Consider the following 144179-nt stretch of genomic DNA (forward strand, 5'->3'; position numbering starts at 1 on the left):
ACTTTTTCAAGCCTTCAGTGCTCTCCAGCTAGCTTCTAATTGACTTTCACATTTTGTTACCTCAAACGCGTTTAAAAACATTTTATCAGCAAGAAATACTGGCTAGTGAATCCCAGTTTAATCAAAACAGGTTTTATCATTTTACAGCATTGAGGGCAATCCAGCAATTACATTTGTTTATATCTACTTTAATTACCACCCAAAGTACTGTCAATCCTGACTGGTGGTAATGTTACTACTCATAGTGTAGTAACAAATTTTGTATACAAAACCCCAATATACCGACGATAATTGTAGAATCACAAATACTCAATCACTGTGAAATATAATTTAAACATTTGAGGTTTTGTCAAAATAGTTTACAAAAAAGAAGGATTAACTCACATTGCTAATTTAGGTATTTCCTTGTGATTTCCTGGTTATAATCTATTAATTAAACAATGCACATGTGTTAGTATAACAACCCAAATTTACATTAGTTATACCCTCCCCGAGACAGAACTCCAACGACTGAGTCAGGCAGAGGCTGGACATGCGTTACGGAGCACTAGATCAATCAGTCAGCGTATCTAATACGTAACTGGGGGTTATGATACTTACATCGAGGCAGAGCTTCGCTATTTTAGTGGGTATAATACCCGAGAATTATTATTGCTATTCAGAATTTAGAGAGAGAGATCGAGATTTGAACGATTTGGAATGAATGCTCGAACTCTCTATATACAGGGCCTGACAGGGGATTCCTGGCGGCCCGCGAGAGAAACAACAGGGGCCGTCACGGCCCGCGAGGACTTGTAGACTAGGCCCTAGCTTTGCTGACTTGGTACTAGCCTCGACACGCATTACGACACGTGGAGGCCTTGGGTGCGGCCTGGTGGCCAAGCTGTCGCGCCCCGCGACAGAATTAGTAAAGGGGGTCGCGGCCCGCGAGCACCCCATAAACTTTGTTTTTATTTAATTTTTATTAAATTAAAGGTATTTCGGGACGTTTTTCATATACGGTGTGTATTTTAGGACGTATAGGGATGTTATAAGTATTTTAGAAAAGTTGTTATAATAAAGGGTGTGTTGGTTTTATGAAATTAGTGACACGGGTGGGTGGCATTAGGGTCAACAATGGTAGTTGTAAATGAGTGGAAGACTATAACTGTTAAATTTAGTTCTTTCATTGGGTATGTTTGGCAAAAGTAGCTGGTGGCTGGAAGCTGGTAACTAGTAGCTGTAGCTTTTTAAATATATTTGGTGTTTGGCAGAATAGCTAGAACTTTTAATAAAATGTATAAAATAACCAAAATAGACATAACTAAAAAATTTAAAAAGTTTGTGTATTAAAAAGTTCATTATCTTTAGATGTTAAAATAGTCATTTTTCCCTAAAAGCTTGTAGCTCTTTCTAAACGCTACTAGTAGGAGCGTTCAATCAAAAACTTCAAGCTCTTAACCTAAAAGCTTCAAGATCCTTCAATCAAACAAGACTTTTTATAAGTAAGAGTTTTTTTTTTTTTTTTTTTTTTTTAAAGTTGAAAGCTATAAGCTACTAAAAGCTCTACACCAAACATACTCATTATTGGGAAATGTTGATTTACTTTGGTTGAAAGGATTTTAGAGCATTTATTCTAAATCTAATTCCCGTAGTTCACTAAACATGGTATTGTTTTAGTTCTAAATTCAAGTTTCTATCAACTTCTACAAACAAAATCATGTTAGAAGTGCACTACTAACACCTTCTCATTCTAATTTTCTTTAACAAGTTTTCAAACCAAACATCCTTATTTTGTTAACCAAAAATATCACAGGTTATAATTTCTTTATATTCAAATCCAAATTCAAATTCAAACTCCCTAGATTTCATTTCCATGAAAACACCCCTTAGTGTTTAGATGAAGTTTTTTTTATCGTAAATAAGCTTACTTAGTAGGTTGTAAGTTATAACTTTATTCATTAGGTGAAATACGTTGATTTCATGGCCGGCCCTGAGGGTGGGCGGAGAGGACCACCGGTCAGAGCCCGATATTTCGAAGGACACGTTATTTTAAAAAAAAATTGATATGTATATGTAAAAAAACAAATTAATAGGGTATACCCATACAAACATCAACATAGGCCCACTTACAAAGCTATTTTTAAAGTTTAGATTAGTTATGAGCCCATTGTCATTAGGTTTAGACCTTCCAATACCCAATTTCGTTAAGGCCTAAGGGCATATTTTTTTGAGCTCGAACAGGGTACACGAATTCTCAGGGCTAGCCCTGGTAAGCATAAACCTAATTTGTTCTCAAGTTAAGTACTTTTTCTTGTAAGACCTCCTGTAGTGGGGCGTGATATTTGATTTTTTTCTCCCATAACGTCCCGAACACCACGACGGGCGGCGTTATGTGGGCTTTTTTGGTGGGTGGCGCCATGCATATTGCGGCGCTATATGTGTTTGGTTTTCAAAGTTTGACCAATCAAAACTAGTTAATGGTTTTTATAATTAATTAATAAAATTGAAAATTAATAATTAGGTAACGATGGGTAGAGGCTTTATGACTACGGGCTCTAGTAATATAACGCCTCATAAAGCCCCTGTGTGACGTGGCACGACACGTGTCGCATAACGACCACAAAGGAGCTTTATGACTACGGATGGCCTAAGTATCAACGTAAGTTGTTTAGACAAGCAGCCCTTGTATTATAAATCCTTAATACAGAATCTCACATAAAGAGCATCAGTTTGTCTTAATATAATAAAAATATTAAATATATAGAGAACAATCTCAACAAGAATGGAAAGTTGTAGCATACATTGCATCATGATGTGTGACATGTCTCATTTCTTTTGATCTTCATGACAAGGCATATATGGCCTATCTGGGATTCTTCAAACAGTAGCAAAAGTATCCTAACATCAAATGAAACCGTGTAATAGAAATCAAAAGACAAAAAAATAAAGCTTCCATTGTCTCCACTTTACAGCTCAATATCATTATTCAAGAAAAAAAAGTGGGTCAATCTGATCATCAACCACTTCTATGCCAGGTTCCTTAGTCTAGTTAGCTAATCTGCATGTGAATTATTGTCTTGTAGACCATAATATTCTGATCTTTTTCTCACCCATCGACATATCATTACCAAACTGACTAAAGCTCAACCGTTAATATTGTCTCTCAAGTCAATTCATTGACAGAATTTGTGCTATCTTACTTTTATTCTTTGAGGTCATGTCTAACCACTAGTAATCATGAGACAGTGATGACTGATGAGTCATCTAATATCTTTATATGGCTATATATACTATTATTCAAAACACATTATGGCAGCAACTCAATTAGCATTTTAGTTTCTGAAGTAACTACATTTGAACAAGCTATGGCAGGCATGTAATTAGGCAACTCAATCAGATCAACAATCTGTCAAAACATGGATCCCAGATCCTTAAAACATGTTACTGGAATCCCGATGCGATCAACGAAGGGACTACTGTTGTCTAAACCATATCAACCTCATTACAATACTCTATCTACCGCGGCTTCCAAGATCAACGGGTTAGAGCGAGATGACAGTTTTGCAGTCTGGATTAAAAATTATGGTAATTACTTAGTTATCTTAATTTTGTCTTATATTAATATATCCTAACTACAAAATGTTTATTTTACTTATGTATCTTATACTGTTGTTATTTTTGTGATATGCAGTGAGTCTAGGACCAAAGTTAATTGAAATTATGAAACTCAAGTTGAGTTATGGTGCCACAATTATTCAGTTTGGCAGCCAAGATAAACTATTCAGGAAAAACTTCAGTACCAAAGAGAAAGAGAAACTGTTGCAGGCTTCCCAATGCCACCTATACACTACAGCAGGTGCAATTGCAGGATTCCTCTTTGTGTCTACAGAAAGGGTTGCATTTTGCAGCCACAAGTCCATCAAAACATATTCTACAACAGGCAAGCTGCTAAAGTTCCAATATAAGGTATAGTAAGGGGCCTTGAAAGTATTCTTATATTATGTGTGCATATACATATATATGCCGGTTAACATACAATATTCCTTAACGTGCGAACGTACGCTGTGAAATTACGCACCTTGTAAAACTCAAAACCCTAATCACACATGTTGAAAACCCATAATCACGCATGTTGAAAAGACATAATCATGCATGTTGAAAACCATAACATGCTTCATTTCATAAGTATAACATGTTTCATTACATAAGTATAACATGCGTGATTATGGTTTTTCAACATGCGTGATTAGGGTTTTGAGTTTTATAACGTGCGTAATTTCACAGCGTATGCTCGTACGTTAAGCAATACTGTATTTTACACTTTCACTATATATATTGCACTATATTTGACCAGGTTTAAAATAGTGTTTTGACATGTGAATTCTAATGTGCAGGTTTCAATACCATTAGAAAAGATTAGTGGAGTAAATGAGAGTAGGAACATGAAGAGAGCATCAAACAACTACATGGAGTTAGTGACAGTTGATGACTTCAGCTTCTGGTTTATGGGGTTTATAAACTATAAGAAAACATTGAGATACCTACGTCATGCAATCACTGATCATGTCTGCTTGAGCAATTGATGATGAATGTTGCTGCTTGTTCGGATGTAAAAGTACTATATTAAAATGTAAAAAAGTCTTATAGCGATAGTTCATGTTTAATATTTTTAGAAAAAAAGTTGAGATTACATTGATTATGAAGAAGAAATGGATTTTCGGGGTTACTTTTATCTTTGAATAATTGAGATTGACTTAGAAGTTTGATTTTTTTGATCAATTTCTACGTGGGACAAGCTAAACACATGTCAAAGTTTGGGTGGAGAAATTTTCGTATAAAATTAAAAGGTATTGAATTTAAATAATCATAACTTTTATCATTTGCGTGAGCGGATAATACTCCCAACTTACGAATTATACTACGTTACTCTCATTTTCCTCTGGTACTCTCAAACTAACTAACCCTAACCTAGTTAGTTTTTTGATAATGTGGCATATGACATGACATTTTTGTTGACATTGCATCTGACGTGACACTTTTTGCTGACGTGGCATCTGATGTGTCACTTATTTAGTGACGTAGCATTTAACGTCAACTAACTGTGTTAGGGTTCAGTAAGTTTGAGAATACTAGAGGAAAATAAGTTGAAAGTTAAGAGTGATGTGGTACAATTCGTAAGATTATTTAAATCTAATATCCCTAAAAATTAATTGTCAATCTCTATTTCAGTAAATTTACCAATAAAAAACAGACCAACAACAAAAAATAAATATGGATAAAGGCTAAGTTACAGGGCTTCATGAAATACAATAGGCTTCAGAGAGAGAGAGAGACACATTTGACCTAGAGGCTAATTAAGTTGTAGCCGTTTTCAAAGCTAGTGGGACCCACAAAATTACCAATTAAACTACGACACTAGATATTTCTCAGAGGAAAAGTCTATGTAGTCATTGAGCTTGGAGAAATGTCTATACAGACGTTTTCTCTAAAAAAGGCTAGGAGTAGACTGTAGTCTTTTCAGAGGAAAAGTCTATGTAATCAGTTGAGCTTGAGGAAACGTCTACATAGACTTTTCTTCTGAAATTGTCACGTGACGTAATTTAATTGGTAGTTTGTGGGTTCCACCGGCTTTGGAAACGACTAGATCAGCTTAGCCTCTAGGCCAAATGTCACTCTGAAACCCATTGTATTTCATGAAACCACATACACCTTAAGCTACTTTCCATGTATATTCTCGCTTTTTTGATTGGTCAACGTTATATTTGCGGTGATTTTTCATTTAGTAAAACGTATTGGTCGGATGATGATTTCATGATTTTCTCTCAAGTAATTGATCATGCATAATATACTATAACCCCGCTTTAAATTCTTTTCATATATACAAATAAATAAATCCTAACATATACATTAGGTAATTAGGTAAAAAAGCTATGACTGAAATAAAGTGTTAATTTTATATTTCAAGTATGGACATTTATGTACAAATAAATAAATCCTAACATAAACAGAAATTAGGTAAAAAAACCATGACTGAAATAAAGTGTTAATTTTATATTTCAAAAGTGTTAATTTTTGTTGGGATTCAACCCTAACAGAGGAACAGATAATGTAAAGTCAAAACCGGATCCCATCAGTGGACACTTAATAAGCAGCAATTTGCTCTAATATTTCCCCTTGACAGTGGTTATCCAAAAACTGATGAATCTTAAAGTGCTGCTCAAATACAACAACTGATAAACCAAACTCTGATGATTATCTAACAACTACTGAAGACAAACTCTGTTGCTCTATCTACTGCCGTCTCCTATGTACTGCTGAAGACTCAAGCACTGCCCTCTCAAAGACTGATCACCTTTGAAGAAAGCACTGAAGACTCAACATCTGTGCTAAGGCTACAACAGTGGAACGTGAAGCAGTAGTTTCCTTATGTTTTGTACTTTAGTGATTATCAGATGTTACATAACAGTAGTTTGTATAGAACAGTATTTATAGTTTGTTAGGTCGTTAGATGTCACTATCATGGTGACGTCAGCTGAAGCATATCAGTAGTTTGGTTTGCCTATAAGTATGACAGTACTCTGTACTGTTACACTTGATCGTTTTGAGTGAGTCTTTCTCCTCAATTCATCCTTTCATCTTGTGCAACCAACTCTGGTATATCAGGCTGAGGGGGAGTTTAGATTGTAAGGTTTGACTGTAATCTTTTGCTTTTATGTAAATCTTTTGACTCAATGAAAAGCAATTGTTTATCAATCTACACTTTCCTTTGTTTGTGTTTACAAAGTTTGCTACTCATTTCCGCTGCACTTATTCGTTTTATGCAAACAAACACACTCACAGACAGCCTCCGATCCTAACAATTGGTATCAGAGCTTGGACAGTCAAATTCGATCTTACAATCAATTTGACATAACAGTTCAGCTCAAAAGTTATTTGATACTAAAAGGGTTGGTTGTACCCAGTTGAAAAACAGAGTAACGAGTGAATCATGGTCAAAATGGTTATTCAAAAACTCTGTAAATCAACCAAGATGTCATATGACACACAAATCTCACACAACAAGTGTTTTCATGCATATGTCACTCATAGTTTTCAGATCTGTAAAATATCTGATAAATTATGGGATCGTTCGATGCTTTCAAAATTGATTTCAATTGTTGTTTTGATATTTGTGATGTTTTCAACAAACAACTAAAGTATGTACCTCATTTCAGCAAAACTTGTGTTCATCTAAAACACTAGAATACTGCTGAAAAGGAAAAGGGGGAATAAAACTTTGGTCAAAATCTCTCATGTGCTCAAAGGCAAGTTGAGTACCTTCAAAAGGATCAAATCAACTTTGTCAAAAACACATTGAGAAAATAAGAGGTCAAAACAGTCCTAATCATAAGTAATGTGAGATCTGTAATAAAACATGCTCAAACATGGTCAGGTTTCTCAAAACATTGCTTCAAAAGTGATTATGGACAAAGTATGTTCAAAATATAATCTCCTAGTGAGTATTTCTGAACATATGAATAAAAAGGGTAAAAAGGGAAAAGGAAAAAGGAACAAATCTCAAAGTGTAGCTATCTCAAAAACTTTTGAAATCAAAAGCAAAAGAGTATGAGCATAAAACACTCTTGAGGTTCAAATTAGATCATCAGTGGTCATTTTGCAACTGTGTGCATTCATCAATACAGGAATTGTTCTGGTAACAATAGCATCTTCAGTGATGGTGCTTAAAAGAAATTTACAATCAATTGACCAGAAAATGACCCTAACAATGGTCAAAATAACTTGAGAATAATATGATTATATATATGATATGATTATGAATTTACTGGAAAATTGTCGGATCCTTTTGATTATTTTCAAAACCTCCTTTGATTTTTGTCAAGGTGTTTTCCTCTTAAATAAAAACCAGATGTATTTTTTAAAAAAATATATTATGATCTTTTACTCATTTTTTTTTTGTAAAAGCTCATCTCTGGTCTGGATGTAATTACCTTATTTTTGTGTGTAATTACTATCCTTAAAACTAGTCAAAAGGAAATGACACACATATCAAGGTCATGTTAAGCTCAAGTTTGGTTTTCACAGATCAAAAATTGATTGCAAATTGATTTAGACTACTGAGATACTCATGTTCTAGTTCCAGTAATTAGACACAAAATGAGCAGCTCTAGTAGATATATCTTCATCATCTGGGATGCTAAACCATTGTCTAAAATAATAGACATTTGGCAAATCCTTGAACAAAATTTCTTGTAGATAACTGCTGACAATTTAATCTTGATAATTTACATCTAAAAATGTATTTGTTAAGAATAGCATCTCAAATGCTCAACAGATGTTAGATAAGATACTGTGCCTTCACAAAGCAAAATCAAGTTCTACATCTGAACAAGCAGATGCAAACATTGTTTGTCAAAAGTTGAAATACTGCTGCACTATCAGTTGTTTAACCAATCTTCTACCACTGTTGGTTCTAAAATGCTGTTGTGCCTTAACATCTGTTCTCTAAAGTCTGTCCACTGCTAAAGTGTCAACCTCTGTTTTCCAAAACACTGATGTTTAAAATCTTTGTTACATCCACTGTTTCATTTTATTACCGTTGTAACTACTGGTGCTTGATTCATCAGTAGTTGTCAAAACAACTGTCCTCCGTTATTTACCATTCCATCAGATGTTTGACACGTGGTCAGTTTTTAGCCTTCAGATAAAAAATAACCGCTGCCACATCAGCAATCACTTTTTCCCTAAATAAAACCCTGATTAAATCCAAACAGGGTTTTACTGTCGAATTGAATTCCAAAAGTTCTCTTCTCATAACAGTTTCCCTCTCATAACTCCAAAAACTTCTTCGATCTTCTTCATCCAAAATGACGAAACCAAAATCGAAGTCAAAATCAAAACCAACATCTTCTTCCACAACAGCAGATGCCACTCAAATGGTTGCTGAAACACCGGAGATTCGCTACAAATCTCCACACAAATATGTAGGTATACTCACAAAACCTACCGATAACCACACCTTCGATTCCATCCTTGACATCCTTTCTGCATCAAAGTACAAAACTTTGATAACAGCAGACGCGCCTATTTACCTTGACACCCAGAGAGAGTTCTGGAAAAATGCCACCCTTGAAAAACAAGGAGATATCATCGCCGCAATCAACTCCTCGATACAGGGTAAGAAGGTAAATATCTCACCAAAATCCATCTCTGAAACCTTTAAACTCGATGATTTAAATGGAAAAACCTCTTTTACAAAAGACGAGTTGGTAAAGGATTTCATGAAAAGGGGCTATGCAGAACAACCAAACAGGGACACCCTACAAAAGGGTTACTTCCCTTCTGCACCCAGATTTTTATTCCACACACTGCTCATGTGTGTTTCAAATAAAACAACGTCCTTCAATGAGATACCAACAAAAATCCAATGCCTGGGGTATGCAATTTTGAACAATGAAAACTATAACTACTCCCAGGAAATATTTGATGATTTGGTAAAGAACGTTGATAATAAGGCATTTCTGCTCTTTCCGAGGTTTCTAAGTTACTATTTTGAACAAAAATTTGTCGAGAAAGAGGCAGAAGTGCCCAAACAAGGTGGGTCTCATTCAAAATAAACAGTTTAACAATAGAAACTTTTTCAAGAATGATGGCACCAATAAAATTAAAAACAAAAGAGGGTGAGCAGGTTGTAGAAACTGCCACTGACCCTCAAGAAACCACTGCTGAGCCCACTGCTCCAGGTGATCAGAGTAGCACACCCACTGCTCTGAAACCCACACCTGCCACCACCAAAAAGACCAAAAGAAAACCATCCAGAAAACCCACCAAACCCATAACAAAGGCAACTCTGGAAGATGAGATCCCAGAGCAACTGCCAGTGACAACACAAAAGTCACCAGAAACCACTGCTGCTACTTCCTCACAGCAATTGGTAGAAAGATCTCAACCCCAGCCTCAAACTCCTCTTGCATCCTCACAAAAGGATCAAGTTGTAAGCACAGGGACACCACAATATGAAGCTCTAGGTCCACTCGGATCCATCTTCCACAGTCCTGATCCCAAGGACATGTCTCTTTCTACACCCATACCCTCATCAATTATATTGCCAAAATCAATAATACCCCTGTTGCATGCAGTTGATATTGCACAGACACAAACCAGTTCCTCTCAATCACCCATTACTGAGAGCATACCTCCACAAGTGACTGGGTCTGATGTTAATACCTCTGTTATCCAAGCAACAGTTGAGGAGGCTACACCCCCTGAGTTACAAGTAACTCTCGGTGGTAGTTCAAGTGGAGCAGCAACTACAACTGATGGATCAACAGATCTTCAGTTGGACAGTTGTTACATAACTAAGACTCCCTTGAAGGCAATTTCTTCCATGGCAACATCGGTAACCACCAGTAAGTTATCTTTAGCTGCTGGTAACATCAAAGGTTTATCGGTTGCTGAAGAAAGAAGTCCCCAGTACCAAGAAAAAGAGGCATCAATGGATGACTTTTGGGCAACAGCTCCTAAGTCACACATTGATACAACCATCACTGGTGGGGATTCAGATGATCCTGTTAAATCAGGTGATGATTCAAGATACAAGGAATTGACGGCCAGAGTTGAAAATCTGGAATCTACAGTTGCAGAAATAAAAGATATGGTGCAGCAGCTGTTAGAAGCTCAAATAGCCCAATCTTCTGCTCCTCCTGCTCAAGCACCTGCTCCACAAGCATTTGCTGCAAATGAGCTATGGAATATTCTCCAACCACTGCTTGAACATCAGCAACAATTGGCTGCTAAATAGCACGCAAATCAAGTACAAATGCTGACCAACATGGTGGAGTCTCGGTTCAAAGACACTCAAGCAGACATCAAGGCTATAAAAGCCAGCATACAACAGAATGCTCAAAGGGAGAAAGGCCCATCTACCATTTTCTTCATGGATACACCCCTGGCAGATAATGCCAAAAAGGGGGAGAAAACCAAGCTGAAAAAGAAAGGTATAGAAGATGGGATATACTTTGAACCAGAAAAACCCAAAACCACAAAAACTTCAACAGCTGATACAACAGTAGTTACAAAAACTGCTGTCAGTAGCCAAACAGCTGCCATCTCATCAACACACACACCTCCAACACACACAACTACTGTTTCAACACACACCACCACAACTACTGTTCCATCTCCATCACCATCAGTGTCTATAACACAAAAACCACCACTAACATCATCTACAATCACATCACCGCCACTGCCTCCTGCCATAAAGCAGAAGACAGCAGATGTTATAACATCTGTTGTAATGACAACAGTGGTTGAAACACCAGTTGTTTCAACCACTGTCAGTCAGTCACAATCACAAACCACTGATCCAACCAAAACATCATCAGCCTCTCCTCCATTAAAAAGGAGAAGGGTTTTCATTCCTGATGATGAGTCACCACCACCATCACCACCATCACATACTTCATTCCCTGCTCAAAAGCAGAAGACATCTGCTGACACATCAGCAGTTGTAATGACAGCAGAAGTTGAGACACCAGTTGTTTCAACAGTTGTTAGTCAAACATCCACCACTGCTCTATCCTTTCCTATATCCCAACCAAGGCTCTTTAGCAGAAAAACAAAGCCTATTACTGCCGATGAAGGGATACATGATCCAAATGCTGAAAAATATCCACTAGAGCTTGAAGCCATCAAAAATGAGATGAGGCAGTTTTATACAGAAACAGATCCTTCAAAAAGAAAATTCTCCTCACTCATTGGCTACATAGCTCCAGAAGATATAACTGATTATCTCAAGTTAAAGGCTAGGCAAGCTAAAGTTAAAGCTAAGGTTGACAGTGAAAAGGAAAGACTAAGCGAAGTAGGCATTGCTAATAGACTGGAGTTCTACCTTGCAAAGGTTAAGCAGATGGAAGGAATTTGCTCAAGAGCTAGAAAAGGAAAAGGCTGATCAAAAGAAGAGATTGAGAGAACAACTTCTAGCCTTCATCATGAAAGAAAAGTTCTATCCTGTTGAAGAATCCCAGTTTAAAGAATGGCCATTAGTAGCTTTGAAGCATGAGGCTGAAAGGATCCAAAAAGTCAAAAATGAGCCTTCAAAGAAGAAAACTGCTCCAAACTGGAGTAAGTACAAAAGGCTCATTGCTGATCTCACTGCTGAGTATAAAAGAAAGAAAAGGGAGTTGGTGGATGCCAAGATAGACACTGCTGAAGCCATATCAAAATGGTCTAGGCAGCAAACAGATGAAGCCTATGAAAGGCTGAAGAATAGAAAAACTGCTGAATCAAGGGCTGCACAGAAACGAGAACAAATGTTGAAACTTGAACAGCAGATAGACAACCTCAAAACAGTGTTGAAAACAGCAGACAACCTTACACTGCAACAGCTGACTGAGGCAGAGGTTAAAGAAAAAGAAGCAGAGTACTTCAAAGACATCATCATGAAAATGGGTCTGAAAGAAGGCAACTCAACAAAGCTTCAGAGCCTGTTTGAAAAGGCATTAAACAAATCTGCATCACCAAACACTGCAACAAATACTTCAGAGATCGACAGGCAAGAACTCATTGAACAAGAAACTGCAGATGACATAGCTGCAGCAAACAATGTCATTAAAGAAGCCCTCAAAAGAATGTCTGATAGTTTGCATGTGTTTTCAAGGCCATCATCTCTTAACTCATCTGGAAATAAATCTCTCCCAAGAAACCCATTAGGCTTTAAAATACTAAAGTGGATGTCTGATCAAAAGACCCACGTATTGACTTTGGTCAGAGCCAATGGTGAGGTGAAGCATATATCAAGGAAAGAAGCACTAGGCCTTAGTGTTCAAGATTTGCAGGATCTCCTTGAGCTTTCACTATGCAGGGATGAAGATGACCAGAGTGCCAAAGAATTTGAAGCTGAATTCAAAGAACAAGCTAAGGCACTCTTGATGAGTAATAAAGGTCCTGAATAAGGAAGGGTTTTGGCATTATCTGTTCCAGTGGGAGATTGTTGGGATTGAACCCTAACAGAGGAACAGATAATGTAAAGCCAAAACCGGATCCCATCAGTGGACACTTAATAAGTAGCAGTTTGCTCTAATCTTTCCCCTTGACAGTGGTTATCCAACAACTGATGAATCTTAAAGTGCTGCTCAAATACAACAACTGATAAACCAAACTCTGATGATTATCTAACAACTACTGAAGACAAACTCTGTTGCTCTATCTACTGCCGTCTCCTAAGTACTGCTGAAGACTCAAGCACTGCCCTCTCAAAGACTGATCACCTTTGAAGAAAGCACTGAAGACTCAACATCTATGCTAAGGCTACAACAGTGGAACGTGAAGCAGTAGTTTCCTTATGTTTTGTACTTTAGTGATTATCAGATGTTACATAACAGTAGTTTGTATAGAACAGTATTTATAGTTTGTTAGGTCGTTAGATGTCACTATCATGGTGACGTCAGCTGAAGCATATCAGTAGTTTGGTTTACCTATAAGTATGACAGTACTCTGTACTGTTACACTTGATCGTTTTGAGTGAGTCTTTCTCCTCAATTCATCCTTTCATCTTGTGCAACCAACTCTGGTATATCAGGCTGAGGGGGAGTTTAGATTGTAAGGTTTGACTGTAATCTTTTGCTTTTATGTAAATCTTTTGACTCAATGAAAAGCAATTGTTTATCAATCTACACTTTCCTTTGTTTGTGTTTACAAAGTTTGCTACTCATTTCCGCTGCACTTATTCGTTTTATACAAACAAACACACTCACAGACAGCCTCCGATCCTAACAATTTTATATTTCAAGTGTGGACATTTATGTACACATAAATAAATCCTAACATAAACAGTAATTATATTATATTATATTATACATATATATATTAAAAATCAAACGTAACGAACAGTACTGAACAGTAGGGGCAATAAAACACCACCACACCCCTGTTTATCTTCTTCATTTGCCGGTAAACATAAAGAGAGGAACGCCGATGAAATCCACCGCCCCGCCGCCGTCTGTGTTCTTTCGTTACGCCGTCGGCCAGTGGCGATGGTCTCTGTTTTCAGAGGACGATGGAATGCCGATTAACACAGATCCGCCGCCCGCCGCCACCTTTGTCTGTTCCGGCCGTCGGTTAGTGATGAAGGTCTCTGGTTCAGACGACGATGGATGGTGGCGATGGTGGCCGATCTGTGTATCGTTGTCACGTTTCCGAATAACAAGATACAACTGCTCCCCCGGCGATGGTCATAGTCGCATTCAGTAGTGAATGGTACAACAATTTCACTATGCACGGTCGCATTCAGCAGCTCCCCCGGTGCTATGAGTTCTCATCCGCCGTCACCTAGGAGTTGAACCACCGCCTGGTTATGAACATAGGTCGAGTTCTGGTATAACAATTCTTCCTCTTTTGTTTACGTATTGTATCATAGATTACGTAATTTGGCTACTTACATTCATAGGGGTTGTATTTATTTTTGCGAGTTAAGTGAAAATGTTGTTTTAAATGATACGTTGGGGTTGCTTCTAAGCTTTAATTTCATTACGGTTGCCAATAAGATACCTTTCACCTTCAGTTTTTATGTATTTCAAACAATTTATCAGGTTTAGTTTAGATTTAGGGATGAAGGAGGTACTTATAACCGTGGAACATGAACCAAGCTTCCATTGAATTACAATGTATCTGCATATAATTAATCGTTCAGTTAGGTTAACGTTGTTGAATCTTTTTTGTCACCTCAATTTTCCAGCCGGTTGGTACTCATATGCCCAATGTTGAGCAGAACTTCAGGCTGAACTGAATTGGCTTCTTTTGGCGTTGGTGAAAAACGTTCCAAAAGAAGGATGTGTAGAGAGAAAGAGAGAGCGTTGAGAGAGAGAGAGAGAGAGAGGCTGCTGACGATGGTTCGATCGGTGTTACAACCTGCACGTCGGTGGTTGCACGTTCTGATTCATAGTCACATAAATCGCTCAGAGTCCCGCGAATTCCGTATTGGTTTGTTTTGTACCAAATCGCTTCTGGTACTCGACTTCATTATAATGGTATGTTGTTCCAATTCGATTTTGCAATCGATTCGATGATGGTGGGTTCTGTGATTTGGATCGTTTATCAAGGCGATCCGCTACACTATGATACGCGACTGGTACGTTCTGATCAAATCATAATTGACGTCTAAAATAGGGGTAGGGGCACTATTGTAGGAAAGTTTGTTATTTGTGGAAAGAATCATCGACCGAATTGGGCTAGGATATGGCGGAAATCAACAGGCGGGAATTCGACGTCTAGATTCAGATTTTAAAACTTTATGTTTATGTTTTTCTATTTGCTAATATGAATATAGGATTTTAATCATTTGGATTTATGAAATTAGTCATTTTTGTTTTAATTTGTGTTTACCAAACCGGTCGGAATGGTACACCATACTGAATCGCACGGGGTCGTACCGAAATGAACTTACCCCCTCCGAACCGAATTCGTCCCAACTAGCGAATTACGAACCCGAACCAGAGCATACCGCGAATTAGGTGACTATGTTCTGATTTCTAAAGGATGTGGCGACGCCGCGGCAGTAAGGTTTGACCACTTATGTAACTATGATTGGTTATTCTTTTACAGATTCTTGCTTTTATTAGAGGGTTGGACGTCATTGGCTTTCAGCATGGGGATTATGGTTTCGGCTAGGGATTACATTTCAGTTAAGAGGACATGCATCTTAATCCAGTTGTTATTTTCATGGAGTTGGTAAGTTCCGACCTTCTGATGTCTGCTTTCTTTCGGTTACATGTAGAGTTCCCGGCGAAGCTCAGAGAACCCTTCTTATCTGCTACAGTTCGCATAACCGACTCTTTGCTCTGTTCTCAGTATTAACCATATATAATTGGTGTTCAATGTGGCAGATGTTGAAGATGTACAGGTGGGTCTTTTAAAATATTTCCAGCCTTTAATTAATTTAGGCCGTCTGTACATACCTTCCATGCCTCAACATTGGCCTAAAAACATGAAATTTCTATAAAACTCTCATATTTAATTTCTAAAAAATATCTGCTAGACTAAGAAACTTGCTAGACTATATATCAAATCAAGATATCTCTATAAAACTCTTATATTTAATTCATTTTTTTGCCATTTTTATGGGGGTGAAAGTAGTAAATTCATTTTTTATTCTAAAATGCGGGTCGAATATGGTTATAGGTTATAATTGGCGTATCATTTAATCATCACATGGTCATTGCAGTTTCGTTAGCTTCAAGAAAGGCAATCAAATTTCATATTAGGCATGGTATCTTGGTTTTTTTTACTCAATTAATTCAATCATGTTATTTTGTTTAAGTGCAGCTTCTGTGATGACAAATGGCAAGAGCAATGCAAATTCATTTGAGGGAGTTTATCTTGAGGCAAAATTGCAGCTTGACAATGAGGAACATGAGTTGGAGATAACTATCTTGGTGCCGGTACTGTATGAATATCCTAATGGTGCGAACCAATACCAACCAAATTCACTTTGTTTACGACTGAATTCAATGTGGTTACTAATGATTTGGAACAGGTACAGGTACTGTTTATAGTGTTTTGAACTTTGAATTGTATCTCATAAGTTGATTTTGGAATATTAGTTATAGTTTCAGAGAATATAATTTGTTTTGTGTTAGTTTGTCACAATTCTATTTATTCATTTTTTCTCTATCGATTGTTATAACGAGTGTATGTATCATAACAAAAAGAATCGATACTAATCGACTTCCCGCGTTTGATCCCGCCACGAAGCGTGTTGAATCCCGGCGCAACGCGCCGGTTTGATACCACTAGTTAGGTAAAAAAGCTATGATTGAAATAAAGTGTTAATTCTATATTTCAAGTGTGGAAATTTATTAGTAACAAATGACTTATGACTTTGATCTTTATATCAAGTGTGGAAATTTATTAGTAACAAATGACTTATGACTTTGATCTAAACAGTTATAAAAGAAACCCTTCATTAACATTGATGAATTCTAAGTGTTCTATATTACATAACCACCATTAGTTACTCAGGGTGGAGGGAGTGGGTTCGGGGAAGACTTTGGGGAGGGGCTGTTACCGCGTGGGTGTGTGATGCCACCCCTTCTTGGGTGAGCGGTGAGGGGAGGCAGTGAGTAGTCACCGAGTGGGGAAAAGGAGAGAGGCGTGGGAGAGAGAGGGAGTTAATGGTGGGCCCTAACCTCTTCAATTAATAAGAAGTTACATTAATTCCGTATTTGATTTGATGAGGCTTGAACCATTGACTTTAAAGAAAGAACATCTTAATTTCAATGACTTTACCAATTGAACCAAACACAATAAATAGTTATAATGAATTATTGCATTATTATTATAAGTTTAAGCATATTTTGTTTTCATTCATGGTATTGATTTTGCCAATGAGTTTGTGGTGGAGTGGTAAGGGAGAGATTTGTGTTTTCAAGAGACCCAAGTTAAATTCCTGTTTCTCCCCATTAGTTTTCAGCGGTACCTGGTGATGATGGAAGACTAGGCGAGTAGGCGACGATCGCTAGTTCGATACTTCGATCCTTGAACTGAATGGGTTTTACCTCACTGTATTGTCGTGCCTTTGGGCGAGTGTTCACAGGCTTCTGCCCTAGGTGAGGGTTTTCCCTAGTTCGGAGATGAGTGTATCCCGATGTGGTGACTTTCGCCAGTAACACATTTGGAGGATTCGTTGCCCGTTCAAAAAAAAAAAACTTTCAAAATACAATTTTATCTAATTCCAAATATGTCGTTGCAACATGCTATTTTTATCTACGTCTTGATATATTTTTTTTCGCAATCGAGTTGCAAGTAGTAATGTACAAGTGTTTGAAGCATGAACGTACATGTTATCAAAACTACCTCACATTTAGTTTTTTTTTAATTTATAAATTGACGTTGTTTACTCTTCTCATAATTCTAGTTCCAAATCATCATCGAGACGTGTTTATTTTTATCTATAAATTTCTGCTCTTATATTAAGTATTAGCTACTAACTTGTTGCAAATTTTAGACATTATAAAATTAAAGGTTGAAACCTGTCTTCATAATCAAATCATGTATGTGAACAAAACTAAAGTCATCTTTAAAACCTATACAACAAATAAAAGGTCATCTTCAAAAGTCATATACAACAAATCAAATCATATGAACAAAATTAAAATCACCTTAAAACCCCGTATAAAGTTGCAAACCAAATAAAAAGCACCAGCTAGCTCTACATTACAAAAACAAATATTTTAGTAATCTGACTCAACCTGGCAAAAAAAAAAAAATGGTAACCAGACTCGACAACAATCGCTTGATAGATAATACTACTGATTTTTTTTTGATCCGTGCGTTCCTGCATGTGTAACACAATCGAGTTATCAAGGGGAACCAAACCGTTTCTAGCTATACCGTTTTGGAGTAACTTACAAATCGTGTTTGAACTATACTTTGCCTTCATTAAATAGACAATGTTAAATGATATATATATTCTTCTTTCAATCTCCAAAAAGTAGAAAGATAAAAAGAACATCACTTTCGGTTTATGTCAAATTTTGGAATAGAAAACAATACCTAGAACAAAGGAAGATAATGTAAAAAAGGGATTCTTTTTTGCACCTAGAGAGCATGTCTTGCGTCATATATATATATATATATATATATATATATATATATATATATATATATATATATATTATGTGTCTCTCTTTTTCCTTTTCTTTTTTCCAAATCATGACATTTTTCTCATACTTTTTTTAAACAACTTTGTTTTCTTCCTTTTGTTTTTCATATCTTAATCATGACATGGCTTGACCTAGTTGGGATTCTATGAAAAGTTGAAAAAGTTTCATAAGATTTAGTGACATGTAAAGCTTCCTTTGCCACTACATTAGAGCACAATCTGATTAATCAAGATCAAGCCCATATCATAACTTTCATCAGGTTCCTTAGTCCGGTTAGCTAATTTCCATGTGAATTGTTGGCATGTAAACTATATATATTCTCCCCTTGTAGCTTTAATTTGATCTACCTTGTATGCCACTTGAGACCAGCAACATATATATTTGCTGTTATAGTGGAACCCGGCCATACCTTGAAGTCCATTCTTCGAGGCTGATCACTTAAGCGCGCACAATCATGACTGATTCTGAGAGGGAGGCTTCTTAAGCTTATAGCAAAATGTTGTAGAATATGTTTTGCGGGACTTGTCAGTCTTCACTGCTAAATCCAACGTTTTAAAATAGGTGAAGAACGTACCTGAGACCAAAGCTGGATCGCTTATTTTGGATCATGATATTTAGAAGCTAATAAAAGATGGTATAAGTTAAAGATTTTTAATTAAACGAGTGATCTATGTGTATCATGTTTGGGTATAAAAGAAAGCCTGATTGAATTGATTTGCCTAATAAACTATCTCCAATGCTAAAGGCGTCCTTACTCCTTAGGCGCCTTTAGCTGCCACGTCATCAGCCACATAACATTCTTACAAATCCTTAAAAACCCCTATTTCATCTCCAACCCTACAAATATCTTTACTTTCTTTAATTTTCACCTCATCAACTACCCATTACACACAATATTTTAATAAAATTTTTCTTTTTTTACTTTGGGCCCACCTCATCACATAAACCAAGACAAACACATACCCTTGTGCAAGGGCATCTCACCTAAGGGCCTCTAAGGATTGATGAGCTTCAATGGTAAGGATATTGAAGAAACACAGAACTAATTTTAAGGTTTATTAGTTGGGTTTATGTTTCAAACATGAGGGTTAATCTTCTTAATCCTTCCTGAGCTCGGGTGATGATCCTTCCTGCAAAACAGTAACACCGTTAAGCTCGTTAAGAGGGGAATATGGGGGTTTCCCTCTTAACCAATCTACGCCGTGAGAATAAGTAACTGATTTGAGAAAAATAATTGTGTGTTCAGAGTGAGAATCGAGAGAGCAGAATGTTTAACCTGTGTATGAAGGTCCTTATTTATAGCCGGAGTGCTGTAGGAGGAGATGAGCCAATGGGCCTTGGGGCGGAAGACGACAACAGGGGATATCCTCTTTGTCTCTCTGGTGTCGACCGTTAGTGGCTTCTAAAAGATCTTCGGTGCTGGCGTACCTTGATTGGAGCCACGTGTCCGAGTTGTCGGCCCTATTGTCCTTCTAACATCAGCAGCTGAGTGTAGATCATGGGGCAGTTGTCGTCGCCCCCTGATTGGTGCCACGTAGGCGTCCTTGTGTACTTTCAGTCTCATGCGCGATTGTTAATCGTGGAGCACGATATGGTACAGCCTGCCGGACGCTGATTGGCTCGTTCTTCTGCCACTTGTATCTTTGATACTTCCTGAAATGGCCCTGCGCCGTTACCCTCGCGCGACCCTTGGTGTGTGTCCAAGTAGTCGGCGCAAGGCTCAGGGGTTGAGGGCTGTTATTCAGGATGCTAAGTGTGAACCCTGATGTTATGTCTTGCCTGGACCTCGCGCGAGGCTTAGGTGTTGTCTAAGTAGCTCGCGCGGGGTCTGCAGAATAATCAGGTTAGTGAATAAGGAGTATGGTTCGACGCACGACCTGATTGGTATGCGCTGCTTTTTGGGACTATACCCCTTCAGATATCCAAGGACCTCTAAGGGCTTGATCTCCAAGGGCCCATTGGATATAGTTTTTGTAACTGGTTAGCACAAATGCATAAATTGAGAAGGTTGCTATTTTACTTTACTTTCCTTTACTTTAGTGATATATATAGGTCCAGTGGTCCTTGATAAGGTTTGAATTTCATTTTCATGCTGACTATTCCTTACATAGCTGGTAGTGGGTAAAAGTTGGATAAAATAATATTGTAATCGACATGGAAACATGTCACATGCAAATGCCATGGGCAAAAAAAGCAAACAACAATGCAATTGGTACGTGACAGCCTTTATTTTCTTCATCAGATTCACGTGTCCAAAATCATGTCTTAGACTGTCTCTGCAACGGCCAGCATTTACTAGATGCATCCTAATCATCACTGTCACATCAGCTTTTTACTCATCATTTCCACATGCACACCCTCTCCTTTATTTAACTCCAACACATCCTTCCCACATCCATCATCTCTCTTCCACATCACCATTAGTTTTTATATTGAAATTGCCCCACCACCTCTTGCATGGCCTCACCACCTCTTGCATTTAGATGCACTTGATTACCTACGTGCTTGCTCCATGGCCCTCCACCCCAACGCATCCTTCCAACATGCCTTTTCCACATCACCAAATGCACCTCCACCAAAGTAAGCATTCGAGGTAGTCTTAGATATTTTAGTGTATTTGGGATTAATTTGGTCATCAAAAGGAATTATGATATATATTGAACAAATTAGGAGATACGGGAGTGCACGCTTGTTTGAGTTGTTATAATTCCAAGCATTTGGGCGGAGCCCCGAATGGGGGTTCCAAGGGGGAAACGTCCCCTTGGCGGGGGTCAGGGGCAGTGCCCCCGACAGCAGGGTCCAAGGGGCAGAGCCCCTGGCTAGGGTCGAGGAGCAGTTATCTGGAGATTATCCCCAAAATTCGTAATTTTGTTTTTTTGGTCAAAACTGGTTCATACGAATTCCAGAAATACACATACTGTTGTGCTAATTCTCAAAATCAGAGTTGTATCCGATTAAATTATTCGGTAGAACCACCAAAATAATTTGATCTGAGAGTTAATACACGCATTTCTAATCGTCCGGTTTCATAAAATTCCCCAAAGTCATGGTTATTATTTCCCTCAAAATATAACTTGGTTTAGAAAAAAAAAAAAAAAAAAAAACTAGTTTTTTTTTTATTTAATACGGTGCCAATCGAGCAACAAACGAAACTATGTTTATGATTTGATAAAGAAATCTAAATATATACAATTAAATAAACTAAAAAAATGTAATAGTGTCCCACGGAACACTTTTACATATTAGATTTATCTAAAATGTAAAAGAACCAACTTGCTTAGGAAAAATGTGAGATGACATTCTAATATTTCTTACATGTAACAGGGCATAGTTTTAACTATGAAATCGGACTCTATAGCCTATTACCCAATACGGTGAGCTCATTTAGTAGACAACGAGTGTGCGCCCCTTTAGACGCCCATGAATTATTCATAAGTTTACGATGACAGTCAGGTTCTATTAGTTACCGAACCTAATTAATATATGTCTGATATGGCATCTGTTGAGAATATCAAACCTTATAATCACTATACTTCTAATCAGCTCAGACTTCAATATTTTGACATGTTATTAGTATTTTTCTGTGAGGATACAATTGCCTCTTTGTAGATATTTTCCACACATTTGAATATTATAATTCCTAACAATTAATTATATTGTCATATCTTAGAAATCCTAGTTAATTTATGGTGACAGGAAATGAGATTTTTTTTGGCTTTTTTCTATTCCGTATGTTATATGTAGCACACAATGTACACCATGCATGTGCCATATCATTATTACAAACAACACACTCCCTGGTATATTTTGTTCTATTCAGGTGAGATGGTGAAAACAGATGAAAAGATCAATATGTAAAAAGATTTGATGATGTTTTAATGTCTAACAACATACAACACTGGCTTGTTGAAGCTTGAATTCATAAGCACTCATATCGGTTTCTTTCCGCCATACAACAAATTGTTGTATAGATATAAATTTACATGGAGTTGACTAATAATGCTCTACATCAATTGCTTAGGGAGTTATGATTAATTCTCTGAAGGAGACATCTTAAAGTTTTCTTATAATTAGGAAATCCCAAAAACCAGAAGCTGAAATCATCCACTGTCACAAGCTCTACATACTTGTTTGTATTGGAGGAGCCCTATCCCACATCGAAAGAATAAGACCTTCCGGTTGTATTAATAAGATCTTGGGTTACTCCCTCTATCACCAATTGGTTTTAGAGTGGAACCCCATAGACTTCAATATGGTATCAGAGCCACGGCTCTATGTCAGCTCCGGTTAAGGCCACGTGTACACCTCTTGATAGACCGGGTTACACGTGCGGGAGGGTATTGGAGGAGCCCTATCCCACATCAAAAGAATAAGACCTTCCGGTTGTATTAATAAGATCTTGGGTTACTCCCTCTATCACCAATTGGTTTTAGAGTGGAACCCCATAGACTTCAATAGTTTGATGGCCGCTTCGTGTTCACGCTCTCTCCTACTCCTTTAATCTTACCTAAAGGAATTGAAACCTACACAAAGTCATAAACAGTTATGTCATGAAACTTTTTTGAAAAAAAAAATATAAGCGAATATGCATGTATGTAAAGGCCATTTACCTTATATTGGAACTTAAACATCTCTCCTGCTGCAGAATATGTTTTGACAGATCTATCACTACAAAATCCAACTCTTTCGTTAGTCACGAAGAGGATGCCTGCGATTGCGCCAGCTGTAGTGTATATGGAACAACGGGACGCATGCAACAGCTTCTCAGTATCCCTTGCACTGAAATTTTTATTGAAGATTTTTCCTTCGCGGCCAAGTGGTAGGATTTTTGCACCATAACTCAACTTGTGCTTCACAATTTCTAGTAGTTTGGGTCCTAAGCTCACTGCAGTTAAAAGTTAAACACAGTGTTAGATTGAAAGAGTGAATTAGAACACTTTAATGGTTACAGATCATCAGAGTGAAACATGAAGACCAAAAGTTAATCACGACTTTCTTGTTCGGGCCGCGTTACGTTTACGTTTATGATTGTTTATTAGTTAATGGGTCAAACACTTATTATGTTTTATTGTTTGCGTCAAACTTGGGCCTGAGGCCACGTTTATGTTTTTCTGTTTGGGTCGTATAAGTCCAGAAGGTCTCGGCATTGGATCAGCTTAGTTTGGGCCCGTTTTAGATGAATCATTGTGAATACCGAAGCAGCAGTTATCAGGGGAAACAAGACGTACCGATTGGCAAGGTAGTTACCACAGACACATCGCTTCACTAAGGGATACGTCGTTTCAACAGGCACCGGTTCACAGTGTTATATATAGGGCTGTAACTTTGTTTTTTTAATGTACCGAATTCACTTGAAGTTTATGAAGTTATTCGAAGTTAGTCACTGATTCTGTGCATTATATTTAATTCGGCAATTGCAGTAAGTTTGTTTCATTGTTCCTGTTTTCGTTTACTGTTACAATGCAAATCTGCAAACGTTGTTATTTGGTTGATTGTGATTGTGAGTACGATGACAACCCGGTCCGTTCCGAATGGTCCTAGGTGTCCGATGATTCTGATACCAACATTGGTATCAGAGCCAAAGGTTCACAGGGAAACGGAAAGGTTGTGATCATGGGGATGTTTGTCTTCACGGTAAAGGAAAAGCTGTAACACCCCCAAAATACCACCTGCGGAAACTCCGCGAGGCGTGTTACGCATCAGAGTCTGAGCCACCAATCACATTGAACCAATGATAAATATTTAAATAAAACATGTCATTAATTACCAATAGAAAAATATCAAACATAATATTAGTTCCCAAAGAGTTGTATAGCGGAAGCATGTAGTAAATCGTTTAACAATTGTTTCAAAATAATGCTCAACACCAATGTATCACTTATAAGTTAATCCAAGAGCCTCGATCCATGACCACTCCAGCACTCCCAGATAGCAAGTCCATGTCACGAATTCTAACGACCTGCAAGCATGCAGACAAGTGTGTCAGACGACGCTGGTGATTTCAAGGTTTTGTTAACGTGTTTTGTTACCAGATGTATGTTAAGCCAGTTCAACGTTGCAATACGATGTTGCTTTATAACATGCTAGATACCCTAGGGAGTGTGCCCATATGTATCCGGGGAGTGTGCCCCTTAATAACCTGGAAGTGTGTCCAGTCCCCAATGCCCCTAACCAAGCATTGGTAATGATGCCCAGATAATTAGTTCACGCCCGTCCTTACGGCCCGGTGTGAGGTATCGAACCTAATAGCGCTATCAACTAACTACCCCATTGCCCTACAGGCAAAATCTAATAATGATAGATTCCATGTTCAATAACCAAAAACCGATTTAACTGTTTACCCAAGTTTCCCTTCCAAATGTTTACTAGTTGTCCCAAACCACCGGGACGCATGCTTGAGAAATGCAATGAACTCACCTGGGGTTGCTCGGTATGATACACAACAGTTCAATTAAGCTACAAAGTGATCAACCACGTCCTATCACAGTTATCATACCAATCAGATTCATATACTAGTATTGCACGTATGTTCCACACATTGTAACAAGTTGTGTACAAATATTGGTCATCATATTCACGTATAGGTATCAGCAGAACAATTACATAAACAAGCAGAGTCCAAGTATCCGACCCAATCAGTTGGGCTCGTAACAGTGCGCAGGCCCAATAGCAGAGTGTACGTATATATGGTCTCGAGTCGAGACTAAGCTCTCGAGTCGAGACTAAGTGGTCTCGTGTTGTACTGGTTTCAAAGTCTCGAGTCGCAACAAGGTGATCTCGAGTTGTCATGTTCTAGTCGAGACTACACGGTCTCGAGTCGTAATCGGACCCGCAACCGTGGTTTCGGTTTATGCTGTTTTGTGTTGCTAATGTGGTCTCGAGTCGAGACTAGGAGTTCTCGACTCGCAATCCGGGTTGAGACTAGATGTGTAACTGATTTCCTTAATTCAAGCTCATCTATTCCGTAACAGTTGCAAACAGATTTGGTAGTTTCACAATCAGATCAAATCACAATTATTTCAACATTCAAACACTCATATCATCATCATCATCAAGAACAATGATCCATCAATCAAACAAACATGCAATCGGATTATCGAACCAGCCGATTCTAACTATCATGCACCCTAGCTTATGTGTAAATTACATATGTTAACAGGTTTTCAATCCGATCAAGTTCTGTAACCATTATCCGATTCACAGGAACATGATCATGAAATTCCGTATTGTTTATCATACATGCAACCGATTTCAACTTAGTTATACAATCCGATTCATCTAAGCATCATCACATAATATCATTCAATCATCTAATCATGCATAACATCAACAATAACAAACACTAACCGGTTAGAAGGAAACTCGAACCGAACAAGGAGATAATCTTCGAGAGATGGGAGGTGATTGCCGTCGAGTTTGAGACAGAGAATGAGAGAAAACTAGGGTTTGTGTATATGTGGGTGTCTTGCAAAAGTATGAGAAAGTTACAATCATTCTAGTGTTATGCGTGCAAGGGTAGTGGGCCGAACCCAAAACCAGGTTGCCCCTTTTGATCCGAGTGTGGTTTGTGCGGCCCAACCGGCCTTGTGCGATTGGGTTGTGTTGTGCAATTGGTTTGTTTCATGTAAGCACATACACATTCATATAATATATCATGCAATTAATCAATTCATATAGTTCACATAAGCACGTAACGTTACATAAAGGACTGGTTCGAAATACGAGTTGTCACATCATCCCCAACTTAAAAGAAATTTCGTCCCGAAATTTGATAAGCACACCACAAACGGAAGTAAATCACAAAACGGTGCGATGCTAATTCAAGATGGCTGTGCATTTTCCGCGGGTGTCACATCATCCCCAACTTGAATGGGAATTTCTTCCCGAAATTCATTAGTTGCATTAACATTAGATTCGCTAGGTTTTGTCTTGTCTTTGGGGAACAAATGTGGATACTTAAGCTCCATCTGGTCCTCGCGTTCCCATGTGAACTCTGGTCCACGTCGCGATTTCCAACGGACCCTCACAATTGGGATACGACTATGCTTACGAACTTTAACTTCCCGATCCATAATCTCAACTGGTTCTTCGACAAACTGTAACTTGTCGTCTATCTTCAGCTCTTGAAATGGTACAACCAGTGTTTCGTCAGCCAAACACTTCTTTAACTGCGATACGTGAAATACATCATGGACATTACCCAACTCAGCAGGTAATTCCAACCTGTAGGCCACCTTTCCGATTCGTTCCAGAATTTTGAATGGTCCTACATAACGTGGGTTGAGTTTGCCGCGTTTCCCAAAACGCACCACACCCTTCCTGGGTGAGACCTTTAACATAACGCGATCATTAACTTCGAATTCCAACGGTTTACTACGCTTGTTAGCGTAGCTTTTCTGACGATCGCGAGCTGCGGCCATACGGTTCCGTATCTGAACAATATTTTCCGATGTTTCAAGCACAAGCTCCGGGCCTGTGATCTGACTGTCACCCACCATACGGTTCAAGCACAAGCTCCGGGCCATACGGTTCCGTATCTGAACAATATTTTCCGATGTTTCAAGCACAAGCCAACATAGAGGTGAACGGCATTTCCTTCCGTACAGTGCTTCGAATGGGGCTGCCTGTATACTAGTGTGGTAGCTGTTGTTGTAGGAGAATTCTATCAACGGTAAGTGCTTCTCCCATCCTTTCCCAAAATCGATTACACATGCCCGTAGCATATCTTCAAGTGCCTGGATGGTGCGCTCGCTTTGACCATCCGTCTGCGGGTGATAAGCGGTACTCATGTCGAGCCGTGAACCGAACGACTTATGCATTGATTGCCAAAGATCAGAAGTGAAACGTGGATCTCGATCTGAGATGATAGAAGTTGGTACTCCATGTCTAGAGACGACTTCTTTAAGATAAACCGCTGCTAGTTGCGAAAACTTGTCTGTCTCCTTGATTGCTAAGAAATGCGCTGACTTCGTGAGGCGATCAACAATCACCCAAATGGTATCGTTTCCAGCCTGAGTTCTTGGTAGCCCTGTCACGAAATCCATGGCGATCTGTTCCCACTTCCATGTGGGTATCTCTGGTTGCTGCAGTAGACCCGAGGGCTTTTGATGTTCCGCTTTGACTTTAGCACAAGTCAAACATTTGCTGACGTAGGTTGCTATGTGAGCTTTCATGCTAGGCCACCAGTATGTAGTTTTCAAGTCGTGGTACATCTTATCTGATCCAGGATGTACGGAGTAACGTGACTTATGTGCCTCCTCCATTACAAGTTCTCGTAAGTTGCCATAGAGTGGGACCCAAATGCGTCCAGTTACGTAGTAAGCACCGTCTCCCTTTCGTTCTAATTGTTGCCTTGAGCTGCGTAAAGCTTCAGCTCGAACGTTCTCTGGTTTCAACGCTTCTAACTGAGCGTCTCGTATCTGGGAAGGAAGATTGGACTGGATCGTGAGTTGCAATGCTCGCACACGCCTAGGTGCATTTTCCTTTCTGCTGAGGGCGTCAGCTACGACGTTCGCCTTGCCCGGATGATACTTGATGGCACATTCATAATCATTTAACAGTTCAACCCATCGTCGTTGCCGCATATTCAATTCTTTCTGGTCGAAGATATGCTGAAGACTCCTATGGTCGGTGTAGATGGTGCATTTGGTACCGTACAGATAGTGCCTCCAGATCTTCAACGCAAATACCACCGCTCCTAATTCCAAGTCGTGAGTCGTATAGTTCTTCTCGTGTACCTTCAACTGACGAGAAGCATAAGCTATCACCTTCTCGCGTTGCATCAACACGCAACCGAGACCCTGAATCGAAGCGTCACAATAAACCACAAAATCCTCGGTACCCTCTGGTAACGACAAGATCGGTGCACTGCAAAGTTTCTGTTTTAACAACTGGAAGGCCTCTTCCTGCTTCGTTCCCCAAGAGTATACCGTGTTCTTCTGTGTCAACGAGGTGAGAGGTTGTGCGATTTTTGAGAAATCCCTAATAAACCTCCGATAATATCCAGCAAGACCAAGAAATTGGCGCACCTCAGAGGGAGTCTTTGACGCCGCCCAATTCTTAACCGCATCTACCTTCCTAGGATCCACAACGTGGCCAAGGAAATGTACTTCTCGAATCCAAAAATCGCACTTAGAAAACTTCGCATACAGTTGTTCCCTTCTCAAAAGTTCCAATATGAGACGTAGGTGACGCTCGTGTTCCTCCCTGTTCTTTGAATAAACCAAGATGTCGTCAATAAACACTACAACAAACTCGTCGAGATACGGCTTACATACGCGGTTCATGAGATCCATGAAGACCGCTGGTGCATTTGTCAACCCAAACGGCATAACCAAAAACTCGTAGTGTCCGTAGCGCGTTCGAAAAGCCGTCTTGGGGACATCCTCTTCTCTAACCCTCATCTGGTGATAACCTGATCTCAAGTCGATCTTCGAATAGAAGCTTGACCCTTGCAACTGGTCAAACAAGTCGTCGATTTGTGGTAACGGATAGCGGTTCTTAATGGTTACCTTGTTGAGTTCTCGATAATCGATACACATACGGAATGACCCGTCTTTCTTCTTCACAAACAGAACTGGGGCTCCCCAAGGCGAAGAACTGGGTCGAATGAAACCCCTATCCAACAACTCCTGTAGCTGATTAGACAGCTCCTGTAACTCTCCAGGTGCTAGCCAGTAAGGAGCTCGAGCAATTGGAGCCGCTCCCGGCACAAGATCAATCTGAAATTCTACTTGACGGTGAGGAGGTAACCCTGGTAGCTCCTCTGGAAACACATCGGCGAAGTCTCGCACCACTGGTAGGTCTTCGATCTTTCTCTCCTCAAACTGAGCGTTAGTAACCAACGCTAACATTGCAGGATACCCCTTTTGTAGATATTTATGCGCATGCATGGCCGAGATGATACCAACCATCGTCCCACTACGATGTCCTTGAACTGTTAATGACTCTCCATCGGGGAGAGGAATACGCACAACTTTTTCCTTACACAAAATCTCCGCTTGGTGCTTAGACAACCAATCCATGCCTACCACTATGTCAAAACTACCGAGCGTAACGGGAAGAAGATCGATGTCAAATACCTGACCCACGAGATCTAGTTTACACCCGAAAAGAACATTCGAAGCTTCTATCGTCTTACCATCTGCTAGTTCTACTACTTGCTTAACTTCTAAGGGTGTTGGGGTTATCCCTAATCGTTGACTAAATTCTAGGGACACATAACTCCAATCGGCACTGGAATCAAATAATACAGAAGCAATACGATTGTTTACAGGAAACGTACCAGTTACAACGTTGCCGTCATTCCTGGCATCCCCTGCTCCAAGCTGGAACACTCTGCCTCGAGCACCATTTCCCCCATTGTTGCCATTGTTGTTATTGTTGTTCCCAGCATTGTTGTTATTCGTGCGGTCGATGTTGTTGTTAGCGTTTTGATTCAACTGAGGGCAATCCCGCTTAAAATGACCCTCATCCCCACACTGATAGCATCCCTTCCTGAAACTCTGGTTCTGCTGGGGTGGTTGTCCCTGTTGTCTCTGGTTCTGCTGGTTCTGTTGCTGCTGGTGTTTGGGCTGTGGGGCCCTACAATCCCTGGCCTCATGGCCCGCTTTGCCACACCTGTTACACATCCGACCACACGGTCCGAAATGATGATAGCCACACTTGTTACACCGTGGCTTCCTCCCCGCATACTGACCCTGACTTTGGCTACCCCCTTGACCTTGATTGACAGAAGACGACTGGCTGATGCTGCGGTTGTTGTTATTATCTGGTCTTTTCTGTGTCTGACTCGCGCTAGAGGCTTTATCATAGTCACTCCACTTCCTTTTGTTATCATTAGCGGACGCAGTGGCGGTGGGTGCAGCAGCTGTAGTGGCTGAGACACGCGGTGGTAACGAGTTACTCTCTACCTCTTGATCCACAATCTTGTGGGTCAAACGAACAATCTGTGTCAAATCATTGAGATGGGCTGCAGTGACCAAACTCTTCACACGCGGAGGCAGCCCCTTGATGAATAACTCAATCCTCCGAGACATAGGCCGGGACAAGTTCGGACACATGTCAGCCAATTCATACGATCGCTTCACATACGCTTCGACTTCAGATCCAACCATCTTCAAGTCGTAGTACTCGTTTTCCTACTTCGGGACCTCATCCCGAGGACAATACTCCTCCCTGATCAGTTCTTTAAAGTCATCCCAAGTTGTGGCATTCGCTGCCTCGATGCCCAACAACTGTACCTGGGCATTCCACCACGTTAGGGCACCATCCGCCAAGGTACCCGCATCATATTTCACTCTGTCCCCAGCGGGACAGTTACAAATAGCAAACACGGACTCTGCTTTCTCGAACCATCTCAAGAGTCCCACAGCCCCTTCAGTTCCGGTGAAGGTCTGTGGCTTACAGTCCATAAACATTTTGAACGTACACGCAGGCTGGTTGGGTTGGGGTTGCGCGTGCTGACCTAAATGACGTAAGGAAACACATTATAGGGGTGAAAGGACGTGTACGCGGTATAAGAGTAAAGAGTACTTGGTACATTCCGTACCAGCTTGATAGGCTGCTAAGGCCTCAGCCACACGGGTATTGATTAAGTCAGTCAACTCAGCCTGAGTCATGTTGATGTTGCCACGTCCGTGTCCTCGTCCACTCATGATTCTATATATAGAGATGAACTAATTCAGGAAATCGAAACGAGATGAAAATCGAGTATCGTGTCGATATCTATGTACTACCAAGTTCACACATAATAAGGCAGAACCCTTCTCACGCTCGATAAGCCTCACTGGGACTTGCATGCACCCCACGTTATTATTAAGTGTGCACCCATAATAATAAGGCGATTTGCATATTCATCTCAGAGCCTCTTAGCTTGCGCTCGAAGTTTCCCCCGTTCAATCTACACACAAGTGGTATTTACAAGGCTACGATTCATATGATTCAAAGAGTAGTGTCACATTATCAAGTCACCATAGTATCTAACGTTTCATCCCATGCTAGTTGTGAGTGTGTGATTACTAACCAAGTGATGCACAAAGTAAAAGAGACGAACCTTGCAATCTGGAGCTGAGTGTCATGATCGATTTTCGAAGGCGTTCGGTTATAGTCTGGTTTTACAAAAACGTTTTAAAACCTAGTTCACTATAACCAGTGGCTCTGATACCAAACTGTAACACCCCCAAAATACCACCTGCGGAAACTCCGCGAGGCGTGTTACGTATCAGAGTCTGAGCCACCAATCACATTGAACCAATGATAAATATTTAAATAAAACATGTCATTAATTACCAATAGAAAAATATCAAACATAATATTAGTTCCCAAAGAGTTGTATAGCGGAAGCATGTAGTAAATCGTTTAACAATTTGTAACACCTCGAATTTTTGTGTCCAATAATGTGTTAACACGTGTCATTTGATTTCACGTGGCATTGATATTAAATAAAGGACTAATATTGACAAACCTTGAAAGTATATAAATTCTAGGGTTGTAAATGTCAACCAAGGGTGATTATACTATATAGTAACCCTAAATAATGCTTGTACCTTCAAACGAATGAATCATAGATCATACGGAAACGAAACACGAAAGAAAGTGAGAGATTACAAGCTACAGGGGTTAACTGTGTCAACATGTTTAAATTTATACCTCTGAGTGACCCTTTAACGTTCCCAAGGCTTTGTAATGGTATTATACGCTCACTAGAATATAATATATAAATTTCACGAAGTTTCGTTATGAAACGGGAAAGTTACGATCGAATTCGTAGGAGAAGGGTTAAAAGCATCAATAATATAAATTAAGGCCTTCTAAATAATAAATAAATTAACCGGGGGCTTAACAATACGGGTAAATAACGCGAGGTCCCTAATCGTAATTAATCGAGGGCCTTATCGCAAGGTTACCCCTTCAAACCCGAAAGGTCAGGTAATTAATTACAAAGATTTTTAATCATGACATAAAGATTTGAAAAAGATTTAATTTTAACCCCTTACGGACCGTAAAGGGTATGCCTTACGGACCATAAGGAGGGGGAATGATTGCTGAGATCCGCCTATGGCTTACGGACCGCAAGGCCGAAGCCATACGGTCCGTAAGCAGCGCCCAGCGACAGAAATGTGGCTGTTGGCTGTTTTAAGCGGCCAGACACGAATTTATGGGTTCTTCAGAGGTATGGTTGCCCCCTACTCGACCCATAAGCCTCTAGGATACATGCCATTCATCCCATATCAGTTATAGAGTGTTGTGTAATGATCTAAGAGCTTGGCCTTGGCTATAAATACCATGCTCATGCCCACAACTTTCATCACAACTCAAACACCTCTATCTGATAATTCCAAAAGCTTTCAAGTATTCTTCTCTGCTCTATAACCAAGTCTTAACTTCTGTAAGTTACTTAGATCCTTTGTAGTTTCATTTATGCTTAGCGAATCACTAAGAAACAAACCGTCGTAAATACGGTTTGACTATTGAATAAATCCGTGATGGTTCTGTCTTATGACGAATCAAAGGTAGTTATGAGTTGGTATTAATGTGGGTAATAAACCTCTAAAAGGGTTCCCTCTGATCACCACTCTAACTATGTCAAATGTCGAGTCAAACGTGCGGTTAAAAAGTCAACAGAAAGCTATTTTTTGCGATTTATGTATAATCTGTAATGTGTATGCTATGAAACCTGTTTAGACACTCATAAAACATGATATTAAGTATATAAACTTGTTTGCGCTCGTTTGAATCGACCATTTGCTATATTGAACCGGTTCGGAGCCGAATGTCGCAAAAGTTTGACTTTTGCTTTGACTTCAGTTCTGACCCGTTTTAGTGAGGTATAGACGTGCCTTAGGACTCTCTTAGGACCAGGTTACATGATGGTATAAACCTCTGTGATCGGTTCATGAGTTATCCGAGTCTTTTGCGCATTTCCGTTAATCGCCTAAAAATTGACCGTAACGGCCTTTTCGAAATAAAACGAATATTTCGGACACATGAACGGACCCGAACCTTGCTTATTAAATTATAAGCATGTCCTTAAAGTTTCACGTCAATCCGAGGTCTAGAATGAGAGTTATGCTAAATAGCGCAATTAAAATAAACTTTTGTAATAAACGGCGCAATTAGCATAACGCCTATCTAAACCAAGATTTCGTCACCAAAACTTTTACCCACTGTATTAAAATAATATTTTGGGAATTTTAAAGATTTTTAATAATTTTTACCTTGCTCATAACCTGCGGTTATGGCTACGGTTCGGTAAATACCGAATATGCCCTTTTCGGCCAAAACTTGAGTTCTACAAGGTCTTTTGACCCGATTCCAGTTGCTACTGGTTTTAAATAATAAATAAAGTATTTTAGGCTTTATAAACTGTTCGGGAAACTCAGATTTCCTGTAGAACTCGAAAGGCTCTTTAAAAGTCTTTAAAATGACCGGAAAACCCCTACGGGGCGTAATATTAACTTAAACTCGTTACGGGCATCACGGAAGGTATCCTACTGATACCACAACCTCTTTAAGGCATATTGACTTAGGAAATAAGCGTAAGACTCTCATGGTTAACCATTTCGCCTATTGCGCACACGGTTCGGCTTGTGAACTAGTTTTCATAAATTAGCCGATACGGGTCAAATTATATTATTTGGACCCCAAAATCCAGAGTGTGAACCTTGAACCCATATAAAACAAGTCTCTGAACTTTTTTGGGGCAGAATCACATTCCATTCTCGGTTTTCGCCTTTTCGCGCGATTAAACCATATTTATATTCCGGAACCAACCGGTCTAGGCTACGGCCAATATAAAGACCCGTTAGGATTCTAAGAGGTTAATTAAAACCTTCGTTCCAGATTAGGAGCCCAGTAAAAGCTATCGGTGATGTAATCAAATTAAGGAATATAGTTGCAAAGGTAAATACTTTAACTTATTTCCCCTATACGGGCTTGGGTTACGGTATGTTAATACCGCTTGATTGAGCATTATATTTTTCCATCGCTTAGGTGGTTAATTAAATAATATGATCGGCTCATTAAAACAGTTTTGTTTCTTAAAAGCCTTTGGGGGGTTTAATGACCGTTGTCCCGGATATCCTTGGCATCATTTTACGAAATGGCCACGACCATCGACATACCGGTGTAGGCGTACACCCGGTATACATTGTCGACATTAAATTAAAAGACGTAGCCGTTGGTTTTTATACTACGGTTTTACGCAATGTGGTGTGTCTGTAAATCTTTAACCCGGCACGACCCGGGCTACTGAATGCATAAAAGAACATGTAAAACGTTCACAAGATTTGAATAATTTTCCCAAGTTATAAAAGAGTTTGTGCCTTGTGCATTCAAATCAATTTTAAATAACATTTTCAAATGTGTCAGTTGAATGTATTTACCAGTGTAAACTGACGTATTTTCCCCAAAAAGATTAAGTGCAGGTACTATACGAAATTGGCTGGTATTAGCTTCCTAAGCATCACGAATAGTCTCGCAAACTCGATGCCGTATCTAAATGAAAAATATATTATTGTTTTGATCCGCTGTGGATATATTCGACTTCTGTAATACATTTGATATTATAACCAGAGGTTGAAGTTCATATTTATCTTAAGCTTCCGCTGTGCATTTATATAATTGTGTGGTTTGACTATATTGTTGCCAACATCGTCACGGTAATCCCCCACCGGGCCCACCGGTGATACACGTGGAAATCGGGGTGTGACAGGTTGGTATCAGAGCCAACATTGAGTGAATTAAACACTATCCTAATGTGTTTAATCTCAATGACACAATTGCACATACTTGAGTCTAGACAAGAACTTAGGACAAATTCGAATTGTTATTCCAATTTTGTCTTTTTCTTTTATTATTGGAATTTAAAGTTTTATAAAGCAGGAAAAATGCCGCCCGTAATATTCCGAGGAAGAGGAAGGGGAAGAAGAGGTAGAGGAGATATCGTGACACATCACGATCACGAAGCTGGACCGTCAGGAACGAGACCTCCTTCAATGACACGGAGTGAAGAACCACAACGACGAAGAGATCTTTACGAACCTGCGAGGCATTCCACCTCGCACAGCTCGACGCCATCATACCGGCACTCCTTTGGGCCAAACTCAGAGAATGATCCCAATAACCCACAACCTTCCTTCATACCTCTACAACGTTCGGTATCGCACCGAAATTACGACGACCCTACTCCATACTTCATAGGTCAGTTTAATCCAGCTGACTACATACAGGAACCTTCAGGCTTTGTTCCACTAGGGCCACAAGATCACTTCTCCGAAGACCATATGGATGAAGATACTGATCCAACAGAACCTGCTCGTGGTACGCCCACGCATCCGATAGAAGTCTCTGATGGGTCATCCTTCCATGGCACACCCTATCAGGGACCAGATAGTTTCCAAGCGTTGTTTGACCGACATGAGTGGTACTACACGCCACCTCAACAGACATCACAACAACCGCGACATCCACAGGATCCCTCTGAGGATTCACGCTTTGAGGCAGTTACGCCACCACCTCCGCCACCGGCGCAACCAGTAATACCTGATCCGCCAAGGCGTAGGAGGACAAATGCTCGTATGTACACACGAGGAGGAGGGGGTATCCACTTCAGCACCCCTCGACACTCTAGTAGTAGCCACTATCCGCCACTACAAGAAGAAGGACCTTCAAGTCCTACACAGGAGGCGAACTCCGCACCAGCTGCACCAAATTCGCCACCATTTGGGTATGACCAACCCATACCTGCTTACACGGGTCCAACGGCTTACAACCCGTTCGAACCGTCACAAGCACAATACAACTACAATTATGAGCGCGACCCCTATGTGGTGTCGGCTAGATATAATGCACGCTACCCTGACGGAGCACATGGAAACATGGGACCACCGGACTACTCAGCTCATGGGTATCCAATACCTCCCAGACCTCCAGTTCCGCAACAAGCGCCACAACCACGTTTCTCTCCTCCTGAACAGGAAGAGATACTCCATCGACTAGATCGTGTGGAGAGAGAGTTCGAGGAAGAGAAAAAGAGCCACCGAGGATTTCTCAAGGGCTTGGCAAACCTACTAAAGGGCAAAAAGAAGAAACGTGACCACTAGCCCTTAATAGTTGTACTTAATGTAATTTCTACTTTGAAATAAGTCCCTGCGTGGACACTTATCATATTTCAGTCCCTACGTGGACTTATCTTTTAGTCCTTGCACGGACACTTATCTTATGTTAGTCCCTGCGTGGACTTGTCACTTATTTTATACCTCTATGGAGGTATGTACTATTTGAAAGACCCGTTTAGGGCAATATGTAATTGTATTTGAGATTATGGAATGTATGTTATGAGTTTTGTTTTAATATGTATGAAATAAATCAAAACCATTCCTTTTAAATTGATCTGCCTAAATAAAGAATCTTACGAGTGAAACCTAGCCTGGTATCTTTTAAAGATCCGGCCAAGATGGTAGGACTTAGTTAAAAGATTCAGATTCCCTGTTAACCTCTGCAAGCACGTTGACGTTCATGGCAGATGTGATTCGTTAAAATCACGCACGTCATTCTTATACAATAATCCCTTAAGGATTTCAAAACCCAACTAAATGATTTATAAATCGCGGGTTAAATCACCTATTCAGGTGATCAATCTTATTAAAACATCCATTAGTGATGTAGTGCCTACGGGCCAAACTTATTAAAACATCCCTTAGTGATGTAGTGCCTACGGGCCAACCATATTGAAAGATCCATTAGAGGTGTAGTGCCTATGGGCCATAATAATTGTCTTATAACGACAAAAGGCAGTGGTGGTCTATGACTCTCTGTCGGAAAGAGATAAAAGAACTACGGTTCAAATCTCTATGCCTTTGATTCTCTGAAATTTCGGCTAATGTTATAAAACATCCTCGTGATTAGGCTTTACGCCGCCAATATTATTGTTATAACTAAAATAGGATGTATTCAAATCCTAAGATTTAATGAGTAATAAGTTAACCAAATATGGTCACTATTACCATGGTTGACAAATTATCATAAAAGACAATTATATAATAATCTCCTGAATAGAATTTTGTTATCTTCTGTAGCAGATTCAAGTTACAATGGCGGATCCCAATGGAGAGAATAGCCATACAAATGAAGATGACTACGACAATGCGCCAGTGCATCTGACAGGCGCACAGCTAAAGGCTCTGATTGACAATGCTGTTCAGGCAGCTCTTGATCGTCAATATACTGAGTCCCAAGGCAGAACCGTATCAAAACCACCCTCTAAACCAAAGACACACTCCAAACCACCCTCTCAACCCAAGAAAGATGACGACAAACACTCGTCCACTGAGAACAGCGTTCATCGCGATAGGGAATATACTGATGCATCCAATGCTAAGGGTTGCACCTACAAATACTTTGTATCTTGTAAGCCCCGGGAATTTACAGGGGAGAAAGGTGCTGTTGATTGTATCACCTGGCTAGATGAGATGGACACTATTGTGGACATCAGCGGGTGTGTAGAGAGGGATGTGGTGAAGTATGTGTCCCAGTCATTTAAGGGCGAGGCCCTGGCATGGTGGAGGGTGTTGGTGCAGGCATCTGGTAAGTCTGCTTTATACAAGATGACATGGGAGGAATTTATTGCTCTCATTAAAGAAAACTACTGCCCTCAGCATGAGGTTGAGAAGATCGAGGCTGACTTTGTGTCACTGGTGATGACGAACCTGGACTGCCAGGCTTATTTGACGAGCTTCAATACGATGTCTCGCTTGGTTCCGTACCTTGTGACACCAGAGTCTAGAAGAATCGCCCGTTTCATTGGAGGCTTGGAGCCTGCGATAAAGGCGAGTGTAAAGGCCTCCCGGCCGACGACCTTCAGGTCAGTTACTGACCTCTCCTTGTCTCTCACTTTAGACGCGGTCCGTCTGAGGACCCTAAGGAGCAAGGAGGCTGAGAAGAGGAAACGTGAGGATGATACCTCACGAAGATCTGGAAAGAAGCACCGTGGAAACGGTGACGGCAAGAAAGGGGCTGAGACGAAGAAAGATGGGCAAGCTGGTGAAAGGCCCAACTGCAAAATCTGTAAGAAACCCCACTCTGGGAAGTGCAGGTTTGCATCGAATTCACAGTCACAACCAAAGACTCCTTCCTGTGGACTGTTGATGCGTGTCAGTGTATATATGTTTTTAGATGTATATTTAAGCCCTTTTTACACTTTTAGCCAAGTTTTAAATTTATAAAACACGATATTTACTAACACTAAACACACATATGGGCAAGTGCACCCATCGTGGACGTAGTATAGTGTTGGTAAGATACCGAGGTCGTCCAAGGACACAAGAGCTTTTAATACCGGTTTATCCTCAACGTCTAATCAAATCAAAAAGGTTAGAAAAATGTTTTAAACTAAGAAAGATAAAAACTAACTAAATGCTGAAAATAAAAATAAAATAAAAAACAGATAGACAAGATGAATCACTTGGATCCGACACATGTATTAGTATAACCTTTGATTATTTTCGCACTTTTGCACTTGTTTAAGAGATTATCTTAGTTATTGTAGTAGGCCCCTCTTTTGAAGAATTCCATTTATATACAAGTTCACATACCTCACGGGAGATCACTCAACACTCGGCCGAAGGTGTATATTTTAGTGAATCACTCGAGAGCGGCACGGAACTTACGTCTTTCCATAGGCTTGCCAAGCAATCAATCCTCCTCCTTTTTAACTTTTTACCTTTGTAAATATCAAGAGGACTTTTTGGGTGAAGGCTTGGGTTAAAAGGTGGGTGGTTGGTTAGTGGTTAGTAAAAAGGGCGAAAATCGTAACAAGTGTCGGTTTTCGTAAAATACCTTGTTTTTAGTGACTTATTATTTTTGAAGTATTTCTTCAAACAAGCTTTTGTAGCTTTTGTTTGTTTTTGACTTCATCATCTATTTTTTTTTTTTTTTTTTGATGTCACTTGAAAGGGTAAGTTGACGAAAAACCGAGCTTGTTACTAAAATAAAGGGAAAAAAAATGAAAAAGGTTTTTGGTGGGTAAAAATGGTTTTTGGGGTAATGAAATGAAAGGTTTAGGTTCAAAGGGGTTTTCTAGGGGGATTTTGGGTAGGTAAAAAAAATGAAAAATAATGGTTTTGAAAGAAAAATGGTTAGTCCTAATGCCTCCATCATTTACTTACTTGGGTTTAAGTTGGTAAGGACCGGGAATGTATCGTCGTGGCAAGTTCTAGATTTGTAAGGACCGAGCGGCTATTCACACAAGAAACGAAAAATGAGCATTTAATCTAAATATGTGTATTTTTATGCTCAATAAAGGCTCAAAACTCACTTTTGTGGGAATGGGTTTTTAATGTGACCAAGCATATATAATCGAATTTTAAACTAGACTTGTTATGCCGTTTCATAATTTTCTTATGTTGGTTCCTTTTTATCATGACGCTATCGGTTGTAAACTTGTAAAAATATAACCTTTTTTAGAACTTGTTCTTCCCAACTTAAGCTAAGACAAGTAAATAAATAAAAAAAAAATTGAAAGAGTTTTTGAAAAAATTTGGGGTGTTTAGCGGTTCCAATAGAGTTTTGTGTAAGGCTTGTGTTTAGGATTTTGCAAAATTTCAAGGTTTTAGCATCCCCCCCACACTTAAATTACACATTGTCCTCAATGTGTCCAAAAATAATATTTTTGGTTGATTAGAATGTATAAAAGTATGTTAAAAAGCAAAGATTTTTGTTACTGGCATCCTGGACACGGCCCCGTGTTCACCGGGCACGGCCCCGTGGTCAAGTGCCAGTAACAAAATTTTCAGAATTGAAACAGAAGCCTGGACACGGGGGCGTGTCCGCTGAACACGGCCCGTGTCCAGTTACCTGAACTGGGTGATTTTTCTGCAGGGGCTCAGCACGGGGCCGTGTTGGTTGGGCACGGCCCGTGTTGAGCCTTCTGTAATGGAGATTTTTGTCGGGTTGCTCTGTTCTTCGTGCATGGTTCCATTTTTCTCGTTCTCTTTTTCATCCATTACCACCATGAGTGTGTTTTACAACCATCAATCATAAAAACCATCAATCATAAAAACCATCATAACATTGCAAATCATAGAGAGACATTACACTAAGTTAGCTAAATAACTAGGGGATACATAAGGTTATCATAAGAGTTCCACTTATTTAAGAAAATTTCGGGAATAGTTTCCCGATGTAGTAACTCTCTTTGGCCGATGGCTCCTTGGTTGTCATTCAAAGCCATTCTTCTATCTCCCTAGGGAGGTAAAAGGTAGCCTCATTCTCTTCGGTGTCTCGAGGAGGAACGCTCACCGGGATTCCTTGCACCACCCTCGGTTGAGGTGCTTGATGCATGGCGTGCCATTCTGCTGGAATGATAACCTCGGGTACTACATTCCACGCCCTTTGGGTTATCACCGGGACCAAAGGCGGGGAAGCGAGAAGGTTTAATCTCTGGTGCAGGAGATTTACTTCCCGTAGGCAACCCTCCAAACCTACCGTCAGATGATTAATACGATCCACCAATGCTTCTTCTACTCCCGTCATCTCGTCTATGGCTTCCCTCAAAGCGTAAACGTAGTTTACTAGGGAATCCTCTGCCGTAGACGACCTCCTTCCATTTCGGTTATTTCTTGAAGATGTTCCGCTGTTTCTGCTGGCCATTTTCTGCGAAATAATCCGAAGATAACTAAACTTTTGCAAAACAGTACCTCGAACACGGCCCCGTGCTCAGTGAGCACGGCCCCGTGTTCAGCTATCTGCAGGATTTTTTTGCTTAACGGCTCCAGGTTTTTAAATTATTTTAATATACTTTTATTGTGTTTTAAGCTTAGATAATTTAAAACAAAGTTATAGAACTAACTTTAGACAAGAATCCGTGGTAAAAATTCCTACAAACCTTTCATAGGAGGTTGGAATCATGGGTTTCCAAGCTTCCATGGAGGTAAGGTTTGAAAAATTTTTGGAAGAAGGAGAAATGAACAAAAGTGGAAAAGACAAGATGGTCCTTAGGAACCTTCTTTTAGCACTTACCTAGGATGGTATATGTGAAGATCTCAGAAATCTCTGCTTGGTGAAGTGGTCAAAAATGAGCAGAATTCAGGCTGCATTTAAAGAAAACGACAGCACACTGGACACGGCCCCGTGTGCAGAGAAAATCCTGACACATTTTGTCCGTATTCTGACAGAATCAGCAGAGAATCTTCTGAGTGAACACGGGGGCGTGTTGACCGGGCACGGCCCCGTGTTGGTAGGCTGTTTTATGGAGTTTTGTTTCTTACTAAGGAGCTAATCTAAATCGGGTGGCTCTTGACTTGTTGGAACAACCCCAAAGTGCCTAAGATACCTTAATTGTCCTATACTAAGGCGAGAACGCAAGAGGTTGTCGGTGAGGGTAATTCCTATTTTCATTCTAGGTGGACAAGTCCAACCCTTTCCCGGGCTCTCGTTAAAGAAGGTGTATGCCGAATCGCTCAGGTCTATGTATGCACCGAACGAAGTCGATGGGGAGTCCTTCACGGCACAATCGACACAGGGACGACTATCGTCCGCGTCTTTTCTAGGTAAGAAGGTATTTTCGGGAGCAACGAGGTTGTCGGAATGCGGTTCCAAAATTTCCTCATGGTCATCATCTTGGGATGGATCTAAAAAATCCTTCCTAAGTTCTTTTGACCAATTGAGAAGTAGTTCTTCTAGTTGAAATAGCTCGTCAAGGAGCATTTCTCCTAGAATATCTGGCTGGGCGCATTCGAGGGAGAAATAGTGCTTATTTTTACTTTCGCCCCTCTTAAGGTTACAAGGAATCGGTGGGTCTATATAGTGGGGCCTATAAGTGAGGAAGAAACATTTTAATTCCTCATGTTCGCCTCCACATATTCGACACCACAAACCATAAGAGTGCCGAAAGTAAAAAGAATTACTATCACTCATGTTTGTGTCAGAAATTACCAACCGCCGGGATCTAACGGTTCTGTTTTCAGTAACTGAATTTTGGGCACGGGGGCGTGTTGAGTGGACACGGCCCCGTGTTCAGCCTACTGTCTGACTTAAAACAGGATTGCCAGTTCCAATGATTGAGCACGGGGCGTGTTCAGCAGGCACGGCCCCGTGTTGAGCTCTGCAGAAGCTAGAAATCTAAGAAAAACTCCTAAAAAAATTAAAGAAAAATAAAAATATGATTAGGCCGTTGATTCCTAACTTTCTTAAAATCCTTGTGTCCCCGGCAACGGCGCCAAAAACTTGATGCGTGTCAGTGTATATATGTTTTTAGATGTATATTTAAGCCCTTTTTACACTTTTAGCCAAGTTTTAAATTTATAAAACACGATATTTACTAACACTAAACACACATATGGGCAAGTGCACCCATCGTGGACGTAGTATAGTGTTGGTAAGATACCGAGGTCGTCCAAGGACACAAGAGCTTTTAATACCGGTTTATCCTCAACGTCTAATCAAATCAAAAAGGTTAGAAAAATGTTTTAAACTAAGAAAGATAAAAACTAACTAAATGCTAAAAATAAAAATAAAATAAAAAACAGATAGACAAGATGAATCACTTGGATCCGACACATGTGTTAGTATAACCTTTGATTATTTTCGCACTTTTGCACTTGTTTAAGAGATTATCTTAGTTATTGTAGTAGGCCCCTCTTTTGAAGGCGACGTTACCCTCAACCCAGTAGTTTGAGTCAGCAAGGATACAATCCTAAAGGGTCGGATTATTGAAAGATAATGAATTAAGTTATTAATGCAAATTGTGGTAGGCCCCGCTTTTGGCGGTGACGTTACCCTCGGCTAAGTAGTCTGAGTCAGCAGGGATACAGTCCTAAATAGCCGGGTTATAGTATTAATAGTAGTTAACTTATGAGGGGGTCAAAGAGTTTGGATCCCCGCCATCCAATACCTATGGGCATTGAAGGAGATCCTACTAAATTTGACCCAGGTCCCAAGCAGGACCTCTAAACGCTGAACAAGGGCAAGACCCTTACCAAACCGTTCCCTTAACCCCCGACCAGGTAGCCAACATACCTCCATATAGACCGTGGAGATATGAATGGTGAAAATCTTTTATTTTATATAGACAGTAAAATAATGCCAAGACACCACGGACAAACGATAAGGAAAGATCACCTTCAACATAAGTAACTAGTTATTAAAGTCATTAATACAAAACCAAATAAAAAGTGCAAAAGATTAAAAATAAAAAGTATTATACTAAACACTTGTCTTCACCAAGTGATGTAAGAGACTTAGGCAAACATGGCCTTGATTGTCAAGAACTCTTACGATCAATCTTGGATCCCGAGACGACTCACACACTCTACGATGGACAATGGATGATGGTGGTGGATGATGGTGTTATGGTGGTGGTGGGTGGTGGATGAGGTGTGAGAGAGGTGGTGTGCCAAGGGATGAGAGAGAATGAAGCCAAGCTCCTCTATTTATAGGCTGAACAGAAGGCTGGACACGGCCCCGTGTCCGCTGGACACGGCCCCGTGCCCGCCTGACACTCTCTCTCCTCATTAATTGTAATTGCGAATTACAATTAATGCGCCTTCTGTACTTTCACCACGCCCCCGTGCTCGCTGGACACGGCCCCGTGGTGGGCAATGGAAGCTTCTACTGGTTTGTCTTTTCTGCTGCTTCCTGGGCACGCCCCCGTGTTCGCTGGACACGGGGCGTGTTCAGACTCTGTTTCTTTCTTTTTGCTTTGGGAGGTGCCGTTGAGGGTCCGGGCAGTCTACTTTTGTTCCTTTTCTTGTATTTATGGTAGAATTAGTGGTCTTTTTGCTTCTTTTGTGATTTTGAGCTCATTTCATCCTGAAAATACAAAAGGAAGACAAAAACACTCTTTTTCCAACATTAGTACTAAAAAAGGGTTAGTTTTATGCCTTAATTGATGTGTTTTATATGTTGCATTTTACACACATCAACTGTGCAAGTCTAAGGATCATAAGACTGTGGAATGCAAGAAGATCAAGGATGCAACCTGCTATGGTTGCAACGAAAAGGGGCATATCAAGAGTAACTGCCCTAAGAATGCCAGGAAGGCGGAAGAGTCAAAGAAGACTAATGCTAGAGTCTTCCGCATGGATGCAAAGGAGGCAGTACAGAACGACAATGTGCTTACAGGTACTTTTCTCGTAAATAATATATTTGCAAGAGTACTTTTCGATTCTGGCGCTGATAAGTCCTTTGTAGACCAAAAGTTTTGTAAACTATTGAACATGCCGGTCAAAACCCTAGATATGAAATACGAAGTAGAGTTAGCAGATGGCACGATAGAAACCGTCTCCACTGTTCTAGAAGGATGTGAAATGTCCATTAAGAACCATTCTTTTCCTCTATCTCTACTTCCCTTCAAACTAGCGGGTTTCGACATAGTCCTAGGCATGGACTGGTTATCCCGTAATCAGGCCCAAATCATTTGCGGCAAGAGGCATATAATGCTAAAGACTCCGAGTGGTGAATCGCTTACCATTCGAGGAGATACGCAGTACGGGTTACCCGAGGACGTATCTATGCTCAAAGCTTCTAGATGTTTGAATAGAGGCTGCGTAATTTACATGGCTCAGGTGATTATAGAAGAACCTAAGCCGAAGATCGAGGATCTTCCTGTCATTTCTGAATACCCCGAGGTTTTTCCTGAAGAACTGCCTGGTTTGCCACCAGATAGACAAGTGGAGTTCAGAATAGACATCATTCCTGGAGCAGCTCCGATAGCAAGGGCACCTTACAGGCTAGCTCCAACGGAAATGAAAGAACTGAGGACCCAGTTGGATGAACTGCTGGCGAAAGGTTTTATCAGACCTAGTTCATCTCCCTGGGGAGCACCAGTCCTATTTGTAAAGAAGAAGGACGGATCGATGCGGTTGTGCATCGACTATCGAGAGCTAAATAAAGTTACCATAAAGAATAGATATCCTTTGCCGAGGATCGATGATCTATTCGATCAGCTGCAAGGTGCAAGCTATTTCTCGAAGATCGACTTGAGGTCGGGCTATCATCAGCTAAGGGTCAGAGATGAGGATGTACATAAGACAGCATTTAGGACTCGCTATGGTCATTACGAGTTCCTAGTGATGCCTTTTGGGCTCACAAATGCACCGGCTGCGTTCATGGATCTCATGAATCGCGTCTGCAAGCCGTATTTGGACAAATTCGTCATAGTCTTCATCGACGATATTCTTATATATTCCAAGAACCAAGCTGACCATGAGAAGCACCTCGGTTGCATTCTCGAATTACTACAGCGTGAGAAACTCTACGCCAAATTCTTGAAATGTGAATTCTGGCTACGAGAGGTTCAGTTTTTAGGTCACGTTGTGAGTGAGCGTGGTATCCAAGTGGATCCCGCTAAGGTAGAGGCGGTCATGAACTGGCAAGAGCCAAAGACGCCTACCGAAATCCGTAGTTTCCTGGGGTTAGCAGGATACTACAGGAGGTTTATTGAAAAATTTTCGAGGATTGCTGCGCCCTTGACTTCCCTAACCAAGAAGAAAGAAAAGTTCAATTGGGGCCCAAAGCAGCAAGAATCTTTCGAAATACTGAAGCAAAAGCTAAGCAACGCACCTGTGCTGACATTACCGGAAGGTACAGATGAATTCGTAGTTTACTGCGATGCATCACACACGGGCATGGGGTGTGTGCTTATGCAGAAGGGCAAGGTGATTGCCTATGCTTCAAGGCAATTAAAGGTGCACGAAAAGAATTACACCACCCACGACTTGGAGTTGGGTGCCGTTGTATTTGCACTAAAATTGTGGAGGCATTACCTTTATGGTATTAAATTTGTGGTTTATTCTGATCACAAAAGCCTCCAGCACCTGTTCAATCAGAAAGAGTTGAACATGAGGCAACACCGCTGGATGGAAACATTGAATGATTATGATTGCGAGATCAGGTACCATCCCGGCAAAGCGAATGTAGTCGCTGATGCCTTGAGCAGGAAAGAGAGGGTAAAACCTATTAGAATCAATGCCAAGAGCATTGAGGTCAAGAACAATTTAATTGAAAGGATATTAGCTGCACAGTGAGAGGCTGTGTTGGAAGCTAATTATCCTAACGAAAAATTAGGAGTAACAGAGGAGCAGTTGACTCTCAGCAAGGATGGAATCCTTAGACTGAACGGACGTATATGGGTTCCGATCTATGGAGGACTACGAGATGTGATCCTCCAGGAAGCCCATAGTTCCAGATATTCAGTCCATCCTGGTGCAGACAAGATGTATCAAGATTTAAAGGCAAACTATTGGTGGATAGGCTTGAAAAAGTCTGTGGCCGCCCATGTAGCAAAGTGCTTGACTTGTGCTCAAGTCAAAGCCGAGCACCAAAAGCCGTCCGGCTTGCTACAACAGCCTGAGCTTCCCGAGTGGAAGTGGGAATGCGTAACTATGGACTTCATAACCAAGTTACCCAAAACCAGGAAAGGAAACGATACAATATGGGTCATAGTCGATAGGCTGACTAAATCAGCTCATTTTCTACCCATCAAGGAGACGTATAGCTCCGATATGTTAGCCCAACTTTATGTTGATAAGATTGTAGCCTTACACGGCATACCTGTGACTATTATCTCCGACAGGGATACCAGGTACACGTCTCATTTCTGGAAGAGTTTCCAGCAATCTTTGGGCACGCGTTTAAACTTTAGTACAGCTTACCATCCACAGACGGACGGTCAAAGTGAGCGTACTATCCAAACGCTAGAAGACATGCTTCGTGCATGTGCAATCGATTTAGGCGGTAACTGGGATAAGAATCTACCCCTGATCGAGTTCTCCTACAATAATAGCTACCACACCAGCATAAAGGCTGCGCCTTTCGAGGCATTATACGGTAGGAAATGTAGATCGCCTGTTTGTTGGGCGGAAGTAGGAGAGGTCCAATTATCAGGACCAGAGATTGTTTTCCAGACAACGGACAAGATTGTCCAGATCCGGGAACGTCTCAAGGCTGCCCGCGATAGGCAGAAAAGCTACGCTGATCCAAAACGTAAGGATCTTCACTTCGAAGTAGGTGAAAAAGTGTTGCTTAAGGTATCATGTCACACCCCGATCTCCACGTGTCCCCGGTGGGCCCGGTGTGGGGTATCGTGACGTAGTTGGCGTCATCATAGACAAACAACACAATATATAAATGCACAGCGGAAGCAAAAGATATATATATTACAATCCGAATATCAAGTAATATCAAGTATTACAACGGAAAGTAGAGGAATCCACAGGCGGATCTTAAAACTTAATTATTGTTCAACAGACTTTAGACGCCTAGAACTTGCAAGATTCCTTATTAACGCCCTGAGCAGCTTCCAGCCTATTACGTACTTGTACCTATCACTTAGACTTTGGAAAATACGTCAGTTTTCACTGGTAAATACACTCAACTGACTCATTTGAAAAGAGTTTATGAAAATTGGTTTAGGCGCACAAGGCACAAAACTATTTTGACACTTGATTAAAATGCACAAGGCAAGATTAATCTTTTATACTTGGGACAAACTATATCTCATGTTATCAGTTTTACATAACTTGCTCTACATACGGGGCCCGGTCCTATGTCGGTTCAAGATTAACCGACACACCACTATTCCCCTATTGGGAATCCCATATTGGGTATAATCAATTAATAAGCATAAAGCATCTGTCAGGTGTATGCCTACACCTCGTGCTTGAGTCGTGGCCATTGCATTTAATGAGTCAAGGATATCCAGGACACGGTCGCATTAACCCCCAATGTTTCAGTCAAGCAATACGAATTAAAAACAGGTTATTTGGATTTCCCGACACATTGGTCTTCGAATCCCATACCTGACCATGCGGTATTTGTATTACCGTATCCCAAGCCCGTAATAGGGAAAATAAGTTAAGAGTATTTACCTGAGCTAGCTCCTGTCTTAAATAGCAAGAATTATAATAACTCAGCCGTATTCACTTAAGTAAGCGTAGGTACAATTTTACCGGAAGGCTCTAGTCTGGAACGATGGTATAAATAACCAATTAGAATACTAACGGGTCTTTAATTAAGCCTAAGCTTAGACCGGTTAGTTTTAAGGAAATATACGGTTCAAGCGCACGATTAAGCGAAGGCCGGATAGAACGTGATTTAGACCCGACAAGTTTGAATACTTGTATAATATGTGTATACTAAATACATTCTGGATTTTGAGACAAAATGATAACGTTTGACCCGTTTCGGTCAATTTATGCAAACTAGTTACATAAACCGAACCGAGCGCTAAAAGAGCGTTACGGGTAGGCAAAAGAGTCATATGCAAGTTCCCTGAGATAATATGCTTTAAATATGATATAATATCAGTAAGTTATGTTCTATACTGCCCGGAATAATTTTAAACTCAATTTATGCCTTAGGAGGGCATTTTGGTCATTTAAAAGATTGTAAAAGAGTCAAATTAGAAATCTGAGTTGCGGGTCTGGTTCATACAGAAAATATACTTCATTTAATATGTTATAACAGTAGGGTATGACCCATATACCAAACTTAACATTTAAAATCAAACTATGCACCGTAGGGGTAATTTAGTAATTTCAAAAGGGCTGAAAATGCCAAAACTGGAAATCTGAGTTCATATACTTATACTTACTGTTTTTATATGAAAATATACTAATTACATCAGTAGGTAAAAGTCTTATATGTTAAAAATAAGCATAACGCTTACTATGCGTTAAAAACGCTAAAAATGCGATTTAAAGCCGTTTCCGGGTTTTTAAAAGAAAGCTGAGATTTTTATATTTCCAGAATGCCCAAAATAATTTATTTAACAAATAAAATCAGTAGAAAAAGGTTTGGGGTCAAAAGAATGTATAAAACTCATTTTATGGCTTAAACGGTCAAAACCGGCATTAACCGAATCGACTTAGCGACGTATGATCCGATCAGCCAAAAATTAAATAAAAATCTTCAAAAATCCCAGAATATTATATAACATCAGTGGGTAAAAAGTTTTACATCGAAAAGTGGCCTTAAATAGGTTATAAGCTAAATGCGCCGTTTATTAAACATAAAGATATAGTTTTACGCTATCGGCCATAACTCAAAATCTGGACCACCAACTGACCTCAAATTTTCGGTGCCAGTTTATAAATTAATAATAAAGATTTCTACTCTTTCACTTTTCCAAAAATCACGTTTTATATCAAAAAGGGCAAAATAGTCAACTTTTAAGCATAATCGGTAACATGCATATGAATCGGTTAAGCATAGACTCAAGATGCAAAAATTCCAGAAAGTTAGACTAAAATAAAAATGGTCTAAAATACACTCTAATACAGATCTCAAACATGCATGCATGGATCCGAATCGAGAGTCAACGAAAAAGTCGTTTTATAGGACTTTCGGTTCCGATCCGAGTTTATACTAATGATTGTCGAGTTGGTTATGATAAAATACATTCTTATATTCATTATAAGTTATTTTTGATGATCAAACTGATTGCATGTCATCTACATTACGATTTATGCTATATTTCGCAAAAACGATTTCTGTTGACTTTTTAAGAACATCTTTGACTCGACAAATAGCATGCTTAGAGTGGGAATCAGAGAATACCCTTTTGAGGGTTTGTTCCCCACATAAATACCAACTTATAAGTGGTTTCAATTTGAGAAATGACAGAGCCAATTTCGTTTAATCGAAAAGTCAAACTTTATGAACAACGGTTTGACTCTTAACTAATAATCTATGCTAGAACGGATTTGAGGATGATATGAATGCTTACGAAGGTCCTAATGAAGCCTAGAAAACACTTGGAGGCTGCCTTGACGATCAGATTGCTCCTGGAAATGCTTTGAGAGTTCTTGCAAGTTGTGGGTGTTCATGTTACTATCACAAGTGCCTCAAAAAGTGATGAATTGATCAGATTTATAAGGGAAATCAGATGTTGTGAGAGGTCTCTAGGTGTCTATACTTGCATGTCCATCCATTGGTGCACTTAGGAGGTGATATTAGCTGTTATGCACTCAAATTTCGGACCAAAACAGCAGCTGATCGCAAAAAGCTGCACCTGGGTTTTTTGGCAGCTCCAAACTTTGTTAATTATTGGCAGTTTTGGTCCCTGTCCTTGCACGCGAGGTTTTGGCTATGAATCTTGACTCGTAAACCCTCAAATCTGGTTTTTAAGAACCTTGGGACATTTACCAACATGGTAATGTCCTCGGATAACTTTGCGCTCACCCGAAAAGTCATGAAATTCGACGTTGACGCTTTTAACCCCTCAAGTACGGTTTTGGCCATAACTTTCTCATACGATAACGAAACTTCACGAAATTTTTACCACATATTCTAGTGAGTATATTTTAGCATTACAAAGCTTCGGGTCTGCCAAAAGTTCACTCAGAGGTATAAATTCAACATGTTGACACTTTTAGCCCCTCAAGTACGGTTTTGGCCATAACTTTGTCATACGGTAACGAAACTACGTGAAATTTTTACCACATATTCTAGTGAGTATATTTTAGCATTACAAAGCTTCGGGTCTGCCAAAAGTTCACTCAGAGGTATAAATTCAACATGTTGACACTTTTAGCCCCTATAGTTTGTAATTCCTCACTTTTGTGCAATTTCCGCTTCGTATGATCCATGATCCATCCGTTTAAGGTTATAAACATTATGTAGGGTTATTATGGAGTCTATTTAGCCATTGTTGACACTTTGGACCCTTATGTTCCATAGTTTCCACCGTTTGTCAACTTTAGTCCCTCTAAAGTTTGTTTTTGCATATGCAAAGTCTATGACACGTGTCAATACATCATTGGATGTAAATTTTCGAGGTGTTACATCCTCACCCCCTTAAAAGAAATCTCGACCTCGAGATTTACTGAAACAAATGAGGATATTTCTCTTTCATCGTGGATTCCACTTCCCACGTGTATTCGGGACCTCTATGGGCATCCCTTTTGACCTTAACAATAGGTACATGCTTCCTCCGAAGCTTCTTCATCTGTCGATCCTCAATCGACAATGGTTTTTTTTCCACAAATCTTAAACTTTCATCTATGTGTATATCTGTATGCGGTATAACCAGTGATTCGCCAGCGAAACACTTCTTCAGATTACAGATGCGGAACACATTATGTATAGCGCTATGTTCTTCAGGCAAGTTTAACTTATAAGCGACTGACCCGACACGTTCAATGATCTCGAAAGGTCCTATGTATCTCGGGCTTAGCTTGCCTTTCTTACCAAATCGCATCACCCCCTTCCAGGGCGATACTTCAAGTAACATCTCATCACCTACTTCGAAGTGAAAATCTTTGCGCCTTGGATCCGCATTCGATACGGGTTTATCATTATATCACAAGTCTTCCAACCGCTATGTGATAGTGCTTCATGACTCATTGGTGAAACATATCCTTAAATCCTTAGGGTGTAATACATTGCGAGCTCCACCAAGCTCCTTAAATAGGTTTTAGCTCATAAGTTATTTGATCTCGATATATTCGTTTACTTCGAATGGTTTCATATATTCAGAGCTTACTAGCCTGACAATTAACAGCTTGGCACACCTTTCCAGGGTGATATCTTTTGTTGAACCTTATTTCTTAACAAGAACTTAGGAGGTTTGCTATTTCCATGAATCCTTGATTCTCTGCCGAATACTGGCAACTTATAGATGGTTATGGATTTGCTCGATCTTATTCGTTGTTTCCAAGCCAACTTTTAGATCCCGATAATTGGACTTACCAATTTTCTGTCTAGCAATAGATGTTTAACATCTTATCTATACAAGGTCTCCCAAAGGAGCAGCGTTGATACTTATACAACAACTATTACCGAAAAGCTTATCTTAAGGCGATATGGTTATTCCAATCACTGCTTGACTAATCTCAAAGAATAGTTGTTCCTTACAGCTAGTCGAATAAATCGACGATCCTGGCAGCAATTTGGGGATTTCTAGTTATTGCCTAAATAGGGTTGCGGTAATCAATGCATAAGCAAGATGAACCGTCTTTCTTATTAAAAAAAATCGGAGTTCTTAGAACCTTGAATTTTGGCTTTACGAAACCTTATCCAAAACTTATTTATTTGGCTCTTAGTTCTTCCTATTTCGTTGGTAATAACAGATATAAGATTCTTACAATAACTGCAGCCCTAAGCGGGATGTTTGTCCTAACATCCTCTTGCATTTCAGAAGGTAACCATGGTAATTCTTATAAGGAAGCTAATTATGACACATAGAGATGCCAGAGATTTCTGCATTCTCAGGCTTTAGCTTATCTATCGCTTTCGGTGTCAGATAAATGACATATTCCCTTTACCATTACAAGGATGCCCTAAGTAGAGACACTTATAAGGACATTTTTATATTGGATATCTCCTTTGAATACTACTAGTCGACTTTAGTACAATATGACCATTGGAATATCTTCGGGGATCCCATGCATTAAACCTCCATACTGATCAGGCATGGAAGCAATCTATGGGACACACTAGGATACGCAAATCCTCATATGGTACTTTTATCAAACATAGTTTGGCATTCGCAGACGATAGAAAACAATGAGAAAAATAATAAAATAAAATAATTAGTATATATTGTCGTACTCTTTCTGGGGGAGAGTACTCCAGATTCTTAAGAAAGGATTATCTCCGAGGATGGGATAGAGGTCATTAAAGATTCCACTGGTAAGTTATACCTCATATTTAATATATGGAGTCCTTATGAATGTAATCCAGAGTTTGCTAAGCTTATGGTTTGCTAAAGATTTATTATCCCTTGCATCAATGCAAAAATACTTGGCAGTCATTATCAATGCTAAATGGTATAGGACGTACCTAATGCTATTATCGATGTGCACTGTCTCAGGTATTCAACCGGTAGTCCAGGTGGTTCCTTTCTTATCCTTTCCAGACCTAGCTGCTCCTTTCTTGGCAGCCTTAGGGCAATTAGTACTGATGTGCCCCTTTTCACCACAGCTGAAACAGTTTGCATCCTTCATGTCCCTACATTCGTGGGACTGGTGGCCAGTTCTTTTACAGATGCCACATTGCTTTATCTTTTGGCTTAATCGACACTGCCCCCAATGTCTTCTTTTACAGGTTTTGCATGTAGGCTTTTTGTTGGAATCCTGTTGGTTATTGTTGAGCTTGGATTTGCTCTTCTTAGGATTCTGAGAGTTATCCTCCTCCCTTTGTCTTTTGTCATTAGTTTCATTCATGAACGACTTTTGTCTCACTACATCTAGAGTGAGAGACAAGGATAGATCTACAGCTGATCTGTAGTTGGTTGGCCTTGAAGCCTTAACATCCCCTTTTATTTCTGGTGCCAAACCACCGATGAAACGCGCAATGCGTTTTGGTTCCGGGGTGATTAAATAGGGTACTAGTCTAGATAGGGATTTGAAGTCGGTAACATATTGCTGGCAATTTAGGTTTTTCATTGAGAGGTTCAGAAAATCTGTCTCCACCTTTTCCACTTCGTGTTGTGGACAGTAGTTCTCTTTGATAAGGTCCGCAAACTTGGACCATCCCATAAGGTATAGGGGAATTTTCCCCGTGGACTGCATCATGGCCTTCCACCATACAAGAGCCTCTCCTTTAAAAGATTGTGAAACAAATTTTACTACGTCCTTATCAGCACAATCGCTGATGTCCACAACCGTTTCCATTTCCTCAAGCCATTCCATAGCATCAATTGCTCCTTTTTCGCCATTGAAATCTCTGGGTTTGCATGAGACGAAATATTTGTAGGTGCACCCGCCCTCAGTTGAACGGGGCTTATCATAGAGTACTAACTCCTGAGGTTCGCTCTTTTCATCTGAAGAGTGAATGAAGCTCTCCTTTCGAGCTGATGTATGCGTTTCCGTATGGATCTTTGAGTGAGTGACACTCGGTTCCTTTTTGTTCTCAAGCACTTTATCCACAACTTCACTAATTGCTGCGCTAATCAAGGCCTGAAGAGTAGTGCCATTAACATTTATATTTATACTTGCATTCTTGTTTTTAGCCGCTGCACTGCTGTGCGCTTCGTCGGAAACCTCCATTCTGGAGCTTTGGTACTAACACCAAAAATAACGTATGCTTAGATGCAAGTTATTATGAGATCATCGTAATGGATTATTTATAAAGTCATGGTATTACTAAACCATAATGGCTGTTTGGTTTATAACTTCCTTATAGTATGCTACTAAAAAGTATGTCAATTATATTTAGCCTAGGTCAAAAGGACCATCAATTGAGTTTATGGTTTGGACCGAGTCCATCACCTTTTGACTGGGGGTCACAATGTCACAACTGTCCTTGTCATAACGACAATCTTTAGATAGTTGGAAGGCTTGCCATGAAGGACATTAATAATCATAGGCCCGAAGGCCTTGTCACAAAGGACATACAAAATATGGCACTTAAGGAATTAATATATAAGCTGCAATCTTATTGGATCAGAGATCTTAAGGTTCGAACATAGTTCTTCACCTTTGGACAGAGAGTCAAAGACTACAACCGTCATCTTGTGGAAGATAATTTATTTTGCCACAAAGGCTAGTCAATGTACATCATCCTGACTAACTAGATGATTGGGAGCCCCAGAGGAGTCGGCCGTGGTAAAGCTTTGAAGGCTAACTAGCCATGAAGTAATAGTGTATTTAATTACAGGGAATTGTCGAACCTGATAATTTAAATAGCCATGGTGCAAACAAACCATATAGGCCAATAGATAGTATTAAGTTTATTTGATCATGTTTTGCCTAGATTTTTAAATAAACCATCTTTGGCGTTTAAATGGAATAAATCCTTTATACTTACTAGACAGGGGACATAAGTCACGACTGTCAATGTCATAGCGACATCTTATATAGCACAACGGCTTGTTCCATAGGACTTTTCGATGGCACAGATGCCTTGTCACTAGGGAAATTTTAAAACATAATCAATGATTCCTTTGGATCGGAAAATTTCATAATTCATTGTCTTGACAAGAAGTTATGGAATATAACTATCGTTTTCATGCATGCACCTTTGCCCGTAGGTATACATCCCAGGTGGATGTTTAGATGTGTACATCATGTTTGACGTTTATTAGCCATGATTCCTATCGATCATATATGCTAATTAAGGTTAGAAAGATTTCTAATATAAGGATGACAAGTGTGATTTCATCGCATCACCCATTGTCAGGAGTGTTAATCACGTTTTCAGGTGTTTAACAAGGACCTGAGTCTCTTTAAGCAGGTCTTACCATCGTAGCCAGGTCCCTAACGACATTCAAGCTAGGTTATACCTTTTGAGACTCTTTTTAATATAATTGCAGGCAGGAAAGGAATGATATTTATTTTATTCAGGATTATAATTATCCCAAATTTATTGAAATTATAACTTTGGCATAAAAGCCTAGTCACGTAGACAAGTTTAATTTATAACCCATGATTTCTGAGAATCGAGGCATTACAATTTATCCTAGTTATAAAACATTACGGATATTGGGGTGGCACCAAGGCCTAGTCACAAGGACATTTATAAATTATAAGCTAGGATTTCAGAGAATCAGAGCCTTGAGGTTTGAACCTAGTTCATTACCTTTTTCTGACAGGGAGTCATAGGTTACGACTGTCTTTATTAAAATTTCTGGCCCGTGGGCCTATCAATTAACATTTCGTAAGATGTTAAGACATATAGTCATTGCACTGATGATACGTTCAGCGGTCACAGTAATAACATGACGCCATGATCAGTGTCATTAATTTAATCAACTGTCGTTCAGTGGTCATAATGATGACATGACGGCAGGATTAGTACTTAATTTAAATCAAATGTCATTCAGCGGTCATAATAATGACATGACGACCAGATTATTGTCTAGAGGGCTTTTGAGCATAGCTCACCCCCTTAGGACAGGGAATCTCAAAAGATTCACAACTGTCGATGTCGCAATCGGACAGTGTATTATAGCTCGTGGCACTTCATCCTTAAGGGATGATTATTTTACTTACAAGGAATTTTAAATAAATCCCAATTTTCAAATTTATTACCCGTAGGCACTTCATCCTTAATGGATGGCTGTTTTACTTGCAGGGAATTTTAAATAAATCCCAATTTTCAAATTTGGCCTGTGTGATTTATACTGCATCACAATTTTCCCAGTATGTTAACATACTTTCAGCTGTTACATGAATTTGGAATCTTTTTGACAGGTTCTACCATCTTGGCCATGTCTGCGACGACACGTGGCTAGGTTTCACCCCTAAGATTCTCTTTTTAACATAACGCAGATCAATCCTAAGTTGAGACGTTAATTATGGATCTGAATCTAATTATGGGGATACCATCTTGGCTCTGTCCTAAATGACACCTGAGCTAGGTCTTGTCCCTTTTTAGATTTTGCCATCTTAATATATTGGTAGATCTTATAACAGAATTGTTATTTTAATTTACTTCATATATTATATTCATACATAATGATATAAATGAAATCTAAATAAAACATCCCAATGATTTTAAAAGAGGTATAGAATTGCCCAAAAAGGGACTTAAAAGAAATGATGTTGTCCTCAAAGGGACCAAAAGATAAATATCGCTATAAAGACTTTAAGGAAACGATCTTCAGTAAAAGGAGTCTCCTCTTCATTTTTGTCCTGCATGTCCTCTCCTTGGTCGTACGTTAATCCTGGTCGCGGTACGAAGCTCAGCCTTCTCTAGGCTTCTAATGGGGAGAATTTCCATCATAGCTTCTTTGCTTGACGAGATATCAAGAATATGTAGAATTGAAAACAAAAATTCTCCGAATAGAGATGAGGGTATTCCTATGTTAAGTCTAGACTCAAGTATGTGCAATTGTGTCACTGAGATTAAACACATTAGGATAATGTTTAATTCACTCAGCGTTGGCTCTGATACCAACCTGTCACACCCCGATCTCCACGTGTCCCCGGTGGGCCCGGTGTGGGGTATCGTGACGTAGTTGGCGTCATCATAGACAAACAACACAATATATAAATGCACAGCGGAAGCAAAAGATATATATATTACAATCCGAATATCAAGTAATATCAAGTATTACAACGGAAAGTAGAGGAATCCACAGGCGGATCTTAAAACTTAATTATTGTTCAACAGACTTTAGACGCCTAGAACTTGCAAGATTCCTTATTAACGCCCTGAGCAGCTTCCAGCCTATTACGTACTTGTACCTGTCACTTAGACTTTGGAAAATACGTCAGTTTTCACTGGTAAATACACTCAACTGACTCATTTGAAAAGAGTTTATGAAAATTGGTTTAGGCGCACAAGGCACAAAACTATTTTGACACTTGATTAAAATGCACAAGGCAAGATTAATCTTTTATACTTGGGACAAACTATATCTCATGTTATCAGTTTTACATAACTTGCTCTACATACGGGGCCCGGTCCTATGCCGGTTCAAGATTAACCGACACACCACTATTCCCCTATTGGGAATCCCATATTGGGTATAATCAATTAATAAGCATAAAGCATCTGTCAGGTGTATGCCTACACCTCGTGCTTGAGTCGTGGCCATTGCATTTAATGAGTCAAGGATATCCAGGACACGGTCGCATTAACCCCCAATGTTTCAGTCAAGCAATACGAATTAAAAACAGGTTATTTGGATTTCCCGACACATTGGTCTTCGAATCCCATACCTGACCATGCGGTATTTGTATTACCGTATCCCAAGCCCGTAATAGGGAAAATAAGTTAAGAGTATTTACCTGAGCTAGCTCCTGTCTTAAATAGCAAGAATTATAATAACTCAGCCGTATTCACTTAAGTAAGCGTAGGTACAATTTTACCGGAAGGCTCTAGTCTGGAACGATGGTATAAATAACCAATTAGAATACTAACGGGTCTTTAATTAAGCCTAAGCTTAGACCGGTTAGTTTTAAGGAAATATACGGTTCAAGCGCACGATTAAGCGAAGGCCGGATAGAACGTGATTTAGACCCGACAAGTTTGAATACTTGTATAATATGTGTATACTAAATACATTCTGGATTTTGAGACAAAATGATAACGTTTGACCCGTTTCGGTCAATTTATGCAAACTAGTTACATAAACCGAACCGAGCGCTAAAAGAGCGTTACGGGTAGGCAAAAGAGTCATATGCAAGTTCCCTGAGATAATATGCTTTAAATATGATATAATATCAGTAAGTTATGTTCTATACTGCCCGGAATAATTTTAAACTCAATTTATGCCTTAGGAGGGCATTTTGGTCATTTAAAAGATTGTAAAAGAGTCAAATTAGAAATCTGAGTTGCGGGTCTGGTTCATACAGAAAATATACTTCATTTAATATGTTATAACAGTAGGGTATGACCCATATACCAAACTTAACATTTAAAATCAAACTATGCACCGTAGGGGTAATTTAGTAATTTCAAAAGGGCTGAAAATGCCAAAACTGGAAATCTGAGTTCATATACTTATACTTACTGTTTTTATATGAAAATATACTAATTACATCAGTAGGTAAAAGTCTTATATGTTAAAAATAAGCATAACGCTTACTATGCGTTAAAAACGCTAAAAATGCGATTTAAAGCCGTTTCTGGGTTTTTAAAAGAAAGCTGAGATTTTTATATTTCCAGAATGCCCAAAATAATTTATTTAACAAATAAAATCAGTAGAAAAAGGTTTGGGGTCAAAAGAATGTATAAAACTCATTTTATGGCTTAAACGGTCAAAACCGGCATTAACCGAATCGACTTAGCGACGTATGATCCGATCAGCCAAAAATTAAATAAAAATCTTCAAAAATCCCAGAATATTATATAACATCAGTGGGTAAAAAGTTTTACATCGAAAAGTGGCCTTAAATAGGTTATACGCTAAATGCGCCGTTTATTAAACATAAAGATATAGTTTTACGCTATCGGCCATAACTCAAAATCTGGACCACCAACTGACCTCAAATTTTCGGTGCCAGTTTATAAATTAATAATAAAGATTTCTACTCTTTCACTTTTCCAAAAATCACGTTTTATATCAAAAAGGGCAAAATAGTCAACTTTTAAGCATAATCGGTAACATGCATATGAATCGGTTAAGCATAGACTCAAGATGCAAAAATTCCAGAAAGTTAGACTAAAATAAAAATGGTCTAAAATACACTCTAATACAGATCTCAAACATGCATGCATGGATCCGAATCGAGAGTCAACGAAAAAGTCGTTTTATAGGACTTTCGGTTCCGATCCGAGTTTATACTAATGATTGTCGAGTTGGTTATGATAAAATACATTCTTATATTCATTATAAGTTATTTTTGATGATCAAACTGATTGCATGTCATCTACATTACGATTTATGCTATATTTCGCAAAAACGATTTCTGTTGACTTTTTAAGAACATCTTTGACTCGACAAATAGCATGCTTAGAGTGGGAATCAGAGAATACCCTTTTGAGGGTTTGTTCCCCACATAAATACCAACTTATAAGTGGTTTCAATTTGAGAAATGACAGAGCCAATTTCGTTTAATCGAAAAGTCAAACTTTATGAACAACGGTTTGACTCTTAACTAATAATCTATGCTAGAACGGATTTGAGGATGATATGAATGCTTACAAAGGTCCTAATGAAGCCTAGAAAACACTTGGAGGCTGCCTTGACGATCAGATTGCTCCTGGAAATGCTTTGAGAGTTCTTGCAAGTTGTGGGTGTTCATGTTACTATCACAAGTGCCTCAAAAAGTGATGAATTGATCAGATTTATAAGGGAAATCAGATGTTGTGAGAGGTCTCTAGGTGTCTATACTTGCATGTCCATCCATTGGTGCACTTAGGAGGTGATATTAGCTGTTATGCACTCAAATTTCGGACCAAAACAGCAGCTGATCGCAAAAAGCTGCACCTGGGTTTTTTGGCAGCTCCAAACTTTGTTAATTATTGGCAGTTTTGGTCCCTGTCCTTGCACGCGAGGTTTTGGCTATGAATCTTGACTCGTAAACCCTCAAATCTGGTTTTTAAGAACCTTGGGACATTTACCAACATGGTAATGTCCTCGGATAACTTTGCGCTCACCCGAAAAGTCATGAAATTCGACGTTGACGCTTTTAACCCCTCAAGTACGGTTTTGGCCATAACTTTCTCATACGATAACGAAACTTCACGAAATTTTTACCACATATTCTAGTGAGTATATTTTAGCATTACAAAGCTTCGGGTCTGCCAAAAGTTCACTCAGAGGTATAAATTCAACATGTTGACACTTTTAGCCCCTCAAGTACGGTTTTGGCCATAACTTTGTCATACGGTAACGAAACTACGTGAAATTTTTACCACATATTCTAGTGAGTATAATTTAGCATTACAAAGCTTCGGGTCTGCCAAAAGTTCACTCAGAGGTATAAATTCAACATGTTGACACTTTTAGCCCCTATAGTTTGTAATTCCTCACTTTTGTGCAATTTCCGCTTCGTATGATCCATGATCCATCCGTTTAAGGTTATAAACATTATGTAGGGTTATTATGGAGTCTATTTAGCCATTGTTGACACTTTGGACCCTTATGTTCCATAGTTTCCACCGTTTGTCAACTTTAGTCCCTCTAAAGTTTGTTTTTGCATATGCAAAGTCTATGACACGTGTCAATACATCATTGGATGTAAATTTTCGAGGTGTTACATATCACCCTGGAAGGGGGTGATGCGTTTCGGCAAGAAAGGCAAACTGAGTCCGAGGTACATAGGACCTTTTGAGGTCTTTGAACGTGTCGGGTCAGTTGCCTATAAGTTGAACTTGCCTGAAGAGCTCAATGGAATTCACAATGTGTTCCACATCTGCAATCTCAAAAAGTGCTTCGCCGATGAATCATTGGTGATTCCACACACAGATGTGCATATAGATGAGAGCTTAAAATTTATAGAAAAACCTTTGTCGATTGAAGATCGACAGGTAAAGAAGCTTCGAAGAAAGCACGTACCGATTGTAATGGTCAAATGGGATGCTCGTAGAGGTCCCGAATATACGTGGGAAGTCGAAGACACAATGAAAGAAAAATACCCCTATTTATTTGAGTAAATCTCGGGTCGAGATTTATTTTAAGGGGGTGAGGATGTAACACCTCGAATTTTTGTGTCCAATAATGTGTTAACACGTGTCATTTGATTTCACGTGGCATTGATATTAAATAAAGGACTAATATTGACAAACCTTGAAAGTATATAAATTCGAGGGTTATAAATGTCAACCAAGGGTGATTATACTATATAGTAACCCTAAATAATGCTTGTACCTTCAAACGAATGAATCATAGATCATACGGAAACGAAACACGAAAGAAAGTGAGAGATTACAAGCTACAGGGGTTAACTGTGTCAACATGTTTAAATTTATACCTCTGAGTGACCCTTTAACGTTCCCAAGGCTTTGTAACGGTATTATACGCTCACTAGAATATAATATATAAATTTCACGAAGTTTCGTTATGAAACGGGAAAGTTACGATCGAATTCGTAGGAGAAGGGTTAAAAGCATCAATAATATAAATTAAGGCCTTCTGAATAATAAATAAATTAACCGGGGGCTTAATAATACGGGTAAATAACGCGAGGTCCCTAATCGTAATTAATCGAGGGCCTTATCGCAAGGTTACCCCTTCAAACCCGAAAGGTCAGGTAATTAATTACAAAGATTTTTAATCATGACATAAAGATTTGAAAAAAGATTTAATTTTAACCCCTTACGGACCGTAAAGGGTATGCCTTACGGACCGTAAGGAGGGGGAATGATTGCTGAGATCCGCCTATGGCTTACGGACCGCAAGGCCGAAGCCATACGGTCCGTAAGCAGCGCCCAGCGACAGAAATGTGGCTGTTGGCTGTTTTAAGCGGCCAGACACGAATTTATGGGTTCTTCAGAGGTATGGTTGCCCCCTACTCTACCCATAAGCCTCTAGGACACATGCCATTCATCCCATATCAGTTATAGAGTGTTGTGTAATGATCTAAGAGCTTGGCCTTGGCTATAAATACCATGCTCATGCCCACAACTTTCATCACAACTCAAACACCTCTATCTGATCATTCCAAAAGCTTTCAAGTATTCTTCTCTGCTCTATAACCAAGTCTTAACTTCTGTAAGTTACTTAGATCCTTTGTAGTTTCATTTATGCTTAGTGAATCACTAAGAAACAAACCGTCGTAAATACGGTTTGAATATTGAATAAATCCGTGATGGTTCTGTCTTATGACGAATCAAAGGTAATTATGAGTTGGTATTAATGTGGGTAATAAACCTCTAAAAGGGTTCCCTCTGATCACCACTCTAACTATGTCAAATGTCGAGTCAAACGTGCGGTTAAAAAGTCAACAGAAAGCTATTTTTTGCGATTTATGTATAATCTGTAATGTGTATGCTATGAAACCTGTTTAGACACTCATAAAACATGATATTAAGTATAGAAACTTGTTTGCGCTCGTTTGAATCGACCATTTGCTATATTGAACCGGTTCGGAGCCGAATGTCGCAAAAGTTTGACTTTTGCTTTGACTTCAGTTCTGACCCATTTTAGTGAGGTATAGACGTGCCTTAGGACTCTCTTAGGACCAGGTTACATGATGGTATAAACCTCTGTGATCGGTTCATGAGTTATCCGAGTCTTTTGCGCATTTCCGTTAATCGCCTAAAAATTGACCGTAACGGCCTTTTCGAAATAAAACGAATATTTCGGACACATGAACGGACCCGAACCTTGCTTATTAAATTATAAGCATGTCCTTAAAGTTTCACGTCAATCCGAGGTCTAGAATGAGAGTTATGCTAAATAGCGCAATTAAAATAAACTTTTGTAATAAACGGCGCAATTAGCATAACGCCTATCTAAACCAAGATTTCGTCACCAAAACTTTTACCCACTGTATTAAAATAATATTTTGGGAATTTTAAAGATTTTTAATAATTTTTACCTTGCTCATAACCTGCGGTTATGGCTACGGTTCGGTAAATACCGAATATGCCCTTTTCGGCCAAAACTTGAGTTCTACAAGGTCTTTTGACCCGATTCCAGTTGCTACTGGTTTTAAATAATAAATAAAGTATTTTAGGCTTTATAAACTGTTCGGGGAACTCAGATTTCCTGTAGAACTCGAAAGGCTCTTTAAAAGTCTTTAAAATGACCGGAAAACCCCTACGGGGCGTAATATTAACTTAAACTCGTTACGGGCATCACGGAAGGTATCCTACTGATACCACAACCTCTTTAAGGCATATTGACTTAGGAAATAAGCGTAAGACTCTCATGGTTAACCATTTCGCCTATTGCGCACACGGTTCGGCTTGTGAACTAGTTTTCATAAATTAGCCGATACGGGTCAAATTATATTATTTGGACCCCAAAATCCAGAGTGTGAACCTTGAACCCATATAAAACAAGTCTCTGAACTTGTTTGGGGCAGAATCACATTCCATTCTCGGTTTTCGCCTTTTCGCGCGATTAAACCATATTTATATTCTGGAACCAACCGGTCTAGGCTACGACCAATATAAAGACCCGTTAGGATTCTAAGAGGTTAATTAAAACCTTCGTTCCAGATTAGGAGCCCAGTAAAAGCTATCGGTGATGTAATCAAATTAAGGAATATACTTGCAAATGTAAATACTTTAACTTATTTCCCCTATACGGGCTTGGGTTACGGTATGTTAATACCGCTTGATTGAGCATTATATTTTTCCATCGCTTAGGTGGTTAATTAAATAATATGATCGGCTCATTAAAACAGTTTTGTTTCTTAAAAGCCTTTGGGGGGTTTAATGACCGTTGTCCCGGATATCCGTGGCATCATTTTACGAAATGGCCACAACCATCGACATCCCGGTGTAGGCGTACACCCGGTATACATTGTCGACATTAAATTAAAATACGTAGCCGTTGGTTTTTATACTACGGTTTTACGCAATGTGGTGTGTCTGTAAATCTTTAACCCGGCACGACCCGGGCTACTGAACGCATAAAAGAACATGTAAAACGTTCACAAGATTTGAATAATTTTCCCAAGTTATAAAAGAGTTTGTGCCTTGTGCATTCAAATCAATTTTAAATAACATTTTCAAATGTGTCAGTTGAATGTATTTACCAGTGTAAACTGACGTATTTTCCCCAAAAAGATTAAGTGCAGGTACTATACGAAATTGGCTGGTATTAGCTTCCTAAGCATCACGAATAGTCTCGCAAACTCGATGCCGTATCTGAATGAACAATATATTATTATTTTGATCCGCTGTGGATATATTCGACTTCTGTAATACATTTGATATTATAACCAGAGGTTGAAGTTCATATTTATCTTAAGCTTCCGCTGTGCATTTATATAATTGTGTGGTTTGACTATATTGTTGCCAACATCATCACGGTAATCCCCCACCGGGCCCACCGGTGATACACGTGGAAATCGGGGTGTGACACAATTGTTTCAAAATAATGCTCAACACCAATGTATCACTTATAAGTTAATCCAAGAGCCTCGATCCATGACCACTCCAGCACTCCCAGATAGCAAGTCCATGTCACGAATTCTAACGACCTGCAAGCATGCAGACAAGTGTGTCAGACGACGCTGGTGAGTTCAAGGTTTTGTTAACGTGCTTTGTTACCAGATGTATGTTAAGCCAATTCAACGTTGCGATACGATGTTGCTTTATAACATGCTAGATACCCTAGGGAGTGTGCCCATATGTATCCGGGGAGTGTGCCCCTTAATAACCTGGAAGTGTGTCCAGTCCCCAAGGCCCCTAACCAAGCATTGGTAATGATGCCCAGATAATTAGTTCACGCCCGTCCTTACGGCCCGGTGTGAGGTATCGAACCTAATAGCGCTATCAACTAACTACCCCATTGCCCTACAGGCAATCCAATAATGATAGATTCCATGTTCAATAACCAAAAACCGATTTAACTGTTTACCCAAGTTTCCCTTCCAAATGTTTACTAGTTGTCCCAAACCACCGGGACGCATGCTTGAGAAATGCAATGAACTCACCTGGGGTTGCTCGGTATGATACACAACAGTTCAATTAAGCTACAAAGTGATCAACCACGTCCTATCACAGTTATCATACCAATCAGATTCATATACTAGTATTGCACGTATGTTCCACACATTGTAACAAGTTGTGTACAAATATTGGTCATCATATTCACTTATAGGTATCAGCAGAACAATTACATAAACAAGCAGAGTCCAAGTATCCGGCCCAATCAGTTGGGCTCGTAACAGTGTGCAGGCCCAATAGCAGAGTCTACGTATATATGGTCTCGAGTCGAGACTAAGCTCTCGAGTCGAGACTAAGTGGTCTCGTGTTGTACTGGTTTCAAAGTCTCGAGTCGCAACAAGGTGATCTCGAGTTGTCATGTTCTAGTCGAGACTACACGGTCTCGAGTCGTAATCGGACCCGCAACCGTGGTTTCGGTTTATGCTGTTTTGTGTTGCTAATGTGGTCTCGAGTCGAGACTAGGAGTTCTCGACTCGCAATCCGGGTTGAGACTAGATGTGTAACTGATTTCCTTAATTCAAGCTCATCTATTCCGTAACAGTTGCAAACAGATTTGGTAGTTTCACAATCAGATCAAATCACAATTATTTCAACATTCAAACACTCATATCATCATCATCATCATCAAGAACAATGATCCATCAATCAAACAAACATGCAATCGGATTATCGAACCAGCGGATTCTAACTATCATGCACCCTAGCTTATGTGTAAATTACATATGTTAACAGGTTTTCAATCCGATCAAGTTCTGTAACCATTATCCGATTCACAGGAACATGATCATGAAATTCCGTATTGTTTATCATATATGCGACCGATTTCAACTTAGTTATACAATCCGATTCATCTAAGCATCATCACATAATATCATTCAATCATCTAATCATGCATAACATCAACAATAACAAACACTAATCGGTTAGAAGGAAATTCGAACCGAACAAGGAGATAATCTTCGAGAGATGGGAGGTGATTGCCGTCGAGTTTGAGAGAGAGAATGAGAGAAAACTAGGGTTTGTGTATGTGTGGGTGTCTTGCAAAAGTATGAGAAAGTTACAATCATTCTAGTGTTATGCGTGCAAGGGTAGTGGGCCGAACCCAAAACCATGTTGCCCCTTTTGATCCGAGTGTGGTTTGTGCGGCCCAACCGGCCTTGTGCGATTGGGTTGTGTTGTGCAATTGGTTTGTTTCATGTAAGCACATACACATTCATATAATATATCATGCAATTAATCAATTCATATAGTTCACATAAGCACGTAACGTTACATAAAGGATAGGTTCGAAATACGAGTTGTCACAAAAGCGGTAGAGATCGGAAGTAGTAGTAATGTTGGGAACGTTGGAAAGTGCGGCCGGGGCTGCAACCTTGGGAAAAGAGTTGCGCAGGGGAAGCCAACCAAATGTTCGGTGAAGTCATCCGGGAAGGATTATGCGAAGAAGAAGGTTCCTAAAGGCGTTGGAAAGAAAGTTAACCGGAAAGGGAAGGCACCGGTTGGACGGCCGAGGAAGGCCGGGGTGATATATTTTATTTGTAAACAATTTGGGCACATAGCCTCCATTTGCCCTAGTAAATATATCAATTTAGGCCCGTTACCGGAAGAAGATGATTACTTAGTCGATGGTACGAGCGGTGGTTTGTTTAGCGAAATGTGGGTCGTTGATCCAAGTTTCAAGACACACATGACCGGGAACCGTAGTTTGTTCAAACGGTTCAAGAGGCATTTCGGGGTAATCACGAACGAGAAAAAGAAGAATTTTTTGTTTGTTCATGGGGCGTTGGTGAAGTGAGAATACCGGTCGATGGAAGAGAGAAAACGATTTCGTGTGTAAGTTATGTACCGAGAATGGAGAAGAATGTTCTAAGTTTGGAACAATTGTTGTTCCAAGGGATCGAGACGGTCACCACGGGTGACAAGTGTATGTTGAAGAGAATGTTCGGTGCACAAGTTAGGAGTTTCGATGTGTATGAAGAAAAATCAAATGTTGATCTAGAAGAGGAGTACTTGAATCGATTCTATGATCGTTTTGATGTCGATAACGGTCACCGGATGGAGAAGGAGAAACTTAAGAAATACATAGAAGATTTCTATGAAGAAGAATTTAAGAAGGAGCGTGAAGAAAAGAAGAAAGCAAACGGTGAAGGTACATCGGGAACCAAGAAGGATGAAGTTGTGTTTTCAAGAAAGCAAAAAGTTTGCTTTATGATCTACTACGAGGGCATGAAAGATAACCCTCGCCAATCGAAGCAAGACTTACGTGAAAGGGCGGTGGTCCTTTCCCAAGATGAAGATGACGTGATCGAAAACGGTTTAATAATGGATAGTTGCTTAGAACCGTTGGATTTGCTCTTGATGCACGAAGAATTGGCGGGATATGATAAGTTTTATGATGCGAGTTTTGATGATGTCTTGATATGGTTTTTGCCAAGTTTTCTTGATATGGTCTTGATACGTTTACGTTTATGATTGTTTATTAGTTAATGGGTCAAACACTTATTATGTTTTATTGTTTGCATCAAACTTGGGCCTGAGGCCACGTTTATGTTTTTCTGTTTGGGTCGTATAAGTCCAGAAGGTCTCGGCATTGGATCAGCTTAGTTTGGGCCCGTTTTAGATGAATCAATGTGAATACCGAAGCAGCAGTTATCAGGGGAAACAAGACGTACCGATTGGCAAGGTAGTTACCACAGACACATCGCTTCACTAAGGGATACGTCGTTTCAACAGGCACCGGTTCACAGTGTTATATATAGGGCTGTAACTTTGTTTTTTTAATGTACCGAATTCACTTGAAGTTTATGAAGTTATTCGAAGTTAGTCACTGATTCTGTGCATTATATTTAATTCGGCAATTGCAGTAAGTTTGTTTCATTGTTCCTGTTTTCGTTTACTGTTACAATGCAAATCTGCAAACGTTGTTATTTGGTTGATTGTGATTGTGAGTACGATGACAACCCGGTCCGTTCCGAATGGTCCTGGGTGTCCGATGATTCTGATACCAACAAAACAATTACAATGATTTTGAATGGAGACTGCAAGACTGTCTGTTGTATCTATGCCATTGAATCTAGAAGACGACGGGAGAGTGCAAAGGGATTGGCAAGATTTAGACAAAAGTAGCCCCCTTGATACGATCGGGGCTGCCATGGCGCTGCTCAAGAGTCTGTTATCCATATTTTGACCTCGGATCGTTATGATCTGCTTGTGCTTAATGCTGAAGTTGTTGGCTAATGTCTTATGGATCATGATATTTATAAGCTGATAAAGGTGTCATAAACTACCAACTGTTAGTTGGATGAGTCTTCTGTGTGTCATGCTTGTTGGTGGTTAGCATGTGAGATCTTGAAAAGTCGAATTGGGTTGGATATATTCACCCCTTTTGACTTATGAGCTCAATTTAGAATATTGGTATTTTAAACACGCGTCGCAAATGTCTAACAAACAAGCGCCTCTGTAACTAAAGGGATACAGCTCAAGCATCACTACTTTATCTATATCTACAATGAATTTGCCACATTAGCGTCTAGAAAATTCTTTACATACAAAAACTGTGTCTATATCAACCAAAAACTTATAGTTACTTAATCGAAATGCTTAAGAACTCACCAAGTTTAAGTAACTTATTACGTACCACCCGTACATTGTTACTACTTGTTGCAACTTGTATCTTATAAAGTGATTCTTCACATACCTAAAACACATTGTTCTATTGAACGGTGGGAGCAAAATTACTTTAAAACTTAAAAGGTAGGTGGCTTGCCAACCTCGCCTTGAAAAAAAAGTTGTAGCTTCCATTGTTGTTTTCGGTTCACTTTAACCGTTATTTAGAACTCCTAAAATGAGCACACTGTTCCTTCAAATTGAGAAACGGCACAATAAGTGATTATAAATACTTTTCCGGAGAAAGGAGATAATAGGAATGACTAATTTTACTACTATAAAGAAGTAGGGCTTTGAATTAAAAATACATATACTTTGGGAAATTGAACAAAATGTGTAATTAATAATTTTAATTTATTGATGTGTATAAATAGCGAAGGAATACAAATGCTGGTAATTCGTAATCCTAAAAGAATTTATTGAATTGTTAAATATAATTAACCACGCATTAATAGATAACTAATTAGGATTTCTATATATCTTTGTTTAAAAATGATTCGGCTCTTTGAGATCTTTTAGCCTATTACGTATAGGCCTCGTTACTCATAGCGCAAATTTAGCCCTTTTTAATATTGGACCTTTTTTCTGCATTGTTGCTCTTGTCCGGTTGGTCCAAGCGGGAATCTCCTAGTTCATATGTCAGCTCCTTCTCAAATCAACAACTCAACAATCAGCCAAAAATACACAACTTTAAAGCAAATAATGGTGATTTTGAACTTCTTCATGTGATATATATACATTAAATGGCATATTCTTTTTTTAATCTTCAGAAAGCAAGAAGGATAAAAGAACATGCACCACTTTAGGTTGATTTCAAAATTTGGAATAGAAGACAATACCTAGTGTAGGTCCCTCTAGGAGGATGCCGAACCTAAACCTTGTTATACTAACCCACTAGCGAGTGCGGAATCCAAGCTAGCAAGCAAACCGGGATGAAACAAGCACAAACACAAACACACAAAGATTCACCGATTAACACCACTTGTATTAATGCGAATGAAAGGTTCCGGTTACGAGCACAATGTTTACAAATCAGTTTTGCAAACCCTCTAGTGTGTGTGTGTGTTCCTTGACAGAATGCTCTCAAACTCTCTATCTCTCGGTGTGCATCTCTATCTGTCTAACACACTGCATGGGTATTTATACACCCAGCCCAACAGATCTGGTCGAAGGATCATGCAGATTGACCGAAAGATTATCTGTCGATCACTAAGCCATCGAAGGATCCATATTTACCTCGAAGGATGGTATATCCTTCGAGGTTCAACAGTATCCTTCGTTGGACATCTTTCGAGCTCATCGAAGGATAGACATAATCCTTCGATGGCCCATCTTTCGACTCAGACACTTTACAAACATATTCCTAACTGTTGGTCCAAGTCAAATCAGGAGGACGGTTGACTTGGTCAACTTACAGGACTGACAAGGACATTGTTTACATCGTGACCGAATACAGACAAAGTACAGACACAAGTGCACCAACAAACTCCCCCTTGGCTGTAGCTTTGTCTCGAACTTCGATGGTTGTAAATTTGTCTCGATCTTGATCATCGTTGATCTTCATGTCTTCAAGACTCTGATGTCCTTTCAAGTCTTCAATGTCGGAGGATCTTTAAGGTCTTCACGTCTTGAAAGCAGAGAGTGTATCAACAAACTACCCGTATCATGTAGGAAGTGTGTTGACAAACTCCCCCTTAACATAAGCTCCCCCTTGAGTTATGCTCGTGAATGACTTGATCTTTATGAAGTGAGATCCTTGTGGTGTTGATGATGGTCAGCGGCAACTCGATCAACTTCATCTTTTGAGTGCCTTCACGTCGTGTCTTCATTCCAAAGCTTGTCATTATCCATGTTCTCCTAGCCTTTAGAATCTGCACATGCAAGAAATCTAAACGCGTAATGAGAACAACTGCTTGGAATATAGTTAACATAAACAAATGACACACGTATGACCATGTCACAATCTAACACCGTCCGACAGTTTGAAAGTTTTATAAATTTGTCAATTTTAGATTTAACTTTCAAAACTTGCAAATTTCGACCGTTTATGAAGATTTAGTCAATTCGGTTTTCGTTCAGGTTTCAGGTAACGAAGACTAGAGTTCCAACATCGTACGATCGAAAATAAAGTAGAAATAAAATCTTTTTGGTATTTTTGAATTTTTCAAATGTAAAGACTGAAAGCAGTAAATATATACAGACATTCTTTTTGCGAGTTTCGAGGGTAAGAGAATCATATCAGTGTACGGTCATGCCAAAACGCTCCTGTTGTTCAATTAATTAACATTAAGATAAGCATCCTATAACAATTATCGGTATTGTTGTCCACTTAAGCTCAACTTATCAGATGTAATCATGACGTGGGGATACGTTAAGGTATGATTTATACTTACCGACCGGTGTTCATCCACATCACGACACATTCCCGTATCAAGGTATGCACGAGGGTTCATCTTACCGGTGAGTATACCGATTATCATCTGTTTGACCGTATATGATGTGAGATTCTCACTTATTTTGATTTGAAAACAAGCCCTATGTGATATAATCACTTATTGACGAGGAACTTGATTTTCATATGCATGAGGGCACAGGAGCAAGTCCGTGAACAGGTCAGTACTTTCGTACAGCAGAGAGACGAACTTGACTCCCGGAAAAATGTGATATTTTATCACTTATTTGATTTGGACATGTGATTGTTTATCACTTATTGAGGTCGAATGCAGTATGTAATATGTACACGTATGTATAGTATCATGGAAGATCTAGACTTGCGTCCCCGTTATTTTTCGGTAAAAGATACAACCATGATACCCAGATGATAAGCAGCATAAAGACCGAATATCTCAGAACCTCGGCAATCTATCAAACGAAATTTCGGTACTAAGACCATATGCCAATGAATGGTTCCCACCTGATCTTCAGTCGATTTAAGATTTATATCACCCTGCACACTTTAAAATGATTGTGAGCCTACCGATACATCTTATATAGAGCTGCTTATCGTTTTTCATTTAAGGTTTAAAGAGGTTTGGATAGACCACTGATGTACTATCATTTTCTCTTTTGCTCGCCAGGAAACTCATTTTTTCTTTTCTATTGTTTTTGTGTTTTTGAAATTTTTCGAGGTTTTTGGATTTTCAGATTTTTGGATTTACTCCCCCTAAAATCAATAACGAAGAGAAATTTAAAACACAAAGATATTTACAAAAATGATTTTCCGATGTTGGTTTTACTCTTGCTTGACCTTAATGCCGCTTACCAATAATAAAAAGAGAATCAAATCTTGATTTGTCAATGCTTTGGTAAAAGGGTCGGCACGTTGGTCATCGGTGTGGACCAAGACAACATTGACGAGTTTCATAGAGAAACAATCACGTGTGAGGTGATATTCGAGATCAACGTGTCAGGCCAAAGAGTGTTGTATGAGATGATATAATTCATAAAGCAGCTTAAAAATCAACAAGTATAGGAGAGATTAGAAATTTTAAAAACCGTATCCTGCAACTGCTTCGTGCATTGCAAGGAATCTGAGCACTCTCCCAAACTGGATATCCACCCGGTGTGGACTTCAAAGTCGAATTTGTAGCTACTGAGAAATCTCTTCACAGCAACAAGATCAAAAACCTTTGGTTCCGGCTGGTCTTACACATTGTACCAGCGAAGGCCTTTGTCTTTCTCTTTGAGAAGTAGTGTGCGGATGTTCAATCCACGCCACGGCATCTGCACACATTTCATTGTATTCTTTCCTGAGGACCCGATCAAAGACCATAACAACCAAATTTTGGCACGTTCTTCATCTGGTCAAATTTTGCAACTTCATTCATCCATATTCTTTCATCAGACATTTTTGTCTTCTTTTCTTTTTCCTTCCTCTCCATCAATGACAACAACATTCTCCTAGATATAACAATATTTCGGAGCCTTATGTCGCCAAACTTGTGCATGGACGCTCCACTATCAACAATCCTAAGACTATCAATAGTTCCTCCTGGAACATCCTGCACACTCATTCAGAGATTAGTTGGAGAGGGGGACCCAAGCCTTCACAGACTTGGGTCGTCCGTCATCATCGAGAATTGTAACATCCATTTCCCGATGATTCGGAATTGATGCAGTTCCCCCTGAAACAGTTACCGGTTTTGGTATCCAAATCTGTTTCAGTTTTTCATGTTTAACATCCGATTTAACAGATTTTGTTTGGATGACCTCCGGTTTTAAAACCTTTTCAGCTTCTTTTCTTTGTTTCTTTTTCTGTTTCTTTTCTCGTTGTTTAACAAGACGAGGGTCTTGTTTTGGTGAAACAGATCTTTTATGGTAATTGTTACCATGGGGGGCATCAATTTTTGACTTTCTCTTGGTGAGATATGGACAATTCTTAATGATGTGTCCATACTCACAGCATTCAAAGCATGATCTCCGCTCAACAAACCTCGGAGTATCATAACTGTAATAGCTGGATGATGAACTTCGTGATCTTGAGGTACTTGGTCCTACATCACAACCGTTTGTGAGTTGTGTATAGTTGTTTTGACTGTTTCTTTTCAAAATTTTACTTTGTTTAACAAAATCCTTATTGGATTTGCTTTTGAAAGTATCAATTTTATCAGTCCCTCTTGATTTCACGAAGTTTATCTTCCGATCCTTTTTCTTGTTTTCGCCCTGTTTGCCTTTTCTATTCTCTTGGGCGGCATGATTTTGTTCACGGGGATCATCAACCTTTGCTTTCAACTTATGAAGATATGGACAATTTCGAATTATATGTCCAATTGTACCACACTCAAAACAATATCTTCGTTCAACAATCCCCGAAGCATCATGTGATCGTCTTGCCGACGATGATGAACTTTGTGATCCCGAGGTACTAGGTTTTGAACAGTTTGGATCATTTCTTTTCAACACTGTTGCTTGTTTAACAAAATCTAAGTTAGATTTGTTCTCAAAAGTTTCGATTTTGTCCGTTCCCTTGGATTTCACAAAGTTCACATTCTTGTTTTTCTTTTGGGTCTGTTTCTTCTGACCCTGAGTCGGTGCTTTTCCTTTAGGTTTGGCATGATTTGGCTGCCTCTTCTCTGTTGGTAATTTCTGATTGCCATATTGTTTTCGAATTTCAGCCTTTGGAATAGGAGGACACTGTGTAACTGTAACACGTGATCCTGTCTTTCCCAAAAACTTACTTGTCGAATTTTTAAAGACTTCACTGATTAATGATTGATTAACATTCATAATCGGAAAATCTTTGTCTGAATAAATTTTATCATCACCAACAAGAGTGTACAGCAAGTTCACACCCTCCGACTCTTGTGCAGACGAGGACTCAATTGCAACAGTCTTAGCGGGTTTTGCAGGAGGATCACATAGAATGTAATTCTCGAGAGGTATGTCCTCATTCTTGACTACCGCATCAGACTTTGCTGGGACAGTATCATCAGATTCATCATCAGAAGAATCGGCATCCTCAGTAATGACTGGAGGGTCCTGATTCAGTTCAGCAGAAGACACACATGTATCTGCTGATACATCTGAATCGGATGATACATCTTTCTTATATCCGAGTCCTGTTGCAAACTCCTTTACATCTAGAGGAACAGATGGTTCAAAGAACACTCTATCCTCCTCGTCAGGCAATGTATCATAATTGTGTCTCACTGGTGGTGGACATTTCTTGTAGCCTATGCATGTGACATCCCGTTTTTCTTTCTGAACGTCAATGATGTGATCCAACACATAGCTAGAGCTCAAATAACTGTCTAGCTTAAGTTGGATCGCCTCACTTTCGGTTTTCACACAAGCCATCTCTTTTTGCATAGTCTCAAGGCGAGATATATACAAATTTATGTCAGTTTGTTTTCTGGAAACCATTTTTGTTAATTCGGTTTTATCTTTCTTCAAGTTCTCAATTACCGACTTAAACTCTTTTTCATGGTTCTCATAAAACATGTTGGCTTCAGTGCATTTTAAAAGATCCACGGTCAACTTCTGGTTGTGAATAAATGTCACATCATATTTCTCTTGCAAAGCTTCGTGTTTGCTTTGCAATTCACACCACTTGGCATTCAATGAAACATGTTTGTCTTGCAAGTCAAACAAACTAGCTTGTAAAGCATCATGTTTGCCTTGCAACTCAGACATGTTTGCTTCTAGATCAGCACACTTAACTCTTAATCTAGCACAATTATCACAATCTACAGCAGTGGGTTTATCGGCACATACCTGACTGGAATCACTCTCAGGTGTTGGCCTTTCTGCATCAGAATTAATAACCCCCCTTGATGATTCACATTTAAATCCATCCTCGCTCGAACTTGAACTTGAAGTTGTATCACCCTCAACTGAAGTTGAGACATCTTCATCTGAACTTCTGTCATGTTCAGAACTGTCATCATTTCCCGAGGATTCACCATTGCTTGCATCTTTGATAATTTCAGCATACAACGCCGATTTTGTCTGACTACTGTTCTTTGGATCATGAGATGATGGTTCTACAGTAGAACGATGGTGTTGTAAACCAACTGGGGGTAATGGATTTCCATACAAGTCTGTGGCTGGAGCTGGCTTTACAGGAACTTGTATTGGATTGCCAAACCAATCTGTTGTTATTTTCGGTTCACTTTGCTTTTGATTAGTAACCGATGCCCACATTTCTGCAGTAATTCGAGGTGGTGTGGGAGATTCGGCCCATGATGGAGATAAACTTGTACACGTGTATTTTCCACTGTCTGGAGTCGGTGTACCCAACCATGAGGGAGTGGAACCCGAACTTGTATATTTTCCACTGTCTGGAGCCGGAGTTCCCAACCAACTCGGATTCATCTTTGATAAGAAAAATAAATTCTATATCAATAGCTTGAAAGATGATTGACGAAGGATCAACTTATCGAAGGATCCTGGTTCGAAAGATCTGAAAAACAGAAACTTGTTAACTATAAACAGATTACAGACGAAAGATCAACACTTGTTCGAATGATCAACAGTGTTCGAAAGATCACTGTTGACTTTCGAGCAATGGTTTCGAAAGATTCAAAATTTCGAAAGATTCACACTTGAAAGATCCTTATCTTTCGAGATAAATCCTTATCTTTCGAAATAAATCCTTATCTTTCGAACAACTATCTTTCGAATAGATTCCAGAAACGAAAGATAATTCTTAGACTTCGAAAGACTACTCGAAAGATGCTTATCTATCGAGCTGTCTTTGATCGAAAGATGGTCTTTCGAGGTCGAAGGATATCTTTCGAATGCTCACTGACACACTGACACTGATGTGAAAGGTTGGTGAAAAGGTGATGGGTTGGTGAAGGTCAATTTTCGGCAAAAGGTATGGTCAGACTGTACCTTCTTACCAACTCAGAATTTTCAAACAAAAATTACCCAAAAAGGAAATCCTTATCCAGAACCAGTCACCGGAATTATGACCGGAGTTTGGCCGGAAATCACAAAGTCACTTAAACACAAGTTTTAAGTTACCCAACCCGCTTTTAAACACACCCGGTTGGTTTAGAACACGTTTTTATGCCAAGAAATCCAAGAAAAACACTAAAAACGGGATCTAAACCAAGTGTCCAAACACACCAAGAACTTGAACAAAACCCGGTTTTAAACAAGGTAAAGAGCCTTAGCTCTGATACCACTTGTAGGTCCCTCTAGGAGGATGCCGAACCTAAACCTTGTTATACTAACCCACTAGCGAGTGCGGAATCCAAGCTAGCAAGCAAACCGGGATGAAACAAGCACAAACACAAACACACAAAGATTCACCGATTAACACCACTTGTATTAATGCGAATGAAAGGTTCCGGTTACAAGCACAATGTTTACAAATCAGTTTTGCAAACCCTCTAGTGTGTGTGTGTGTTCCTGGACAGAATGCTCTCAAACTCTCTATCTCTCGGTGTGCATCTCTATCTGTCTAACACACTGCATGGGTATTTATACACCCAGCCCAACAGATCTGGTCGAAGGATCATGCAGATTGACCGAAAGATTATCTGTCGATCACTAAGCCATCGAAGGATCCATATTTACCTCGAAGGATGGTATATCCTTCGAGGTTCAACAGTATCCTTCGTTGGACATCTTTCGAGCTCATCGAAGGATAGACATAATCCTTCGATGGCCCATCTTTCGACTCAGACACTTTACAAACATATTCCTAACTGTTGGTCCAAGTCAAATCAGGAGGACGGTTGACTTGGTCAACTTACAGGACTGACAAGGACATCGTTTACATCGTGACCGAATACAGACAAAGTACAGACACAAGTGCACCAACACCTAGAACAAAGGAAGATTATATATAAAAGAACATGCACCACTTTATGTATATCATGTCTCTCTTTTTTTTCCAAATCCTGACATGACTTGGCCTATTTGGGATTCTATAAAAAGGTTGAAATTCTTTAAATCTGATGATGTGTAAAGGCTCATTTGCCACTACTTTAGAGCCCAATCTGGTTAATCAAGATAAAGCTAATATCATCACTTACATTTCAGGTTCCTTGACCCGGTTAGCTAAATTTCCATGTGAATGCATGTAGAGTATAACCTCGCCTTAATACGATTGACCACATATATATGCCACTTGAGACCAACAACATATGCTTTGTTAAAATGGAATGTACCTTGAAGCCCATAGTTCGAGACCAATCTGATCGAGCTCGCTGGATCATGATGTTTAGAAGTTGCTAAAGAATAAAGATGGAATAAGTTAATGGCTTTTAGTTGGACGAGTCATGTATGTTTCATCATCAATGGTTGTTTGATATGATTTGCCTATTTTGACTGATTAAGGTTGGTATTATACTTTTTTCTAGGCCACTTTTCCTTGAGTGATATTGGTCCAATGGCCCTTTAGATAAGGTTTTATACATATGTTTTTGAAATCATGCTGACTATGTATTCCTTTCATAGCTGGTTGTGGGTAGAAGTTGGATAAAAGCATATTGTAACTGACAAGGAAACATGTCACATGCAGATGACATCGGCAAACAAAGTAAACAGAAATGTTAGTGGTGACACCCTTTATCTTGCTTCATCAGATTCACGTGTACAAAATCCTGGATATTTGGTTGGTTTCAGAAAGAAAACGAGTTTTAGTATCTAATTTGGCGCCAAACAAACAAATAAAAGTCTGTTAATAGTATGAAATAGAGTTCTATATACATAGGTTGGATATCAATGTATTACATGGGGGGTTGAATAAATAAAATCTTAAATAGTTAGCAGTGATTCTTCGCTGATTTGACTATAGTGGAAAATAAGGAAACAATGATTTGATTGCAGGGGAAAATAAGAAATTTCAAAAGAAGCAAGTCACGGGTCATGGGATCAGACTATGTTAATAAAAAAAAGCGGGAAAACCAATCTTAAGGTCATAGAATTGCGCCACGGGGCAATGCGTTTACTTATTGATTAGGTATCTAAAGAGTTGGAAAAGTATCTAAAGAGGACTATCTATACTATATAATAAAAGAAACCTGTTCTGGGACACTTGTCATTCTCTCATTTAATTGATTAAAATTATTAATAATACTAATAATAATAATATTTAATCTAATCAAATACAAATTCTTATCATTAATTCAATAACCTGTTGTTAAACAAAAATTTTAGTTTATTTAAAAAAAAAAGACCGTAAAAAGTTGATTAAGAAAAAAAAGAATTATAATGGGTTAATTATCATAAACAAATTCTTTGGCTTTTAAAACTCAATTCGTGCCTTTGAATTTCAAAATGATCTAATAATTCTAAATTGAATTATACATCTCCTATTTTTGTATAAAAAAAATTGATGTATATCTTTATTTCTACTGATAGAGTTAAAAATTTAGATATTATTAATTATTAATCTATATCTATCTATACTATATAATAAAAGAAAACTACTTTGGGACACTTGTCATTCTCTCATTTAATTGATTAAAATAATAGGTTTAGAATAAAATACAAATATTCAAAAAATAAGAAGTCGTCCAAAGAGTATCAAATATACTCTGATTGACCTCATTCAACCGACATTAGAGCCGTCTTATCGAACTCTACGACATTAATTAATATGTACGGGTTGATGAGTTACATTTATATTAACTCATTTATGTCAATATGGTATGTAAATGTCTCTGTCTTTGTTTTGCATTTACAGGAAATATCTATACTATATAGTTTAAATTGTTCAACCCGTGTAACACACGGGGAACTAACCTAGTTATATATATTTCAGATTTCTCTAAAAACGAACTTGCATAGGAAAAAAAAGTCAGGTTGATATCTTTACGTTGCTTAAATCTAACATAACTTAGGTTTTTACGATAGTTGCAAAAGTCTCTAGGCACTACCTATTCGGTCGACCGGGGAATTGGGAGAATACTTGGACATGTTAAGTTATAGAGAAATTAGTTTCGGAAATTAAATATATCTCAAATAACATAAATTTACTAACATTTATAACAAAATACGTGAAAATGATATTCATATTCTTTAATATGATAAGCGTAGAAATTATGTTTTATTTTTCTATAAGTCAACCTCGGCCCGAGTTGACCTACTAGATCCGATTCTGGCCAAGGTTGATCGCGTTTGATCGATTCCGAGTAATTAGACGGAGTTGAAGAAAGTCGCATTGGCAACCTACCCTGTAGTGATTACTCGGAGAGTACTTTTACCTCATAACGGCATCCATTGAAATTATTAAACCATCAAACTACCAACCTTTTTATCAACTCCGACCCTAATAATATATTGAAAAGGTTTTTGTATTCCTTTTGTGTGGATGCAACTGCTTCTTGGTAGATTTTTAAACATTTTGCAATATATCTCCAAATGTTAGTATTGTGGCAAGTACATTTTGTCTAATGAAGTTATCAATTGTTAGGTGAAAAACCAAGAACTATGAAGTTGTCAATTCTCATATAAGCTTTCCACATGTTAGTACAGATAGCACATGATCAAAACAGATGAAAGGATCAAATATAGAAATGATATCAGTATTGAAAGGATCAAATATTGAATTTGTGACAGTTTCTTCTTGTATAGACATACAACATACTGTTGTATAATTTGAATTTACAATGAAGAGTTGACTACTAATGATTTACAATTTGTTGCTAAACTAGCAATTGTGGCTGATTCTCTGAAGGAGACATCTTAAAGTTTTCTTATAATTAGAAAATCCCAAAAACCAGAAGCTGAAATCATCCACCGTCACAAGCTCCATATACTTTTTCGATGGCCTCTTCATGTTCGCGATCTCTCCTACTCCTTTAATCTTTTCTAAGGGGATCGACACCTTATATTGGAACTTTAACACCTCTCCTGCTGCAGAATACGTTTTGACAGACCTATCACTACAAAATCCAACCCTTTCGGTAGTGATAAAGAGGATGCCTGCGATCGGGCCAGCTGTAGTGTATATGGAACATCGGGTAGCATGCAACAACTTCTCAGAGTCCCGGGTACTGAAATTTTTACCAAGGATTCTTCCCTCGCGGCCGAGTGGAAGGATTTTGGCACCATAACTCAACTTATGTTTCATAATTTCTAGTAGTCTTTCTATGCCATTGATTTTGGAAGAAGATGGAAGACCGCATAGACTTTGACAAGATTTAGACAAAAGTAGCCCCCTTGATACAATTGGGGTTGCCAAGGCGCTGCTCGAGAGTCTGTTATCCATATTTTGATCTCGGATCGTTGTGATCTGATTGTGCTTAATGCTGAAGTTGTTGGCTAATGTCTTCTGGATCATGATATTTATAAGGTGATAAAGGTGTCATAAACTACCAACTGTTCGTTGGATGAGTCATCTGTGTGTCATGCTTGTTGGTGGTTAGCATATGAGATCTTGAACAGCCAGATTGGGTAGGATATATTCACTCCTTTTGACTTTGAGCTTGAGTTAGAATGTTGCTACTTTATTTTGTCTAATCAGACTGACATGTAAAGTTATAGACATTTAGGTTTTTTATCTTATAATCCTGGTTCATGTTCATGGTTATTGAATGTACCGTGTATGCCATGTCATGAGTAGAAGCAGCACATGGCATGCATGAAAAGCAGCACAATGTACCGTGTACCGTGATTCAATTGTAGAGTAAAAAAATGATTGGGGAATTTCAAAAGAAGTGGGTCGCACGTTATGGATCTGGCCATCTTAATAAAAAGCGGGAAAAACAATGTTGGGTCATAAAATTGTGTCACGTGGCACCACATTTACTTATTTGTTAAGTATAAATATTATACATAAACTAGAAAGTTGGAATGGTATCTGACGTAGACTATTATATTTGGTAGTTAAGGGTGCCAACCAACCATGCCAACTCAGCAGGGCTTGGGGCGCGAATTATTATTTACTATCAGTTAATATATAAACCAATCATTTAAAGCCATATCAACCCAACATTACATTTCACATAAAGCCCCAATAAGCCATACACCCCTACAACACACCTTAGTGGTGTGAAGGGTGAAAAAAGTGCACTTACGTGGTGCCTACGTACGTGACAACCCTTCTTTTTCGCCTAAAGCCCCAATAGAGCCCCCATAACACATAATCTAAAATGTAAACGAGCCAACTTGCTTAGGATAAAAGTCAGGTTGGTATTTTTACATTTCTTAAATGTAACATAATCGAGTTTTTAATTATGAAATTGGACTCTGTTACCCTAATATAGCGCCCATGAAATATCCAAAAGCTTATAATGCCCGGTTTTGGGTGAACAACCGGGTTGTATTACCTTACAACTGCTTCCATTGAAATTACTAAACCTTCTATATAGATGGTTTTTGGTATTTTTGTGTGGTTACAATTACTTCTTTGGAGATCTTTATCTCTAAACATTTTCTATATTATGAATTCTAATAGTTATTGTACCATTTTTATGAATGTATACTCTTGTGTATTTATCTCCAAACATTAGTATTGTGGCAAGAACATTTTTTTAATGAAGTTATAATAAGTGCTCTTTATGTTTGTAATTTATCCAACTCGCTTGAAAAACCAAGAAGGCAAGAACTATTAAATTGTCAGATAGGTTTCCCGCGGTTGTATTTCCATGTTTTATATAACAAGGCTAGCATTAATTGACCCGCGTGTAGTAATGCGTAAATTAGATAGCTTCATCATCTTTGAATTCCTAGTTAATTCTTGGTTACAAGGAAATGAGATACTTTTTTAGATCTTTCCTACTACATATGTAGCACACAACGTATATATACCATGCATGCCACCATGTTATTAGCACAATTTTTTTTTTAATTTCAAAACAAGATATTTCATTCCAATAATTTGGGCAATTTACATAAGAATAGCAGGTAGACGAGCAACAAACTGCGTCGCCATCCCTTTCTAAATAGAAAACTCTAATCTACTAAAAACAAAATAGCACATGATGAAAACAGATGAAAAGATCAAATATAGAAACAGGGGCGGACCCAAGTTATGGAGTGGGTGGGCGGCCGCACCCCTTGAAAAAAAAATTTTAGTGGTATTTTTCGCGAAAAATCCAGACCGCACCCTTTGGAAATTTTCGTCCACACCCCTTGAAAAATTCCGACCGCACCCCTTGGAAATTTTCGTCCACACCCCTTAGAAAAAAATGTTAGGAATTTATGTAAAAAAAATTGTGAACACGGATTAAAACCCGATCAAATTATGTAAACAAGTTAGCCTACTAACCCCTTTAATTCCGGCCGGCGACTGCAAAATTTCGGCTGCAAACTGGTTAATTCAGGCCGCCCCTGATAGGTACATGTTTTTTACTAGGGCTTATAATAATTACTAGGGCTTGAGGGCATGTTTGGCTAAGCTTTTCAAAACAACTTATTGGCTTACTTATCAAAAAGCCAATAAGTTGTTTTTGTGTTTGGCTAAGTCAAAAGTCCTTTTAGAAATGACTTTTTGCAAAGAAGAAAAAGGAGGTTTCAAGAAGTCACAATATTGTGACTTTTTGGCCAGCTTTTAAGTTTTCAAACTACAAATTACCAATATACCCCTTCTTTACCCCCTTATATCTAAAAGAATGCCCATTTTAGTCATTGTACATCAATAAGCTAATCCAAACATATTTTTTAAAAATTCCTTTTCAAAAAGTCCTTTTCCCAAAAGTCCTTTTTAACTATAATAAGCTTAGCCAAACATGCCCTGAAATTCAAAATTTTGGTTGGCAAACATGTTTGTTGATTATATGATTGTTGGTTGGCAAATAATAATTACTAGGGCTTGAAATTCAAAATTTTAAACTGAAAATTAAGGAACATGGGCTATGGTTGAACACTTGAAGATCCTTGTTTATTTTGTATGTGATAGGATTAGGAATGAACAATGAGTAGGGAAGTTATGCCGTGATTTCTCAAGAGGAAAGGGGTCGAACCACTTTTTTTCGCCGGATTATTCTAATTAAAGACCAATGTATGTTATAGATATATATATTTTTTTCTTTTATTGAATGATTAAGAGAAATAAAAGTAGGGATGGTTTGAACTTTGATGTTTTTTTGTTTGTTAATGTGATAGGAAGTTAGGAACTAGGGTTTGGAATTTTTTGCAGAAATAGGTGACTTGAGATGGAAAAGAGTGACATTAGGTGGTCACCAATATTGTTTTCATATCTAGATAAGTCGCCCATTCAATCAGCGACCTTCAATGATATTTCTGCAAAAAAGCTGAAGTTTCTGCAAAAGCTGTATATGTGCTCAAAGTCGCTGTCTCATACAGCGATCTTTCAGAAGGTTGCTGTTTCATTGTGCAATGTTCATTAAGGTTGTTGTTTCATTGTGCAATGTTCATTAAGGTTGCTGTTTCATTGTGCAAACTTCTATAAGGTTGTTGTTTCATTGTGCAAACTTCTATAAGGTTGCTGTTTGATGTCACAATGTTATAAAAGGTCGCCATTTGATAGTGTTCACGTGATTTTTTTCAGAAATTATTGATGATATACATGCAGGTCAAAGACAAAAGATTAATAATGCATAATCACATGCAAGGCAAAATCATTTATAAAGCAATGTTTTATACAGGTCCGTAACGAGCGTGGGTCCGTATCGTCGGACGGTACGGACGATACGGACCTACGCTCGTTACAGACAACGTCGACTAAATAATAAACATATTATATATTTATGACTGGGTCTGTTTCGACGCTCGATACAGACCCACGCTCGTTACGGACAACGTCGACTAAATATTAAACATATTATATATGTACGACCGGGTCCGTTTCGACGCTCGATACGGACCGATGCTCGTTACGGACGACTTCAACTAAATAATAAACATATTATATATTAACGACTAGTTAAGTTTCGACACTCGGTACGGACCCGCGCTCGTTACGGACGACGTCGACTAAATAATAAACATATTATATATTTACGACTGGTTAAGTTTTGATGCTCGATACGGAGCCGCGCTCGTTATAGACGACGTCGACTAAATAATAAACATATTATATATTTACGACTGGGTCTGTTTCGACGCTCGATACGGACCTACGCTCGTTACGGACGACGTCGACTAAATATTAAACATATTATATATTTACGACTAGTTAAGTTTCGACGCTCGATAGGGACCTACGCTCGTTATGGACGACGTCGACTAAATAATAAACATATCATATATTAACGACTAGTTAAGTTGCGAAGCTTGATACGGACCTACGCTCGATACGGACGACTTCGACTAAATAATAAACATATTACATATTAACGACTAGTTAAGTTTCGACGCTCGATACGGATCTACGCTCGTTACGAACGACTTCGACTAAATAATAAACATATTTCATATTAACGACTAATTAAGTTTCGACGCTCGATACGGACCTACGCTCGTTACGGACGACGTCGACTAAATAATAAACATATTATATATTAACGACTAGTTAAGTTTCGAAGCTCGATACGGACCTGCGCTCGATACGGACAACTTCGACTAAATAATAAACATATTACATATTAACAAATAGTTAAGTTACGCTCGATACGGACCTACGGTCGTTACGAACGACTTCGACTAAATAATAAACATATTTCGTATTAACGACTAGTGAAGTTTCGACGCTCGATACGGACCTACGCTCCTTACGGACGACTTTGACTAAATAATAAACATATTATACATTAACGACTAGTTAAGTTTCGACGCTCGATACGAACCTACGCTCGTTACGGATGACATCGACTAAATAATAAACATATTATGTATTTACGACTAGTTCCGTATTGAGCGTCGAAACGGACCCACGCTCGTTACGGACGACGTCGACTAAATAATACATATTATATATTAACGACTGGGTCCGTTTCGACGCTCGATACGGACCTACGCTCGTTACGGACCTATATAAAACATGCTTTATAAATGATTTTTCCTTGTTCCATGTGATTATGCATTATTAATCTTTTTTCTTTGACCTGCATGTGTAGAGAGGTCACATGCATAAAGCTGTCATCAATAAGACTCAGTTTCAAACAGCGAAATCTTAATAGATGATTCAGCGACTTATTATAAGGTTGCATAACTATTCAGCGACTTATTATAAGCTTGTAGGATGATTCGGCGACCTTCATTAACATTGTACGATGATTCAGCGACCTTCATTAAGCTTGCAGGATGAATCAGCGACTTCTTTAAGCTTGTAGGATGAATCAGCGACCTTCTTTAAGCTTGTAGGATCAAACAGCGACCTTCTCTAAGCTTGTAGGATCAAACAGCGACCTTCAGCAACTTCCACAGCTTTTGCAGAAACATCTGAATTTTTGCAGGAAACCCATTGAAGGTCGCTGTTTCAACTAGCAACCTACCTAAATATGAAAACAAAATTTGTGACCACCTAATGGCACTCTTTTGGGGTTCAAACCACCTAAAACTGCAAAAAATTCCTAGGGTTTGATTGTTTGAGAATTGAAATGGACCCGACCCGATCTGATTCGACCAGCTATGAAACTTTGTTTGTTTGTTTTTACTTGTTTTACATGACCCGGCCCGATCCGACCCGCTATGAACCGATTTTTTTATATAGCTAGGGGTCTAAAATCTTTAAAAAATTTCCGCACCCCCAGGAAAAAAATCCTGGGTCCGCCACTGTATAGAAATATAGAAACAACAACGGATAATTGAAGTTTGAATTCATAACAGTTTCTTCTTGTATAGACATACAACATACTGTTGTATAATTTGAATTTACAATGAAGAGTTGATTTCTAATGATCTACATTTGTTGCTAAACTAACAATTGTGGCTGATTCTCTGAAGAAGATATCTCAAAGTTTTCTTGTAATTAGAAAATCCCAAAAACCAGAAGCTGAATTCATCCACCGTCACAAGCTCGATATACTTTTTCGATGGCCTCTTCATGTTCGCGCTCTCTCCTACTCCTTTAATCTTTTCTAACGGAATCGACACCTTATATTGGAACTTTAACACCTCTCCTGCTGCAGAATATGTTTTGACAGACCTATCACTACAAAATCCAACCCTTTCGGTAGTGATAAAGAGGATGCCTGCGATCGGGCCAGCTGTAGTGTATATGGAACAGCGGGTAGCATGCAACAACTTCTCAGAGTCCCGGGTACTGAAATTTTTACCAAAGATTCTTCCCTCACGGCCGAGTGGAAGGATTTTGGCACCATAACTCAACTTATGTTTCACAATTTCTAGTAGTCTTTCTATGCCATTGATTTTGGAAGAAGATGGAAGACCGCATAGACTTTGACAAGATTTAGACAAAAGTAGCCCCCTTGATACAATCGGGGCTGCCAAGGCGCTGCTCGAGAGTCTGTTATCCATATTTTGATCTCGGATCGTTGTGATCTGATTGTGCTTAATGCTGAAGTTGTTGGCTAATGTAGCTTCTGGATCATGATATTTATAAGCTGATAAAGGTGTCATAAACTACCAACTTTTAGTTGGATGAGTCATCTGTGTGTCATGCTTGTTGGTGGTTAGCATATAAGATCTAGAAAAGCCAGATTGGGTAGGATATATTCACTCCTTTTGACTTTGAGCTTGAGTTAGAATATTGCTACTTTGTTTTGTTTAATCAGACTGCCATGTAAAGATGTAGAAATATAGGTTCATGTTCATGGTTATTGAATGTACCATGTATGCCATGTCATGAGTAGAAGCAGCACATGGCATGCATGATGATTCTGCATATACCCTTTTTCTGTCCCATATGCAGATCTATTTTGATTGAAGTTGCAGATGAGGAACAACTAATGCACATTCGCATTTTGATTGAACTTATGGCTACTGACAGTTTTCACCCAGAACTTATGACTATATCCAGTTTTTTAACCTAAACAATGATGAGTAACTTTTCCTTATGATAGACTTAATATTTAATAAGGAATTAATTAAATCAATTGTTATTTTAGAATCGAGACAGATAGTTCATTTACGAGTTTTGACTGCTACAAATTAATTCTTATTTTGGTATCAAGAAAAGTAAAAGCTAAGTCAAAATACAAGAATTAATAACAAATACTCATTTAAATTTGTTTTCAAACAATAATTGATGTTTGGAAATTTGGTGGATAAGATTAGTTGTTTTGAAATTTTGAAATAATTGTTAATATTTGCAAACAAATTAAAAGGATCAAATTTCAGTTTGTTCTATAAGTTTGTAGTTCACATAATTAATTTGGATTAGTGTTTTTTTTTAAATTACAGATAGAAATGAAAATATATTTTCCTAAAAAAAATCATCATTTTATATATGTGTTATTATCTTTTATTAAAAAATAAGATAATAAAATAATGGGTTATTTTACATATTTCTTGTATTTGTGACCGCTTTAAATGGTCGCATCTTTTGCTTTTTCTATTTTTCACATATGAGCGACCGCTTTAAACTGTCGCAACTTTTGTTCTTTTATATATTTCTTGTATTTGCGACTGCTTAAACGGTCGCAATTTTTGCTTTTTTTATTATTCTCGTGTTTGAGACCGTTTTCCGACCACTATTCAACCATTTTGCGACTGAAAAATGCGGTCACAAAATTTGTGACTGTTTTGCGACCAAATTTTGGTTGGTCTTAAATCTTGCAACTGTTTAGGTTTTGGTCGCAATTCGGTCACTAATTTTGCGACAGTCTTATGTTGGTCGCAAATTTTGGTCGCAATTGCCTACTTTTCTAGTAGTGTTGGCCGCGTTTTGGTCCTGTCAACCAGACAAAAGACTGACACCCGGTCTGGTTGGCGTTTTGGTCCTGTCAACAGACCCGTCAGACACCCGTCAGTCTTTGTCTGGTTGACTGTAAGGTTAATCTTGACGCATGATAAACCGGGTTATCGGGTACGAGAATGGAGCTTCGTAATCGGATACGAGTCAAACGGGTCAGAAGAAAAGTTGCTATTTAGTCCCATGTTTTTATTATGTTTTGATTAAGTCAAGTAATATGTTAGTGGGTCAAGTCATGGGATTGTTTCCGGTTCTTTAGGCATACGTAAGTAGTGGTTTGTTAGTTATTTCTTTTCTTATATAATGTAAAGATTGCAATGAATACAAGTGGGGTTTTTGAAGCAGTAAAATAAGTTTCATATTCGTGAGTTTATCTTTGAGTGTCTTGTGAGTGTTATAAGCTTTGAAATCCCAACATTGACCGGACCAAAACGCCGCGCTTTGTCTACAGCTCAACACTGCTGGGTATGCACATAGGAAAAAAACACCTTTTGGGTTGGCTATCTACACACTTGGTGTGTAGATAGTTTGAGCCTTCTTATATGTCTTTGCTTCCACCTAATCTTGCTCGTTGAGATCTTTCTGTCTATTATGTCTATTACTTATTGGCCTCGTAACTCATACCGCAAGTTTAGCCCTTCTTGAATATTAGAACTTTTTTTTCTGCATCGGTTGGTCCAAGTGGGAATCTCCTAGCTCATATGTCAGCTCCATATGAAATCAACAACTCACCAATTAAGCAGCCACACCCAATCTTTTGGCCCAACTACACAAATTTGAAGTAATTTCTTAATGGTGTCTTTGAACTACTACACGAAATAGGCATTAAATGACATATATTCTTCTTTTAATCTTCAAAAAGCAAGAAAGATAAAAGAACATGCACTACTTTTGGTTGATTTCAAAATCTGGAATAGAAGACGATAATAGAACAAAGGAAGATTATATATATATATATATATATAAAAGGGATTCTTTTTTGGCACCTAGGAGGGAGCAAGTCATGCATCATGTTGTATACTGTGTCTCCTTTTTTTCAAATGCCGACATGACTTGGCCTATTTGGGATTCTATGAAAACTTGATTTTTTTCATTTTTATAAAATCTGACAACGTGTAAAGCTTCATTTGCCACTTACTTTAGAGCCCAATCTGGTTAATCAAGATAAAGCTAATATCATCATCACTTACATTTCTGGTTCCTTTGCCCGGTTAGCTGATTTCCATATGTGAGATGTTAGCATGTAGTCTACAACCACGCTTTAATATGATCGACCACATATATATGATATATCCCACTTAAGACCAGCAACATATGTTCTGTTAAAATGGAATGTACCTTGAAGCCCATAGTTTGAGAGCGATATGATCGAGCTCAGTGGCGAAACTTTAACAAAAAATCAGTGGGGGCGGACTCTCAATATTTTTACACTACAAAAAAAAAATTGAAAATTTACAGTAAAATTAACACTACATGCGAAAAATCAGTGGGGCCGGCACCCCGGGCCACAAGAAAGTTGCGCCCCTGATCGAGCTCGCGTAATGCTGAATTTACTAGGCAGCGTATGCTGGATCATGATGTTTAGAAGTTGGCATAGGTTAAGGATCGGAATTTTAATTGAATGAGTCATCTATGTGTCATCATGTATGGTGGTTTGAAATGATTTGCCTATTTTGACTGATTTGCATGACAGTTGAGAAGGTTGGTAGTTACTTTTTTTCCGGGCACTTTTCCTTGAGTGATATTGGTCCAATATAGGGTCCTTCAGATAAGGTTTATATATCTGGAATATAGGTCATGCTGACTATGTATTCCTTTCATAGCAAGTTGCCGGTAGCAGTTGGATAAAAGCATATTGTAATCGACATGGAAACATGTCACATGCAGTGATGCGGATGACATGGGCAAACAAAGCAAACAGAAATGTAAGTGGTGACATCCTTTTATCTTTCTTCATCATATTCACGTGATCATGGATATTTCCCCGCTTGGCTGGTTTAAAAAGAAAACAAGTTTTATTGTCTAATTTGACGCCAAACACACAAACAAAGCTATGTTATGAAACATATTGAATAAAGAAAATATTAAATAGTTAGTAACAATTCTTTGGTGATTCGACTACACGGTGAGTCGATTGCAGAGTTAAAAAAGAAATGATTGGGGAATTTCAAAAGAAGTGGGTCGCACGTCATGGATCAGGCTATCTTAATAAAAAGCAGGAAAAACAATGTTGGGTTATAGAATTGTGTCACGTGGCACCACATTTACTTATTTGTTAAGTATAAATATTATACATAAACTAAAAAGTTGGAATGGTATCTGACGTGGACTATTAATATATTTGGTAGTTAATGGTGCCAACCAACCAAAGCCACCTCAGTAGGGCTTGGGGTGCGAATTATTATTTACTATCAGTTAATATATAAACCAATCATTTAAAGCTATATCAACCCAACATCACATTTCACATAAAAGCCCCAATAAGCCATACATCCCTACCACTCACCTTAGTGGTGTGAAGGGTGAAAAAAAGTGCGCTTACGTAGGTGCCTACGTATGTGACATGTCAACCCTTCTTTTTCATATAAAGCCTCGATAGAGCCCCATAACACATAATCTAAAATGTAAACGAGCCAACTTGCTTAGGATAAAAGTCAGGTTGGTATTTTTACATTTCTTAAATGCAACATAATCGAGCTTTTAACTATGAAATTGGACTCTGTTACCCTAATGAAATATCCAAAAGCTTATGATGGCCGGTTTTGGGTAAACAAGCAGGTTCTATTACCTTACTACTGCTTCCATTGAAATTACTAAACCTTCTAATTACCAACCCTTTATTGACTCCAACTCTAATATATATAGATGGTTTTTGGTATTTTTTGTGTGGTTACAATCAGTGGCGAAGCTTGAGATTTCCGACCAGGGGGCCAAAAACGTATATACCCAAAAATTTCTGTAAGACCGGGGGGTCGAAAATGTATATACCAAAAATTTTCTATATGAAAACTACATACTCTCCACTGTTGTGCGAAAAGTTCAGGGGTCGGCCGCCCCCTCTCGCCCTATAGAAGCTGCGCCCCTGGTTACAATTGCTTCTTTGGAGATTTTTATCTCTAAACATTTTCTATATTATGAATCCTAATAGTTATATTACCATTTTAATGAATGTATACTCTAGTGTATTTATCTCCAAACATTAGTATTGTGGCAAGAACATTTTTTTAATGAAGTTATAATAAGTGCTCTTTATGTTTGTAATTTATCCAACCCGCTTGAAAAAACCAAGAAGGTAAGAACTATTAAATTGTCAGATAGGTTTCCGCGGTTGTATTTCCATGTTTTATATAACAAGGCTAGTATTGACCAGTGGCGGGCCCAGAAATTATTTGCTGGGGTACTGCGGATGAGGTGTTCAATCATATTTTCAAGGGGTGCGGTCGGGTTTTTTTGGCCTAAATTATACATTGAATTTTTTTTTCAAGGGGTGCAGCCGCCCACCTTGGCCAAATGATGGGTCCGCCCCTGGTATTGACCCCCGTGTAGTAATGCGTAAAATAGATAGCTTTATTATCTAAGAATTCCTAGTTAATTTTTGGTTACAGGAAATCAGATACTCTTTAAGATCTTTCCTACTACGTATGTAGCACACAATGTATATACACCATGCATGCCACCAGTGGCGAATTTTGACCTAAAATTCAGCATGGGCCGATGTTTTTTGGAGATAAAATCAGCCTGGGCCGAACTAATAAACATTTAAAACAATTATCGAAAACCTGAAATTTAACACTACTAGGCGAAAAAACCGCACGGGCCAAGGCCCGGTCCAGCCTCCTCTAAGCTCCTCCCCTGCATGCCACCATGTTATTAGCACAAATAGCACATGATGAAAACAGATGAAAAGATCAAATATAGAAATATAGAAACAACAACGGATAATTGAAGTTTGAATTCATAACAGTTTCTTCTTGTATATATAGACATACAACATACTGTTGTATAATTTGAATTTACAATGAAGAGTTGATTACTAATGATCTACATTTGTTGCTAAACTAGCAATTGTGACTGATTCTCGAAGGAGATATCTTAAAGTTTTCTTATAATTAGAAAATCCCAAAAACCAGAAGCTGAAATCATCCACCGTCACAAGCTCCATATACTTTTTCGATGGCCTCTTCATGTTCGCGCTCTCTCCTACTCCTTTAATCTTTTCTAACGGAATCGACACCTTATATTGGAACTTTAACACCTCTCCTGCTGCAGAATATGTTTTGACAGACCTATCACTACAAAATCCAACCTTTTCGGTAGTGATAAAGAGGATGCCTGCGATCGGGCCAGCTGTAGTGTATATGGAACATCGGGTAGCATGCAACAACTTCTCAGAGTCACGGGTACTGAAATTTTTACCAAAGATTCTTCCCTCACGGCCGAGTGGAAGGATTCTGGCACCATAACTCAACTTATGTTTCACAATTTCTAGTAGTCTTTCTATGCCATTGATTTTGGAAGAAGATGGAAGACCGCATAGACTTTGACAAGATTTAGACAAAAGTAGCCCCCTTGATACAATCGGGGCTGCCAAGGCGCTGCTCGAGAGTCTGTTATCCATATTTTGATCTCGGATCGTTGTGATCTGGTTGTGCTTGTTGCTGAAGTTGTTGGCTAATATCTTCTGGATCATGATATTTATAAGCTGATAAAGGTGTCATAAACTACCAACTTTTAGTTGGATGAGTCATCTGTGTGTCATGCTTGTTGGTGGTTTAGCATATGAAATCTAGAAAAGCCAGATTGGGTAGGATATATTCACTCCTTTTGACTTTGAGCTTGAGTTAGAATATTGCTACTTTGTTTTGTTTAATCAGACTGACATGTAAAGATGTAGACATTTAGGTTTTTTATCTAATAATCCTGGTTCATGTTCATGGTTATTGAATGTACCGTGTATGCCATGTCATGAGTAGAAGCAGCACATGGCATGCATGAAAAGTAGCACAATGTACCGTGTACCGTGATTCAATTGTAGAGTAAAAAAAAATGATTGGGGAATTTCAAAAGAAGTGGGCCGCACGTCATGGATCTGGCTATCTTAATAAAAAGCGGGAAAAACAATCTTGGGTCATAGAATTGTGACACGTGGCACCACATTTACTTATTTGTTAAGTATAAATGTTATACATAAACTAAAAAGTTGGAATGGTATGTGACATGGACTATTATATTTGGTAGTTAAGGGTGCCAACCAACCATGCCACCTCAGCAGGGCTTGGGGCGCGAATTAATATTTACTATCAGTTAATATATAAACCAATCATTTAAAGCCATATCAACCCAACATTACATTCCACATAAAGCCCCAATAAGCCATACACCCCTACAACACACCTTAGTGGTGTGAAGGGTGAAAAAAGTGCACTTACGTGGTGCCTACGTACGTGACAACCCTTCTTTTTCGCTTAAAGCCCCAATAGAGCCCCCATAACACATAATCTAAAATGTAAACGAGCCAACTTGCTTAGGATAAAAGTCAGGTTGGTACTTTTACATTTCTTAAATGTGTTAGAATATAAACTTAGCATATATAGTGTATATTATTATATTATAGTTATCATAGGTTATTATGTTAGTGGCGGTTATCAAACTAACCGACCGAATATATATATATATGTAATCTCTATGAACATTATATTTTACCAAGATATTTTCAAGATAATATCCATATGCATTCTTCTTGATTCTCTGTACGTACACATACACATATCAAACACACACACGAATCCGATGATGTTTCGGTTGTCCAACATGTGGTATCAGAGCGCATGGTTAGAAAACGAAGAATTAGGATCAAAATTACATGATCCTGGGAAGATACAGATGAAGAAGATGGAAAACAAACACAGGAAGAGGCGAGAAACAAATAGCGATTCAGATTATATGAGTCCCCGATTACGCGCGATTGCAATCTTGAAACAAGAGATTGCAATAATGGAATTGCAATACGAAATTGCATTAATGGAATACGAATCGGGACGTCACGAAGATAATGGAGATGCAGGCGAAGTAATGACACGGAGAGAAGAAGACGATTCCAAAAGAGATGTTTTGGCCTGTAAAGATGTTCAAAAACTGAACGGTAAGATGCATGAAGACAGGGACGATTATTACAATAGAGAAGACGACAAGGATACGGAATCAAGAGAGAAATCGGTAATTAACCGATAGCATCACAAGAGAAAACACAGGGATGATAAAGATGATAAATATGACAAATACCATGTAGATAAGTATAGTGAAGATGGTAATAAAGAAACCAAATATAAAGATGATAAATATATTGAGATCGGTGATAAAGATGAAAGAAGCAGGGACCGGAAACGCAGGCAAGATGATGATAGAGACAATCACGAAGAAGAAGAAGAAGAAGAGAGTGAAGGATACAACCGGAACCGATCACCGGAAACGGTATCATCGGATGTTAAAATGAAGAAAAGAAGGACGCAGGAACGGCGGGAACGAAAAAGAAAGAATGGATTTCCAGTATTAGCGACGATAGTTAGTGACAGAAGAAGAAGGATAGTGACAGAAAACAGATCAGCGACAGAACGATTTAGTAGCACTAAATTGGCTTTAACGACAGATCAAAGACTTTCAGCGACAAAATGGGTAATGAACAACAATATTACCGTACTCGGCATCACGAAACAAATCAAGGTAGATCTATGGATGAATCATGACAAGTTTAAAGAAAAATGCATTTATCATCAAAGCCGACGCAACGAGCCATTACCGATGCTAAGTTTAGGGGATGGTGTTAGAATATAAACTTAGCATATATATTGTATATTATTATTATTATTATTATTATTATTATTATTATTATTATTATTATTATTATTATTATTATTATTATTATTATTATTATTATTATTATGTAATATTATAGTTATCACAGGTTATTATGTTAGTGGCGGTTATCAAACTAACCGACCGAATATATATATATGTAATCTCTGTGAACATTATTAGTTATCAAGATATTTCCATTCAATATCCGAAATACATGTCTCTCTGTTGCTCTCGTACAGAATCACACACACGAACACAGATATGATGTCGTTTAAGATGATGGCTTCCGCTAACAAAATGTAACATAATCGAGTTTTTAACTATGAAATTGGACTCTGTTACCCTAATATAGCGCCCATGAAATATCCAAAAGCTTATAATGCCCGGTTTTGGGTGAACAACCGGGTTGTATTACCTTACTACTGCTTCCATTGAAATTACTAAACCTTCTATATAGATGGTTTTTGGTATTTTTTGTGTGGTTACAATTGCTTCTTTGGAGATCTTTATCTCTAAACATTTTCTATATTATGAATCCTAATAGTTATTGTACCATTTTTATGAATGTATACTCTTGTGTATTTATCTCCAAACATTAGTATTGTGGCAAGAACATTTTTTTAATGAAGTTATAATAAGTGCTCTTTATGTTTGTAATTTATCCAACCCGCTTGAAAAACCAAGAAGGCAAGAACTATTAAATTGTCAGATAGGTTTCCCGCGGTTGTATTTCCATGTTTTATATAACAAGGCTAGCATTGACCCGCGTGTAGTAATGTGTAAATTAGATAGCTTCATCATCTTTGAATTCCTAGTTAATTTTTGGTTACAGGAAATGAGATACTTTTTTAGATCTTTCCTACTACATATGTAGCACACAACGTATATATACCATGCATGCCACCATGACCATGTTATTAGCACAATTTTTTTTTTTTTTAATTTCAAAACAAGATATTTCATTCCAATAATTTGGGCAATTTACATAAGGATAGCAGGTAGACGAGCAACAAACTGCGCCGCCATCCCTTTCTGAATAGAAAACCCTAATCTACTAAAAACAAAATAGCACATGATGAAAACAGATGAAAAGATCAAATATAGAAATATAGAAACAACAACGGATAATTGAAGTTTGAATTCATAACAGTTTCTTCTTGTATAGACATACAACATACTGTTGTATAATTTGAATTTACAATGAAGAGTTGATTTCTAATGATCTACATTTGTTGCTAAACTAACAATTGTGGCTGATTCTCTAAAGAAGATATCTTAAAGTTTTCTTGTAATTAGAAAATCCCAAAAACCAGAAGCTGAATTCATCCACCGTCACAAGCTCCATATACTTTTTCGATGGCCTCTTCATGTTCGCGCTCTCTCCTGCTCCTTTAATCTTTTCTAACGGAATCGACACCTTATATTGGAACTTTAACACCTCTCCTGCTGCAGAATATGTTTTGACAGACCTATCACTACAAAATCCAACCCTTTCGGTAGTGATAAAGAGGATGCCTGCGATCGGACCAGCTGTAGTGTATATGGAACAGCGGGTAGCATGCGACAACTTCTCAGAGTCCCGGGTACTGAAATTTTTACCAAAGATTCTTCCCTCACGGCCGAGTGGAAGGATTTTGGCACCATAACTCAACTTATGTTTCACAATTTCTAGTAGTCTTTCTATGCCATTGATTTTGGAAGAAGCTGGAAGACCGCATAGACTTCGACAAGATTTAGACAAAAGTAGCCCCCTTGATACAATCGGGGCTGCCAAGGCGCTGCTCGAGAGTCTGTTATCCATATTTTGACCTGGGGTGGTTGTGATCTGGTTGTGCTTGATGCTGAAGTTGTTGGCTAATGTCTTCTGGATCATGATATTTATAAGCTGATAAAGGTGTCATAAACTACCAACTTTTAGTTGGATGAGTCATCTGTGTGTCATGCTTGTTGGTGGTTTAGCATATGAGATCTTGAAAGGCCAGATTGGGTAGGACATATTCACTCCTTTTGACTTTGAGCTTGAGTTAGAATATTGCTACTTTATTTTGTTTAATCAGACTGACATGTAAAGTTGTAGATATATAGGTTCGTGCTCATGGTTATTGAATGTACCATGTATGCCATGTCATGAGTACAAGCAGCACATGGCATGCATGATGATTCTGCATATACCCTTTTTCTGTCCCATATTATAAAAGAAAAGGAGAGAATAAAAAACAATATCAAAATTCTGATGGTTTGAAGTAAGGTGTACTATTGGCCCACAATAAGAAGTTTTACAGCTGATTTCTTGTAGATATGTCCTCACTTTCCTATTGAAAACATTCCTTCTTGGGCCCATGGATTTTGCAATATGGGGAACTTAAATTGTTAATACTTCCATCTAAGCTAAGGAGCTTTATATATATATATATATATATATATATATATATATATATATATATATATATATATATATATATATATATATATATATATATATATATATATATATATATATACATTCAAGGTATATATGTATAATGGCTGTTGATTACAAGACCAATGGAGTGGAAAATAAAACATATAGGCCAAAATGAAAAGAAAATGTCGAAATGACTTCCAACGATGGTGTGGTATCTTCGTGACCTTTTACAACATACAGGCCTTAGTCACTAGAAAGTGCAAGGCATTGTCTACTTTGGTGTCTTCCGAGACCATCGGCTCTCAGTGCACTCGGGTTTCTCTCAATGATCCCCCTGTTATACTGCATGTTGAAAGCTTAAAACCGACATGTTGCTTCATTCTTAGAAGTGGTGTGATATGAGATAATGACCACCTTTTTTCATTAAGAAAAGGAGAGAATATTGACATTAATATTGATCTAAAGAGAAGAAAAGCAGTGGCGAAGCTTGAAAATTTCCACCGGGGGTCGGAAGTCACCGGACCTAAAAATTCTATATAAGTAAATTTTATTTTTATAAAACCAGGGGTCGAAAACGTATATACCTACAAAATTCTAAACGAAGCGTACATACATAACACTACTGAGCGAAAAGTTCGCCCCCCCCCCCCGGCCCCTTGAAAGCTACGCCCCTAATGAAAAGTGAAGTTACAATGCTTGTGAAGAAGGTAATCCATCTACCATAAAACTGAAATAACCACCAAAATAACAAACACCTGACAAATTATTGACTTCACAACAAGAACAATTGTATACTTTAGTTAGTTATTTTTGGGTATGGTTGATAAATTGTGATAGCAATAATGTTGTGATTTACCAGTCATTCATACTTTTTACCTGGCCAAGGGTATACTATCGCGATTATTCCCAACATCTAGTATCAGAGCCGAGATTATTCATAGTATGCTCTATGAATGCGATCTATTTTAATATATTTCCGTTTAACTCTATTTATAAGTTATAACTATTTGAAAATAATTTGTATTTGAAATGTGAAACTAAAGGTGCAATGTCGTTGTCGTGCGGATGGTCAATGCTTATCTCGTTAGTACGCTTATTGCTTTTTAGAATACTAGGTGGCAGTGATGTGACAATACTCAAGAGTGCATGGACGGATTTATGGAGTGCACAAGAAATTCTTTGATAAAAAAAGGATGTCCGATCATCCGTGTTAAAAACAAATTATAAGGATCATTACAACAACAAATGCATTCATAGGTTTGTCCTTAGATATGTGTAGTGGGGCGTTTTTTTTTTTTTTTTAATTTAAAAAAAAAACGCCCAAAAACGCCTCCCCTCCCATTACATAGGGCGTTATTTGCAAATTTTTTTGAAAAAAAAAAAAGTTAAGCAGCGTTATAAATAAAACGCTCAACAAACAAGTGGTCCAATTTGACTGACCAATGGGAAGGGGCATTAGTGGTCCAAGTGGGATGACATGCACTGACCAAACAGCTTTTTAAATAAGTTTCTTTTTTTTTATCCTTTTTAATGATTGGAAGGGCATTATTTGGGCATTATTCCCACTACGCCACTTTTGCAATAACGCCCCATGAGTACTGGGATAACACGTGTCGGATAATGCCCCATGGTGGGGGCATTATTTTTCTTAGCCACTACGGGTGGTCTTACTCCTTAGAAATGTATGACTTCTAATAATCGTCATCGCATTAGACATGTGACAGTGGTAAGGATAAACCTACATGTGTGTTGATACAAAAGTTTAAACAAGGAAGTCGACTGATACGCTGCTACATACAAATGATCCAAGGTTTAAACAAGGAAGTCGACATGTACGCTGCTATGGTACAAAACCAGAAGCATAAGATATAACAAAACAACTTCAATACCATACAAGTCCACTTTAATGGTGTAAAACTCAATTTATTTAGACGGTAGTTAGTACTCTTAGTTGTAATATGCATTGTTGATTGATTCGGTTATTATTTTTTTTTTTTAACCCGTCAAATGTTAAAACTATAGAAAATCTTAAAAATAGAACAAGCAAAATGGAAATTGGCATGATTTCTTACATCTTAAATCATATTATTCACACACAAAGAAAGCATATCAGTATTTTTAATATTACAGTTTTCATAATCATCTTTATACAAATTATAAAATAAGTAACATTTTCTCTCGACAGAGCAAAGGTGTTACAATTGTGGTTTGCAATGCTTCCTCCGCGCCCAAATAATTATTTACAAACAAGAAACTTTAAAATCTAAGCAATAACACACCTGTTTTCGTTTCGATCTTGAATTCGAATCTGAAACCGAAAAAAAAATCCAAGAACAGAAACAACTTTAATCAACAAGTTATAAAAAAAAAATCATAATGTGCAACACAATAATTGCATACAAAAACATTTTAAAGAGACCAAAATTATTAAAAAAAAAAAAAAAAAAAAAAAAAAAAAAAAAAAAACATTGTTATGCATTCAAGGCAAAAAATCAAGCTCCAATAAAATTTCAAGACAGTTCACCTTACAAGATTCAGGAAACCTCAATCCAGCTTCCTCACAACGAGCTTTTGTAACACGAGGGCATGATCGCACATCAAGGTGTTCCAACGACCTACACGCCGTTAAAATCAAGCTTATTCCCAACACGGTAATCTTCGGACAACTAGTGATTTTTAAACCCTTCAAACCCAAACCGCTTCCGTTGTTCAAATTCCCTAATCCCTGAAACGCAGCATCTGTCACCTCCTCACAGCGGCCAATATCAAGAACCTCTAAACAAGTGCATTCTGAAAGTATGGAATTCAATGAAACGTCTGAAACGTTTGAACAAAAATCCATTTTTAAGATCTTAAGGTTTCGAGTAGAAGCAGCTAGTGATCTTATCGAGTTGCAGGATATATCCCGACACCCTGCAATAATTAAGGTTTCGAGATTTTTACAAAAGTTAGCCACTGAGAATATAGATTTGTCTCCGAGTTTAAAACAATCCTGCAACTTTAACGTTTTTAAGGAAGTTGAATACGCTTCTGCAATGGTGGAAACTCCGAGATCTCCAACATTATCGCACCTATTTACGTCTAGATGGTTTATACGTTTACATCCGTTAACTAAAGCGGTGAGTCCAGTGTCTGTGATGTTGGTGCAACCATGTAAACCTAGTTCTTCTAAGTCATGACAGTTTTTAGAAAGAGATTCTAGAAGTTTGTCGGTAACAAGGCGGCAACCGGCAAGGTGTAAGATCTTTAGGTCATGACAGCCCTCTGTGATAGCTGATAGTCCCGTATCGGTTAGCTTTCTACAGTACGAAACATCTAACGACTGTAGAGAAGAAAGACTAGATCCAATGGCGGACATTCCATCATCGGTGATACCTACAAAAGCATAGTTGTTCACTGTTATCACGTGTCGATATATTAATTAACATAATTATTAATGATAACTTTGCCATAGGACTGGACAACAAACATCAGTATTTCATTAAGCTCAATGACCCTATAAATAACAGTTCAGTCACGACCCTCTTAGGTTTCAAGTGGCGCAGCGTAAACACAAATACACAATGTACAGACGATAATCACGCAATAAACAGAAAATAATTATAATACGACAGATCACACAAGAATTTTACGTGGTTTGGTTCCAGTGGGGGACCTACGTCCACGTGCTGCAACTAGGTTATTTCATTAAAGCTCAAACAAAGATTACAATTACATATTAGGGGTATATACCAGATAACAATTAGGGTTTATAACTTAGGCCCCAAGAAAATAACATCAACCAGCCATATTTATCGCTATGCCACATAGCGATAAATAGCGGGCGGCTATTTTATAAATAGCGATACACTAGAAAAGAAATTTAAAAAAAAAAATTATATGTATATTACATGTGTATTTAACAAAAACCTAAAATCCAACTATTTTATAGCTAAATTTAATTGTTTTTACATTAAAAAAATAAAAAATAAATTAGACTGTCGCTACCTATCGCTACAACCCTAATAGCGAGCCTAGACCTATATGCTACGTAGCGCGCTATAGCGATCGCTACGCTCGCTATTGACAGCTATGTGACCAGCCTTCACTACACCTAACGGACCCAACTCAAGATTTCCTAAATTCTCTATTTTGACTCTTGGGTAAAAAAAAGCCTACCTTTAAGCTACCCATGGTTAAAGAAGTCGCTAGGCGCTCCCAGATCGTCGGCTGGGGAGCTGCGAGTACTCAGACATGAAAAATTATAAGGAAATTAATTTTCGGAAAATTATATATATATAGGGGAGGGTTCAAGCGAAAACTTCTTTTATTCTGGAAACTCCCCAAAAAAACTTAAAAAAACACACCGAATTTTTTTTATCGTTTTTTTTTACATTTTTGGCGGTAAATCTAGCATTTTTAAGATAAAAAAAAAAAAAAAAAAAAAACCTTTTTTTTTTGAAAAAAAAAATTATTAGTTTTACACATGTGCAACATTACGGAAAACCTAACCCCCCACCCCACACACAACACCCACCAAAAACCTAAACCCCCCACACATGTGCAACATTACGATCGTTGGCTGAGGTTGACCGCCTTTGATCAATTCTGTGTAATTAGGCAGAGTTGAAGCCCTGTACCTTGTAACGATTACTCAACGACGAGTACTCGGCCTCCTAGACTACTTCAACAAAATTACCTACCACAATTCAAGATTCAATCCCCCCCCCCCCTCTACACTCCAAAATCATAACTTTCTACAAAATATCCCAACCGGGCATTTTCCAAACCTATGAATAAACCAACAACACTAACGAACAAACAGAAAACAAACCTTTGCAATGTCGCAGTTTGAGTATTCTCAACTCTGTAAAGTCAGTAGCAATAACAGTAAGATCCGAATCAGTAACTCCAGGATCAAAAGAACGCGCTGGGGACTGAGAAAGATCAAGATCGATAACACGTGTAAAGCGTGCAGCCATTTTACGAAGCATGTGCGGACCAGCACGTGCACAGAGCTTCTTCCGCTCGGTGCTCTGAACATATAACCATCTCTTGCATACGAGACTGAATATGGTTTTGTCTTTGTCGGTTTCGAGTTTAGTGAAGACTGATCGGAGCTCGTCGTCGCGTAAATGGTCGTTGATGCAAATGTTTTGTTCGAAGGTTGCTGTTGTGTCGTTGATTTCTTCGCCCATTTGGGGGTGATTGGTAGAAACCTAATTGAGAGTTGTGAAGTGTGTGTGTGTGTGTTGGTATGTGTTTGGGTGAGGGTTAATGAGGACATTAAGGGGGTTGTTGATTTTGATTTGGATCGTGTGCCGATAAAGGTGAAAACGATTTGAGAATTACGGACTTTTGTGATGATGTCAAAATAGGCATATTTATATAGTATTAAAACAAAAGGTCGGTGGGTATAACCGCCACCGCCTTTCTTTATATATAAGTAATCTTTGAGTACACAAAAACAAAATGCAAATGTGCTTTGGTGGTTTGTTTGTGACATTATAAAGAAGAGGTTGGGAGTTCGATCCATGCCCCCTCTATTTTTTTTCAAACATGGTTTGGATTTATGTGATGATACTCACATATAACTATAATCTTTTTCTCAAGATAATACTTATATTTGACTTGCTAAAACTAATTAGTTACACATAATTTTAAATTTTTTATTTAATATATCATAAAAACAAATGTCCGTCCCTATATTTTCTAAATTGAAACCAACACCCCTTATTCTTTAAGCAAGTATTTATGTCTAATTAACCATATTAATGCCTAATTACTTTTAAGACTTTACGTCGCTATCTAAATTTACTTTCACGACTCTACACCGCAACGTACGAAACATACTCTTTTTATCTATGTCTAATTATGTTAATATCGCAAACGTAACGAGGGTGACAGTCAAAAACACGTAACGTCACGTGCAGACACCACACATTAACGTCGTCATCGTACACTGTAGCCGCAATGCCTATATAGGTTACACCGAGTTAGATCGGGTACATCGAAACACTTTATATGGTTAATACATCACATAACATGTAGCCATCTAAAAACAACTAAGATGTCGCCGCCGCAACGCGCGGCTATGGCAACAATCTAGTATATTATACATCAAAATAGGCATATATATTCTATATTTATATTATATATTTTAAAGAACATGGTCGGTGGATTATAGTCTTATTATTTTTTACCCTTATATTTGTATACTTTACACATTTAACCTCAATCTTTTGATAAATGACACATTGATCTTTAACACAACCTATATCCTTGATTTATTTCTACTTAATAACTTTACACGTCATCTTCTTCAATACTTCAATTTTTTTTTGTTTAAATTACTTTTGCGAGTTTACACCACAACGTACGAGACGGTATACTCTTTTTATCTATGCTTAACCACGTTAATGTCACTAACGTAATATGTGTAACAAACTAAAAAACGTGCCACGTCACATGTGGACACCACACGTCAATGTCATTATTGTATCACATGTTACGGAGTTACAAATGTGCCATTGCCGTCGCAATGCGCGACACACATACAAGCCTAGTACTTACTTGAAAGACAAAGTCGGTGGGGATACCCACCGGGTTTGCCTTGCCCCCTAGAGTTTTACAAAATTGCATTTCAAACTCCTCAGTTTTGCTACGGCCCTTCCACTTTTGGAGTAATTAATTTTAGTCTCTTATCTAACTTTACTATTCTTCTACTTTAACAATTGATATTTTTAGCCCCTAGCTTTTTACTAATTTAAATTTCCTTCGACAACATTTGTTCGTTAATTTCTTTTGTTTACCAATATCATTTTTTTACTTAAAAAAAACTATTTTTCCGTGCATATTTTTATGTATGTGTCACACCCCAACCGATGGCGGAATCATCGGGGCGCGGCACTAGGCGAATCAGATTGCTCAAGAGAATCCATAACAACTATATTGCGATAATATTCATTACATTTGTCATCCCATACTAACAAACAATACAATCACGTAAGTTATCACAGATTTCTTGTCCTCTCGAACAATTCAAATCCGTCAACCTAGAGTTTAGGTGAGGTTCTAGACTTCCTAGCTTGATTTGATGTAGACTTCGACTAATCATGCAACATACGTTAAAATATTGTCAATACAAAAGTATTGGCGAGTATACAGGTTTGATATGTAATAGTATAATAGATTAAAAGTGCTGCGAATTTCCATATGCATAAACGTAATACACGACATATATACTCACAAAACTTATACTACCAGCTAAGTCCTCGATGCTCGACTCTTCGATGGCATAACTAGACCCCGTCGGGCGCAATAGTACTATAATAGTCGTGGTGGGACGTCATGAGTATAAGTCCTAGCATACATGCAACTAGCATCACGTATATCTATGCAAACAGCTATTCGCAAGTGATAAATTGACAATTTTGAATCATTCGTTTGATAAGTTCGATTTATAAGGAACGTATGTTACACCCAAAATTCGATAAAAGGGATCAAGTATACTCACAGTGCGTATTCGGTTGGTTTGACGAGATGATGCCCGAGAATGTCTTGAATTCAGACTAAGTACTTGAGTATTGGGTTACGCGTTGAACGGTATCGAATTACATGAAAATTGGACGAAAATTGAATTGAGCTGGCCCATTCGGATGGACTGCTCGATCGAGTGGGCCACTCGATCGAGTGGGTCGTTCGATCGGCTGGTCCAGCCGGTCGGCTGGGCCGCTCGATCGACTGGGCCGCTCGATCGGCTAGGCCGCTCGATCGGCCAGCCTGTCCAGCTGTTTTCGATGGTTTTCAAGTGTTCTTCGGTAGTTTTGGTCGAGACGTTGTTGTGACGTGTTGAACAACTGAAATTCCACCAAATTCCGACCTGTTCCATCGGCCAGGAATCACCCCGTTCCATTAGAACTGGCCATTCTTGGCGGTTTTTCCGTGTTTAGCCCGAAATTGGTCGTCTCTTCGGTAGGGATCAAATCCCTGACCGACACGACACTAAAAATGAGTAGAAGGTCGGTCTAAGCTCCGTTTCTACCGTTTTTGTGTATAGATCTGATGGAAAACCTTGATTATCCTTAGAAATCCCTGGGTTCTGAGTTGTTCTTGGTGGAATGAGGCCAACACTTGAAGTTCATAAGAACCTTGTGATGACATCACTCTGAACATCTCAATCCATGGCTTTTTGATTAGAAAACATAGATTTGGACGAGATTCATGAAGAATCGTATGGAACCATTCGGATCTGAGTTGTTCTTCATGGGATGACATCATCCTTGAAGAACTCCATGGTGACATCACCCTAGAACACTCCAAATCCGTTGATTTCACGGTTAAAAGTTGAATTTTGAAAGATAGAAAGATGAAGGATTGCATTTAGATCAAGGAAGTACAAGATTTGAGTTGAAAACTTACAAGAATCGCGAGAAATCGGAAGATTAAGGGGCTGGAACGTCTTGGTCGAGTAACAGCAGCAACAACAAGTGTTTGAGGGTGATAGAGGGGTATTTATAGGCAAGGGAGGAGGAAAAAGGAGGAAAGGTGGGCCGGATCGGCTGGCCCGTTCGGTCGGCCAGCCCAGCCGATCGGCTGGCCTGTCCGATCGGACGGCCCAGCCGATCGGCCGGTCCGTTCGATCAGATGGGCCCAGTCGATTGGCTGTCTGTCCGATCGGCCGGCCCAGCCGATCGGCTGGTCCGTTCGATCGGGCGGCCCAGCCGATCGGCTGGCCCGTCCGTACGGAAGCCCTGGGTCCTCGTTTTTGGCGCGATTTCGACTGTTTGAGCCGTATTTTCATATACTTATATAATTATTTAATTATTTATTATAATTAATCACAAAAGGGCCGTATACACGTATCTATATAACCAATATTCGGTGCGATGATCGAGTTACGCGTGCCTTCGAGTGCGTTCTTCGATGTGATGTGCCACAATGATTATCGGGATACTACTTGCTCGTATTGCCATCATCGTCATTGCGGCTAGAGGCATGGTACTCACCCGATAGTCCTTGTTGGCGTTGGTTGCTTACATTTTGACACCTCACGGTTATCGAGGAGGGTAGATTAAGCCCTCGCTCAACATCATCGTGAGTGTTATAATTTATGAAAGTAGGTTTGTATTTGTGATAGAATATGCGTAATTATTCGATTATACTTCGATTTAGCGACATATCTGATATAGTTACATTATGATCTGAATCTCCGGTGCTAGGCGTAACGAGTGTATCGAGTAGTAACAACGCACGAAAGTGCGGGTTGTTACAGTCTCCCCTGCTTTAGGAAATTTCGTCCCGAAATTAATCCAATAGTAGGGTTGTAAGAGTTGATGAGACTGAGGGTAGAGATTAATAGCGTCTAGATAAGCGAGCGATCGATTAAAGATTCGGCGAGCGAGTGCGGTGAGAGGATACGATTCGAATAACCAAAAGCGATAACGCACACAAAAGCGATTCCATAACGTTTTAAACTTACCGATAATCAATTAATCTTCGAAGATATTTAGAAAAATTCCCTCATGGCGCGGCGCTAACTGCGTCGATGTCCACACCAGCGCTATGGGGAGGGTTTTTGTTAGTTTGGTAACAGATTTTGAGTTATACATTTTAAAAGAATTTGGTGGCAAAATAAGTTTTAAGAAAATCTTTCCTACAACGTGAGTTTGAGCTGAAACTCGATTGTCGAACCATCGCTTTCGGGAAGATTTCTTTGTCATTGCAAAAGTTTTAAGGAAAAACTAGACTTATGAAACTTCCATTGGGCATGGAGCTAAACTGATTCGATGTTTTCTCCATGTTGTAAGGAAATTTCACTTGTCCACTGGTTTTAACAAAATTTTATAATATTGGTTTTCTTTAACAGTACGGAAAAAAAAAATAATTTACTTCGAGCCCCACGTGGCACTTACCCACGAAAGTTTGTTAATATGATTAAAACACTTATATATATGAAGTACCAGCGGCGTATCCACCATGTTTTACCCATATTACCTCTGTTTCGTGAGGCGGTGTCACGCGTGCCGATAAGACACAGTTAGAATTTCGATCCCTCGGTCCAAGCGATAGGGTGCTAGACCGAGTCTTGAATAGAAGTGAGTCGGATGCAAACCAAGCATAGATAGCGAGTGCGAGTAGTTCGATCAAACGATACATTGATATGGTACGCTGGGTTAGATGACGATTGATAAGCGATAGCGAATGACACGATTTTTGATTCGATTATGCGATTTCGATTGCTAATGATGCGATTTTGATTTGTTCCACATAAAACCTACATGGCATGTTTCCACGAGAGTTGCTTAACATGGAAAACACCGCGTTTCCCATGTTAGTTTTGTCCCGTGTGTCACACCCCAACCGATGGCGGAAACATCGGGATGAGACGAACAAATTGCTCAAAACAACATAACACTATTGTGACAATATGCTTTAAATTCAATTTCATAAAATACTAGAATGCCATACATTGTTCAAATAAATCCAACATAAAACAATTGTTCAAACATGATTTATTTTAAAGGTGAGTTTCTAGTCCATCCTAATCTTGTTTCTTCAACATCTTGTCTATCAACCTGCAACAAGTATTAAAATAAAATCAACAAAATATGTTGGCGAGTATACAAGTTTGATACATAATATAGTAGAATAAAATGTTTAAATGTGCTCATATCCAACATGAATACAATGATACAAGTTACTACTTTGCCATTCAGTATCGTTCAACATCGTTCAATATCGTTCAACATCGTTCAAATATCCTTCAAATATCATTCAACATCGCAATACCCCAAGACTCAAGGGCATTGAGATTAACACGTTCAACTTGCATAGCATAAGAGATTAACAAGCATCAAATTGTTTCATGTTTAAATGCGGATAGAGTGTGATTAAAAACAAGACTCAAGTGTTGTGTAATTTGAATATGGAATACATGTTGCACCCAAATGTGTTTAAAACGAAAATGGGATCGAGTATACTCACATTGATTGCGTTGCGCTTCTTGTAAGGACGTACGAGTAAAAATTGAGAGAATCCAAAAGAACGAACGTATGCGACTAACCTAGATATGAAGTACCACATGAAATGCGATCACTATAAGTTTAAATAAGGATCCTAATATTTATGATTTGCTTACTAGTTATTCATGTATTACAATTTAACTCGTTATTAATAGTAATGTATTAAAAGGATCATAATAAATTGTTATTATTTAATTTTAAAGTCAAATAATAAAGAAAAATGAATTATGAAAGAAATGAATAGATTTAGTGGACCCATAACTACCCATTCGACTGCACCATCTTTTGAATAAGGATTTCAGTTTTAATTTGTAAACATTGCTTATGGGTTATCACCTTTACGTTTTAACCCAACCAAACACCCAAGGAACCCACTGTTTCATCATTGTTTGATTTTCCTCCATTGTTTGAACAAAAGAAAAGGACATCAAAATGAAATGAGTTGCTAAAAAGGTAGTATACCGAAAATGAAGAGAAGAAGTGAACACGAAATGAATTCCGGCGGCGTCTGATACTCCGGCGACGTTTGCGTTCTCCGGCGAGGTGCAAGGATGTTCGGATGGTGTTGTGGTGCGGAACTTGTTCTCGTGTCAACCGATTGGTCTATGATATCCGACGGGTTCTCCAATGGAACGTGCCGGTGGTGCACTCCGGTGAAGATGGCATATAGTTTAAGGATATGGTTTTCATGAATGTGTCACATAGCATATAGTTTCACATAGCATAGAGTTTTCAAATAATTTCACATAGCAGATAGTTTCACATAGCATGTAAAAGGTTCAACTAGTTTCACATAGCATAATTATGAATTTCACGTAGTGTAACATAGATAATGAAAGCATCGTAAATTTAGTTCATTCATGAGAAGTTATTATTATTTGTTTTAGATTGCGAAGATAGTGCGATTCGTGTCTCCAAACTTGAAATGAAAATAACGTTCAAACATAAAGTTTCATTGAGAACGAAAAAGAGTTGGCAACTACCTCTGAGGTAAGGAAATCACCCCTAGCTCATTGGTGAAGTTGAAAATTGAGCGAAGTTAATCGTCAAGGTAAGGAAATCACTCCTATCTTGATGATAAGCTTCCATTTTTTGGAGTATGAGTATTAGCATAAAAATGTAGAACAATCCACATGAGATACTTAGTTAACCAGATTAACGTATCACTGGCATGTGAATAAACAGGTCAACCCATCATGCACCGCAATGTTGACTACCCAACATCGTCGCAACGAAGAGGGTGTGATGTTGTTAACTTAACATAACCACTAGAATACAGGTGGGCGCTACTCCTATAGCACTACGCATAGTGCTATACATGTTAAGGTGTGGGTTAAAAGACAAGTTCATCACATGAGAATAACCCAGTAACACGAATCCAGTATAACTTACTAGTATGCATGTATTAAATTGAAATGATATAACGTACAAATGTAAAACACATGAAAATTGAGATAGCATCAAAGAGATTTAACATAAAACATGGATTGTCACGGAACGTAACATATGACTATTCCAAAGTGAATCGGAGTCCTTTTCGAATTAAGGAAACGTGCTTTGGCCTAATAGACAAATACTCTCGTCGATGAGCGATTAACGATATTTGTCCTTCCAGTTACTACACGTCCTTAATCGATTGGGAAAATCGAAACTTTGGCGAGAGCGAAAATCGAGGAGTGGGACTAATTAAACAAGATGCGAGTTTCACCTCTAACTTGATAACATCGTACCCTAATGTGGTTGGTACTTATCAAAAGATAAGGGTCCACTAGAATATGAAATGGAAAACTCCCTTCAAGGTTTGGATATCACTCCTAACTTGAGGGTAGATTTCGTGCAAAAATCATAGTATAGCTGAGTGAAAGTCATCACCAAGTGTGGGAATCACCCCTATCTTGATGATTTGTTTCGATTGTGTTACATGAATGTCTTCAAAGCCTCCAAGTGTATTGTGTTAGCCTTAGAAAAGGCATGTATATTAAGAGTCCAAGAAAGTAGAGTGAAGCAAAGAAGATAGAAAGGAAGTTGTTTTAAGCAACACATAGTGAATAAGCTCTTAAACTATAGACTAGGCAAGGCATTCCTAATTCCCTATAGTTATGGCTCTGATACCAATCTGGTATCAGAGTACTCCTACTATAGACTAGGCAAAAGTAAGGCAATCCAACCTAATTCCCTATAGTTATGGCTCTGATACCAATCTGGTATCAGAGTATTCCTACTATAGACTAGGGAAAAGTATAGCAATCTTCCTAATTCCCTATAGTTATGGCTCTGATACCAATCTGTCACACCCCAACCGATGGCGGAAACATCGGGATGAGACGAACAAATTGCTCAAAACAACATAACACTATTGTGACAATATGCTTTAAATTCAATTTCATAAAATACTAGAATGCCATACATTGTTCAAATAAATCCAACATAAAACAATTGTTCAAACATGATTTATTTTAAAGGTGAGTTTCTAGTCCATCCTAATCTTGTTTCTTCAACATCTTGTCTATCAACCTGCAACAAGTATTAAAATAAAATCAACAAATGTTGGCGAGTATACAAGTTTGATACATAATATAGTAGAATAAAATGTTTAAATGTGCTCATATCCAACATGAATACAATGATACAAGTTACTACTTTGCCATTCAATATCGTTCAACATCGTTCAATATCGTTCAACATCGTTCAAATATCGTTCAACATCGCAATACCCCAAGACTCAAGGGCATTGAGATTAACACGTTCAACTTGCATAGCATAAGAGATTAACAAGCATCAAATTGTTTCATGTTTAAATGCGGATAGAGTGTGATTAAAAACAAGACTCAAGTGTTGTGTAATTTGAATATGGAATACATGTTGCACCCAAATGTGTTTAAAACGAAAATGGGATCGAGTATACTCACATTGATTGCGTTGCGCTTCTTGTAAGGACGTACGAGTAAAAATTGAGAGAATCCAAAACAACGAACGTATGCGACTAACCTAGATATGAAGTACCACATAAAATGCGATCACTATAAGTTTAAATAAGGATCCTAATATTTATGATTTGCTTACTAGTTATTTATGTATTACAATTTAACTCGTTATTAATAGTAATGTATTAAAAGGATCATAATAAATTGTTATTATTTAATTTTAAAGTCAAATAATAAAGAAAAATGAATTATGAAAGAAATGAATAGATTTAGTGGACCCATAACCACCCATTCGACTGCACCATCTTTTGAATAAGGATTTCAGTTTTAATTTGTAAACATTGCTTATGGGTTATCACCTTTACGTTTTAACCTAACCAAATACCCAAGGAACCCACTGTTTCATCATTGTTTGATTTTCCTCCATTGTTTGAACAAAAGAAAAGGACATCAAAATGAAATGAGTTGCTAAAAAGGTAGTATACCGAAAATGAAGAGAAGAAGTGAACACGAAATGAATTCCGGTGGCGTCTGATACTCCGGCGACGTCTGCGTTCTCCGGCGAGGTGCAAGGATGTTCGGATGGTGTTGTAGTGCGGAACTTGTTCTCGTGTCAACCGATTGGTCTATGATATCCGACGGGTTCTCCGATGGAACGTGCCGGTGGTGCACTCCGGTGAAGATGGCTAGTGCAAACGAGAGAGAAGGAATGTGGGTGACCAGAATGGTTTGGGGTGGTGTCTCTAGAACAATGACCAAGGTTCGGTTTATATAGCATGCTAACGTCCCGTATGCGAGTTGTGAACATGTCTAGATTCGTGATGGATTGTAAGAATGGAAAGGCGGAGTGTAGCTCTAATTCCGATCAATCAACGAGACTCAAAAGGAAATGACGCGTAATTGATAATCAATGTCCGAGTAGTAAGCGATTTATAGGCAGAAAAGGAATGTTGATCTGATCGCGTAAAAAGAAAAGGAAAGGAACTGATTCCTTCTAACTGATTACCATTTCTTTTGGTAAATTATACGAAGTCCTTACTTAATTCCATGGGTTAATTCTATACATATTACTTGTTTCCAAATATATTTTAGATTTAAACCTTTATGAAAATAATAAAATAAGTTCAAATTCCAATTTGACATGCTAAAAAAATGGCATAGTCGTGACTTTTAAAGTCACTGTTATTATTATTTTATCATAGCTTTTATTATTATTTATTTCAATTAGCTTTATTAATTTGTTTAACTAGACTAACTAGATTATTATTATAAAAAGAATAAAACTTTTAATTGCAAATTTAGTAAATTTAATTAGTTAAATAAAGTAAATAATAACAATATTGATAATTATTTCTTTAATAATTGAATAAAGAATTTAAATAAATATTGAATAAATATATAAATAAATAATTAAAAATGAATAAATGATTTAAATAAAAGAATAAATAATTAATAAATAATGTATATAATTAAATAATTAAATAAATAAATAATTTGATAAACGCGAAAAATTACGGAACGTTACACCGTGAAGCGATGTCATGTACCCTAATTTTACACAACTGCGATGACTTCCAAGCGATAACCGAATATCGATAGGCAATAGACCCTGATAGATGCTAAGTGACGGTCGTTGCGTCGTGAGCGATATGCGATTCGATTGAGTTGAATACACCACAAACGGTAACTATTGCTAGCCCACATGGCCTTTTTCCACGAAAGTCTGCTAATATGGTCAAAACACCACCATGTTTCGACCCTATTAGTTTTGTCCCGTAAAGCGAGGTCGTGCCTGCTAAGATAACACAGATAACGCGAGTATCGATGAGTGATAGCGACACGCGATGAGAGTATCGAGTAGATGAAATAGGCGCGAGATGCGTTTAAGCGAAAAGCGACGAGTGATTTTCGGTACTCGTCTAGCGATCCACAATAAGGGATCCACACCAGGCGGTAGAAGTTCACACAATAGCCAATAGCTAGCGTTAAAGATTGCGAGATAAACACCAGATACGATTGCGATTTCGAGCCATATATCGAGTGATTTAGATTGCGAGATGGATCTAGCAAAACTGCGATTGAGTTGCATTTCTAGACTTACGACCAGTCTTGCGTTGCTCCAATTGCTCTTCGGGGTGAACTTACCTAAGTTCATCGATGTGGCAATTGTGTTGCGTATGCAGACTTACGAGAAGTCTCGCAGTGATGCGATTTTAGTTTTGTTACGCCTTGTGATTTGTATTGTGTCGAAAATAACCATCATAATATAATAGGTCTAATAACGTCCAACTCCACATGGCACTTTCTTCACGAAGCTTCGGTAGTATGGTAAAGCACACCTTGTGTTACCCCTACTACTTATGCCCCGTGCTTTGGTGTCACGCTTTGTTGACATGGCCAAGACCCTTGATCATGCCTTTAAACGTTATGGCACCATTAGAACTTCACTACGATCTCCGTGCACTGACCAGAATAATCCCGTGTGCACCCGCGATTAGTTGTTCCTTGCACGTATATCGTACCTCATTCTATGAGTGTTGTAAGGGTAAAATACATTATATAGTACATAGTGCTAGCGTTTAGATGGTGCTAGAGTAAAAGAGAATTTGAGTCCACATGCGACGATAGATGAAGTAAGCTCCACACATAAAAGAAAACGGTAGCGATAAGTCGTATTATTACAACAACATTAGAAGCAAAATAACGTTGCTGTGGAGGACACCTGCGGAGACTGCGGGCGTTGCTGACTTCTTTCAGAGTTGCGGTCCTGCGCGGCAGTGCTGTGTATGATGACCATACCAGTTGCAATTTGTGCAATAGCGACAATTTGCTTCTGGCGGGTGATGATACGTGCACGTGAAACACAGGGGATGGGGCCCATTGTAAGCAGGTTTCGGTTGAACTGGGACTGATCGGAGAGGTTCGGGTTGCGGCAGTCCAGTCGTTGATGAGTCTGGGCTCACGGTCTTTCTTTTGCGGCTAGGTTGCGCTTCCTGAGATGATGCAGTGTCGTTGTCGGATTCGTCTGATGATTTGACGGAGACATTGTCGGAGCAATCCTTAGAAGGACCTTCGGAGGAGTTGTCAGATGAACCATCGACCGATTCTCCAGAGGAATCGTCGGATGAGTTGATGATGATTGCTTGATGAGCTTGTCTGAAAGGCTTCTTGGAGAAGGACCCGTCCAAGACTCGTTTGTTGTTGATTTCTGCAGCTAAACGGTAGGCTTCTTCGATGGTAGTAGGTCTCGCAGCTTCGACAAAATCACCCACACTCTCAGGTAAGCCGCGGATGTACTTCGCGATGGCTTTCCTTGGAGTGTTAACTTGACTTGGGCAGATTATACTAAGCTGTTTGAACTTTGCTGTATAGCTCGCATTGTCACCTTCGGTTTGCTTGATTTCCCCAAATTCATTTTCTAGTTTCTGGACTTCGTGAGGAGGACAATATTCTTTCTTCATGAGTTCCTTCAGCTCGTCCCATGAGAGGGCGTAAGCTGCGGAGATCCCACGTTTGTTGCGTTCGGCGGTCCACCAGTCGAGTGCTCGTGATTGAAATACCCCGGTAGCACAAGTAGTACGGAAACTATCGGGACACCCACTTTGTCGAAGAGTGACTTCAATAGAATCGAACCACTGGAGCAGTTGGGTCGCACCTCCTTCTCCTGTGAACTCCATCGTGCCACAGGCTTTGAAGTGTTTGTAGAGGAAAGTAGAATGCGGCTCTTCCGTCTTAGAGTCCTTCGCGGCTCGAGCGTTGCTGAGAGAGTGCACTTGAGCGACAATTTGAGGAATGAGCTTGACCACTTCCTTGGTCACAATCGAGGCAATCCTCTTATCGGCGCTTCGCTTGGCTCTTCTCCTAGCTATTCGTCTCGAGATAGAGTTGTTGGAAGGCATCTAGACAGAGAGAGATTCGGAATGAGATTCGATCATAATGATTTCGGGTTTACGATGCGATTGAGCGCGATCGAAACTTGTAATGTGCAATATAAATAGACTTCGCATAGGAGCCACATAGGAGACACGAACTTCCTAGATTTTCACACAATGTCTTGATTGTACTTAGATATAGATAGTTGTAGTTCATACTTACACACACATATATTACGGTTTAGAATGCGTGAGGGCGCGTTGGGAGAGGGTATGCGAGAGAAATCGGACAATCGGACTTTAGTTTTGTTGCAATCATTTGGTCTTTGTTTTGGATTGCGACGGCTGTGCGAGTTGTGCGTTTTGTAAAATAGGAAGCGAAAATTGATAATCACAATTAAACACATAAACGTATTTGAGTTTCATCAAATCGTAAAATCCGTCGAGTTGTAGGCTTAGTAAAATGCTCGGAGTGCCTCGGGTGTTTAGGCGTCGATTATCCAAGGTAACTCAATCACACCCAACAAGTTCGTGCACACGCATTGACTCTGGAGGTTTATGCTTCCACTGGGATGCAGCTCATGGCATTCATCCCCCAAGTCATCGCATGGCTCGAGTCGTTGTGATGGTCGAGTCCCTGGTGAGAACTTTTTGAAAAATATTTTAGGGAGTGGAACGGTTCATTAAGGTACGGGTTTCACCCCTGACTTACCGGTTTCGTTCCCAATTTGTGGTTACGCTCATCGAATGAATCCGAGAACTCCACTAGAATTTCGTAAGGGAGGCTTTCGTCGAGGTATGGATGTCACTCCTGACTCAACGAAAGATTCTCGTGCTAGAAAAATGCGCTGAGTGAGCAATCCTATCGAGAGTTACTGGTTTTCACACCTGGTCTCGACTGGATCGCTCGTTTGTGAGATGCGGGTATTTTCGAAAACATGTGTATTATGTCTGCCTTAGGAAAGGCTAGTAGTATTCCAGCCTTAGGAAAGGCTTCTTCGTGTGAAGTTGTAGTATGCGGGGTTCACACAAAGTCATAGTTTTTGCAATTTCGATCAGAAGTATCAGGTAGGCGCAATACAAACCCTACTGGGTTCGTACGAGGCAGCCTGTGGGTGCTTAGACTATAGACTAGGTCATTTTCTAAGACGTCGACCCGGACTAGGTCGAGTCTTGCCTAATTCCCTATAGTTATGGCTCTGATACCAATCTGTCACACCCCAACCGATGGCGGAATCATCGGGGCGCGGCACTAGGCGAATCAGATTGCTCAAGAGAATCCATAACAACTATATTGCGATAATATCCATTACATTTGTCATCCCATACTAACAAACAATACAATCACGTAAGTTATCACAGATTTCTTGTCCTCTCGAACAATTCAAATCCGTCAACCTAGAGTTTAGGTGAGTTTCTAGACTTCCTAGCTTGATTTGATGTAGACTTCGACTAATCCTGCAACATACGTTAAAATATTGTCAATATAAAAGTATTGGCGAGTATACAGGTTTGATATGTAATAGTATAATAGATTAAAAGTGCTGCGAATTTCCATATGCATAAACGTAATACACGACATATATACTCACAAAACTGATACTACCAGCTAAGTCCTCGATGCTCGACTCTTCGATGGCATAACTAGACCCCGTCGGGCGCAATAGTACTATACTAGTCGTGGTGGGACGTCACGAGTATAAGTCCTAGCATACATGCAACTAGCATCACGTATATCTATGCAAACAGCTATTCGCAAGTGATAAATTGACAATTTTGAATCATTCGTTTGATAAGTTCGATTTATAAGGAACGTATGTTACACCCAAAATTCGATAAAAGGGATCAAGTATACTCACAGTGCGTATTCGGTTGGTTTGACGAGATGATGCCCGAGAATGTCCTGAATTCAGACTAAGTACTTGAGTATTGGGTTACGCGTTGAACGGTATAGAATTACATGAAAATTGGACGAAAATTGAATTGAGCTGGCCCATTCGGATGGATTGCTCGATCGAGTGGGCCACTCGATCGAGTGGGCCGTTCGATCGGCTGGTCTAGCCGATCGGCTGGGCCGCTCGATCGGCCAGCCTGTCCAGCTGTTTTCGATGGTGTTCGAGTGTTCTTCGGTAGTTTTGGTCGAGACGTTGTTGTGACGTGTTGAACAACTGAAATTCCACCAAATTCCGACCTGTTCCATCGGCCGGGAATCACCCCGTTCCATCAGAACTGGCCGTTCTTGGCGGTTTTTCCGTGTTTAGCCCGAAATTGGTCGTCTCTTTGGTAGGGATCAGATCCATGACCGACACGACACTAAAAATGAGTAGAAGGTCGGTCTAAGCTCCGTTTCTATCGTTTTTGTGTATAGATCTGATGTGAAAACCTTGATTAATCCCTGGGTTCTGAGTTGTTCTTGGTGGAATGAGGCCAACACTTGAAGTTCATAAGAACCTTGTGATGACATCACTCTGAACATCTCAATCCATGGCTTTTTTATTAGAAAACATAGATTTGGACGAGATTCATGAAGAATCGTATGGAACCATTCGGATCTGAGTTGTTCTTCATGGGATGACATCATCCTTGAAGAACTCCATGGTGACATCACCCTAGAACACTCCAAATCCGTTGATTTCACGGTTAAAAGTCGAATTTTGAAAGATAGAAAGATGAAGGATTGCATTTAGATCAAGGAAGTACAAGATTTGAGTTGAAAACTTACAAGAATCGCGAGAAATTGGAAGATTAACGGGCTGGAACGTCTTTGTCGAGTAACAGCAGCAACAACAAGTGTTTGAGGGTGATAGAGGGGTATTTATAGGCAAGGGAGGAGGAAAAAGGAGGAAAGGTGGGCCGGATCGACTGGCCGTTCGGTCGGCCAGCCCAGCCGATCGGCTGGCCTGTCCGATCGGACGGCCCAGCCGATCGGCCGGTCCGTTCGATCAGATGGGCCCAGTCGATTGGCTGTCTGTCCGATCGGCCGGCCCAGCCGATCGGCTGGTCCGTTCGATCGGGCGGCCCAGCCGATTGGCTGGCCCGTCCGATCGACTGGCCCAGCCGTTTGGCTAGCCCGTCCGATCGACTGGCCCAGCCGTTTGGCTGGCCCGTCCGTACGGAAGCCCTGGGTCCTCGTTTTTGGCGCGATTTCGACTGTTTGAGCCGTATTTTCATATACTTATATAATTATTTAATTATTTATTATAATTAATCACAAAAGGGCCGTATACACGTATCTATATAACTAATATTCGGTGCGATGATCGAGTTACGCGTGCCTTCGAGTGCGTTCTTCGATGTGATGTGCCACAATGATTATCGGGGTACTACTTGCTCATATTGCCATCATCGTCATGACGGCTAGAGGCATGGTACTCACCCGATAGTCCTTGTTGGCATTGGTTGCTTACATTTTGACACCTCACGGTTATCGAGGAGGGTAGATTAAGCCCTCGCTCAACATCATCGTGAGTGTTATAATTTATGAAAGTAGGTTTGTATTTGTGATAGAATATGCGTAATTATTCGATTATACTTCGATTTAGCGACATATCTGATATAGTTACATTATGATCTGAATCTCCGGTGCTAGGCGTAACGAGTGTATCGAGTAGTAACAACGCACGAAAGTGCGGGTTGTTACAGTCTCCCCTGCTTTAGGAAATTTCGTCCCGAAATTAATCCAATAGTAGGGTTGTAAGAGTTGATGAGACTGAGGGTAGAGATTAATAGCGTCTAGATAAGCTAGCGATCAATTAAAGATTCGGCGAGCGAGTGCGGTGAGAGGATACGATTCGAATAACCAAAAGCGATAACACACACAAAAGCGATTCCATAACGTTTTAAACTTACCGATAATCAATTAATCTTCGAAGATATTTAGGAAAATTCCCTCATGGCGCGGCGCTAACTGCGTCGATGTCCACACCAGCACTATGGGGAGGGTTTTTGTTAGTTTGGTAACAGATTTTTGAGTTATACATTTTAAAAGAATTTGGTGGCAAAATAAGTTTTAAGAAAATCTTTCCTACAACGTGAGTTTGAGCTGAAACTCGATTGTCGAACCATCGCTTTCGGGAAGATTTCTTTGTCATTGCAAAAGTTTTAAGGAAAAACTGGACTTATGAAACTTCCATTGGGCATGGAGCTAAACTAATTCGATGTTTTCTCCATGTTGTAAGGAAATTTCACTTGTCCACTGGTTTAACAAAATTTTATAATATTGGTTTTCTTTAACAGTACGGAAAAAAAATATTTTACTTCGAGCCCCACGTGGCACTTACCCACGAAAGTTTGTTAATATGATTAAAACACTTATATATATGAAGTACCAGCGGCGTATCCACCATGTTTTACCCATATTACCTCTGTTTCGTGAGGCGGTGTCACGCGTGCCGATAAGACACAGATAGAATTTCGATCCCTCGGTCCAAGCGATAGGGTGCTAGACCGAGTCTTGAATAGAAGTGAGTCGGATGCAAACCAAGCATAGATAGCGAGTGCGAGTAGTTCGATCATACGATACATTGATATGGTACGCTGGGTTAGATGACGATTGATAAGCGATAGCGAATGACACGATTTTTGATTCGATTAATGCGATTTCGATTGCGAATGATGCGATTTTGATTTGTTCCACATAAAACCTACATGGCATGTTTCCACGAGAGTTGCTTAACATGGAAAACACCGCGTTTCCCATGTTAGTTTTGTCCCGTGTGTCACACCCCAACCGATGGCGGAAACATCGGGATGAGACGAACAAATTGCTCAAAACAACATAACACTATTGTGACAATATGCTTTAAATTCAATTTCATAAAATACTAGAATGCCATACATTGTTCAAATAAATCCAACATAAAACAATTGTTCAAACATGATTTATTTTAAAGGTGAGTTTCTAGTCCATCATAATCTTGTTTCTTCAACATCTTGTCTATCAACCTGCAACAAGTATTAAAATAAAATCAACAAAATATGTTGGCGAGTATACAAGTTTGATACATAATATAGTAGAATAAAATGTTTAAATGTGCTCATATCCAACATGAATACAATGATACAAGTTACTACTTTGCCATTCAATATCGTTCAACATCGTTCAATATCGTTCAACATCGTTCGAATATCGTTCAAATATCGTTCAAATATCGTTCAACATCGCAATACCCCAAGACTCAAGGGCATTGAGATTAACACGTTCAACTTGCATAGCATAAGATATTAACAAGCATCAAATTGTTTCATGTTTAAATGCGGATAGAGTGTGTTTAAAAACAAGACTCAAGTGTTGTGTAATTTGAATATGGAATACATGTTGCACCCAAATGTGTTTAAAACGAAAATGGGATCGAGTATACTCACATTGATTGCGTTGCGCTTCTTGTAAGGACGTACGAGTAAAAATTGAGAGAATCCAAAAGAACGAACGTATGCGACTAACCTAGATATGAAGTACCACATGAAATGCGGTCACTATAAGTTTAAATAAGGATCCTAATATTTATGATTTGCTTACTAGTTATTCATGTATTACAATTTAACTCGTTATTAATAGTAATGTATTAAAAGGATCATAATAAATTGTTATTATTTAATTTTAAAGTCAAATAATAAAGAAAAATGAATTATGAAAGAAATGAATAGATTTAGTGGACCCATAACTACCCATTCGACTGCACCATCTTTTTAATAAGGATTTTAGTTTTAATTTGTAAACATTGCTTATGGGTTATCACCTTTACGTTTTAACCCAACCAAACACCCAAGGAACCCACTGTTTCATCATTGTTTGATTTTCCTCCATTGTTTGAACAAAAGAAAACGACATCAAAATGAAATGAGTTGCTAAAAAGGTAGTATACCGAAAATGAAGAGAAGAAGTGAACACGAAATGAATTCCGGCGGCGTCTGATACTCCGACGACGTCTGCGTTCTCCGGCGAGGTGCAAGGATGTTCGGATGGTGTTGTGGTGCGGAACTTGTTCTCGTGTCAACCGATTGGTCTATGATATCCGACGGGTTCTCAGATGGAACGTGCCGGTGGTGCACTCCGCTGAAGATGGCATATAGTTTAAGGAAATTGTTTTCATGAATGTGTCACATAGCATATAGTTTCACATAGCATAGAGTTTTCAAATAATTTCACATAGCAGATAGTTTCACATAGCATGTAAAAGGTTCAACTAGTTTCACATAGCATAATTATGAATTTCACGTAGTGTAACATAGATAATGAAAGCATCGTAAATTTAGTTCATTCATGAGAACTTATTATTATTTGTTTTAGATTGCGAAGATAGTGCGATTCGTGTCTCCAAACTTGAAATGAAAGTAACGTTCAAACATAAAGTTTCATTGAGAACAAAAAAGAGTTGGCAACTACCTCTGAGGTAAGGAAATCACCCCTAGCTCATTGGTGAAGTTGAAAATTGAGCGAAGGTAATCGTCAAGGTAAGGAAATCACTCCTATCTTGATGATAAGCTTCCATTTTTTGGAGTATGAGTATTAGCATAAAAATGTAGAACAATCCACATGACATACTTAGTTAACCAGATTAACGTATCACTGGCATGTGAATAAATAGGTCAACCCATCGTGTACCGCAATGTTGACTACCCAACATCGTCGCAACGAAGAGGGTGTAATGTTGTTAACTTAACATAACCACTAGAATACAGGCGGGCGCTACTCCTATAGCACTACGCATAGTGCTATACATGTTAAGGTGTGGGTTAAAAGACAAGTTCATCACATGAGAATAACCCAGTAACACGAATCCAGTATAACTTACTAGTATGCATGTATTAAATTAAAATGATATAACGTACAAATGTAAAACACATGAAAATTGAGATAGCATCAAAGAGATTTAACATAAAACATGGATTGTCACGGAACGTAACATATGACTATTCCAAAGTGAATCGGAGTCCTTTTCGAATTAAGGAAACGTGCTTTGGCCTAATAGACAAATACTCTCATCGAGGAGCGATTAACGATATTTGTCCTTCCAGTTACTACACGCCCTTAATCGATTGGGAAAATCGAAACTTTGGCGAGAGCGAAAATCGAGGAGTGGGACTAGTTAAACAAGATGCGAGTTTCACCTCTAACTTGATAACATCGTACCCTAATGTGGTTGGTACTTATCAAAAGATAAGGGTCCACTAGAATATGAAATGGAAAACTCCCTTCAAGGTTTGGATATCACTCCTAACTTGAGGGTAGATTTCATGCAAAAATCAAAGTATAGCTGAGTGAAAGTCATCACCAAGTGTGGGAATCACCCCTATCTTGATGATTCGTTTCGATTGTGTTACATGAATGTCTTCAAAGCCTCCAAGTGTATTGTGTTAGCCTTAGGAAAGGCATGTATATTAAGAGTCCAAGAAAGTAGAGGGAAGCAAAGAAGATAGAAAGGAAGTTGTTTTAAGCAACACATAGTGAATAAGCTCTTAAACTATAGACTAGGCAAGGCATTCCTATTTCCCTATAGTTATGGCTCTGATACCAATCTGGTATCAGAGTACTCCTACTATAGACTAGGCAAAAGTAAGGCAATCCAACCTAATTCCCTATAGTCATGGCTCTGATACCAATCTGATATGAGAGTATTCCTACTATAGACTAGGGAAAAGTATAACAATCTTCCTAATTCCCTATAGTTATGGCTCTGATACCAATCTGTCACACCCCAACCAATGGCGGAAACATCGGGATGAGACGAACAAATTGCTCAAAACAACATAACACTATTGTGACAATATACTTTAAATTCAATTTCATAAAATACTAGAATGCCATACATTGTTCAAATAAATCCAACATAAAACAATTGTTCAAACATGATTTATTTTAAAGGTGAGTTTCTAGTCCATCCTAATCTTGTTTCTTCAACATCTTGTCTATCAACCTGCAACAAGTGTTAAAATAAAATCAACAAAATATGTTGGCGAGTATACAAGTTTGATACATAATATAGTAGAATAATATGTTTAAATGTGCTCATATCCAACATGAATACAATGATACAAGTTACTACTTTGCCATTCAGTATCGTTCAACATCGTTCAATATCGTTCAACATCGTTCAAATATCGTTCAAATATCGTTCAACATCGCAATACCCCAAGACTCAAGGGCATTGAGATTAACACGTTCAACTTGCATAGCATAAGATATTAACAAGCATCAAATTGTTTCATGTTTAAATGCGGATAGAGTGTGATTAAAAACAAGACTCAAGTGTTGTGTAATTTGAATATGGAATACATGTTGCACCCAAATGTGTTTAAAACGAAAATGGGATCGAGTATACTCACATTGATTGCGTTGCGCTTCTTGTAAGGACATACGAGTAAAAATTGAGAAAATCCAAAAGAACGAACGTATGCGACTAACCTAGATATGAAGTACCACATGAAATGCGATCACTATAAGTTTAAATAAGGATCCTAATATTTATGATTTGCTTACTAGTTATTTATGTATTACAATTTAACTCGTTATTAATAGTAATGGATTAAAAGGATCATAATAAATTGTTATTATGTGACATCCCACATCGGTTGTGAAGAGGAACAAAGGCTTCCTTATAAGGGGCTGGATACCTTCACCATCATGACGCGTTTTGAAAACCGTGAGGGGTGGACGCCGGGGGAGTGCTGGCCACCAAAGCGGACAATATCATGGTGCGGTTACGCTGGGCTGTTACAGATGGTATCAGAGCCAGGGCCGGACCGGTGGTGCCAGGTCCTGCGAGGACGCTGGACCCCTTAAGGGGGGTGGATTGTGACATCCCACATCGCTTGTGAAGGGGAACAAAGGCTTCCTTATAAGGGGCTGGATACCTTCACCATCATGACGCGTTTTGAAAACCGTGAGGGGCGGACGCCGGGGGCGTGCTGGCCGCCAAAGCGGACAATATCATGGTGCGGTTACGCTGGGCTGTTACATATTATTTAATTTTAAAGTCAAATAATAAAGAAAAATGAATTATGAAAGAAATGAATAGATTTAGTGGACCCATAACCACCCATTCGACTGCACCATCTTTTGAATAAGGATTGCAGTTTTAGTTTGTAAACATTGCTTATGGGTTATCACCTTTACGTTTTAACCCAACCAAACACCCAAGGAACCCACTGTTTCATCATTGTTTGATTTTCCTCCATTGTTTGAACAAAAGAAAAGGACATCAAAATGAAATGAGTTGCTAAAAAGGTAGTATACCGAAAATGAAGAGAAGAAGTGAACACGAAATGAATTCCGGCGGCGTCTGATACTCCGGCGACGTCTGCGTTCTCCGGCGAGGTGCAAGGATGTTCGGATGGTGTTGTGGTGCGGAACTTGTTCTCGTGTCAACCGATTGGTCTATGATATCCGACGGGTTCTCCGACGGAACATGCCGGTGGTGCACTCCGGTGAAGATGGCTAGTGCAAACGAGAGAGAAGGAGTGTGGGTGACCAGAATGGTTTAGGGTGGTGTCTCTAGAACAATGACCAAGGTTCGGTTTATATAGCATGCTAACGTCCCGTATGCGAGTTGTGAACATGTCTAGATTCGTGATGGATTGTAAGAATGGAAAGGCGGAGTCTAGCTCTAATTCCGATCAATCAACGAGACTCAAAACGAAATGACGCGTAATTGATAATCAATCTCCGAGAAGTAAGCGATTTATAGGCAGAAAAGGAATGTTGATCTGATCGCGTAAAAAGAAAAGAAAAGGAACTGATTCCTTCTAACTGATTACCATTTCTTTTGGTAAATTATACGAAGTCCTTACTTAATTCCATGGGTTAATTCTATACATATTACTTGTTTCCAAATATATTTTAGATTTAAACCTTTATGAAAATAATAAAATAAGTTCAAATTCCAATTTGACATGCTAAAAAAATGGCATAGTCGTGACTTTTAAGGTCACTGTTATTATTATTTTATCATAGCTTTTATTATTATTTATTTCAATTAGCTTTATTAATTTGTTTAACTAGACTAACTAGATTATTATTATAAAAAGAATAAAACTTTTAATTGCAAATTTAGTAAATTTAATTAGTTAAATAAAGTAAATAATAACAATATTGATAATTATTTCTTTAATAATTGAATAAAGAATTTAAATAAATATTGAATAAATATATAAATAAATGATTAAAAATGAATAAATGATTTAAATAAAAGAATAAATAATTAATAAATAATGTATTTAATTAAATAATTGAATAAATAAATAATTTGATAAACGCGAAAAATTACGGAGCGTTACACCGTGAAGCGATGTCATGTACCCTAATTTTACACAACTGTGATGACTTCCAAGCGATAACCGAATATCGATAGGCAATAGCCCCTGATAGATGGTAAGTGACGGTCGTTGCGTCGTGAGCGATATGCGATTCGATTGAGTTGAATACACCACAAACGGTAACTATTGCTAGCCCACATGGCCTTTTTCCACGAAAGTCTGCTAATATGGTCAAAACACCACCATGTTTCGACCCTATTAGTTTTGTCCCGTGAAGCGAGGTCATGCCTGCTAAGATAACACAGATAACACGAGTATCGATGAGTGATAGCGACACGCGATGAGAGTATCGAGTCGATGAAATAGGCGCGAGATGCGTTTAAGCGAAAAGCGACGAGTGATTTTCGGTACTCGTCTAGCGATCCACAATAAGCGATCCACACCAGGCGGTAGAAGTTCACACAATAGCCAATAGCTAGCGTTAGAGATTGCGAGATAAACACCAGATACGATTGCGATTTCGAGCCATATATCGAGTGATTTAGATTGCGAGATGGATCTAGCAAAACTGCGATTGAGTTGCATTTCTAGACTTACGACCAGTCTTGCGTTGCTCCAATTGCTCTTCGGGGTGAACTTACCTAAGTTCATCGATGTGGCAATTTGTGTTGCGTATGCAGACTTACGAGAAGTCTCGCAGTGATGCGATTTTAGTTTTGTTACGCCTTGTGATTTGTATTGTGTCGAAAATAACCATCATAATATAATAGGTCTAATAACGTCCAACTCCACATGGCACTTTCTTCACGAAGCTTCGGTAGTATGGTAAAGCACACCTTGCGTTACCCCTACTACTTATGCCCCGTGCTTTGGTGTCACGCTTTGTTGACATGGCCAAGACCCTTGATCATGCCTTTAAACGTTATGGCACCATTAGAACTTCACTACGATCTCCGTGCACTGACCAGAATAATCCCGTGTGCACCCGCGATTAGTTGTTCCTTGCACGTATATCGTACCTCATTCTATGAGTGTTGTAAGGGTAAAATACATTATATAGTACATAGTGCTAGCGTTTAGATGGTGCTAGAGTAAAAGAGAATTTGAGTCCACATGCGACGATAGATGAAGTAAGCTCCACACATAAAAGAAAACGGTAGCGATAAGTGAAATCCGTAACATCGTTAAAGCTGCGAGACCTCGTACTATTGAAGATGCTGTGGAACTAGCTAATACTCTAACTGCTGAACTAATACGCACTAGAGAAGAAGATCGAAAGAAGGACTTGGTTCAGAAAATCACCCAAGGAGTTCGTATGGGTAATAATACCAGTTTCAAAAGAAAAGGAACAAGGCAATCTTCGACCCCGCCATTTTACAGGAATTGCAGAAGGAAGCATTTTGGAAAATGCAATGCAATTTGTAATTTCTGCAAATCGGTGGGCCATAGTGAAGAAAACTGTAAAAAGAAAACCATAGTTTGTTATAGCTGTGGAGAAACAGGACATTACAAGACAGAATGTCCTAAACTGGTTAAAACCGCAGACAACAAAGGAAAGCCAACCGAAGGAGCCACTAAGAAGAATGCTCGAGCATTTCAACTGACCACTTAAGAAGCTGAACTTATCCCAGACGTGATAGCCGGTACGTTCTTAGTTCACGACGTGTTTGCGAAAGTATTATTTGACTCTGGTGCAAACCAAAGTTTTATTAATACTTCATTTTGCCAAGCTCTTAAGCTACCCTTAACTACCCTTAGGCAAATTTTTACGGTTGAAACCGCAGAAGGGATTTCTGTTAACATAGATCAAGTTTTGCAAGAAGGAAAGATAGAACTATTAGGCCATAAATTTTCCGCAAATCTGTTACCTATGAAATTAGCAGGATTCGATGTGGTATTAGGAATGGATTGGTTAGTAGCCAACCATGCTCGAATCCTCTGTGATAAGAATTCCGTAGAAATTCGTACCCCCACAGGAGAGGTGATTTTGATTACAGGAGATAGACCTCGAAAGCCACTGAAATTCATCTCAGTAATGAAATTGGCTAGTTATTCGTGAAAACAAGAAATGGTGTATATGATTTCCGTAATCATTAACACTAGAGATAAGGAACTTCAAGACATCCCCGTAGTCTCAGAATACCCAGATGTTTTTCCAGAAGAATTACCTGGATTACCACCCGATAGAGAAGTAGAGTTTAGAATTCATCTAATTCTGGGTACTACACCAATAGCGAAAGCACCTTATCGCTTAGCACCCACCGAAATGCTAGAATTGAAAAAGCAATTAGACGAATTACTAAGCAAAGGATTTATACAACCTAGTTCATCCCCTTGGGGAGCACTAGTGTTGTTTGTGAAAAAGAAGATGGATCAATGAGAATGTATATCGATTATAGAGAACTGAATAAGGTTACCATTAAGAACCGATACCCATTACCTAGGATTGACGATCTTTTTGATCAACTTCAAGGCGCTAGATATTTTTCCAAAATAGATTTAAGATCTGGATATCACCAACTGAAGGTACAAGAGGAGGACATACCTAAAACTGCTTTCAGAACTAGGTATGGTCATTATGAGTTTACAGTCATGCCCTTTGGATTAACGAATGCACCCACAGCATTCATGGACATGATGAATAGGATCTGTAAACCATACTTGGATAAATTTGTGATCGTTTTCATCGACGATATACTTATTTACTCCAAAAGCCAGAAGGAAGATTGCGAGCACCTACATGTACTCTTAACTTTGTTAAGAAAAGAAAAGCTCTATGCCAAATTCTCGAAGTGTGAATTTTGGCTGCAAGAAGTGCAATTCTTAGGTCATGTGGTAAATTACGAAGGAATTCACGTAGATCCTGCTAAAATAGAAGCAATCACTAAATGGAAGGTCCCACAAACAACTATGAAAATTAGAAGTTTTCTAGGCTTAGCTGGATACTACCGAAGATTTATTAAGGATTTCTCTAAGATAGCTATACCCTTGACTAAGTTGACCTGTAAAGCCGTTAAGTTTGAATGGGGACCTAGACAAGAAGAAGCTTTTAAGATTTTAAAGCACCGATTGACGAATACTCCAATTTTAGCCTTACCTGAAGGAACCGAAGATTTTGAAGTATATTGTGATGCTTCAAAATTCGGATTTGGATGTGTGTTAATGCAACGCAAAAAGGTAATTGCGTATGCCTCTAGACAATTGAAAAAGCACGAAGAGAATTATACGACTCATGATTTAGAATTAGGAGCCATAATTTTTGCCCTTAAGATCTGGAGACATTATCTGTATGGAAGCAAGTTTACAGTCTATACGGATCATAAAAGTTTAAGGTACATATTTGGGCAAAAAGAGTTAAACATGAGGCAAAGAAGGTGGATGGAAATCCTGAGCGATTACGACTGTGATATTCAATATCACGAAGGAAAGGCGAACGTAGTCGCAGATGCCTTAAGTCGTACGTATCATGAGAAGCAAAAGCGAGTCTGTGCTCTTAGATTAAATCTACAAGTAGATTTAATGGAGCAATTGAAGGAAATTCAGGAAACAGCAATCAAGGATGATGCTGAAGGAATGAAAGGTTACATAAAAGAATTGGAACAAGGAAATGATGGAATTTGGAAATTCCACAAGAAACGAATTTGGGTACCTAAGCAGGGAGAATTAAGAAATAAGATTTTAGAAGAAGCCCATAAATCTAGGTATACTATGCACCCAGGAAACAATAAGATGTACCAAGATTTAAGAAATAATGTCTGGTGGATAGGAATGAAAAAGGATATAGCCGAATACGTATCTAAGTGTCTAACCTGTTCACAAGTAAAAGCTGAACACCAGAAACCTTCAGGACTACTACAACAGCTAGAAATGCCTGTATGGAAATGGGAACTCATAACAATGGATTTTGTTACTAAGTTACCCAAAACTAGAAAAGGTAATGATGCGATTTGGGTAATTGTGGACCGATTAACCAAATCAGCTCATTTTCTACCAATGAAGGAAACCTTTAGCATGGAAAGGTTGGCCAAGCTGTACGTAGACGAAGTGGTATCCTTACATGGAGTTCCACTCTCCATTGTATCGGATAGAGATAGTCGTTTCACTTCCCATTTCTGGATAAGTTTTCAGAAAGCAATGGGAACCCGACTAAATCTAAGTACTGCATATCATCCACAAACAGACGGACAGAGTGAAAGGACAATACAAACTCTAGAAGACATGCTCCGAGCATGTGTAATAGATTTTGGTGGAAATTGGGATAGCCACTTACCTTTAATTGAATTCTCCTATAACAATAGTTATCATTCAAGCATTGAAACTGCTCCATTCGAGGCACTGTACGGACACAAGTGCAGAACTCCAGTTTGTTGGGCAGAAATAGGGAAAAATCAATTGTCAGGTCCTGAGATTGTACAAGAAACTACTGACAAGATAACTCAGATCAAGGAAAGACTGAAAACGGCTCGAGATCGTCAGAAAAGCTATGCAGACAATCGCCGTAGACCATTAGAATTCCAAGTCGGAGACAAGGTACTTTTAAAAGTTTCTCCTTGGAAAGGAGTAGTACGATTCGGTAAGAAAGGAAAACTGAGTCCAAGATACGTAGGACCATTCCCAGTAATCCAACGAATAGGCCAGTTGCTTATCGTCTACAACTACCAGAAGAACTAGCTGGAGTACATGATGTGTTTCATGCATCCAATCTCAAGAAATGTTTAGCAGACGAATCCCTGGTAGTACCTCTTCGCGATGTAGAGGTAAACGAAAAGCTGAAGTTCGTAGAAAAACCACTACAGATTGAAGATAGAAAAGTTAAATTTCTCAAGCACAAACGACTAGTGCTGGTCAAGGTCAAATGGAATTCAAAGAGAGGACCAGAATACACTTGGGAGCTGGAATCAGAAATGAAGCGAAAATATCCTCATTTATTCCAGTAAATCTCGAGGACGAGATTTTTCTTAAGGTGGGGAGGATGTGACAACTCTCACTAAAATCCATAATTAGGATAATAATTATCTATTAAGGAAACCCTAATTGAGACACCCAAGTAATTCTGCATTAACCCTAAAATTTTCAGAACAATTGAAATCAGGATCAGGGCCCCTAAAACTCAAGGGGGTAAACCCTAGTTGGACGTTTATCTAAATAAAACGTTGCTACAATCTGATTGGTCCAATTTGTTGATTCAGCCAAGCTAGTCCCGAGCCTAGGCAGCCTATAATTAGACTGCTTAGCTTACGGACCGTAAGGGAAATGGCATACGGTCCGTAAGCGAGTCCCAAAAATCACTATAAATAGCCGACCTTGGGACTTGAAATAGGAACTGAAATCGACGTCCCAATTCTGTCTGTACGTCAAATTAACATAGAATCAGTACAATTAAACACACACGATCACGAAGTGCTGCCGCAATCAGGGTAATAACTCGATCGCTATTACGATTCAACGTCCGATCGATTATAACTATCCAACGATTGTCCGAGTGCTGCTCAAATTGAGCTTGTACTTTGATTATTCGTCGTGATTTCGACTTGAATATTTGAGTGCTGTTCGAATTCGGACTATGCTCTGTTATTCGTTGTGAATCCGATTGAATTATTAAGTATTGCACTTGTAAATCGTTGTGAGGGTTTAATCTCGTGAATTGTCGTAACTGCTGTATTAGTTACTAACCCGTTTGTGTGTGCATTATGTTAAATTAGGTTAATCGAGGCTAATCAGTAGGCTTATACTTTGCTCATTAAATCTGCAATGTGAGTCATTCTCTTTTTATCAACTGTTTTACAAAACTCCAAATTATTTTCAAAGTTATAATTACAGTGATTAAGTTTATGTAATCACCAAGTTACAGCCGGTATGTGGGGTTTTGTATACATTACTTGATAATCGTCACCATTGGGGCAGTCATTGGTGATATGACCATAATCACAGACACCATTGGATAGGTGGGCCAATGGGTCGAGTGGTAAAGTACTGTGGGTAGTTGGTTTGATATCAGAAACATTGTAATCTCTCTTAATACTGTAGATTATAACAAACATAAAAGTTTTCAGTAAAACGAATGATTCACTCAGTATTTCCCCGCTGACAAAACCTTTTTCAAACATGTTTCAGGTGATCTGTTGTGAACCAAGAAAAGTGCCGTGAAGCACTACAAGCTCTGAGAAGTGGCTCAATGTGAATAAAAAAAGAAACATGTTTTTAGAAATAAAGATTTCCCGGTGAAATCACTTGATTGTAAATTATGGGATTGTATCCCTAAAACCTTATGTTATATATTAAACGGGCATTTTCAATATTAAACAAGATCCTGTATTAAAAGACTTCCGCTGTCGCCTAAATTAAATACCGCAGGTTTCCTGCCCCGCGGCTCTTAAACCGGGTCAAACCGGGCCGAGGGCCGTGACACACCTGGTCTCGACTGGATCGCTCGTTTGTGAGATGCGGGTATTTTCGAAAATATGTGTATTATGTCTGCCTTAGGAAAGGCTAGTAGTATTCCAGCCTTAGGAAAGGCTTCTTCGTGTGAAGTTGTAGTATGCGGGGTTCACACAAAGTCATAGTTTTTGCAATTTCGATCAGAAGTATCAGGTAGGCGCAATACAAACCCTACTGGGTTCGTACGAGGCAGCCTGTGGGTGCTTAGACTATAGACTAGGTCATTGTCTAAGACGTCGACCCGGACTAGGTCGAGTCTTGCCTAATTCCCTATAGTTATGGCTCTGATACCAATCTGTCACACCCCAACCGATGGCGGAATCATCAGGGCGCGGCACTAGGCGAATCAGATTGCTCAAGAGAATCCATAACAACTATATTGCGATAATATTCATTACATTTGTCATCCCATACTAACAAACAATACAATCACGTAAGTTATCACAGATTTCTTGTCCTCTCGAACAATTCAAATCCGTCAACCTAGAGTTTAGGTGAGTTTCTAGACTTCCTAGCTTGATTTGATGTAGACTTCGACTAATCCTGCAACATACGTTAAAATATTGTGAATACAAAAGTATTGGCGAGTATACAGGTTTGATATGTAATAGTATAATAGATTAAAAGTGCTGCGAATTTCCATATGCATAAATGTAATACACGACATATATACTCACAAAACTGATACTACCAGCTAAGTCCTCGATGCTCGACTCTTCGATGGCATAACTAGACCCCGTCGGGGCGCAATAGTACTATACTAGTCGTGGTGGGACGTCACGAGTATAAGTCCTAGCATACATGCAACTAGCATCACGTATATCTATGCAAACACTTATTCGCAGGTGATAAATTGACAATTTTGAATCATTCGTTTGATAAGTTCGATTTATAAGGAACGTATGTTACACCCAAAATTCGATAAAAGTGATCAAGTATACTCACAGTGCGTATTCGGTTGGTTTGACGAGATGATGCCCGAGAATGTCCTGAATTCAGACTAAGTACTTGAGTATTAGGTTACGCGTTGAACGGTATCGAATTACATGAAAATTGGACGAAAATTGAATTGAGCTGGCCCATTCGGATGGACTGCTCGATCGAGTAGGCCACTCGATCGAGTGGGCCGTTCGATCGGCTGGTCCAGCCGATCGGCTGGGCCGCTCGATCGACTGGGCCGCTCGATCGGCCAGCTTGTCCAGCTGTTTTCGATGGTTTTCGAGTGTTCTTCGATAGTTTTGGTCGAGACGTTGTTGTGACGTGTTGAACAACTGAAATTCCACCAAATTCCGACCTGTTCCATCGGCCGGGAATCACCCCGTTCCATCAGAACTGGCCGTTCTTGGCGGTTTTTCCGTGTTTAGCCCGAAATTGGTCGTCTCTTCGGTAGGGATCAGATCCCTGACCGACACGACACTAAAAATGAGTAGAAGGTCGGTCTAAGCTCCGTTTCTACCGTTTTTGTGTATAGATCTGATGTGAAAACCTTGATTATCCTTAGAAATCCCTGGGTTCTGAGTTGTTCTTGGTGGAATGAGGCCAACACTTGAAGTTCATAAGAACCTTGTGATGACATCACTCTGAACATCTCAATCCATGGCTTTTTGATTAGAAAACATAGATTTGGACGAGATTCATGAAGAATCGTATGGAACCATTCGGATCTGAGTTGTTCTTTATGGGATGACATCATCCTTGAAGAACTCCATGGTGACATCACCCTAGAACACTCCAAATCCGTTGATTTCACGGTTAAAAGTCGAATTTTGAAAGATAGAAAGATGAAGGATTGCATTTAGATCAAGGAAGTACAAGATTTGAGTTGAAAACTTACAAGAATCGCGAGAAATCGGAAGATTAAGGGGCTGGAACGTCTTGGTCGAGTAACAGCAGCAACAACAAGTGTTTGAGGGTGATAGAGGGGTATTTATAGGCAAGGGAGGAGGAAAAAGGAGGAAAGGTGGGCCGGATCGGCTGGCCCATTCGGTCGGCCAGCCCAGCCGATCAGCTGGCCTGTCCGATCGGACGGCCCAGCCGATCGGCCGGTCCGTTCGATCAGATGGGCCCAGTCGATTGGCTGTCTGTCCGATCGGCCGGCCCAGCCGATCGGCTGGTCCGTTCAATCGGGCGGCCCAGCCGATCGGCTGGCCCGTCCGATCGACTGGCCCAGCCGTTTGGCTGGCCCGTCCGTACGGAAGCCCTGGGTCCTCGTTTTTGGCGCGATTTCGACTGTTTGAGCCGTATTTTCATATACTTATATAATTATTTAATTATTTATTATAATTAATCACAAAAGGGCCGTATACACGTATCTATATAACCAATATTCGGTGCGATGATCGAGTTACGCGTGCCTTCGAGTGCGTTCTTCGATGTGATGTGCCACAATGATTATCGGGGTACTACTTGCTCGTATTGCCATCATCGTCATGACGGCTAGAGGCATGGTACTCACCCGATAGTCCTTGTTGGCGTTGGTGCTTACATTTTGACACCTCACGGTTATCGAGGAGGGTAGATTAAGCCCTCGCTCAACATCATCGTGAGTGTTATAATTTATGAAAGTAGGTTTGTATTTGTGATAGAATATGCGTAATTATTCGATTATACTTCGATTTAGCGACATATCTGATATAGTTACATTATGATCTGAATCTAGAGTGTATCGAGTAGTAACAACGCACGAAAGTGCGGGTTGTTACAGTATGTATCCGTATAAATTTAAGGGTGTCTACGTTTCGACATAAACTTTTTCTGTAAACAAGTTAGGTCAAATATAACATGTTTTCATTTAAAAACCATTTTTGACAAAGTCGGTGGGGATAGCCACCGGCTTTGCCTTTCCCCCCCCCCTAAAGTTTTACATAATTGCATTTCAAGCCCCTTAGCTTTGCTACGGTCCTTCCACTTTTGGAGTAATCAATTTTAGTCCCTTATCTAACTTTACGATTCTTCTACTTTAACAATTGACATTTTTAGCTCCTAGAATTTACTAATTTAAATTTCCTTCGACAACATTCGTTCGTTAATTTCTTTTGTTTACCAATATCATTTTTTTACTTAAAAAAACTAAGTTTCCGTGCATATTTTTATGTACGCATCCATATAAATTTAAGGGTGTCTACGTTTCAACATAAAGTTTTTCTATAAAGAAGTTAGGTCAAATATAACACGTTTTCGTTTAAAAAACCATTTTTACGTGCATATTTTTATGTATGCGTCTGTATCAATTCGAGTTGGTTTACATCTGGATATACCTTTTTTATTATGATACGTTTTCTTACTTATTTTATGTACGTTTTCATTAATTTTGTTCCAGGCAGAGTGGAGTCAAATTGTGGTTTCTTTTTTTTCAAAGCTTTAATTCATCCTATAGAATAAGTTATGATTGTACGAGAAAGATTCAATTTACTTTACATTGTGATCTAATCGCAATACTTATATAGGTTACATTGAGTTCAATCAGATGTGTCGAAACACGTGTTTTCATATGCTTAACGCATTACCTAACACTTGAACAAATCTATTCGATACTTGCGATGTCTTCGCGCCGCAACGCGTGCGGGCCTTACTACTAGTATAATCTTAAAAGACAATGATGGTGATTTTTATATTTTTGGTCCTTTATAGACTTTTTACATGTTAACCCTTCTAATTTTCTTATTAGTTTGCCTTGGTCCCTATGTATTGAATATATCCTTTTCTTCTTTATAAAATGTTTTGATATTTACATTTTTAGTCACTTTGTATGAATTTTAGATGTTTACTCTACCTACTTTCTTTTTGGTTTGTGTTAGTCCCTTGCGTTGTTTATATATTTTATTTTCTTTACGGAATGTTTTGACATAAATAATGGATATATAAGAAAAAGTTCTTTTATTATATCCATAAAATGATGAAAGGTTTATATAATATGTTATAAATGATAAGATTAATTGTAATGTCTTTTTTTATATAATCTTAACTATAAAATAAATACCACACATGTGGTAGTTAATAAATATTTTAGATAACACAAGTGTTAGTTAATAAATATTTTAGACATGTATAATACGTTTTCATTCAACGGTATGAATTCGAGTTACTAAACCTTTTGTCACCGCTAAGTCTTGATGCGAAGGTATGGGTGACGTAGTGGTTAGATGGAACCCCGCTAAACGAACCAACCATTCTCGATTCCGTTTCTTTTTGTACGATATAAATTTGATGTACTTTATTTTTTTTATCTAATTGCAATGCTTTTAAAAGTTACATTGAGTTAGATCAGATACGTCGTCGAAACATACGTTTTCACTTGGTTAACTCATCAGATTACGTTTTGACTAGTTAATTCAATGTTTACAACGGGCCCGCGGTGCATCACCCGCGGGTTATATTACTTTACATAAAATGTATACATTTGTGGGTCACCGGGGGGCAACAGTGAAAGTGTACTATTTTTAACGTTATTTTACTAATTTCGTGAAAATAACGTTAAATGTTGAGGACGGTTAATCATGCATCATGTGGTGGCGTTGATAGCTGAAAGACAAGGATACATGCACTAATCGGTCTTTGTCCCGATTGCCGAGTGTTATTTGCCTTATGTCCAAGGCTTGATGCAAAACTACTATCGAACCGGGGTCTTACTGGAAGCAGCCTCTCTATTCCTATGGGGTAGAGGTAAGGCTGTCTACATGTTACCCTCCTCAGACCCTACCTTTGTTTTGCTATTGATGAGATTTACTGAGTATGATGATGATGATGATTATACATAAAATAAATAAAGTATATTATAAAATAAACCTATTAAAAATTAACAAAAACCTAATTTAAGCAAATTTATAAAACAATCAACGTAGGGTTGTAAATGAACCAAACGTTCAGCAAGTTTGTAAACCGTGTGGCGAGAAGTTCGTTTACGTTCGTTCGTTTAGTTATTGAACGAACACGAACAAGAAATTATGTTTGGTTAGTTAAATGAACGAACACGAACAGACGTCTTGTTCGTTTAATTACGTTCGTGAATGTTCCGTAATACGTTTGTGCACATTCATGTTCATTTGTTTATGTTATTCATTAAATATCTTTTAGCATTTAATTAAATTTATCTAAACTTTTATATTCTTTAATTCTTCTTTATCTAATTACCTAAACAGATAAAATAGAAAATCTTATCTCCACCTTGTTTATGCACCACCCCACTTACCTTCTCATTATTCACATCGAAAAATAATATTGACCTTTGTTCAACAATTAGGGCTTCAAGGTCTACCGCTGCTCCCTCTCACCATCCACCTCTAGCCACCGTCGTGGAACACGTTCCTTTCCTTAATGAACGAACACGAACAAAAAATCTTGTTCAGTAAGTGTTCATGAACCGTTCGTGAACATATTATATCCTTAACGAGCGAACACGAACATGGCCTTGTTCATGTTTGTTCGGTTCATTTACAACCCTAAACTCATGTTTAAAAGCCACTAAAAGACATATTTCATTATTCGATGCTAAATGGAATATATATAATCCATAGCAATCACCTATTTCATTCGTCTGTTTTCAAACCAATATGGCTTTGTCTTTATATTTTTGATTAATTCACGATGAAGCACTTGCATGCCACCAGTCCTTCGCTTCACCTTCGTTGATTCATTTATACTTCAAACCAAGATGGTTTCCTCTTTGATGAGCTAAATCTTAGAAAAGAAACAAGAGAGAGAAAGGTAATCCCAAAATCAAGCTAACTTCCATTAACAGACTTTCAACCGTTTATAACAACATTTACAACGACTGACTAACACTAAGGACCCTAAACTATTACAGACTTGACATTTTAGTCCCTGAACTCAATACAACAACTAACCACTGATATAACTACTGACCTTACACTAACCATTGATATAACCACTGATATAACTACTGACTTTACACTAACCACTGATATAACTATCCACTGCTACATATCAAAACTATCCACTGCTACATATCAATTTTCTTTACACATCAATAGTCCCCTGTTCTTGACATCTTTGTCCTCAAAGATCATCCATCTGGAAATCAGGAAACCTCAGCTGCAGTTCATCTCTGAATTCCCATGTAGCATCTGAATCTGGCAAGCCATTCCATTTAATCAATACTTGACCTGCAGCTCTGTTACCCCTTCTAACAACTCTTGATTCTAAAACTTTTTCAGGTTTCAAAGAAAACCTATGGCCCTTTGGAATATGAATGATTGTAGTGGGAGGTCCTGTTGCCTTCTTTAGTAGGGAAACATGAAATGTGGGGTGTATATTAGCATCATCAGGTAAGTCGAGCTTGTATGCTACTGCACCCACCTTTTGAACCACTAAGTAAGGGCCATAGTATTTAGGTGATAACTTGCTATAGGCATGACCCCTTATAGAACTCTGAACATAGTTTTGTAGCTTCAAAAATACCCAATCTCCCACTGCAAAGACTCTATCAGACCTGTGTTTATTTGCCTGCTGTCTTAGTCTATTTTGAGCCTTTTCGAGTGATTGTTTCAACAGTCTGATTGTTTCTTCCCTTCTGATCATAAAGTCATCCACAGCAGCAACCATAGAATCTCTGTGCACATAGGGTACATGTAGAGGTGGAGCATAACCATACAAGGCCTGGAATGGAGTTTTATGGGTGGCTGTGTGATAGTTAGTGTTGTACCAAAATTCTGCCAAAGATAACCATTTCATCCAAGAGCTGGGCCTTTCCATTGTCATGCATCTCAAATAAGTCTCAACACATCTATTGACTACCTCAGTCTGGCCATCAGACTGAGGGTGATATGCTGTAGACAAGGCCAAAGACACCCCCTGCAACCTTGTGAATTCCTTCCAAAAATGACTTAAAAAGATAGGATCTCTATCAGAAGTGATAGTAGAAGGCCACCCATGCAGCTTATATACATTGTCAAGGAATAACTGAGCCACTTGTGCCGCAGTAAATGGGTGTGATAAAGCCATAAAATGGCTGTATTTTGTTAGCCTATCAACCACCACAAAGATCACCTCTTTACCTTGTGACTTTGGAAGACCAGATATAAAATACATGCTTATATCAGACCACACCTCAGTTGGAATAGGTAATGGTTGTATTAAGCCAGGATATGCAGAGCTGTCATACTTAGCTTGTTGACAGACATTGCAAGCCCTTGGGGGGGGGGGGGGTAGTTGCACGGACCTCCCATCCGCCGGAGTATTGCAACTCCGCAAGCTAGCTTAGCCCCATAGCTGCCTGGCGGTGATTACCCACGGTGAAGAGCCCCAACACCCCATTAGGGCATTGCCGGGAATCGAACCGGTGACCTCAAGAAGAGGCTGGGTGAGGCTGGCCAACTGGGCTACCCCAGAAGGTTACAAGCCCTTATAAACTCTTTAATGTGCTTAGTCTGACCCTTCCAATAAAACAAACTCTTTAACCTCTGATGTGTGGCATGCACCCCACTGTGTCCACCCATTGATGAAGAATGGCAAATTTCAATAAGTTTTCTCCTTAATTCCAGATCTGTCCCTATCACCAATTTCTGCTTTCTTTTTAATAATCCCTCATGCCAACTATAATGATGAACCTCCTCCCCTTGTAACAACTTCTGAATAACCTTTTGAACTTTTGAATCATGCTCCCAACTGTCTTTAATACCTTTCAATAGTAATGGGTCAAATGATGACATTACCATAGTATAGACAGTAGAACTCTCAACCCTTGATAAAGCATCTGCCGCCACATTTTCAACTCCTTTCTTGTACTGAATCTCATAGCTGTAACCCATCAACTTAGATAGCCAAGAATGTTGTAAGGGAGTTGTAATTTTTTGTGTCAGTAAGTGTTTGAGGCTCTTCTGATCTGTCCTTATGATAAAAGGCTTAACAATCAGGTAATAATGCCATTGTTTAATGGCCATTATTATGGCTAGTAATTCTTTTTCATAAACAGATAAGATCATTTGTCTAGGGCATAAGGCTTTACTGAAAAAGGCCAGGGGATGACTATCTTGAATTAAAACTGCCCCAATTCCTTTTCCTGAAGCATCAGTCTCAATGATGAAAGGCTTAGTTAAATCAGGCAGTGCTAAGACAAGAGCCTCAGTTAATGCATGTTTCAACTGATCAAAAGCTTGTTGGGCCTTATCATTCCACTTAAAAGAGTCTTTCCTTGTCAATTCAGTCAGTGGCTTTGCAATTACCCCAAAGGACCTTATGAATTTCCTGTAATACCCAGCCAACCCCAAGAACCCCCTAAGCTGCTTAACATTCAAAGGAATGGGCCATTCTTGAACTGCCTCAATTTTTTAGGATCTGTGGCCACCCCATCTTTGTTGATTATATGACCCAAGTATTCCACTTGTTGTCCACCAAAACAGCATTTTGATTTCTTTGCAAATAACTGCTGACCCTTTAAAAATTTTAAAACCTTCTCAAGATGAACCAAATGTTGATCAATATCCTGGCTGTAAACCAGTATATCATCAAAGAAAACTAATACAAATTTTCTCAAGAAGGGTTTGAAAGTTTGGTTCATTAGAGCTTGAAAGGTTGCAGGGGCATTAGTTAAGCCAAAAGGCATAACTAAAAACTCAAACAGCCCTTGGTGTGTTCTAAATGCAGTTTTATGGATGTCATCCTTGAACATTCTCACTTGGTGATAGCCAGACCTTAAATCCAGCTTAGAAAACGCAGCAGCTCCTTTTAATTCTTCTAAAAGTTCATCAATAAGGGGTATAGGGAAGCTGTTCTTGATGGTGGCATTGTTAAGTTGTCTATAATCAACACACATTCTCCATGTTCCATCTTTTTTTTAACAAGAACCACAGGAGCAGCAAAAGAACTTTTGCTGTTTCTTATCACCCCTGATGCTAATAACTCCTCAGTCATCTTCTCAATAACATCTTTCTGGATTGACTGATATCTGTAGGGTTTCAGATTTATAGTCATCTCTTCATTTTTTTAGTTCAATCTTATGATCACATTCCCTTGATGGTGGTAAGCCTTTGGGTTCTTCAAACACCATTGGATACTGATTCAGCAGTTCTTCAAGTCTATCATCCCTTACTTCTCTAGACACATTTGTACTTTGACCATTTTGCCCTTCTAATGATACCAACTGAATGCCATACATGTGAGATTCCACTAACTGATTTGAATGGCTCAACATATGTTCCATCTGTTCTATAGAACAAAGGCTTATTTTGTTATTATTACTAATTCCCTTCAACACTTTCTTTTCACCATTAACCATAAATTCCATGGTTAACTGGTTGAAGTTCCACACAATGTCACCCAATGGAGACAACCACTGGATGCCCAACACCATATCATAACTATCCAATGGGATTACCATCACATCTGCTTCAAACCACATTCCCTGCATCATCCATTGAAATTTCTTACACATTTTTGCACAATTAATCTGATTGCCATTTGCCACTGATACTTTCAAAGCTGGTACATCATAGGTAACACATTGCAATAATTTTGCCAACTTTTCACTGATAAAGTTGTGTGTGGACCCTGAGTCTACTAAAATGTACAATCTTCTGGTCCCAAAAGAGCCCACAATCTTCATTGTTGAATAAGAAGGAATGCCATTCATAGCATGTATTGAAATTTGTGGTTGCCCTAACATCTCAGTCAACTCTACAGCCTCATTTTCATTTCCTATCTCCATTTCCATCCTCACCATCATCATGTATTTCAATAATAAACAACTGTTTATTTTTACATTTATGAGTGGCAGAATATTTCTCAGGACAAAAGAAACATTCCCCTTTGGCTCTTTTTTCATCAGCCTCCTTATTTGATAATCTTCTTACCAATTTTCCCCCAAACTTGTTACTGGGACTAGGTAAAAGGGGTAGGTTTGCAGCAGGTACACTAGGTGTTCTGTTAGCAAAACCTGTTTTCCCCCCAGAACTGGATGCCGTATTAAGGTTCCAGTTAGATTTCTTGAACTCTTTCCTACCAAATAAGGTTGAATGCACATTATCTTGCTGCCTAGCCATTGCAATCGCCTCTCTCAATGTTTTCGGCCTAAATACTTTGACTAAACATCTTATTTCTGGTTTCAGCCCCCCTACAAACAAACTGGCTGCATACTCTTCAGACAAAGCTACTTTGGTCATTAAAGAATCAAAAGAATTGCAATAGTCCTCTAATGACCCAATCTGTTGCAAATTCTTTAATTCTTCCATAGCATCTTCCCACAAATTATCAGAAAATCTTGCTGTTATAGACCTAACATACTCATCCCAAGTGATCAATTCTACAGGTCTATTTTGGCTAGCCAAATACCCTTGATGCCATCTTAAAGCTATGCCCTCTAAATTGATAATAGCAAATTCTACCTTAACATTCTCAGGAGTTTTATCAACCAAGAAGAAGTGATTGCATTTGTAAATCCAACCATCCACATCTTCCCCATTAAATTTTGGGAAATCCAGCCTCCCCAACCTCGCAATTCTTTGATCTTGATGATGAGTAGTATGTTGACTACTGCTTGCTTGTAATGTTGTTAATTGCTGATTCAAGGTATCAAACATGGATTGAAGATTCAAATTCAATTGAGCAATAGCATTTCGATTATCTTCCTGCAGAAGCTGACTATTTTGAATTGAATTAGCGTGTTCCTTTAGGGTTTTCTCCAATTTTTCCATTTCTTGCTGACGAGTATTTGCCATTGCGCTGAGATTACAGAATTTGAAATCGGAACAATCGATTTCAAGAACAGAACTGATACGGAAATTGAAAATGAAGGCAAACTGATCGAACAATGATCAATTCACGGAATTGAAAGGAACGGATTTTGATCGGAATTAGGTCACCGGAGCTCGAATCGACTGAGCTCTGATACCAATTGATGAGCTAAATCTTAGAAAAGAAACAAGAGAGAGAAAGGTAATCCCAAAATCAAGCTAACTTCCATTAACAGACTTTCAACCGTTTATAACAACATTTACAACGACTGACTAACACTAAGGACCCTAAACTATTACAGACTTGACATTTTAGTCCCTGAACTCAATACAACAACTAACCACTGATATAACTACTGACCTTACACTAACCATTGATATAACCACTGATATAACTACTGACTTTACACTAACCACTGATATAACTATCCACTGCTACATATCAAAACTATCCACTGCTACATATCAATTTTCTTTACACATCACTCTTTAATGTGGCTTTGAATTTGAATTAAGCTCTTTTACTTGGAAGCTTTAATGTGGCTTAAACTTTTAGCATGCCCGGTTCGAGCCTTTTGTAGGGTGGTTTCCGGTTCGTTAATAATTGGTCGGTTTGAACTTTGAATAATCAGTGGGGTTGGCGATTCCCAGTGGGATCAGGCGGTTGGACTTATTTTTAACTTATTGGTGTATCTAATATCATATTTTTAACTTTTGGTTTTGTAACATCTCAGATGAATATGTGGACATAGTAGTCTTAGGATTATAATGAATGTTTGACGTTAAATACCATTAATGAGCGCTTCATACTTGAGTATGAGTGGACATGAATCGTAACACTCTTACACTCATTCTCCCATACTAACCAATGTTGTCCGTTTTGTCTATTGGAAGCTCGCGGCCAGTATCCATGTGAAAACTTCACACAAGGTCACCCATCGCTAATATCCAAGGACGTTTATGCCTCGACTGTGAAACACTCCTGTCATCTACATTCAATGTGTTAATGTGGGCTCAGATGGAAGCAATTGAAGATGGATGCTCCAACCTATTGGGGTGTCTCCACTCCACTCAGGTTACTAAATACAAAGTTGTAAGCTTCTGGTGAACAAAACGGACAATTTTGATTAATATATAGGGTTAGATGTTTGTGATACCTTAGTCAAATCTGCCATCATCACGTCTTCACGTTCATCAGTTCAAACTCTCCCTCTTTGATGCGTTTGGCGGCCTTTCATGTTTACCCGCATTGATGTTTTGAAGACCATGGGTCGGTCCTTCCCCTTATTGTTGTGCTAGCT

General features: G+C 38.8%; 8 protein-coding genes across 19 annotated transcripts; 2 read left to right on the forward strand and 6 right to left on the reverse strand.

Annotated features, from left to right (window-relative positions):
- The first annotated feature begins 3279 nt into the window (after window positions 1-3279).
- LOC110864917 (GEM-like protein 7) lies at window positions 3280-4725 on the forward strand. The gene is made up of 3 exons (XM_022114084.2): window positions 3280-3567; window positions 3674-3948; window positions 4377-4725. The coding sequence occupies exons 1-3, from the start codon at window positions 3399-3401 to the stop codon at window positions 4563-4565; spliced, it is 633 nt and encodes a 210-aa protein (XP_021969776.1). The 5' UTR covers window positions 3280-3398; the 3' UTR covers window positions 4566-4725.
- A 9138-nt stretch (window positions 4726-13863) lies between these two features.
- LOC110864916 lies at window positions 13864-16718 on the forward strand. 12 transcript variants are annotated; one of them, XR_004860216.1, is made up of 5 exons: window positions 13883-14356; window positions 14717-15491; window positions 15583-15661; window positions 15755-15880; window positions 16303-16718. XR_004860216.1 is itself a non-coding variant. In XM_035974420.1 (4 exons), exons 2-4 carry the CDS (start codon window positions 15626-15628, stop codon window positions 16530-16532), a joined length of 402 nt encoding a protein of 133 aa, XP_035830313.1. In that variant the 5' UTR covers window positions 13883-14356; window positions 15583-15625; the 3' UTR covers window positions 16533-16635. The 12 variants fall into 12 exon arrangements, 1 of the variants encoding a protein (XP_035830313.1); XR_004860213.1 differs by having other exon boundaries at window positions 14717-15661; XR_004860217.1 differs by lacking the exon at window positions 14717-15491.
- A 6374-nt stretch (window positions 16719-23092) lies between these two features.
- Window positions 23093-68984, reverse strand: LOC110864915 (GEM-like protein 7). The gene is made up of 3 exons (XM_022114083.2): window positions 68621-68984; window positions 23252-23526; window positions 23093-23164 (listed from the first exon to the last, which is right to left on the reverse strand). The coding sequence occupies exons 1-3, from the start codon at window positions 68850-68852 to the stop codon at window positions 23093-23095; spliced, it is 579 nt and encodes a 192-aa protein (XP_021969775.1). The 5' UTR covers window positions 68853-68984.
- Window positions 68985-80373: 11389 nt separating this feature from the next.
- LOC110944480 (putative GEM-like protein 8) lies at window positions 80374-80934 on the reverse strand. Its single transcript, XM_022186145.1, has one exon. The coding sequence runs from the start codon at window positions 80932-80934 to the stop codon at window positions 80374-80376; it is 561 nt and encodes a 186-aa protein (XP_022041837.1).
- Window positions 80935-86486: 5552 nt separating this feature from the next.
- Window positions 86487-87149, reverse strand: LOC110944479 (putative GEM-like protein 8). Its single transcript, XM_022186144.1, has one exon. It carries the CDS (start codon window positions 87147-87149, stop codon window positions 86487-86489), a length of 663 nt encoding a protein of 220 aa, XP_022041836.1.
- Window positions 87150-92476: 5327 nt separating this feature from the next.
- On the reverse strand, window positions 92477-93061 carry LOC110944478 (putative GEM-like protein 8). The gene has a single exon (XM_022186143.1). It carries the CDS (start codon window positions 93059-93061, stop codon window positions 92477-92479), a length of 585 nt encoding a protein of 194 aa, XP_022041835.1.
- A 3498-nt stretch (window positions 93062-96559) lies between these two features.
- On the reverse strand, window positions 96560-97099 carry LOC110944477 (GEM-like protein 6). Its single transcript, XM_022186142.1, has one exon. The coding sequence runs from the start codon at window positions 97097-97099 to the stop codon at window positions 96560-96562; it is 540 nt and encodes a 179-aa protein (XP_022041834.1).
- A 2671-nt stretch (window positions 97100-99770) lies between these two features.
- On the reverse strand, window positions 99771-103076 carry LOC110864914 (F-box/LRR-repeat protein 4). Its single transcript, XM_022114081.2, has 3 exons — window positions 102516-103076; window positions 100227-101077; window positions 99771-100010 (listed from the first exon to the last, which is right to left on the reverse strand). Exons 1-3 carry the CDS (start codon window positions 102877-102879, stop codon window positions 99966-99968), a joined length of 1260 nt encoding a protein of 419 aa, XP_021969773.1. The 5' UTR covers window positions 102880-103076; the 3' UTR covers window positions 99771-99965.
- Between the last annotated feature and the right edge of the window lie 41103 nt (window positions 103077-144179).

This window comes from Helianthus annuus, chromosome 6, assembly GCF_002127325.2.
Source record: "Helianthus annuus cultivar XRQ/B chromosome 6, HanXRQr2.0-SUNRISE, whole genome shotgun sequence".
Classification (NCBI taxonomy): Eukaryota; Viridiplantae; Streptophyta; class Magnoliopsida; order Asterales; family Asteraceae; genus Helianthus; species Helianthus annuus.

What these genes read in the sequence shown, in the direction of transcription:
- LOC110944480 (XM_022186145.1), bottom strand. Translation starts at nt 80,934, where the DNA reads ATGGATAACAGACTCTCGAGCAGCGCCTTGGCAACCCCAATTGTATCA.
- LOC110944478 (XM_022186143.1), bottom strand. Translation starts at nt 93,061, where the DNA reads ATGGATAACAGACTCTCGAGCAGCGCCTTGGCAGCCCCGATTGTATCA.
- LOC110864914 (XM_022114081.2), bottom strand. Translation starts at nt 102,879, where the DNA reads ATGGGCGAAGAAATCAACGACACAACAGCAACCTTCGAACAAAACATT. An exon ending in CAAACTGCGACATTGCAAAG is followed by an intron (nt 101,078 to 102,515) that starts GTTTGTTTTCTG and finishes ATGCTTTTGTAG; the next exon opens with GTATCACCGATGATGGAATG. An exon ending in GGTTTCCTGAATCTTGTAAG is followed by an intron (nt 100,011 to 100,226) that starts GTGAACTGTCTT and finishes TTTCGGTTTCAG; the next exon opens with ATTCGAATTCAAGATCGAAA.
- LOC110944479 (XM_022186144.1), bottom strand. Translation starts at nt 87,149, where the DNA reads ATGACACCTTTATCAGCTTATAAATATCATGATCCAGAAGCTACATTA.
- LOC110944477 (XM_022186142.1), bottom strand. Translation starts at nt 97,099, where the DNA reads ATGGATAACAGACTCTCGAGCAGCGCCTTGGCAGCCCCGATTGTATCA.
- LOC110864915 (XM_022114083.2), bottom strand. Translation starts at nt 68,852, where the DNA reads ATGATCCATAAGACATTAGCCAACAACTTCAGCATTAAGCACAAGCAG. An exon ending in AGTCTCCATTCAAAATCATT is followed by an intron (nt 23,527 to 68,620) that starts GTAATTGTTTTG and finishes TTTTAACTGCAG; the next exon opens with TGAGCTTAGGACCCAAACTA. An exon ending in TGTTTAAGTTCCAATATAAG is followed by an intron (nt 23,165 to 23,251) that starts GTAAATGGCCTT and finishes GACTTTGTGTAG; the next exon opens with GTTTCAATTCCTTTAGGTAA.
- LOC110864916 (XM_035974420.1), top strand. Translation starts at nt 15,626, where the DNA reads ATGGGGATTATGGTTTCGGCTAGGGATTACATTTCAGTTAAGAGGACA. An exon ending in TTGTTATTTTCATGGAGTTG is followed by an intron (nt 15,709 to 15,796) that starts GTAAGTTCCGAC and finishes TATCTGCTACAG; the next exon opens with TTCGCATAACCGACTCTTTG. An exon ending in CAGATGTTGAAGATGTACAG is followed by an intron (nt 15,881 to 16,297) that starts GTGGGTCTTTTA and finishes ATTTTGTTTAAG; the next exon opens with TGCAGCTTCTGTGATGACAA.
- LOC110864917 (XM_022114084.2), top strand. Translation starts at nt 3,399, where the DNA reads ATGGATCCCAGATCCTTAAAACATGTTACTGGAATCCCGATGCGATCA. An exon ending in AGTCTGGATTAAAAATTATG is followed by an intron (nt 3,568 to 3,673) that starts GTAATTACTTAG and finishes TGTGATATGCAG; the next exon opens with TGAGTCTAGGACCAAAGTTA. An exon ending in TGCTAAAGTTCCAATATAAG is followed by an intron (nt 3,949 to 4,376) that starts GTATAGTAAGGG and finishes TCTAATGTGCAG; the next exon opens with GTTTCAATACCATTAGAAAA.